The sequence below is a fragment of the Phragmites australis genome, chromosome 2, assembly GCF_958298935.1.
Source record: "Phragmites australis chromosome 2, lpPhrAust1.1, whole genome shotgun sequence".
NCBI lineage: Eukaryota > Viridiplantae > Streptophyta > Magnoliopsida > Poales > Poaceae > Phragmites > Phragmites australis.
Window position 1 is genome coordinate 7,683,163 of NC_084922.1, and position 143,031 is coordinate 7,826,193.

The 143,031-nt window shown below is 43.4% G+C and overlaps 8 protein-coding genes, 1 long non-coding RNA gene and 1 pseudogene across 14 annotated transcripts; 2 read left to right on the forward strand and 8 right to left on the reverse strand.

Moving 5' to 3' along the window:
• Window positions 1-528: 528 nt before the first annotated feature.
• Window positions 529-4,880, reverse strand: LOC133897485 (NADH-cytochrome b5 reductase-like protein). The gene is made up of 13 exons (XM_062338225.1): window positions 4,646-4,880; window positions 4,477-4,519; window positions 3,652-3,727; window positions 3,280-3,339; window positions 2,806-2,856; window positions 2,542-2,596; window positions 2,275-2,345; window positions 2,143-2,194; window positions 1,880-1,957; window positions 1,527-1,616; window positions 1,334-1,447; window positions 1,053-1,121; window positions 529-746 (listed from the first exon to the last, which is right to left on the reverse strand). The coding sequence occupies exons 1-13, from the start codon at window positions 4,757-4,759 to the stop codon at window positions 690-692; spliced, it is 930 nt and encodes a 309-aa protein (XP_062194209.1). The 5' UTR covers window positions 4,760-4,880; the 3' UTR covers window positions 529-689.
• Window positions 4,881-6,437: 1,557 nt separating this feature from the next.
• LOC133897490 (probable prolyl 4-hydroxylase 6) lies at window positions 6,438-9,070 on the reverse strand. The gene is made up of 7 exons (XM_062338238.1): window positions 8,880-9,070; window positions 8,313-8,429; window positions 8,053-8,110; window positions 7,866-7,967; window positions 7,458-7,515; window positions 7,206-7,366; window positions 6,438-7,058 (listed from the first exon to the last, which is right to left on the reverse strand). Exons 1-7 carry the CDS (start codon window positions 8,963-8,965, stop codon window positions 6,699-6,701), a joined length of 942 nt encoding a protein of 313 aa, XP_062194222.1. The 5' UTR covers window positions 8,966-9,070; the 3' UTR covers window positions 6,438-6,698.
• Window positions 9,071-9,466: 396 nt separating this feature from the next.
• LOC133910282 (zinc finger CCCH domain-containing protein 1-like) lies at window positions 9,467-10,331 on the reverse strand. The gene is made up of 2 exons (XM_062352793.1): window positions 9,855-10,331; window positions 9,467-9,721 (listed from the first exon to the last, which is right to left on the reverse strand). The coding sequence occupies exons 1-2, from the start codon at window positions 10,329-10,331 to the stop codon at window positions 9,467-9,469; spliced, it is 732 nt and encodes a 243-aa protein (XP_062208777.1).
• A 16,220-nt stretch (window positions 10,332-26,551) lies between these two features.
• LOC133909817 (protein kinase PINOID 2-like) lies at window positions 26,552-28,432 on the reverse strand (annotated as a pseudogene).
• A 12,114-nt stretch (window positions 28,433-40,546) lies between these two features.
• On the forward strand, window positions 40,547-43,625 carry LOC133897504 (monothiol glutaredoxin-S4, mitochondrial-like). Of its 4 annotated transcripts, none has more exons than XM_062338264.1 (8): window positions 40,547-40,622; window positions 41,097-41,174; window positions 41,960-42,136; window positions 42,271-42,370; window positions 42,448-42,514; window positions 42,919-42,997; window positions 43,089-43,164; window positions 43,248-43,625. In XM_062338264.1, exons 1-7 carry the CDS (start codon window positions 40,584-40,586, stop codon window positions 43,152-43,154), a joined length of 606 nt encoding a protein of 201 aa, XP_062194248.1. In that variant the 5' UTR covers window positions 40,547-40,583; the 3' UTR covers window positions 43,155-43,164; window positions 43,248-43,625. The 4 variants fall into 4 exon arrangements, with proteins under 4 accessions (XP_062194248.1, XP_062194253.1, XP_062194269.1 ...); XM_062338269.1 differs by having other exon boundaries at window positions 40,578-40,708; XM_062338285.1 differs by lacking the exon at window positions 40,547-40,622 and adding an exon at window positions 40,712-40,840.
• A 661-nt stretch (window positions 43,626-44,286) lies between these two features.
• LOC133897499 (uncharacterized) lies at window positions 44,287-47,430 on the reverse strand. Its single transcript, XM_062338250.1, has 10 exons — window positions 47,247-47,430; window positions 46,807-46,902; window positions 46,597-46,702; window positions 46,042-46,078; window positions 45,848-45,917; window positions 45,587-45,691; window positions 45,135-45,285; window positions 44,966-45,048; window positions 44,759-44,852; window positions 44,287-44,653 (listed from the first exon to the last, which is right to left on the reverse strand). The coding sequence occupies exons 1-10, from the start codon at window positions 47,425-47,427 to the stop codon at window positions 44,566-44,568; spliced, it is 1,011 nt and encodes a 336-aa protein (XP_062194234.1). The 5' UTR covers window positions 47,428-47,430; the 3' UTR covers window positions 44,287-44,565.
• A 7,066-nt stretch (window positions 47,431-54,496) lies between these two features.
• On the forward strand, window positions 54,497-69,545 carry LOC133897540 (uncharacterized). 3 transcript variants are annotated; one of them, XR_009905925.1, is made up of 6 exons: window positions 54,497-54,692; window positions 61,992-62,278; window positions 66,520-66,700; window positions 68,023-68,472; window positions 68,537-68,714; window positions 68,808-69,545. It is a non-coding gene; the product is annotated as an uncharacterized LOC133897540 (long non-coding RNA). The 3 variants fall into 3 exon arrangements; XR_009905924.1 differs by having other exon boundaries at window positions 68,023-68,714; XR_009905926.1 differs by having other exon boundaries at window positions 61,992-65,295; window positions 68,023-68,714; window positions 68,808-69,528.
• Window positions 69,546-69,574: 29 nt separating this feature from the next.
• LOC133897530 (cytochrome P450 734A6-like) lies at window positions 69,575-72,861 on the reverse strand. Its single transcript, XM_062338294.1, has 5 exons — window positions 72,461-72,861; window positions 71,274-71,497; window positions 70,942-71,189; window positions 70,441-70,831; window positions 69,575-70,357 (listed from the first exon to the last, which is right to left on the reverse strand). The coding sequence occupies exons 1-5, from the start codon at window positions 72,738-72,740 to the stop codon at window positions 69,890-69,892; spliced, it is 1,611 nt and encodes a 536-aa protein (XP_062194278.1). The 5' UTR covers window positions 72,741-72,861; the 3' UTR covers window positions 69,575-69,889.
• A 12,748-nt stretch (window positions 72,862-85,609) lies between these two features.
• LOC133897547 (uncharacterized) lies at window positions 85,610-86,574 on the reverse strand. The gene has a single exon (XM_062338315.1). It carries the CDS (start codon window positions 86,324-86,326, stop codon window positions 85,958-85,960), a length of 369 nt encoding a protein of 122 aa, XP_062194299.1. The 5' UTR covers window positions 86,327-86,574; the 3' UTR covers window positions 85,610-85,957.
• Window positions 86,575-111,222: 24,648 nt separating this feature from the next.
• Window positions 111,223-116,956, reverse strand: LOC133897557 (boron transporter 4-like). Its single transcript, XM_062338325.1, has 14 exons — window positions 116,774-116,956; window positions 115,617-115,726; window positions 115,421-115,503; window positions 115,145-115,337; window positions 114,926-115,064; window positions 114,686-114,851; window positions 114,007-114,173; window positions 113,714-113,887; window positions 113,384-113,479; window positions 113,191-113,304; window positions 112,617-112,939; window positions 112,186-112,453; window positions 111,940-112,068; window positions 111,223-111,587 (listed from the first exon to the last, which is right to left on the reverse strand). The coding sequence occupies exons 2-14, from the start codon at window positions 115,718-115,720 to the stop codon at window positions 111,555-111,557; spliced, it is 1,989 nt and encodes a 662-aa protein (XP_062194309.1). The 5' UTR covers window positions 115,721-115,726; window positions 116,774-116,956; the 3' UTR covers window positions 111,223-111,554.
• Window positions 116,957-143,031: the final 26,075 nt, after the last annotated feature.

Genomic DNA, 143,031 nt, shown 5'->3' on the forward strand with positions numbered 1-143,031 from the left:
GGCTGCAACCTCTTGGCGAGAATGCGAAGCAAATCAATCTTATTCAGGTTCCGTTCTGCATTGTAGGGATTATGATAATCTGGTTCAACGCAGCTCGTAAATTTTCGCGTTTGGCTAACAGCTTCTGCTTTTTTTTCTAAATAATATCGTAAACAACGTTGACTGTGCCAATTGAAAAGGTAGCTGAATTTGAACGCGAAAGAAACAACTGAACAGTAGAATTTGTTAACTTGATCAGATTTGCCAAACAAACTACTAGATTTTTCATACCTATTCTTTTGTAGTAGTTTCAAACACAAACACCCGGGCAGCACAGCAAACCAATGGCAAAATTGATCTCATCAAACATGTTATAAACGTCCAGAACACCCAGCGTGGGATACCCAAACGTCGCTGGATTCTAGCTCCAAGTCACCAGAGACCTCTCAAGTTATTCAAGCGCACACATCGCGCATACACGCTCGCGAGCGAAAGCTGAGAAAGCAAGGGCGTGCCATCGGCAGATCACTGCTACGAGCACAACATCCATAAAACAACCTCAAGTTCTCAATGAACATTATTTAAGGAAAATAGTCAAAACTGATTCGAGCCTACAACTAAACGCTGTGGCATAACAAAAAGTTCAGGGGTGTTTTATTTCTTGCCATGGCAGTAAGCATGTCAGGCTCTACTGAGTCTTCATGGTTCACTCAGAATTTGTATACCATCTCCGCCGTGTACCCTAAATCTTTCAGAAGGCCAGTGAGCTGCAAAGTACAGGTAAACCAAAAATGGATGAGCACAGAGCATGAAAGAAAAGGGTTATAAAAGGGTAAACAAGAGGTATGTTCCACTTGGCAATGTAAATCTAGTGTACAATCCAGTGTTTTACTTCACTGGAATCCAGTGCTGTAGTGTACAATCCAGTGCTTTAGACTTTTTTTTTAAGTATCAGTACACTTATCCTATTATCCTACTTCTAATGTCTTCCTCCAATAAAGAAACATTGAATTACGAGGTTGGTGACAACTTATAATCAGAAGGAATATAAATAACATAATAAAGAGCAATACCTCGCCCTGTGATCTATCCTTTGCCTTGTCCCCAGATATATGATTCATCATTCCTGGAGGGCCACAAACCTGACCAGACAAATACTATAAGCGAACAAGGTTTCTTAAGTCTAAGTAATCCAATATTAATGACTAAGTCAATAATATTCATAAATGAAGACAGTGCTGATTGAGATCATAAGCAAGCAAACAGGAATAAAACTAATCATGAAAGATTGTTAGAAACAAAAATATTCAGCATAAGTGGATAACTCTACACATATATGGCATAAGCCACTCACAAGAATCAGGGAATCCTCCCCTGGGCCTGGCAAACCCTTCAAAATCATGTCTTTTGATACAAAGCCAACACCACCCCTCCAGTCACCTGATGGTTTATCAACTGTATAAAATACCTGAAATTTCACGAGGACAATGCTATGCTCAGGAATAATTTTATCCAGTTCCTGACGGAATACTCACTGCAATACCAACCTTGAAATTTGGATAGCTACTGGCAAGTCTATCTAATTCCCTTTTAAGCAAGATATCATCTGGTGACACGTTGGCATAAATTAAGGAAACCTAGATAAGAGTAGTAAAAAACATAAAAATATGATTAGAAGACATAAGAGCGAAAATTAATCCAGTGATGAAACTATTGTTGTGAACACAATATAAAAATTGAGACACCAATCTGCTCTGGCAGCGTGCCTTACTGAGGCATACATTTATGAGAATAATGTTGAGAGTAAAACAATACTTTGTCAAAAAGATGCCGAAGTGTCACAGAGATGCATGGAAGAAGCCAAGGGGAAGAAGCTTCAGAATTTGTGATGACCACTTACCTGAGTATTGTCATCAGGGTTTTTGAGGATAGCCCTGACAACCTGCAGCATTGGTGTTATACCAGTACCACCAGCAATCTGGTATCAAAGAAATACACATTATTAAACAGCTACAGTATGGTTACAGGGTTATTTTCTAATAGAAATATTAAACAGAGTTAAACCGAAGGCACGAATACATAATACAAGTCATTAATCCAAATTTGCCCTTGCTGGGATAAATTCAAAAGGTAGCTCCTTGGGTCTAGTTGAGGCTGTCTTACCATGCCAATTTGTCTTTTCATATTCGGACTATATCTGAGCTTTTCAATGGGCCTAGCAAAAGAGCAAAAGGATTCAATGACACAAGGCAGTTATTTGTAAAGAAATGTAGTCAAATTTTCATGTCACCTCACCCTTTGACTTCAACAACATCTCCTGGCTTCAAATTTGCAAAATACTGACTCATTTTCCCGTCAGGATAAACCTGCACAAAATGCAATCAGAAAAGAGAAAACAGTGCAGAATTTATGCAGGCCATTGCCTATGAACAGAAATGAAATATGACAGAGATCTTTTCTAGTATATTCTATTTCGTTTTCAAGACAAATTTACATCAGAACTCTGGTGATTTACAGGAAAATAGAAGAATCTAGAATTTAGACAACAAATTTTGTGGGTACCTTGATTAATAGGTCAAAATATCCTTTGGAATCTGGATCGGAAATAGGTGTGTACCTGCAGAAAACAGGATAAAGTACTAATTCAAATCTTATCGAAGAAAACAGAAGAGCAGCTTGCATGTCTGCTTCTTCCTTGCTTGTGCTAATGTATTTCAAAGAGCCCATGTAATTTTCAGGAGGATATTCTGTTAGATGGCATGTGAGATGGGCTGTATGCACATTGGATTCCATCACACATTTGATTAATTTAGCATAGTTACTTACGGGCGAATAACAAATTTTCTTCTTCCCTCCACTTCCTCACCAATAGGAGCCCTACAATGAGTTCAATTTTGAGGTAGTCAGCACACAGGAAAGAAAAACATATAAGCAACTACTAGCTCATAGCTATCAGGAAAAGCGATGCAAGGTACAAACAAAACAAATCATGCTTTAATGTACACAAATGGTCTACAAGGCAGTCCAGTGCTCTCTAGACTATATATACTAAACTGCTAAAAAAATTGTAGTGAACATGAACAGATAACAAAGAACGTCATCTTTCTATTAGCGTAACACAAACAACATCTTGCTTTGCACAATGACAGTTATTAATTAGAACACTGGCTTCAATCAAGATAATAAATATCATCAGTGTATATATATCAATTAAAAAAATAAGGATGATTTCATTAAAACTCGATAGAAAAGATTCTCCTAGTAAAGATATATATGGCACCTAGCAAGTGGAGGATGCACCTTGTGATAAGACACGAAGCAACATCAAGTCCCAGCTTAGTTGATGGGTCAAATGAAAATCTGCAAAGCAAATTACTAACATAAGTCTCTGGATAAGGCAGACAAACTTAAAAAAATAAAGTGATATGGTTAAGATGATTATGAACTGATCTTCTTTATTAATGAATTTGATTTCAAATTTGAAAAACACACCATAAAAATTAATGGTGAACACAATAACCAATACTAATAAACATCGCATACTACATAAGATTACAAAATAGTCCACTCAGCAACGACATAACTGTTTATCCAATCAAACAAGAAGATAAAGAAGTAACGGAAGAACTTATTTCTGAAACAATGTTATCCAAGAGCTTCTGCAGTCACTACCTGAACAACTGTGAATTGTGGCTAACCGCGGCCTTCTCTTGGAGCTTGAACTCTAACCACTTGTCAGGGTTAAGTGCTGAAAAACAAGAGGAATGTCACATAAGCTTAAGAAAAGCAAAACTGATACTGCGTGTGCTGAATAATCTAGATTTTCGGACCTGAGAACTACTTCAAAAGATAAAAGAAAACACTACAAACCTAACTCACTATATAGAATTAAGGATTCTCACTTTGAACATCAACAGATTCGTGGTAATAAGTAACTGTAGGCAACAAGCCCTCTTAGAACAATATATAGGATGCCAAAAAAAAAAAAACATTTACAGCAACACAGATGGCCCGAGAGGGTGATACATCCAGACAGTCCACGGCAGAATTGTTAAAAAGATGTTGACACTGGAGTGCACCATCTACATAAGCTCACGGTAAAAATCCTAAGTTCACCATCTGACTGCTAGTTGATGTGCAGTTATTCCTTTACCAGTTTTTCAAAGAGGCCAATTATCCCTTTTATTATTCGACTATGGTATGCCTCGAGCAACTCATTAAGTCAGTTAGTCATCGTTCATACAACAGCCACGGTTTGTTTCTCCATTAGCTCTCAAGTCTCAACTGCTGCTCTTCCGTTTCAATCCCAACGAAATTCCTCCAAATTCCTATGTTCCAAACAATGTGGAATGAAGGGGCAAACATCGATGGCAGCCCGCACAAACACACGATAAATGGAACACAATTTCATAACCATATACATAAAAATTTGATCAATCTACACATCCAGGAAACCTAGATCGGCGAAAATTCGGAACGGGGTGGTCTGCAGCTCACCAACTTTATCGGCGGTTTCCTCGCCCTTCTCCTCCAGGTGCGCCTGCAATCATCCGGCACCGTGAGGCAATCAAAAAACGCGTCACCTTCTCTATTAGCAGCGGCTAGGGACGGAGAAAACAAAACCGGAACACGAAATGGAGGCGACGGGTAGCTCTCAGTTTCGTACAACGGTGGGGGACGACGAGGCGCAGAAGAGCGCGGCTCCACCGCAGGCGGCGGCGGCCAGCGGCACGCGGCCGCGGTGGGTTCCGGCGAGCCTACGCAGCAGCAGCGCCGCCATGGCGAGGGAGGCGAGAGGCCTCGTCGAGTGATCCGATCTGGCGTGGCTTCGGCTTCGGTGGTGATTTCACAGATGGCGGAAAAGGAGCGGAGGCCGACAGTGATGATCCGGCTCTAATAAATACATAGTACTCACTAGTCGCAACACAATCACACCGATAAACTGGTCACTGGTGAGTTCTCTCTGTCACAAAGTTCGTTAGAGATTATAGATTTAATTTTGGAACGCGGAAATTCTATGTACGTTATTCCTCGTAAAATTTCTGTGTTCCAAGCAGAAACATAGTTTATTACTAGGATCTTTAACACTTGCATGGACTAACATTTTAGAATTCATCAATTGGCCGTAGTCTAGATTGATCAGGTTATATGAGCATCTGGTCTAATGCACTCTAATTTTAGAAGTATTGTATGGCTCCGAGTGTATATAACAGTATAAGTATGTTATGTATCCGCTTGCAAGTAGATATTAGGTGTCTTGTAAATGACACCGTTAATTTGTTTTAAGATTCGTGCCGATGCAAACCCTATTAAGACCACCTAATCCCCTTTCTCATCTTCTTGCTCAACGCAGTCGCGCCGCCTTTTCTTCCCTTCTGTTTGTCTCTTAGTTTCTCCCACCACAATCATCGCCGCCGCCGTCACTTCCTTCGCCCAGATCTCCCTCATACTATTGACGTTCCTCCCTTCTTATATGGGTCATAGCTTCTTGCCTTGTTGTCTCCACTTGCAAGTACCACTCTCACCTCACTATAGCTGCAAATCTATTCTGCCTCTTTGCTCACAAATCCTTCTTACCATAGCCACTAATTTCCTACGCTATGGAACCGATGCAAAACAACCTCCCATCATCACTATAGCACCTAACTTATTGGTGCCTACACCGACTTTACCCGTGATTGGATTTAGGATTTAGGCTACACCAAATGCAAAGATCTAACTCGGTGAAGTCCAACAACATAGCATACAAGGTATATGATACATTTTTTTTAAGAAGTCATCATGTCTACAAGGTATGTGACACATTTTCCTTTTAGATTGTATTTTCAATTTGTATCTGATTCCCAGTAGACATTAACCTAAATATAGTTCCTCTTTTTTTAAGCGCTAGGTAGTTATGGCATTTTATAACTGAGAACTTGAACCCAGAATTCTAAGCCAAAACTGATCCCAATAGGCAAAATCTAGATGTGGAAGATCAAGATATATTGTGTTGCTGTGCAAGATTAGCAAACATTTGTTCTGACAGACTATCGAGTGGTAAATATATAAAACTATAGGTAAATACAACGAATGGTTAACTATATTCCCCCATGGTTCTCCTAAAAAGCTGTTAGTTCCCTTGCACCTTTTTCCACTTATTTTTCTATTGAATTCAGGTGTACAGTCGAGATAGCTACGAGTTGTGCATGATGCGTTGCTTGCTTACCATTTTTAATTCCATAATCCACCCCATAGTGAAACTGAATACATCATGCTGAAAGATTACAGTTAACTACAGAAACGAACAACATAAGCAAGGATAATCTCTTTCTGTAAGTAAGTCGCATGTTTTGAGCAGCCTAGAGTACCAAAGGGCATAAAGGATGAAGCGTTTGCATCACAAAATGGTGAAGCCATGAGGCCATAACACCAGATGACCAAACTATTTTTGCACCAGAGAAAATGCTGCTCAAATGTAACTCTGAATAAAAACACTCGATTAGCCATGCTGGCATAGCAAAAAATTGTCTATGGAACAAAATGAACTGCACATTATTTTATAATCTGGGGTGAATCTAAGAACTCAACTAGACATCCAGACTGTCACAAACAGAAAAGGGGAAGTCTAAACTATATTCCCTGACACGTGTAAAGAAAAATCTGGCACCATATACACTTAGTTGAGCCATTCTCTGCCAACAACATTCATGTTTGCACTCAAGAAAATCTAAAAACGCTCAGCACGCACGACAGCTCTTCCGACAAGTGCCATAGTAGTCCGGACTGCCAATCATGAAGACTGAATTCCTGTCACATTCCCCACCAGTAGCCCAACTGAAACATCTATCATCTTCATCTGTGCACTCATCCTCATACGCCAGTGAAGATTTTGGAGTATCAATCTTTCTCAAATGGATATGTTTTATGGCCAGCCATTCCTCACCTTCAAGGACAGAACACACTTCATATTGGCCGTCCTGGTCTATTACTCCATCAGGCTTTAAATCGAACAACAAAATTGCATTGCCCTTAACAGGATGCACTGCATAACCGGAACATTCAGATGGTGTCCCCTGGTCAACTTGAGCGCCCTTCAGCTGTAAATACAGTTTGGTATAAGATCATTTCACTTTTACATCAACTGAAATATCTAAAAATAGAAAATATAAAGCACAGAATCTCAAAGTGCATGATTGTTTTGGGACGTTGTTCTCACAAGTAGATTATGTGACAAACAATATTACCTCAGATCTGGGGAAGACAGTTTCACCACCTCGCTTGACATCAGAAAGATACATCAAAATTGTCACTAGTCTATCACCCCTACTGCTTGATTGAGGTTCATCCTTGTTATAGCCACTTTTGTTCACCCTATACTTCAAAATCTGCATACTCCCTCCATATTCTGAAGACCACTACGGATATCAGCAGGCAGTATACGGTAGAAAAGGTTACACAGAATACCAAAAGAGTAAATCATGTGGAACGAGTGATACCTTTTGGAAGAAAGCTCCATGTTGATATCCTATCCTCGATCTTTGAAACAATTGTGTCCTTCATAAGAGGATATGACATAAGTCCAACAGTTTAAAAGTAGAACAGTAGAGTCCTAGCAGTAGTTCAGAAAATATATCGTATTCAAACTTTCAAATATGTCGAAGTTAAACATCTATGATACACAAGAAATACATATTTGCTTTGTGGGTTGCAATACCAAAAAGGGCAGAATTCCAATTTCATTTAACAGCACATTTGTTCATTCTCACAGGTCACAGATAATCATTAATTCACAGATAAAATGATACTAAAATGTTGGAGAAAAAGATATTCAAGGCCTCTATATGTGTACCTTTTCTGCTAAAAACACCCATCTGAGTATCATGAAAAGCAGAATATGTACTCACTTTGCTATCAACCAGGTATGCTTTGATGTTTGCATTAGTGTTGTTCTGCAAATTATCTCTAGCACCTTCATTAACTAAAGAAGAATCCATCTTATCACGTGCCTACAACAATGAAGATCCAAGGTTCAAGAACAATATTAATGAAGACACAAGATTGATCTGTGACAAGCGTAGTGGGATGAATCACCATAGATATTAAGTAGTCGCATTCCATGTCAGAAAGGAAACCTTCATACAAGAAGACCCTAAATTAAGGTAAGAAGCATGATATTTGTCCATGCAAAAAGAAGAAATAAAAGGAAAAAATCTGAGCATTAAGATTTCCAAGTTAGAGACAGTTCAGGATAACAATCAGGATTCAGGATAACAACTGCATCAATACTAGATAAGAAAACTAAATGAGTTGTTGCTTTATCAAACTAGATGTCAGTGGGAAAGACAACAAACCTAGGATGCCATGAGAGTCGCTTCGATTTTGAAGAGTCAAAAGCAAATCGGGGGCTTAAAGAAAATGGACCACCTGTGAAGTTTACCAAGTTTGGTCGTGCGATGCTCAAATCAAACCTGAAAAGAGAAATAAAACGAATTACAACGTACTATCTTCTAAGAAGAAAAGAAACATAGAACTGCGTTTTAGTGTCTCATTATTAGCATTCTCCCCCACATTCCCCCTTTTCTCCACTTTTGTTATAGCTTTAATTGAATTGACTTAGCTTTTTTTGTAGTTGATATCGAATTTGATTTTACCTTCCATGGTCATTTCTTACACCAAATCGGTGATGCGAACTGTGTGATCACCAGAGCATTTCCGCAACAAGGTTGAGGCACCTAATCAGTTTGGTCATGCATCATTCGCAAGGTTGCCCACATCAACAACTGTTATATGAACGACAGGGTAACCCAATGCAGATCCTATCCTAGAAAGCAAATCAAGCTAGTCCAGCACAACTGCTTTCTGAAACAATAGCTCTGGATGTCCAAATCAATCAGAGAGATAGAGCAAGAATCACTTACTTGCGAGAAGAAGCCAGAACGCAGGGCGGCGCAAGCGTGAGACATGCTGCTACAAGCACCAGCAAGGCTCCAATACCAGATCCCATTCTCTCCTATTTTCTTCCCTTCCCCTGCCCTGCAGGCTGCAGCTCTGGAACTCTGCCCCCTTTGGGATCCAGACCCCTGCAAATTGATAGATCCGCAATTCTCTCTCTCTCTCTCTCTCTCTCTCTCCTCTGAGCGGAAGAAGCACTCAGCAAGAAGAAATGGTGCGAGAGCCCAATGGGCCGTGTTGAATTGCAACCATGAATACCAAAAGGCCCATCGCAAGCGAGGAAGACAGACAGGCAGAAGTGACAGCAACAACACTGATAAAATATTCCAGTCCTATAAAATCGAAATGATGGCAGCAATGCAGGTTTGCATAGACGGATTACATGAACAGATGGAATGACAACTGAAACACGTGCCAAACAATGGCAGAATTGTTCAATTCGACAGAGCAGATTGCGCGATCAGTTATTTACTCTTCTTCATCTTGTGACTGTGATCATGGCAGATAGATGATAGACATGGCAGCTATGGGTACATGCACGGCCAGCACGCACTCAGTCCTCCTCCGGCCAGTCGCCGTAGATGCCGCTCAACTTCCTGCGGCTCAGGAGCTCCAGTCGGGTGACCTTGGCATCGTCCTGCCCGGCCGCGGCAGGAACAGGTGAGAACGCCCTAGCGGTACTACCCATCGCATAGCTGCTGCCGCCATGCGAAGTCCCGACCGCCGACCGCGGCGAGAACGCCCTCGCAGGCGGCGTCACGTTCCTCCGCGCCTGCTCCACCATCCTTGGCCCCACAAGGTAGCGCATCTCTGCACCAGAATACAAGGGCCAGCCAGATACTCAGATCAAGGCATGATTTCGCGAGATCACGGCGCGATCGGCCATGCACACGTACGCGGGGGGCCGATCGAGCTAGGGCGCGCGAGCGCTTACCTGCGGCCTCTGCTGCGGAAGCGTGGGCGTAGGTGCACCTGTCCCCCCAGTGGCAGGTCCCCTTGTCCCTGAACTCGAAGCACACCTTGCCCCCGCCGTGGAACCCAGCGAGGCCCCTCCCGTTCTCGTTCTCGGCAGCCAGCCTCCGCCCGTTGGCCCCGGGCGGCAGTGGCAGAGGCGGGCGCAGCTCCGCGTGGCCGTGCGCGAACGTGCACCCCTCCTCGTACACGCACCCGCCCAACTCGAAATTCTCGCACAGCTTCGTCTTGTAGAGCACCTTCTCCAGCGGCCCCGGCAACGCCCCCAGCACCCCCGCCCACGCCGCCGATCCGTACCCCGGATGCTGCTGCTCCCGCTCCCGCTGGTGACGATGGTCGCGGTTGTGCCGCACCGCCGCCGACCCCGCGGGCAGCACGATCACCCCGTCCGGCGACGCCTCCCAGCGTCCAGCACCGGCGGCGGCGGCGTTGCCCTCCCTCTCCATGTCCATGACCACAGCACCAAACCCTAGCCCTAGCGCTGGTGTGAGCAGCAGCAGCCGCCGCCGCCGCCGCACAGACAAGGCTAGAGACTTGTAGCAAGAAAAGAGGAAGAAACGGCTGGGATGGTCCAAGGCAAGCAGTGATGACAATTTGGGGGCGCTCCTCCCTTGGCAATCGGGATCGGCTAAGAAGGGGATCGATGATCCGTCTGGCTCCAGATTGGAATCGACCGGATCAGCATTGGGGCTCGGGGCCGGGTCGATCAAGCGCGGTGCCAGTGCGAGGCACGCCGGAAACGCTTCCTCGTTTTGTTTGCCATCGGATTCCGTGCGCCGGAAGGTGGTGGTGGTGGTAGGCTCGAGTCGGAGCGTCGTGGGAGGACGGAAATTGGGTGCACTTCGGCCTGGCTGAATGAAAAATTGGGCCGATTATATGATGGGCTTGTACAAAACAGAACAGGTCTGGAATTCCATTCTGCTAAAAGGGGCTGAAATGGACCATAGAGAGATTGGGCTTGGCATGTCATAGGCCTCAAAAGTCCAAAACATAGTTGAATCAAGTTCTTTGTTGTTCAAAGCCTCTGGTGATCCAAAATAGATTAGATAGATAGATAGTGTATCAACTTTGAGGTCCTCGTTGCGCAGCTCAGTTGTTTAGGATATTTGTGCTGGAACTTGCTTATTTAGGTTCGAGTTCTAAACTCGACATGGGCGCTCATATTTTCTCCAGATTTAATCTCGAGAGGAGTAGTACATGCACATGTGGGTGTGTTAAGTGATCAAAACGAATATCCACGTTACGTGAGTGTGAGTGTGGTGTGTGTGCGAAAAAAACTTTCATGTCTTCATTTGGTACGCTTGACTGATCGGAAGCTCAATGGTGAAGCTAGAGCTCTAAATATCTGAGTGCACACTTCAATATATCTGAGCCTAGATGATGCACATGTTTAGGATCAAGTGGTGCAAGAGGTAAAATTAAATTGCTAACAACTGAGTATTTTTTTTCCCTAATGCCAGTGCACTTGGGTGGGCTACCGTAGCTCTAAATATCTGAGTGCACACTTCAACCTTTCTCGCCTATGGGAAGCTCAATTCATAAGTTCTGTGTTTTCCTAGCACCACTTGTGTTTTAGAAGAGTTGAAGTTCTGAACGGTTCTTGTGTAACGGTTCTTGTGTATGATCTTACACTGCGGTGCGTTTTAAGCAGAGTAGTTGAAGTTGCTCGAGCATGTGATCTTACAATGCCCGTCCCTGGTCATCCAACGCGCACACAGTTCCATTCCATTCCAAGCATACGTTCCAGGCACGCGTGGCGTTCTTTGCAGTAGCGCTGGCGAGAAAGGATCAGGTTTCATTTCACGTTTGCAATCTGCAACCAGCAGGGCGCTAGCTGCTATCGATCACGGGCTGCCGTGATCGATGTGTTTAGACATGGCGCACGATCGAGAAGGTACGTAAAGCATGTAGGTTGTTGCATGCCTTGTTGCTGGTGCGAGAGAGAGAGAGAGGAAATGGCGGAGTAAAATAACCAAGCAGTGTGTGGTTGTGCGCGTGACTGACACTGGCATGCAGTGGACTGAACAGTATCTTCCACACATCATGCAGGTTGGCGAAGGGCGCCTCATCATGATTCCATGGCTTTCATCATTCCCGCCTCACCGTCCTCAGAGTCCTTCCTCTCGCAAGGGGAGGAATCAGTGAACTCTCGGCGCTCTGCGTGCACATCATCGCGGTACTACCAACGATGCAGCTGGTGTGTGTGAGAAAGAGATTACAAAAACAAGGACTGAAAAAAGAGCTGCACAATGGTCATGCCGCATCATTGGCCCCGATACGCATCCCTTCGTTCTTTGATTCTCGCCGTGTCCAACCGAGTAATCAACATACCTGCGCGTATACAGATCGTTCGTTTCCTGCGTTTTCTAAGGGCAAGTATATTAATACACGTCAATCCTTCTACAGATCTCGTCTCAGACAATGTCACCTAAAATTTTAGTAATATAGAGGAGAGAGAAAAGAAGTTGTTTCACGAAGCAACTGTCTAGTAAAATAAGAATTAGGATTATGAGATTATTCTTGCATCATTATACAAATTGTTATTATCATGTAACTCATAATATTATTTTGTTACCTGCACAAATTAAGGGGTGGTGGAATTACTTTGAGATAACTGAAAAATAATTTATTATAGAAGTTGTCCTTTAAATCGTTTTAAGATTATGTGTCAACGGTGGATAAGATGATACTAATATACTTGGCCTTACAGAGACAGGAAAAAAAAAGAAGAGAGGAAAGGTCACAAATCTGTGGAGATCTATCTATATACGCCGTACCAGCGTATGCTCTATCATAGGCGCAATGTATTGCTCTTGCTTTCGGACGGAATGATTGTATGCGTACGTACGAACTGATTACAAAAAGGTGAATAGCTCTGGCACGATCATATGCGTAGCGCTATATATCTTTCACGATCTTCACTGTTTAGAATAACTTTTGCCGTTTCGATCTCAACCGTCTGATCTGAATCATGATTTTGATCTTTAGATTATCTTGTAAGGTGATAAATCGGATGAGTTATGGGCATAATTACATTCATGGATTTTGATCTGTACTCAGCAGTTTCCAAATGGTCGGACGAGAGATCACATCACGGCAATGGCCGATGCATGTGCGGGAATTGTTGGCCGTCTACGCCGCCGGAAATATTCACACAAGTCAATCCCACGGACGCGACGTGCCGGCGAAAGGCGCCAGCGGCGGGCGCACGTACTGACGGATGTCACGGGCCAGGGGAAAGGCTCCCCGCCGCACCGCGCCCTGTAGGACGAGAACGGCGGCTGCGGCGCGGCGCGCTTCCACCGGAGAGGCCCGGCCGGTCGAGACAGCTCTCCTAACCAAACACCATGGCCTGACCACGATCAGCGTGCGTTTGCGCGCGCGCGTCCATACGACCACAGACATTCGTCAGTGTTACTTGACCAAGAACACGGGTATAGTTAGAACCTGACTTAGATTTGAGTGTTTGTTTAAAAAAATGTTAGATATGTAAAATATATCTTAAAATCTGATATAAATGTTATAATCAGATTTGCATTCGAAATATCCGATTCGATAAAAAATTTAAACATAAACATAGATGTGCAGTTAACATTGCCACTGTTTCCCCGCCGCTGCTACGGCGAGATGCGACTTACGTACGTGCAGGCACACCACTAGAAACGGCAGTGCAGGTAGCTTGCTGTTATCAGCGCACTGTAGTCATCTACTCTTTCCTCCTCCTGAGAGATTGACAGGCGAGCGAATCAGCGATGTGCATACAAACGAGCGTCCAGATCTCGTTACAAGCTGATGCTGGCATGTGGGCGCCACCTCAAGTTTAGTTCGACTGTGCCCGGGCCCACATATCCATGATCCGGCTGGTTGTGCTAGACGTAGAAGAGTCTGTCTGCCGATGTGCTACAGACTGAAGATACATGCAGATCAGGAGGAGGCTTTTTCTGCGAATGGTAGTGCTGGGAATTGCGTGCGGATAGATGGATGACTAGAAACTAGGACGCTGTTGGTGCATTGTGTGGTCCGGGCACACGATATCAAATAACTATATAACAGAAAATAAAATATAACAAACTGCATATGCATATAAATAAGTGTTAGGAGCATGTTTCTTTCTTTTCCAGAAGTTATATTTGAAGACCATACAGTACCACATCCAGCTCATATAATAGATAGATAGTAGGACAAGCAGAATGATAATATGCTCAGAATATATTGTGAAGTGGGGATGCATAATGTATTTTTTTTATACCACGTTATATTAATCATCATAATTATGAGCTACTGATGAAATAGGTAACCAATAAAGATATTTCTAATCGGCAAATTGTACTTACCAGCAAGAGCAATGCTACTTATTTTTCCCATAGAACCACGAGGAAGGGCAACATGGTATGCATGATAGTTGCCAATATAAAGTTGTATACACTAATAATAAACGTTGATGAATGGCAGAATCAAAAAGTTTTAGCAAGATATTAAATTATAAAAAGTAAAACTGATATCTTTCTAACAAACATACATATATCATCAATCATAGTTGTGCTGCTGCTATGTGCATGTAAATATATAAAGACACTTTTACATACATAAAGTAGTCTTCACAGTTCCTTTCAATCTGCTCAAAATATCAAGGCTATATTGTTTAACATATGGCAAAAGAAATGTTTGTGAACTAAAATATCAACAAAACATATGCTACAAAAAGATATAGGAGCATGTCTGATTTGAGCATGATGTCACGAAAGATGTCAGTCATAGAACTATGTGATCAATGTTGGTTAGGTCCTGCATAAAAATATACATTATTAATCAATAGGTTTGTTTAGCATAAAAATATATAACTCAACATTGATGCAAATATGTACATTATCAGACAAAGGCATATACAGACTCTAAACTTTTTATAGCTTGTTTTTGAGATCAGAGTATTTTCTTTTTTTATGTTGCTAGAGTATTTGTTGTTTGTAACACGATCCATCAAACAAAGGAGAAATTAAGCTAGCGGTAGATTCTTTTTTCTAAGGGAACCGTACAGTTGTATTCTTTTCCTTCCAGTATTTGATCTAGTGTAGATAGTTGATAAACAGTTCCATGAACTTATTTTTACTATGTGGTCATTGACAGTAGTATTTTGATACACACCCTAAAATTTATTTTATAGAACAAAATAACTGTTGGTTTTGTAATAGTTTACTATGTGATATGTTGCCTTTCATAGCTAACACATACGAAGATTTTCTAGTAACTCTTGTAGGCCTTTGCCTAGGGCATCACCGGAGGATAGGACCTTTGAAGCACATCTACACTCAAGTAAAAAATTGTCTATTGTGAACTTGAGAAAATCTACGATAATTTTCCATCTTCTATGATTATTTAACTTGTTCAAGCGAAAGTGCAAATGCATGTTTGTGCATAGGCGTAAAACAAAAGGACCGGTATATTTCTGAATTTCCTGGTACAAATAGAAATTGTAACCATATCTGAAACTCTTGGCATGAAAAAATATTTTTGTGATAACTAAAGTTGCTAGTATGTTACGCAGATTGCACCACTTCATTTCAATAACAGAGAAGAGAGACAAATCTAACGGTTCAAGTGCTTGAATCAGAAAATAACTGTCACACCCCAAATTGAAACTCATTGGAGGTGGCAACCGCCATACCATTATGAACTTTGGAGTTCATAAGTGTACAAAACATTGTGTAATAAAATTTTCATTACAAGTGGAATATGAGTACATGCTTTATTCAAGCTTCAAGTTTATAAGAGTTACATTGATACTACAAGTATCTCTAATTTCTTTAGATTAATATGAAAAGCAAACTAACTCCTACTGCTATTCTTGAACGTCACACCTCATCCATTCAAAGCATTCGTCTTGATTAGAGTCTTTGACATTCAGTTCTGCATATATCAATGAAGCAAGCAGTGAGTATGTTATCATACTCAGCAAGTAGGTTCAGTTGTAATTCCAGTTGAGGTTCCTACTTACCACAAGAAATATGAACATTGACAAATTACATAAAGTATTAGTCATTGTAACTTTTAGTTAATCTCTACAGAGAAGGGTTCATTTAATCGTCATAATTTTCACCAATAGATATTACCCCATATTTGAGAAACCATCATCGATTTCCTTACTTGAGTGAGGCATGCCCATCGCACCCTGATACCAGCCTTGCCACATATCGCTATTTCAAGAACCGGCTGTCCCAGGCTAGGTACTACCATTAACTTACCCAAATTATGATGATATTAGCTTGATTAGTTCAATAATTAGTTAGAAGTTTATCAAACAAATAGTGTTGTTCAACAAGTGACTGATATGCATAGCTTGCCTTGTACCCATCCAAAGTGTTCTTCCTTGCACTCCTCAAGTTCAACACCTAACCATATTGAATAATCATTCTTGTGTTTTGATTATTTAGTTCACAACACTACAGCCTAGTAACAACTCAGTACTAAGCACTAATCTAGTTCATACATTTTCCAACATGTAGCTTTCTAACACTCGGTATCCTCTGTCTACCTCAGTTACATGGTTAAGCAAATATTAGTTTTTAGGTCATCCTCTGCTTTATCATGATTGAAGTTAGTTACATTCAAGTGCTATTGTCGGAGAGTGAACTCCTGTCGCAGGGATCCCGAGAGACCCCTTTTTAGAGATTCGGCCGGGGGGATGATCCTGAAAAAACTTGTTTGGGAAATAAGCGGGAACGGAAATAAATGCGATGGCTGGCGGGAGACGATCACCCTAATGCAAGAAAAAGTGGGTACGCCGGGTTTTAGACAGGTTCGGGCCGCACGGAGGCGTAACACCCTACTCCTGTATGAACACTATATTTATCCTTGAAGGGAATTCTTCAAGGAGGTATCTGGTTCTAAGGGGAGAGCTGTTTACAAAGAGCTTGAGGCTCTTATGTTCTAGCTTAACTTGAGCTGGTTCGAGTGTCTGTCGATCTATCTTTGGCCTGGTTCGTCGGAGATTGTTGGTCGTCTGGTGGTCGAAGGCCTTTTCTTCCCCCTTTGCTTTTAGTGTTCTCCATCCTTTCCTTTTATAGGCGCGCCGACCTCAACATATCCTGAATGGGAAAGAGGGGACACGAATGCCAAGGTGCCACGGAGAAAGGCGTAATCATTTCATTTTGGCGAAGTGACAGGGGCGGTGGAGAAATGCGGCGCGCATTCGACCACCAGCCGCTGCGGAAGCCTCGGGGCGCCCTAAAAGGGGCCCACCGGTCAGCCTCAGAGGTGCCCAGTGCGCCCACCCTGTCTTGTTCTTCTGCCAGGGCAGGGTGGCAGGCGGAGTGCTTCGATTCTGGCAACGTTATCCCGAGGCACCTGGATAAAAACGGGACGGGACCCGTGCATTTAATGGACCCACGGCCCCCTGCTAGTGCATGGCAGGGTCTGACACTGGGGCGTGGGCAGCTGAGAATGTCAGGATGTCAGGATGTCAGACCGCGCGTGCCTATTAAATGCGGCATTGGGCCTTTGACTGGATGACACCCTGACGACGGGACCCTTCGGGTCGTTGAATGATCTTGCGCGAACCTTCGGGGCACCGAGTCCTCGGGGGCTGCCACGTGCAGCCCCGAACACTCTCTCCCGAGCACTTTGGCGGGACCTTCGGGGCACCGAGTCCTCGGGGGCTGCCACGTGCAGCCCCGAGCACTCTCTCCCGAGCACTTCGGTGGGACCTTCGGGGCACCGAGTCCTCGGGGGCTGCCACGTGCAGCCCCGAGCACTCTCTCCCGAGCACTTCGGTGGGACCTTCGGGGCACCGAGTCCTCGGGGGCTGCCACGTGCAGCCCCGAGCACTCTCTCCCGAGCACTTCGGTGGGACCTTCGGGGCACCGAGTCCTCGGGGGCTGCCACGTGCAGCCCCGAGCACTCTCTCCCGAGCACTTCGGTGGGACCTTCGGGGCACCGAGTCCTCGGGGGCTGCCACGTGCAGCCCCGAGCACTCTCTCCCGAGCACTTTGGTCTTAGTATTTGGACCCTGCAGATCATCGGGGAACTAGGGTGCTCGGGAACCAGAGGCGGCGGCCCCGAGCACCTTCTCCCGGGACTTAGCTTTTTCTTACCTCGCAGGGTGGTGACATGTGGTGGATAGCCGGCCTGGCCTCGGGACTTAGGGACCCCTGGTTCTGAATACACCGACAGCTATATTAATTATCATAGTCATGAGTTCTAATGCAGTAGATTGTTCAGGTTCAGGTTTGATCATCCCATGTTTCTTCCCAAGTGTAGATAATTAGTTGGTTAATCAATATCTTAAACATTTCTGGTTTGGTCATTATAAATGTGATTTGCAGTTTGAGCTCATCTATATATACATACTCTGAAATGTACATACATGTATATATTACATTCTTGCCGACAACCATAACATCAACAGTTGCAACGATCGTTATCCGTCAAGTAACGTCATGTACATGTGAGCATGTCAGCTTACGGTTTGGTTAATGGTTCAACAATTTATTTTACATTAGAGCTAGCAATAAGATCATATGCAGGTTACACAATTAGTACTTCATGACCTCAGAATGATGCTACTATAAACAAAATCCTAGATTATACATATAATAGCTTAGCCTATTCCTAATTGGAAACGTCTGCTACAAGCTAGTACTATCAACTTGTAGGGCACCGTGTCAAAAGCTAGAAAAATCTGGAAAAATCAATGGAGATTAGAGTTGTGGGAGTGTACCTGAACAATGACTTGATCCTCCAACCCCCTTCAATTTCTCTCAGCTATTCCCCAACTCCACCGTGAAAGTGATTTGTGTGTACTGATGTAAAACTACAAGTAGAGGAGGAGTGGAATATATATTGTAGGGCTTGAACTAGGATTGAGTTAAGTTTACCTCAATTGAGTTTTTAATCCCTATCTGCTAGCAAACATGAGGACTAAGGAAGTCTGGAGATGTCCTAAGTTTTCTTTTCTTTTGTTTTTACTGTTGTAATCTTTATCCATATCCATTTCTCTTGTAGATTTCTTTCCAAATAATCGTTTTGTCTCAGCAGCACAAGAGGACAAGAGAGTATATATTTTGGTGGTGTTTTGACGACACTTAGTGATAGGGTATTTTAGCTAGAAGGATTCCTTATTTCTAAAAATTTCAAAATAGCCATTGTCATTTATTGTTTTAATTAGGACCTTACAGCCTTCCCTCCATAAATAAATCGTGTCCTCGAAATTTACATACCTTAACCTTCAAGAAGATATGGGTACTTTTTAATTATATCCTCTTCTTGCTCCCAAGTGGCCTCATCTTCGGAGTGATTACTCCATCAGAGAACAATACCTCCATTTGCAACCTTAACTTTTAAGGGAAATATCAACTCCTTCTAGCCAAGAATATTTGCTGCCATAATTTCACTAATAAAGCTATTGGAGCCTCCAGAATCAACCAAAAGTATGACTTCAAAATTTGTTGTTGCCCCATTAGCCTCATAGTTCTTCTAGACTCAGTGCCTGAAACTGCTTGAGATAAAACAACAATAAGCTCTTCACCTGAATCTGAATCACCTACAGTATGTGGTTCTACTGTTGTCTGACCAGTGTCTAAAACCAATTGCCACGATTCTTCAACAAGATGCAGAGGAACAATAGAAGAGCAAGTGTGTTAAGGACCCCATTTGGCTCCACATTTAAAACACAACCCCTTTGCTCTCCTAATAGGTCTTCAGTGTTGACAACTTTTCCTCGTCATTCCTAACTCTTGGAGTTTCAAAAGTTCTTTTCTCTTCCACCATGCTCTGTTGAATTGGCCTTGAATTACCACTGACAACAGACTTATGTATACCCTTTAGAAAGGGGTTTCCATCATTTCTCTTGACATCCCTTCTTGCAACTCCCAACATCACTTCTTCCTGCAAAATGGCAAGAGAACTAGCGGTATCCAAATGTTGAGGTATTTGTATCATTACTATAGCTCTAACATCTTCTTTAATCCCATCTATAAATCTATTAGTGATAACTGTTAAACTAAAGCCAGGGTCATGAGCAAGAGTTTGGTGAACTAATTCATCAAATTTTTCTATATACTCCATAACAGAACTAAGTTGTTTAATGTGGAAAAAATAGCGAATTAACTAGTTATGTTGTTCTCGTTCAAAACTAACTCCAATAGCCTGACATACCATTCGCCAATTCATACTAGAGACTTGGGATTCTACAAACTGAAGCTAAAATGCGGCCAATCCATCATAGTGCATGGTGGCAAACTTGACCCGCAAGGACTCAGAAACATCATATAATTCAAAACATGTTTCACATTTCTTAATCCATATCCTGGGGCTATAACCATCAAATCTAGGAAATTCCATCTTAGGCAAGAGAGCTCCTAAAGTGCTCAAATTGGTCAAATCAGTGTGGCGAGCGGAATCTATAGCACCGAAGGGAATAGGATGGGTATTGTGGAATCGTCTCACACTTGTGATCGGGGTTGGTATCAAGGTGGTGACCACCTCGCGACTCACATCCCAGTAATAGTTGTTGGATCAATGGCCATCAGGCCTAAGCGTCGCCTCCTTGGAGGTATCCACCAGATGCGCGGTGGCCGACGACTCAACCTTCGGTGGAGAGGTCTCATGCATCAAATCTTCATATTGATCCACCTTGTTCTTGAGATCTTCCACATACGCTTGCATATCATGCACCTTGGAGTCAATTTGAGGCCTCCAAACCGTGAGGGCCTCAACCACGGAAGTGTTGCGGTTGAGGGTAGACTTGATAGCCATCGGTAGCTTCATAATATCTCATAACTCCTTCTCCATCTCCTACGATTTTCTTTTCTCCTGTGTCTAATACTGAGGCCACCTGAGGTACTCTGAGGATCCAGGATGGTAACCGGTAGCTCTAATACTAGATTTGTCATGAACCCACTCGAATTTATTGTATATATGTATCTAATTACAGGTCCGACGAAGTTCCGACCACTCACGCCACCATCAAGCAGAACTCGCCATCGTCCTACCCTATCGGTCTGCCCCCTCACAAGAAGAAGCCACACCTTTCATATCGTTCACCCTCCTATTTGTAGGATCGAGGAGGCCGACTAGAGAGGGGTGAATAGGCGATTCTAAATTTTCTAGCAAGATATAACCGATAAAGATGTGGAATTAAAATAATCGGTTACAAAACATATAAACCCCCAAACTCTATGTAACAACAAAGTGACCAATTCTATGTCTATGTCAAGGTTTGCAGCCTAGGGTGACACGTCAGCAATTACGATTCTAGAAATATAAATTGCATAAGGTAAATTGCATGAAAGTAAATATCACAACATAGAAGTAAATAGCACAGGAGATGACACCCAAAGTTTATCCCGTGGTATCGGTGATTTGCCGATCACTCCTAATCAACGTTGAGGTGGGTTCAAGCCTTTAACCACTCTTTTATCAAGTATGCAGTTCTCACCACGAGAAGAGGCTTTCCACAAGCAACTTGATCTTGAGCTGATTAATCCAATGAATCACTCACTACCTCAATTTCACTAGAGTTGCACTTTACCTTTCCAGCAAGACGTGCACAAAGCCTCTCACAATCACCATCGTGGCTCCTTCACAAGCTTCTTTGAAGGGCTCAACGGCACAACCACCTCCAAGCCATCTAGGAGGTGGCAACCTCTAAGAGTAATAAACCAAGACGAACTCGACTCTCACCAAGTGCCCAAAGCTCAATCTCTAATGCAAATGCACTCGACTCTTGCCTCACAACCCTCTCTTTGTGCAACACATGCATAAATGTGTGGGGAGGACTTTTGCTTAGCTCAAGTATGCTCAAGGGGGGCAGAAGTTATTCTCCAAGTTGTTGGAAAAGGGGTATATATAGGCCACACCATCCAAACTAACTGTTATGACATCTCTGCGCATCTGACGGTCAGACTGCAGTTCACTTGGTGGTCGGACCGCCACTGGACCAACGACTCTAAAACTAGCCATTACAGCATTTTCACCTTTCCAGCAGTTAGATCGACCCTCTTGGTGGTCAGACTGCCACCTTAGCGGTCGGACCGCCATCCTCTCCCGGAAAACGGAGGTTCTCTACAAGCTCCGGCGGTTAGACCGCCACCCAATCCAGATAGATGAGAGTTCTCGGTTACTTCCAGGAATCAGATCGCCCATCTTAGCGGTCAGACCAAAATTCTTGGCAGTCAGACCGCCACTCCCAGAATAACACTGCCGACACTCAGAGAAACGACGATAACTTTTGAACCCGGTGTCCGATTTATGTGATCTTAGACTCTATAGAAAGCTTATTCAGAAGGCTATACATACCAACTGCTTGATCTCAAACCCATTGGATCAACCCTAAAACATATTCTAAAGATCCACTACAATGAAAACTATATGAACCTTAAACTTTTGCAAAACAAATTTGCAACCTAAAGGTTCAATGCGACCAAGGGTTAAAACATTCACTATGACCACTTGCAAAACACATTTGCAAACTTAGTTACATGCCACACGAAGTAGGAATATGGACTTGAGCTATTTGCAAAACCCATTTGCAAACTATAGCATCCTACTAACGAGAGTATGCACATACAAGATTGAGCTTATCGACACATGATAAAACTCAAGCAATCGTCAAGACCCCTCTTAATAGTACGATATTTATCCTATCAATCCGGTCATTTTTCTTCTCTAATCACCATTGACCGGCAAAAGAAAATGTCCTCCATTTTATACATTTGCTTTGAGCTAGCCACCCCTTTGGACTTGACAAACACATCATCCGAGTCCTGATGTTTCTTATAGGCTTTTCGTCAACTTTTCACTTGAGCTTGATGACGATGTTCATCCTCTCTTGATCCTCTCTTCCCATCTCGATCCTCGCTTCCCATCTCGATCCTCTCTTGATCTCCCGGATGCTTGATGAAATTCACTTAATTGCTTCCCATGCTTCAACCATGAAAGACTTTTCTTTTCATATCATTTTCATCCGGTTCACCATCGAGGTATGAACCGCAAGCACCAAGCACACAAGTTATCCACTAAACTTATCTTGATCTTGTTCTTCCAACTCGGCACATTGAATATCTCAATTCAATATTTGCCTTCATATGGAACCTAACCCCAACTTACTCTCAAACACATAGCACATGCGTTAGTCCATAAAACTTAATTGATAATTTCACACCTTTAGTTACTTGATCTCCACAAGCAACTTTGGTCATCACACTTATTATCAATATTCTTAAGACCATCATCAAATTCTGAGGTCTCTTCCTCTCTAGCTTCTTCTTCTTCACATGAGCATCACTTAGAGCTCAATGACCTCGATGCATATCTTTTGATCTCATGGTATTCCTCAACGAATCTATGATTTATCACTTATGCATCTCCTATGAAATATCCTACAAACAATTCTCAATATAATAGTTAATCCATAGGTATTATCACAACTTATCCGAGCATTATCTAGAGCTCATTCATCTTGATGCATTTCTCTTAATCACATAACATTTCTTAATGAATTCATGCTCAATCCTCCATGCATCACCTATGAAAATAACTTACTAACAATTCTCAATACAATTGTTAGTCCATAGGTATTGTCATTAATTACCAAAATCACACTTAGTAGCTAAATGCACCTTCACTATTACAAACCACTTAGGCCAAATTTTCAACGCCACCACTCTAGGCTTGAAACTCTAGTGCTAGGCCTTCGAACTCTCTTCGGCCTCTTGGTCGTAGCCGGTCCATCTCCTACCTCAGGCTCATCTGTTGTCGATGTTTGGCAATGCTAGCGCCCGTTATCTGACAAAACTAGAGAAACATCAAGTAAACCAGATACCGAGTGCACATATTTGTCCCAAATTCTGGTTCGCTTGACATTTCCTAGCAATGTCAAGGAATTGAGAAGTTTTTTGGGTTTGGCTGGTTACTACATAAAGTTTGTCAAAATTTTTGGCCTTATTAGTACACCCTTGACCAACTTATTAAGAAAGGGAGAGATATTTGTGTGGAACTCGGATGCTCAAGAAGCATTCCAAATATTGAAGTAGGCTTTAATTACTGCTCTAGTTTTAGTATTGCCAGATTTCAATCAACAATTTACTATTCAAACTAATGCTTCATATAAAGGCATAGGTGCAGTCTTACAGCAAAGTGGGCACCCAATGTCCTTTATCAGTAAAGCATTTGTCCCTAAGAACTAAGGACTCTACTTATGAAAAGGAATGTCTTGCCATCTTGTTTGCAGTTGAGCACTTGCGCCCATATTTGTAGCAGTCTGAATTTATCATATTTACTAACCACAAAAGCTTGGTGAGTCTAGATGATCAGAGATTGTCCACTCCATGGCAGCAAAAGGCACTCTCTAAGCTCCTGGGCTTACAATACAAAATCTGCTACAATAAGGGTAAAGACAATAGAGTGGCAGATGAGCTCTCCAGACTAAATACTGATTCTAGCACTGATTGTATGGTTATATCATCAACTTGGCCTTCCTGGCTCTTCAAGTTGTGCATGGGTATCATAAGGACAACAAGGCTACACAACTGCTCCCTAAACTATCTGTCACTCCAATCTAAGGGGATTTTAAACTGCTTAATGGAATTATCAGATATAAAGATATGGTCTGGGTGGGAAACAATGAGTTTTTTCTAACACAAAGTCATTCAGGCTCTTCATGCCAGTGCAATGGGGGACATTTAGGTTTTCTTGTAACATATCAGAGAATTAAAGCCTTGTTTGCTTGGCCTGGGATGAAGAAAATGATTAAGGAGTTTGTTAGCTATTGTGCAGTTTGCCAGTAGGCAAAGAATGAAAGAGTGGATTATCCTAGGTTCTTGTAACTCTTTCGAGTACTAGATTGTTGCTTGCCAAGTAATATCTATGTACTTTATTGAAGGTCTCCCTCCATCTTCTCACTTCGGTTGTTGATACGTTCTCTAAATACCTCCACTTTGTTGCCTTGTTACACCCTTTCACTGCATTTAAGGTTGCTCAGGCCTTTATTAATCATGTGTATAAGTTACATGGTCTTCCTTTAATGATTATTTTTAACAGAGACAAGATTTTTACTAGTTCACTGTGGCGGGTACTGTTTAGATTAACTGACACTAAACTACACATGAGCAATGCATATCACCCTCAAACGAATGATCAAACTAAAAGAATAAATCAGTGTTTAGAAAAAATTTAAAGGTGTTTTGTTCATGCTTATCCTCACAAATGGTCTCAGTGATTACCTTGGGAAGAACTTTGATATAATACTAGTTATCACTCCACACTTGACAAAACTCCATTTCAAGTCTTGCATGGGCAAAAACCTAGGCACATGGGCATTGATCGAGTTGAAGCTTGTTCCATACCTGCAGTTTTGGCTCAAGGAAAGAAATCTAATGACTAGGTTGCTGCAGCAACATCTATCCAGAGCTCACAACAGAATAAAAATGCAAGCTGATAAAAGGAGGACTGAAAGGACATTTTCTATTGGAGATATGGTTTATCTCAAGCTTCAACCTTATGTGCAATCCTCAGTTGCTAACATGGCTCATCACAAATTGTCTTTTCGCTACTTTGGTCCTTATCAGATCTTAGCAAAGATTGGAGCTGTAGCCTATCGCTTGCAACTACTAAGTTACAACAATGTGCATCCTATGTTTCAGTATCTCAAGTTAAAAGAGATGTCGGTCCTTCTATCAAAGCTAGCATGATCTCTCTGCAAACTCTCATCACTATCAAGTACAGAGTATGTACTTGATCCTTGCTCACATAAAGTTGACTCTAGTGTTGTTTCACAGATTCTGGTTCGCTGGACTAGGTGGTCGGATTCTATGGTTATATGGGAGGATGGACAACTACTCTAACAAGAATTTCCTACGGCACCGGCTTGGGGACAAGCCGGTATTCAAGGAAGGGAGATTGTTAGATATCGGGCACTAGCATTGCCAGACATCGGCAGGACATCGACAGCAGATGAGCCCGAGGTAGGAGATGGACTAGCTGTGACCAAGAGGCCACAAAGAGTTTGGAGGCCCGGCACTAGAGTTTCAGGCTCAGAGTGGAGGTGTTGAACATTTGGCCCAAGTGACTTGTAATACAAAGGTGAACGATATGAAAGACAAGGCTTCTTCTTGCGGGAGGGCAGACCGGTAGGACAGGACGACGGCGAGCTCTGCTCGTTGGTGACATGAGTGGTCGGAATTTAGCTGGACCTGTAACTAGATACATATATACACTAAATTCGAGTGGGCTCGTGACAGGTTGGTGGCGGGTGAGTGCGTGCGAGCGCGACCAGGTGGTGGGGGCTTGGGCGCGCACGGGGAAATGGGACAAAACGCGCGTGTGCGAGGGCACCATGAGAGCTGACCGGCACAACATCTAGGGTCCCGCCCCGTGGCTACCGGCCTCGCTGCTCCTCCACTCCCGTCCACCTCCTGCCAATGGCACCGCGCTACCATGTCTGCCTGTTGCGCTCCGTGATTAGCTCTCCTCACAGCAGGAACGTACACTTGTACTGCAAAAGGCACACTTGGTTGCACTACGGACTCTACAACCATCACACGATCAAACAGCAAAATGCTAATGGTTTCTTCATGAAAACTGGCTGGACTGTGGTTCTCCAAGAACGTAGTGTTGTTACTCTATATACACTGAAGCCTAATCTGCTGCCCTTTCCGACAAGATTGAAGCCAACTTAAAAGTACTCAAAATGTTCGTCAGACCAAAAATTGTACGGCTCCTGCCTCTCCTTCTTGCTCATCATAAGCACCTTCTTCTGCGGCGCCGGTGCCAGAGCCGGCTTCGGCGCCTCGGGTGGCCGGACGGACCTGACGAGCGCCCAGTTCATGCCCTTGAAGAACTCGTGCCTCTTGACCTCGGGCGAGCCTGTGCAGCCGCCCAGCCTCTTCTTGGGGTTCTTCACCAGGAGCTGGCTCATGAGGTCCTGGGCCCTCAGCCACTCGTCCCACTCCTTGCCGCTCGACACCGTGATCCGCGGGAAGCTCAGTGGCTGCTTGATGATGTTGACGAGGGTGTTCTCATTGTTCTCCCTTTTGAACGGCGTCCGGTCGTAGATCATCTTGTACATGAACACCCTCAGGATCCACCAGTCCACCGCGCTGCCGTGGCCCTGCCCGGAGATCACCTTCGGCGCCAGGTACTCGTGTGTGCCCACGAAGGACTTGGACCGTGCCGACACGGGCTCTACGACCAGCTCGGGGTCCGACTCGGGGCCGGGCTTAGCCTTGCCGGGCTTTGAAGTTCCTTCCTTTGCATGGCACTTGTGCACGCTGTTGAAAAGGCACGACAGCACCGGCTGGATCGGCGGGACGCAAGACTGCTTGCCAGCATCTGCTCAGCCGGCGACATTGTGGGGCAGGATGTTGTGACGGAGCAGCCTTGGAACGACGTCGCACTTGAGGGAGAGGTCAAAGTCGGAGAGCATGATGTGGCCGTCGCTGCGCACCAGGACATTCTCCGGCTTGAGGTCCCTGTACACCACCCCCATCATATGCAGGTAGTCCAGCGCCAGCATAGTCTCGGCCACATAGAACCTGCCATTATTCGTGTCGAACAATATCAGTTCACTATCAAACAAAGATAATATGTCGTGCTTTCACGCAAAACCAACAGTTTATTTATTAACCAAGTTAATGTACTTCTCTTCTTTTGCTTAAGATCTTTAAGTTGCATTCAGCAATGATTTATAAAGAAGAATATCTCCTGCTTGTGTATGCAGTGGATCGGCATACATGTCGCTATAGTATACATGCAGCTCAAATCATTAGCTTACATGAAGCCCTAGTGGTTCCAACAGATCTGTTTAGATTGACACGGCAAGACAAAAAGCATTTGCTGAAAGCACGAATGCACATGAAAAGATGATCACTAACTTAAAGCGCTATGCTTTTACAAAAGTGACGCTGAAACAAAGCTTGACCCTGAAACAGAACTTTTCTTCCCATGCCCCAAGCTTCAGATGTGGGAAAAAAAAGATGTTCGTGCTAGTTTGGAAAATGGAAAATACCTCGCTGAGGAGATGCTGAACCATCTGCCCACCTGCCACTGCCGGGTCACATGCAAGTCCACGCCGGGGCAAAACTCCATGACGAGGCAGGCGTAGTGAGACGCCTCTAAGTTCGCGTACAATGTTGGCAGGAACGGGTGGTCGAGCGTGCGCAGGATCTCTCGCTCAACCTCCGCTCACCACAGCTTCTTGCGGAAGGCCAGCGCGTCCTTGTCCACCACCTTCATGGCGTACAGGCACCCCGTCAACCACGGCTCGCGCAGGTGGCACAGGTAGATGTTCCCGAGGTCGCCGCACCAGGCGGAAATGCTCCAGCCTGATACGGCCAGCGGCAACGCGGACGCGTCTGATGGCCTCCCACTCGGCCTGGTTCACCTTATGGGGCTTGTGGCGGCATGACGCGGCTGATGTGTCACCGCAGCTGCCAAAGGAGCGCACCGAGACTGAGCTGGAGCTGCCAATGTCACTGATCCAGCTCCGACAAGAACCTGGCGCCATGAGCGACGATAGGCTGCTGTCGTAGTCGGACTCCTCTCTAATGGCAGACATGGAGGCTCTCAAGACAAGATGGCAATGCAACAAGAAACCAAAGAGAAGGCTCCTCTCTCTAGCCTCCCAGCTCCCTGTGTGGCTATATAACCAGCTGTGGACTGTTGTCAATGGTTGAGCTAATAATGCATGGATGGAAAGTTTTTTTTCTCGAATATATATGAGAGCTACGTATCTTTCTATTAAGAAGAAATGACATGAGAGCTGCGTATCTTTGCCTCGATGTTAGACCAGCTTGCGACGTCCTCCCAGATGAAGGTCACCATGGAGTCAGAAGAGATGCGGCGGTTGTTAAAGATGATATCATTGCGCGACAACCAAATCCTCCAGCAGGTGAGAAGGAATAGGGAGTCCAGACCTTTGCGATAATCTTTGGCCACACGTCCCTGAAGACCAAGCCACCAATCTAGGATAGAAAACGCCACCTCAGGAGCATGAACATCCAAGACCCGCCACCAAATATCCCTTGCCAAGGTGCAATGCAAGAGCAGATGGTCGATGGTTTCATGCAGCTGGGAGCAGTGCGTGCATGTGTCATCAGGTTGTAGTCCATGCTGTCTCCTTCGTGCCACTGTCCATAGGTGACCATGGAGCCCTAACCAACCAAAGTATTTTACCTTCAAGGGATCCCATGATCTCCAAATCAGTATGGCTCCCCCAAATCGAACGCAACCTTGAAACATGAAGTGATAAGCCGATATTGCTGAGTATTGACCAGAAGGAGTCCATTTCCAAATCACTCGGTCTTCTACGCTGCTCAGGTTGATGAATTCAAGTTGACACCATAGCTGCAAGAATTGGGATATTGCTGGTATGGTCAGGGGGCCTGTAATGTCTCAGAACCACCTATGATTAAGCAAAGAATCCTTAATTGTTCGACTCTTCCAAAGTGAAAGAGCAACACAGTCAAAAAGGTCCGGTGCCATGGATTTAGTCAAAAAGGTCTAGTGCCATGGATCATATCGAATGGCCTCTAATCCAAGCATTTGTCCATAAGAATGTGGATTCACCATTGCCAACCTCAAATTTGGTAGAAGCATCGAAGAGTGCAACAAATTCACACTTATGTTGTATAGGAAGAGCGGCCCACGGCTTGGAGGGGTCGCACCATTGCCACCATAACCATTTGAGGCGCATAGCCAGCCCAGCCACCCGAAGATCCTGAATTCCGAGGCCAGCGTAATCCATCGGTTAGCACACACTTGGTCAGGCAATGGAGCTACGACCCTCGGACATTTCTTTGTTGCCAGCATAGAGGAAAGCCTTCCTAATCTTATCAATCTCCTTGATCACCCACAATTGGACCACAATGGAGATGAGTGTGTGCAAGGGAGTCAAAGATAACACTGATTTCACGAGGGTGACTCGCCCTGGTTTGGAGATTAATTTGGCCTACCAAGTAGGGAGTTTGGCGGTGACCTTGTCTACCATCGGCTGCAAATGGCTCCTGCGGAGCCGACCGATCATGAGAGGAACTCCCAGATACTGGATAGGGAAAGATGACAATACACATGGGAGATTCTCATTGATAATATTGATGTCATCCTTGGCGCAGATGATGGAAATAGCCCCACACTTGTCTAGGTTTGTTTTGAGCCCAGAGGCCTCCCCAAAGAAGTGGAGGATAGGTAAGTGTGTGTCGGTGTATTGAGTAAAGAGGTACCCTGGTAAATAGGCCCCGCGAGGGATATAACGACTAGAGGCGTATATTTCTTAAAACTGGTCAGTCGCACAATCAGGGTATGGTTCCCGCAACTTGTACAAGGCATACACTACAAATATCCCTGCTCCATTGCATAAACCTGCGATTGGTCTCATTGGTCGTAGGGCTGGATCTGACACAACCTGTCCAATCACATTTATTGACATCCAATCAAGTGTTTTTCTTACCTAGGAGCCAACTCCAGTGGACGAAGTCATGAACGGCGTAGAGGGGCATTGTCCCATCTCGTAGCATTAAATACTATGGTGTGGAACTTTTGCAGGTCAACGCGGTGGCGCAAGACAGATGGGATGTTGTCAGCAGGTCGATCAAGCAAGTGTTCGGGGACGGCACAAAGAGGTGTTGCCCCATCCAATAGAATTAAATACTGCGGAGTGAGACTTTGCAGACTAGCACAACATCACACGGTGATGAGATATACTGAGCCCTCTGGCTAGTGGACATGCCTGGTCCTCCGTAATGATGGCTTGGGTTAGATATTAGGATGAGCAGGGTCTTCTGTTTGGACCCACATGTAAGTTTTGCTCCTCCCTACTATATAAAGGGATGATGACTCCGTTTGTAGACAATGGAAGATCAAGTCTGGCAGCCAGCTAGAACTATCTCTGTAACCAATTGAGATCCTCTATAACACAACACATATGACATAGGGTTATTATCCTCCGAGAGGCCTGAACCTGTATAACTCCATGTGTCCTTGAGTCCATCATATGCGCACATATCAATTCCTAAAATACCATTCACGCACCCGTTATCCAACATATCCTGAAATCATTGTCAGGGACTAACCCTTGACATTTGGCGTGCCAAGTAGGAGGGCGTATTTTTGTCGTTTTGTCAATTTTGAAAAGCATGATCAGGTTACCCATGGCTGGATCCACAGCAACCGCTGAGTACCGTTCCGAGGACCTTAGCCACCACGAGGTATTCATCATGGGGTACCACCCGGATGAACCTTGTGTTCTCCAGGCATGGGACACCAAGAAGGAGTCCGGGAGCTCTGAGACCCAATGCAAGGTCTGCATGGCGGACATGCAGCAGGGGGCACTTGCAGCCCTTACGTCCCAAGCGCCGATGTCGAACCCCAGGCTATTCACCAAGAGGGAAACAAGCCCAACGCCGGACAAACATGTGCTTCAAGACAGCCCCCGCATCCCCAGCGCCGTCCCAAGGAGCCCCTGCACAGGGTGCATTCTACGGTGGCGTCATCGCCTAGGCCATCGTGTTGCCGAAGCGCCGGGGGCTCCCCCCCCCCCCTCGCGACTTATCACCGGTTCGTGCCCAGCGTCTCGACTATGAGACCATGACGTCGGCTTAGAACCTACAGACCCTACGAGTGCTCCTCAGCCACCCACTGGTACTTATACCGGAGGGCTTGCCTGTGGCACCGTGGTTGCATGATCTCGCCCTCCTGCCGAGACCAGATCGTGTCAACATGCACTGTGCCCATCCCTGAAATTACCTAGAGGGGGGGGTGAATAGGCTTTTCTGAAAATTGAAACTAAACAGTGGATTAAAACTGTCGGATACTCCAGTGAAGGTCGGATACTCCGGTCTGGTTGCTCTAAAGGCTTAATTTTGCCAATTGCCATCTTCTTGATTGCTTCGCTTGTTATTTCTTCATCGCCTAGCATATTAGGATCAACTTGCTCCACTTGGGAGCCATTAGATTCATCAAATGTCATGTCTCTCGCAATTTCAACACAATCAGTGGTTTTGTTGAAAATATGATAGGCGTAGGCATTTGAACCATAACCAAGCATAAAACCTTCATATACTTTTGGAGCAAATTTAGAACTTCTTGCCTTCCTGTTTAAAATAAAGTATTTGCTACCAAAAACTTTAAAGTAAGAAACGTTTGGTTTGTTACCAGTTAGAAGCTCATATGTGGTCTTGTTCAATATCTTGTGTAGATACAACCGGTTGATGGCATGACATGCGGTGTTGATTGCTTCCGCCCAAAATTGATCCGATACCTTGTATTCATCAAGCATTGTTCTTGTGGACTCAATTAGAGTCCTATTTTTCCTCTCGACCACTTCATTTTATTGAGAGGAGTAAGGAGCCGAGAATTCATGCTTGATTCCCTCTTCATCAAGAAACTCTTCAACTTGTATATTCTTGAACTTATTTCCGTTGTCGCTTCTCACTCTCTTGATCTTCACTTCAAACTCATTTTGGGCTCTTCTTACAAACTTCTTAAAAATAGCTTGTGTTTCGCTTTTGTCATGTAAGAAGAATAACCAAGTGAAACGTGAAAAGTCATCAACAATAACTAAACCATATTTGTTACCTCCAATACTTATGTAGGCAATCGGCCCAAATAAGTCCATGTGGAGTAGTTCCAATGGTCTTGTAGTTGTCATCACATTTTGAACGGAATGAGATGCTCCAACTTGCTTTCCCGCTTGACAAGCACTACAAATTCTATTTTTCTCAAAAGAAACATTTGTTAGTCCTAGGATGTGTTCGCCCTTTTGAAGTTTAGACAAATTCCTCATGCCAACATGAGCTAGTCGGCGATGCCAAAGCCAACCCATGCTAGACTTAGCCATCAAGCAAGTTTTAGGCTTCACTTCATCCGTTGAAAAATCAACAAGATAAAGTTTACCCTTCAACTTACCGGTGAAAGCTATTGAGGTGTCTTCCCTTCTAGAGACAATCACACCATCATTGGTAAAAAGACAATTATAACATATCTCATATAATTGAGACATGGATAATAAATTGTAATTAAGAGATTTGACTAACAAGACATTTGAAATAGAATGATCATTTGAGATGGCAATTTTACCTAGCCCCACTACCTCTCCTTTTCCATTATCGCCAAAAATGATGTTTTCATGAGGTCCTTCATTTTCTTCAAAAGAGAAAAACATACTCTTTTCTCCGGTCATGTGATTTGTACATCCACTATCAATGACCCAACTTGATCCACCGGAGGAGTATGCCTACAAAATAAAGTTATTCCTTTATTTTAGTACCCAAATTTGTTTGGATACTTTAGCGTTAGTCACAAGCACTTTTGGCACCCACACATTCCTTTTAACAATTCTATCTCTTGTGCGGGGACTAACATAGAGAGCAACCACTTTACCACGGTGGTCTCTCTTGAGCATATATGAGGCATAAAATGAGCATTGAGGAGCATGATCCTTTGGTTGTCTTGTTTGAGCCGTGTGATCAACTTGCTTGCCTCCTTTGACAAACTTGAGGCATTCCACTCCATTCAATAGCACACGACCATTTGGTTTGCTCGTGTATTGGTCAAATCCAAGACCTCTCTTTAGCTTGTTGTCCTTGGCTTGGATGGTCTTGTAAAGTGCATCTTTTGATTTATAAGTTTTGATGCATCCATATTTGATCAAGGTATTTAGCCTCTCATTCTCCTTTTGTAACACTTGCAAGGATTCAACATTAGTCGTACAAACATTTATATCAAAGTTGAAACAACGAGAACATCCATTGCTAGTAGATGCACTAGATAGTAAATTAGCTTTATTAGAGTTGGATGAGCCTTTCTTAAGGATATCAATTTGTGTTTCAAGAGTTTTATAATTTTTAACTAAACAAGATAATTTATCTTGAAGCAAGAAATTGTTACTTTTAAGGTCGGCAATTGAGGAATTGGCCAAATCATAATCATTTGACAATTTCTCAACTTTCTCCTTCTCTTTTAGAAAAAAGCTCCTCAAGTTCAAGGTTTCTCTCATTTTCAAGGATGAGCAAGTCCTCTTGTCTCTCGAGGTCTCCTCATGACTATCTATTGTATTCATTAGCTCTTTTATTTTAGCCATGACATTTTTATTCAATCCTTTAAACAAGCTATCACAATCACTATCATATTCACTATCGCTATCTAAAATCTTGGATTGAGATTTTACCTTGCGGCTTTTAGCCATGAAGCACTTTGGGGAGTCGTCATCATCATCACTCATTAAGAGTGATTTTCTTGGTGTTGGCTCATGGATGACAATGGTGGTGACTCCTTCATCATTGGAGTCGGAGTCGGAGTTTGAATCCCACTCTTCTCCAATGTGTGCTTAGCCCGAATACTTCTTCTTGTATATCTTGTTTTTGTCTTTCTTGTATGGCTTGATCTTATTGTCTTCTTTATCCTTTCCTTTCTTCTTGTTCGGACAATCGGCTATGAAGTGACCAACTTCGCCACATTCATAGCATGCCCTTCTTGATGTTCTTTTCTTGGCATGTCTCTCTTGTATTTTGAATAGCCTCCCTTTCTCATGAACTTCTTGAATCTTTTCACAAAGAAGGCCATTTCTTCATCTTCGGAGCTTTCCTCCTCACTTGTACTTGATTCTTCACTTGAGGTGAGCTTTTGATCTTCCTTCGGCAACTCAAATCCTGTGTAAACAATCTTCCAAATACTAGGATGAAGAGAGATTAAATGCATTTTTATTTTGTGCCTCCAAGCAGCATAATGTGTACGCCCAGAAGGCACGGAGATATAGTCGCTTGAAGAATTTAAACGATCATAATTGAAAGGAATTTCACTTCACTTCCCTTTACCATTACCGTCATCATTCTTCGATGGATCATCTTTAAAATCCCTCGGACTTTCGGATGTCGACATTATAATTTTCTCCAAACGGTGAAGCCTTGTAGGAGGTTAGGCTCTGATACCAATTGAAAGTGCCTAGAGGGGGGTGAATAGGCTTTTCTGAAAATTGAAACTAAGCAACAGATTAAAACTGTCGGATACTCCGGTGAAGGTCGGATACTCCGGTCTGGTCCAGAGTATCCGGTCTAGTCCAGAGTCTCCGGTCTATACAAGAAATAAAGAACAACTATGAATTAAAGCAAGCAACTAGAATCTAAAAGTGTAGCTATGTCTACTAGTTATCACAGAGCTAAAACACCAATTAATACTAGCAAGATGATCACTAAGGCAACTTATATGTAAATTCACAAATTCACACGATTAAGTAAATTGCACAAATAAGAATGCGAGAGATTTATCCCGGAGTTCGGCCACCTCACAAAGAAGTGCCTACGTCTCCGTTGAGGAGCTCACAAAGAGCCGGGTCTTTTCCAACCCTATCCTCTTCTAGCGACCACAAAGATCAAGCTAGAATTTTCTTACACAATTTGAAGTTGATTACAAACTTCTCGTGGCACTCCACAAAGATTGGGTGCTCTACGGGCGACGCCTTGCCGTCTAGAAGCACAAAGCTTCAAGAGTAAAGATCACAGCGAATGCTCGAGGAAGAACTCAATGCTCAAGTGGCTTAATCTCACTCCAAACCCAAACTCACTAAATTTTGCAAACTTCGCACTAGAGGTGGTTGGAGGGACTTTGAATGCTCTTAAAATACTCAAGGAGTCTAGAGTTCACCAGCAACAGCAAGCCTTTAATGACATGGGGTGTGTGAGTATTTATAGCCCTCTCTCAAAAACTAGCCATTACTGTTCTGTCAGACCTGACCGGAGTATCCGGTGAACACCAGAGTATCCGGCCCCAAATCCAAAAATAGCGTCAGAACGGTCACAGAACGTGTCAGAACTAGCCGTTACAGTTAAGTTACCGGAATCTCCGGTGAACACCGAAGTCTCCGGTCCTGACAGGGCTTTCGAAAAGACTAAGTCCGAAGACTTGCCGGACCCTCCGGCCTCTCCAGGTACCAGAGTATCCAGTGAACACCGGAGACTCCGGTCTTTTTATCAAAAAGAATAAATGCTAACTGAGACACCCCTACCGGGGTCTCTCTCGGAAACTCCAGTTAAAACATTTTCTCCTACCGAAGTATCTGGTGAACACCGGAGACTCCGGTCTTTTTCAATAAAAATAAAGACTTAACCGATTGACCTCTGGCGGAGTCTCCCTCGGAGACTCCGGCCTTAAAACTCACCAACTACCGGAGTATCCGGTGAACACCGGAGACTCCGGTCTTTTTCAACAAAAATAAATCGGAACCGTGCACCCTCTGCCAGAGTTTACCTCGGAGACTCCGGACTAAATACCGAGTACCGGAGTATCCGGTGAACACCGGAGTATCCGGACTCAGTGAACTTTGCAAAAATAACCCGGTGTCCGTGGGTGAGTGTGTCTCTCAACTTGTTGGTTCTAAAAGATATCTTGAGCATTGAGACACTAATCAAGCAATCAAATACAACCCTCTTAATAGAGCGGCTATCCTAGACTCAATTTCAAAAATAAAAGAATTTAAATTCTATTGAGTACTCCTAGTTTCTTCTCCTTTCTTTTCGACGGGCGTCAAACGTCATATGTCTTCTCAAATTAGACTTGGACCTGTTCATGACTTGGATAAACATATTAGATCCTTAATCGTTTTGTCATCAATAAGCCAAAACCCACTTAAGGGGCCTAGATGCACTTTCAATCCCAAAGGCTGGTGAGGGTCACGATTGCCAAGGGTCATGGCAAGGCCCACAGTGGAATAGGTTTCATGCTCCCTCAACCATAAGGAGTACTCGTGGATCACAACCATATCGGGATATCCAACCTTCCGACAAATATAACTCTCTGCGCAATGTGACCTCCGTGGCTTGATCCAAAGCCAGTGGCCACTAGAGAGCAAGAGGACTGGGCTAGGAAAGAGCAGGAAGGGGGCAAGCAGACCTACTGCATGCCTTCCCTCTACAGGTAGGCATCAAACGGCTCTACCCTATCACCGGGACCCCAAGACCGCCGTATCCTGCCCCCCATGTGCGTGTCGCCGCCCAACAACGAGTGGCTCCCTGTTACGGGACATGGGTACAAACCATATCCGCCCGGTTACGGGAGGTGCGCTGGCCGAACAAGTTCTGATTGGTCCTAACCGAGAAGTATGACGGCTCAACCAACCTAGAGGAGTCGTGCAAATCTACACCACTATAGTGCAGGCTATGGGAGGCCATGGGAAGGTCATGGCAAACTACTTCCCTACCGTCTTGACCAGTTCTGCCCGATCTTGGCTGATGAACCTCCTCCACGAGTCGGTTCACTCCTGAAAGAACCTGTGCGACCAATTCATCGCCAACTTCCAAGGGATCTGCGCCTGACCAAGGGTTGAGAACAACCTATATCAGGTCCGGCAGCGATAAGGAGAGTCACTATGAGACTTCATATGACATTTCACCAAACGCTGGAACACCATTCCAAGGATCACGAGAGAGTCTATGATCATAGCATTCAAGCGAGGGGTCAAAGACCAAAAAATGGTTGAGAAGCAGGCCACCTGGGTAATCTGAAGCACAACCGAGCTCTTCAATCTTGCGGACAAGTGCGCATAGGTCGCTGAGGCCCGAGAGCGGTAGATCGATGCCAGTCCACGATCTTCTTGCAACCAGCCCGCCTCTTCCAAAGGAGTCGGCCGAAAGAACAAGAAGAGCAAGCGCAAGGCCAGACCTCCCGTGGTCTTGGAGGTCGAGCAAACTGGCCTAACATGTTGGCGCTTCAAGAAGAAAGACGGGAAAATAGGTCGAGACTACTGACGCCCACGACCTGACCGAGTGCAAGGTTGTTTGAGGCATCATCGACCAGGAGCTCAGGGAGCGCAAGCACAAACACGGCAAGGGCGATGAGGACGGGGCCACCCCCGACCAGTCAGCACTGGGATACTGAAAGTGCATCTAGGCTCCTTGTGAGTTTTGGATAATTGATGATAAATGATTAAGGGACTAATGGTTTTATCAAGTGTATGAACAGATTTTAGTCCCGTGGAAAAAGGATAAAAGAAGTCCATGACCCTCAAAAAGAAAGGAGAAGCGGCATGAAGAAACTCTTAGAATCCAACTAGTTTAATTTGAATTTGAGTTTTAGGAATATCGTACTATTAAGAGGGATGCTTTTTGTAGTTTTGGTAGTGTCTCAGTGCTCAAAGTATTTTATGAAGACCAATTTTTGAGAGACACCATCACTCACGAACACCGAGAACAAATGGTACTTTTTGTTTGGTTCCGGAGTCTCCGGGTTGGTCCGGAAACTCCGGACTCTGTAGGTATTCCGGAGTCTCCGAGTGAGACTCCGTGAAGAACTCTCATTTAGGCTTTATTTCTTTGCCCAGAGTCTCCGGGATAGCCTGGATACTCCGGACAGTGCAAATGTTCTGGAGCCTCCGAGTGAGTCTCCGAGAAGAGCTCTCGGTTTTGATTTATTTTTTAAGCCAGGAGTCTCCAAATTAGTTCGGATACTCAGGTGTTAAAATCCCGGAGTCTCCTAGTGAGACTCCGAGAAAGGCTCTCGTTTAGCTAAGGTTTTTAGCCGGAGTCTCCGAGTTGGTCCGGAGTCTCCGAGGTCTGATGCTTCCGAATCTTCCGGACATCCTCCAAACTAGTGTTCTAGCTGGTTTTTCTCAAAGTGTTACCCGGAGACTCCGAGTCAGTGTAACGGCTAGTTCTGACAGGTTAGGTGCGTGGTTTTCTGTGCTACCCGAAGACTCCGAGTCTGTCTGAATAGCACAGTAACGGCTAGTTTTTGGGGGAAGTATATAAATATCTCTTCACCCCCTCTCATTCAATGCTTGCTAAACCACCAATTCATTTACTCTCTCTAGAGCATTCAATAATCCTCCCAAACCCCTCTAGTGTCCAATCTTTGCTAAGATTTGAGAGTTTGGTTTGGGGAGTGAGATTTAGAGCAAGAGAGCAACCCAAGCCCGAGATGGGGTGACAGTCTTCACTCTGCTACTTGAATTACAGTCATGCACATCAAGTAAAACGGTGATCTACAATAAAAATAAATGGAAGTTAGTTAGTTATCAAGCACATACATATACATTATGCTACAAGTTAGTTAGTTATCAGCACATGAACATAGAAAAATTACAATAATATTTCACCTTTATAGTTCTCTTATCAGTCTGCATGTGCCCAACAAAACTCCAAGGGCATCCCTCACCTTTACAGAACCCTCTAAATCTCGTCTTATCAGATTTCTCAATGCTAAGTTCAAATTCCTCCTTGATAGCAAATTGCCTCACATCCAACCTGAATTCCTTCATGGATGGGTACTCTATTTCAGGATCCATAAAGGAGTGATCCTTGTCATATGCTAAGCACACCTCATCTGATATGTCATCATTAACAGGAATGGCAGCACCTTTCAATATCATGCTCCATACCAGCACTAGGTTGAGCTTTCTTGGCTTGCTTGGCAGCTTCTTGTTCAGCCTTCTTTTCTCTCTCATCCTCATCCCTTAAGCCCAAAATTGCATATAATTGATTATCACTAATCACTTCTACCCTCCGTTCCTCATCTTGGGTCTCTCATATCTGGATGTTATCCCAATCAACATAATGAATAGCTGTTGCAGGTTGCACACTAGAACCAGCCTCAAGCATCAATGGTGATGCCTCAGTAGTACTGCCCAACATCATGACACTGGACTGACTACAAAAAGATCCACTACGTGCGAGCTCCGAATCAAGCCTACTCGAGGTGTTAGAAACAGATTAACAAAAAATCAAATTAGAGTTCCTCTCACATTCGGTTCATGCTACCGGTGCAGTTCAGCTCCTCCCCCCAAGCATCTCAAAGCTAGGGTTTCAGGCTAATCCAATAAGGGGAAACGCTTTAGGACCAAAGCAAACGGGAAAAGAAAATGGATACAGGAGAGAGGAAGGATTCCTAACCTGTAGTTGGCCAGATATGCAGTCGTGGTGGTCGTTGGCCTGGGAAGGGGAGCACTTGGTCGTTGTTCTATTTGTGAGAAGGAGGTGAGAAAGCAAATGACAAAGGAGGAGTTTGTGTGTGAGAGAGAGATAGTGAGAGAGGGGGAAACGATTGGGGATCGATCCAAGGGAGGGCAAATGGGTCATTTCCAGTGCCTGTAGATGGGAAAAGAAAAAGGAAAGGGTTAAAAGAGGAGATAATGACAAAGAAACAATGTGGCAATGAAGAATATAGCAAAAGAGAGTGGATCAGGTTCATAGTGGCAATTTGGCGAAGCCCGTTGTTGAGAAGGGCAAAAACTCAATTTTCTCCACTCCACTCCAACCCATTCGAAGCTATGAGAGGGAGGGGTTGAACAAGCTGAGCAACAAGCACACACCTCCTGGGGTCGCAAGAAGCAGGACGCCCACGCAATACGCCACGTGTGTGAGGTTTGACCACCTATTAGCACCGCCACCACCGTCAAACCACCGCAGGAACCTTGTTGCCGCTTCCCTTCCCAAAAGGAAAAAAGAAAAAAGAATCATCGCCACTCAGTAAGTCAATTTATTTACGATTTTTTATATTTTTAAATCAAAATATTATAAATATATATGTCTGTTTTAAAAAATTACAAATCTAAACTCTTGTCTTCATTGAAAAATTGTACATTTTCGACTCAAACAATTACGTGTGCAATGAGAAATAAAAAACAAATTTCAGATCACTTCCAACGAGCTATAAGAGTTAGCGGGGCCGTCTGCTGATTCGAGTTGGGCTTTGACTAGGCCAGACTCGGCCCGCAACAGAGGAGGATGAGAAGTTCGATTTGGGCTCGAGGCCGCAACATCAGGGTACGGCCGACTTCCCTTCTCCGCCGCCGTCTCCGGACCCCGGCGACGCCTTCTCGCGCTCCTCTCCTCGTCGTCGGTTTCGTCGCGTTAGTCTCCTTCCCCTCTCCTCCTCCTCCTTCGTCCATTCCGCCCGTGCCTCCTCCGTCCACCCCGGCGCCGCCTCCTCCTCAATTTGCGTCGTTGATCCCGCGCGGGCTTGCACCGCCGCGCCATCACCGGTGTGGTGGGAGTAGGGTTCCTAATCAGGTCGAATGAAAGTTTTCTTTGAATAGTTCTCTCTGTTTGCCAGACAAGCTCTGGGGTTTAGCTGCGCCCCTTCCCCTGTTACGCTTTCCTGCGCTAGTTATTCTCGTACATACCTAGCGTGTGGCACGAGTTTGTTGCGCTGGCATGGAATTCAGCTGTTGATGTCTCGGTTCGTTTGGTAGATACCTTGCTTTATCTTATGGTTTGTTGTTGTATCCGCTGCTGCAGGAAGGTGCCATGGCGAGGTTAGTGTCCACCGCCCTCATGAAGGGACTTGTGAGATCGTCCCGAGCGTCCAATGCAGCTGTAAGGCTCTGACATCCGTGTATTCATCCTCTTTAAGTGTTACCGTAACGAGATTGTTTGAAAGTGATTGTGATCTTAGTTTGCCTCTTATTTCCTTCAAGAATACTACTGGTACATCTGGGCTTTTGGAATTTAGAAATTGGAATGAGTAACTGTGTATTCGAAGTCCTGAAGCTCAGCGCACCTACTTCATAGATTAGTTAACTGTAGCAATCGTATATTTGGACACTGTGATGTACTGTTTGCCATTTGTGCTGCCTCTGTGGATACGAATTTGTTATATCTTAACAAATGGTATGGATGCTACAAGGAACTCCTTCAGGGTCTTCATGACACGAACATGCGAGTGTTCGATGTGCCATCTAATGTAAAATGCTGTTTGCAAACATACTAGCGGGGTGTGGTGGCAATCTGTTTAGTTCCAGCATATACACATGTGTTATTAGTGTTTTAAGTTGGTTATGGTGTAATAAATATCATTCTTTGGATGCAGCCTTATAGTTTTCAACACCTGTATTTCTTAACATATTTTTTTTCTGCAGCTAAGTTGAACTTTTATCCCTGTGCTATCTAAGTGTCAAGGTTTCTTTTATAATCCATGTTACAGGCCAAGTTGTACAGTTTTACCTCTGTGTGAATATGTGATATGAGATTGTTCACCTTTCCCATTTAGAAAGAGCATACTGATGTATATCAGTGTATGCTGCATTTGGCTTTCTATTAGTGATTAACTTTTTTATTTTTCATTGCTGCATCCTTGTTTCGCATGATAACTGGAAGAGCAGGCTGTATCACGACCAGCTATCCATCAGTTTATGAACTATTCATCAAGTCTTGGCGGTGCTCCTAATGCCAATGGAGACTCGAGTACAACACAAGTAGCTGCTGATCCTGATACACATCAAGATTTCCAGCCAAGAAGCAAAAGTTCGGACATGCCTTTGCACGACATTGTTGCTCATGTATTTACGACCTACAAATGAGTTTTCACAATATTCAAATTAAAGACTTTTGACGGAACTAGGCATAAATGAAAGCTTATGGTTCCATTTTCTTTCTGACATTTGTCCATTTCAACAATTAATTCTTTGGGCAGGATATCAAGGAGAATCCAGTCTTGATCTATATGAAGGGTAATACTGATTCTCCAAGGTGTGGGTTCAGTGCATTGGCAGTTAAGGTCCTCCAGCAATATGGTAAGTTGGCTCTGAGTACTGTTTTCCTGAAATGCTGGCGCTCCTTAAATTCTTAAGCCATATCTTGTCTGTTACAGGTGTCCATATCATTGCTAGAGATATTCTGGCGGATATCAAACTCAAAGAGAGTGTTAAAGCCCACACGTAAGTGACTTCTTCTACCTTCCATATCATGTGTTTTTGGATGGCAAGTGGTAACAGTAACACACTTATGTTCCAAAAGGGATAAGAACTAGACTGGATTAGATTATCTAACTTTTGCATGGCAAGAGAATTGTATGGATTTTATGGTAAAGGAAATAGTTTTTTAGTTTAACTTCATGACAGAAGAACCAGCTTTCACAAATGATTACTCTAAAATAAAACTTCAAAAGAACAAAATGAGTTTATTATTTTAGAATTATTTCAATTTTCATGTTGACATTTCATTTTTATGAAATTCAGAAATGGATTTTTCCGCACCTTTCAGGTGGTCTCATTTCTCATGCCAGAACCAAGGAATATTTACACTTTCCAATTTCACGATTTATTTTATTTTGTTCATGCAGTAATTGGCCTACATTTCCACAAGTATTTATCAAAGGAGAGTTTGTTGGGGGATCCGATATCATACTAACCATGCACCAGGCAAGTGAGATCATCATGGCTGGTTTTAATAACCAGATAACCTGGCCAGCAATTCAACTGATATTGATTTCTTCTTCACAATTTTATTCAGAAGGGTGAACTTAAGGATCTGCTTGCCGATATCCCACAAAAAGGCAAACAAAATGGTGGCTCATGAACAAGCCACAGTATGCTATTTCTACGACACACACTTCTCAGCCAGTGTTCTTTTTCAGATGATATTTGGCTGACCTCGCATTTTTTTTTTCAGCTTTGGATACGAATTTGTGTTCGTTGTGATCTGGTCGTGCCAATCATATGATGGAAGATCCCTCAGTGGCTCAATTCCAGGAGTATCCCATATTCTCTTCCGTGATAAATAAACGTCACTTCACGACACTCTTCTTTGGTGTGCGCTGTGCAGTCCGCCTTTAGGTTCCTTTTCTTTTGGGCTGAACGAGAGCCGCAGTAGAAAACGAGGCTATGACACCCTTATATGTGCTACTATTCTATTTTTACCAGTTAAATTTGTTTTTGTTCTTAACTGCCTTCCACCAGAAAAACACGTCAGGCTGTGTTGTTGGCTTGTTGCGATACTGAAATAGATCTGCCTGCGTAATAGCTACGTCATCAGAGATGTTCTTAGAAACTGATATTGCATTCATCTAGTACTAGCGTGTGCTCCCACCAGCGTATGACTGATTTTTGTATCTCGATCAAATTTTTGGACCATTGGATGTGGATCCAACCGTTCAGTTTGAGCGTCTCCTTTATAACCTTATGCATCATGATCGTGTGTCCCCTCCCCTCCCCCTTCTCTTTCATTACGCATCATGACCGTGTCCACCATCCCTGACGCACGGAGGCTCGCCGTGCGCCTCCTTTGAATCCGGCGAGGCTACCCCTCCCCTACCTACCTCTTTCGTCTACCGTCATCAGATCTGCTGTCACCGGCCACCATCTCATTAACCACAATATGTACCTGGAGTAATCCCCAAACCCTAACCTCAAATCCCCAACCCTGACCCCTACATCAAGTAAAATGTAGTTCGAATTTATTTGACAGAGGTTTGCAATGTCCCGGTTGACTGAGATGTAGCAAAACTGATGTACCTGTCAGACCTTAGCACATAATCAACCGGTATACATCAATATCAATATATGTACATACGAAAACAGTTCTCAAGTACGTGATCTGATTGTAGACACCACCCCGGTGCTTATCTTTTGCTCCTAGATATCGTGCAGCCATCGTTCACGGAGAGGTCGAAACATTTCAGGTAAGGAAAACGAATGGAAAGAGAAATGCAGAACAATGAAAAGCATCACTGCTATGCTACCACGATAAAATAGACGAAGCTGTCACTTCAGAGGAATCTTTGTCGTAGCATTGTCGTAACACAGACCAAATTATGGAAATTTTAAGCATACAAGATTTGCCGAGACACGTCCGCGTAATGAAAAGCTAAAACATGGCCGTATACCCAAGCCCAAGTTCGCTATTAAACCATTTATCCCTCGAATTTTGGAACACCAACAGGTATTATTTGGACAGCACCACGCTGAATCTTTGTCGTAGCATTGTTCGATTAAGAGGACGAATTGCCGATTCCCAAGTTTTCTGTAAGCCATTTGCAGACTTCGTCCATCTCCTCTGGAACGGTGTAGTGTCCAAGACTTCACGGAGAGTATTACCATGAGAAAACAAGATAGAAAATTGCTATGTAAGTGGGGAATATCTGGTTTTTTTTTGTTGGGGGGGGGGGGTGGGGGGCATCAAACCTGTTGTACGACTTGAAGGCCACCTTGGAAAATCCAGTTGCCTTTAAGGCACCAGCAGATCTCTCCCCATGCTTGTAGAGGACTACATCATCAGCTGCACAGAATGAAAGTTAGAACCTTGCCCACCAAGATGCTTATATCATGCTAAGCATAAAACTATGACAGAAATCCTAGCACGCTGAGTTAATATATAGAGCAGATATGCACCTTTTCCATGACAGAGCAAAAGAGGTATAAATGAAGCCTTCTGTGCAGCCTCTTGTGAGGCTTCAATTTTGTTCTTCAAGATCCTGAGGTGACCACAAAGCATGAAGTGCGTCAGCAAAAAGGCAGCAGTTTCGCTAAAACATATACACATCAAGATCCCAGGACAAACCTGGCACATGGAAGCCAGCCACTAAGGCCAACGGCCAAACTTAGGTTCACGGGATATGGATTGCCATTTCCATATTTTCCATGAGCAAAGCAAGTTGCAGAGTAAAGAGCAGTAGCAGCACCCATACTAAACCCACCAACACCAAGTTTGACTGCAATCATTATTGTAGCAGGACCAAAGGTTATGGAGATAAATACAATATTCACAATAAATAGAAACTTAGCTTCTTTCTGCAAGAAAATGCAAGATATATTATAGAAGTCCATTGGTTTAACAAAGTGTATAGGACAAATTCAAAAGTGCCCATAACACAATAGAGGGGATGTATGATAACAAATGAAATGCAGGCAATCTCATATCTGGTATTTGCTTGACAGATGAGCTCAACGAAATGAATAAACAGCTAAGTTATGCTATCAACAACATATAAAGGAGAAACTCAGGAATCATACTGTCAGCAGGTTCGGTTGACAACAAGTTTGCAACATGTGCTGCTGAGGCATCCAGACCCTCAATGTCATCAGGAGCATCCTCTGAAAGATCAGCAACATCAAACCCTGCATATCCAGAAAGAAGAAAATAAAACAAAATTATTTCTGGGACAACATTCTACACATATGCACAATAACTGTGGAGTGCACAGAAGTACACATGTAAAAGGATTTGATAACGTCCTGGAGCAGGGAGAGATATGTAGATAACACAAAACTTACATGCTGTAGAAGGGAATCCGCCAAACACTGACACAGGTCTTGTAGGCGCGGTTGGGCATATCCATTTTATCTGCAGCAAAGCAAAGATACAGAACGGAAACATTGTACTGCTTTAGCAATAGATGTACCAGGTCAAACCACCACAAGAAGAACTTTAAACATTGTGAGTATTTAACATCTAGATTCTAACTTACATTTGGAAGGGGAAGAGTTTCCAATAGTTGAGACCAGCTGCAATAATAACATAGAATCCATCATTTATGACAATAACTTCCAATTCTTTCGTACTAGTTATAACGCCTTATATAGTTTCTTAGCATACAAAATTATCCTTTTCAGAGGTAATAATCCAGCATCTTTATGTGCAAAGAAATGCATGTGGCGAGATGCCCATTAACGGTCAACAAATAACAATGGCAGCTATGTCATTTTATAAACCATAATTCAGCTCAGATGTCACTCCAATGAACAATAAAAATGGTGCAATGAATCATTATCAGTATTTAGTATGTACACAATCAGATGACTCCTGCATTCAGTGTAGCAACAGGAAATCGATGTCAATAAAGTGCTATTGTAATCAATATACTGAGACCTGAGACAGTACCACAATCTACAGTTAGTTGATAGCATACAAAGTTGGCTATAGCTCATTACTTCGTCTACTCTAGGCATACTGCAAGCACATCAATCACAACGAAACGCAAGGAAGTGGTACGGGAACTCGGAAGGCAAGCAGGATTCTATACCTGGCTCCGTTGTCCCCGAGGCCGTGGAGCCAGACGATGGTGGCCTTGTGCGTGCCCTTGGGCCTCACCACATGCGTCCTCCCGTACTCGAACGGTCTCTTCGCACCTGCATCCAATTCCCTTCCACTCAACCTCATCCCAAGTTCCCAACACCATCAAACTAAAACCGTGCACAAATCATCGGCGACCACCAATCAAAATATAATGTACCGGACGCGACAGAGCTGCTGCCGCCGAAGCTCATCCCGCGAACAATTGCCGCCGCGGCGGCGCCTCGCCCCCTCCTCGCGACGACGCCCGCCAACGCTGCAACCCAACAACGATGATGACAGCAACCAACCAACACCAGCAGAGCAAATAAAGGCGACGCGGTGCGCGCGTGCGTACGAGGGAGCTTGGGGATTGGGAAAAGGCGGATTTGGGCGGCGGAAGGGGGCCTCCTTTTGTGGGAGGGGGCAGCCTGGTGGGTGCGGGAATCTAGCAGAGATCGTAGCGCGGGAGGGCGCCACCACTGCGCCACGCCACATGAGCTGGCGGTGGCAGGCACGCCCCGCAGATGGAACAGTGCCTAGCTGCACGCCTGCACGGATTCGGAAAAAGCGGACGCCGATTGTGTGTGTTGGGGGGGGGGGGGGGGGGGATTCGCGCACCTGCCGGCGGTTCTCGGGGGCGGAGCCGAGGAGGAGGAAGAGCTCGTCGTCGCGGGGCGCCGGCCGAAGCGAGATCGTCTCGTGCAGTCGTGCTCTCGTTCGTTGTCCGGATCCTTCTGCGCTTGGGGATTGGTCGGTTTTGTTGTGCGGCGGGCGGTTCGGTACCCGCCGCGCCGGCCATAGGCTATTGGGGGCCCGAAATCGGGGCCCATTGGACAAACCGAGGGTACATTTGGCTTTTAAATAAGGGTGGCAACAGTCAGGTTAGGTTGAGTATTGTCGGTTTTAGATCTAACGGAAACGGTTTTAGCATAGAAACCGTTTCTAAAGGGCTATTAGACAATTTCTAAAGGATTTCTATTAGGGATTAAATAATTTTTGTAAAGAGATTTTTTTTCTTTCAACATTTTAATGGTTTTTCTTTACATTTTTCGTCACGACAGAATTCTCAAAATCATTCCCTTTAGAACAGGATTCACTCTTTTTTCCTTCACAAATCCCTTCGAAATGAAGCTGTCTAAGACTATCTCCAAGGGTTTCACTTCGGGATCCAGATTCCCTTCACGACGGAATTTTCGTTCCTTTCAGCGCTCCAACGGTTTTCCTTCACGGTTTCCGTCACGAAGAGATTGCCAAGCTCATTCCCTTTAGGAAAGGATTCTCTCTCCTTTTCCTTCACGGATTCTTTCAAAGGGAAACTGTTGGAGACGAGAGAAAATAAAGAGAATGTGAACAGGGAGGGGAATCAGGAAAGGAACGAAATGAAGAAAATATGGTTGAAGATCTCTTCATGACGAAAACCGTGAAGGAAAACTGTTAGAACGCTGAAAGGAACGAAAATCCCTTCATAAAGAGATTCTGAGTCTTGATGGGAAACCGTTGGAGATGATCTTAGATTGAGATATTGAACCAAGTCAGATTTAGATTTGGGTTGTACTTTACATCAGTTGGTGTCCAAATATCCCAAGGTCCATTAACCTTTTCAAACACGACCCAACCCTAATGATCTTACTCCGTCAATCCACCACACGCCAAGTTTTAAGTGAGCATCTTCAGCAGACCATGTAATACATCATCCATCCCATTCGGTAGCCAAATGGAGCAAATTTGGCCTCTAGCCGTGCCTCTATCGCTCACGCCATTTTAACGGGTGTGCTATCTCGCTCCCCCCGCATGCTAGATCTGATGCCTCTCTCCCTCACATCATCCTCCAACTGTCTGTTCGCCTCCTGTGCACTCTTGTCATGATTCGGCCTCTGCGGACGACAACGACGACGAATCCAACAACATTTCAGGACAGAGTTATGACAACTCATTATGATGTGGTGGAGGAGACCCATATATGTTGATGAGGAGATACAGCTGGGAATATTGGATGAACTTGCATATATAGACTCTTGAAATATGGTCATAAAAAATATAACTATTAAAAATATAGCTGTTACAAATATAGCCGTATAATCATTACAAATGTAGCCGTTATAAATATATGTTTCGTTATAAAATATTACTAAAATATAGGAGAGTGAAATATGAATAGTATGTTAAAGTGTGATGGATATGGAGAGGATTATTTTGGAGGGCGTTTTATGGAGATATGGAGGATATAATTTGGTTACTCTTGAAGATGCTCTTACTCTATTTTTTAAATGATTGTTGTTTCAAAACGCGTGAAGTCCAATTTTAAGAACTTTGATAATAAAATGTTTAGATTTGTTATACAAATGGCATTAGTATGTATTATTTTTTAATAAATTTTATTAACATAAGTTTAGTAAATAAATAGTGTCCTGGAGACTCTTGATGTCCAAAGGACAATTGAAAAAGAAAAGAAACGAAGCGAGTGTAGTTCTGATAACAAAAGTAAGCTTATTTTTGGCTCCAGCAAGGACGGATGTCTTGCTTGTAATAGAGATTATTCAAGAATGTTTCTTTTTTTTCATAAGCAGTCCTATATTTTTCCCGTGAAAAGTGCATAAGATTACATAAAGTTTCACCATTTCATTTTAACTGTGTGTCCGATCAAATTACTCATCTCTCATGTGAGTCCACTCCGGAAGCAATAATAAATCTTAAGACTCACGTGTCATGATAACGAGGATTAGTGACGCATTAGACGTTGATATATACTTCAAAGAAATGAATAATGGTTCACATAGCACGTCGCGTATGTAGTTCTTGCGCAAACTTGATCACATGCATGCGTTTGTAGTTCATTATGTACAAGCACGATGGATTTGTTTGGCGTGTAACCTCCGCGCGAAGATCGTTCGCCACCGCAAGTTCCCAGCTCTGCCATCTACTGACGTTCTTTGCTGGCATCGCTAGCCCATCGAGATCCTCTGTAGCTATAGCCACAGTAAAATGTATTATGTATGAGCCATTGATTTCACGGTGGATGCATCGAATCCGTATGCTACAGTGTCAATATAGTAAATATGACTAGTCAATGAATATGACTAGTTAATAAACACACTGTAGCACCAAACTCATTTTATTGTACAAATAGGGATCCTCTGTATTAATCTACGAACCAGATCCATCGCTAGCAGCTTGGCAGTAGCTGCAACGACATGGCATTTGTAAGAGCTCAAGCCCTCCTACCTCAGGTGCACTCGCGAGTCTCCCGAGTCTCCTTTTAATTTTTAAACATGAAAAAGAGAAAAGAAGAGGAGTAAGAAGAAGAAGAGAGAGCTCTCAACTTAGTGACCTGAATCCGCCACCGACGAGAGCTCTGTGGAGTCCTCTACGAGTTCCATTTCCGGTCCTTTTTCTTACGGCCGCAGGTCGCCAACTCATCGCTGTCGATAAAAGAAGGATAGGAACAAAGCTACGCAGTGTCATTCAAGCTGGCCAGGGACAAAGGTCAGTGATGCATGCAAAGCAGCAGAGGGCAGGTGGCGCGGCATGCCAAGCCGAGGGCAGCAGCAGGACAATGCGCCGCTCAGAGAAATGGCCCGGGTACTACTGCCACAGTCGCAACTCCCATGAATGGCCACTGCGCATCCATGTGAGGTCGCTGCAGAATCGCGTGGAACACAGTCATCCTTGCCGGAGTCATTCGAAAAGAAAATTGCGAGTTATCGTTGCATCAACTGCGTTCTTTTTCTTGCAAAATTTACGTGAAACACGTCATTCCCGAGCTCGCGCAGAACCAAAAAGGATAAAGGATGAACAGATGGGCCGGTTGGCTCAAGTCGATGACGGCTCGGATGAGCCCATTTATGGCCAGTGTTGAGAGGGGAGCATAATGGGCTGGGGGAGGTTTTTGGACATGGATTTCTGGGGTGTGGGCCAACTTACACCGGCTGATTATATGGGCCGGTAATTGGCAATATAGACTCTGTTTGGGTCAGCTCCAAATCTATACAGAATTTGAAATTTATACGATAAAATAAAATAATTTAAATATCTGTTTTTAACTTAAAATAAAAATAAAATATCTAAACCAAATAAACTTAATCTGTCCATAGCTAAAACTTCAAAAAAAAATTAAACTAGCGATGACTAGTTTTAAGAATTATTAGAGTTGTAGCTCTTCCAAACAAATCCAGGCAATGGCGAAAATCTCGCTAAAATTAGTAAATATTCTCCAATCAACTAGATTCCACTAGGCATGGAAAGGAAAATATTGAAGACACTTTTGGGAGATGTAGGAATCCAAATCTTTATGATTTAGTATAAATCTGTTTGGCAGAACTTTAGGTCTTATATTTATAGATTAAGATAAAGTAATTTAAGTTCCTATTTTAAACTAAAATGAAAATAAAATAACTCACCTAAACTCTCTCAATGTATCCATAGTTCTAGCTCATAAATTTAAGATAGAAATATTTAGCTTAAAAATTCTTAAAATTAAAGCTCTATCAAGTAAGATCTAAGTTTGAAGAAGTAAACCCCGAAACTGCTAGAGAAAAATCGAGCAGTTCTAAAGAGGAGGAGGTTGTTTTCTAAATGAACTCTGCTAACTACCTGCTAGATTGTTGTGGTTCCTTGTTTATCAGTGGTACCTCTATGTCGCTGAAGAGAACACTCATTTTGGCAAACTACTCAATACCTTATCTTTTAACGCTGGCTCAGATAAATAGATAACACAACACGCCATTTTCTAATTCATTCATTAACATGTTCACGTCTCAGCAGATTGGTGTTTCGCCATCCCTTCCCGGCCTCACCTTTTTCATCTTACTCTTCCTCAACGAACACAACATTGCACACTCGAGTCCTTTTCGTTCGTCAGCTGCCTTAGGCCACCTTGAACTTATGGACATGCACTTGTGATGCCACCTTCCTTCCCAACAACGTATGCAGTCGTCTCGCCCTCCTCGTCTCTTGCGAGCCAGCCTCTCCTTCGATCAATACCAATATCAGCACCACCTTGTCCAGATCTATCTGAATCTGGCTAACTCCAACGATTGAGCCCAATGGTTTCTATATTTGACTATAATTGTTAGCTTTTAGTTTGCGAGAAGTTGGGGATGCTCATCCTTAGCGACGTTCGTTATAATTTAGAATGTATTTAGTTAGAGAGATATTTTTATATAGAAGATAACCATCCAATTGTTTGAGATATTTTTATATGAAAGATAACCATCGGTGCATGTTGTCTTGAGCTTGATCGAGACACTGAAATCTTCTCTGTAAGAATTGTTCCGACATGTTAAACTTCTGAGCGCCGAATCATCTGGTGCATTGACCTTCAATCTTCAACATTTGGAACCTTCTCTGCAACAAATACTCCGATGCATACCATCCGGTGAGTACAACTCAGTGCGTTGGATCTTTTGGTGAGTTCAACTCCTTCTGTCCTGATGCAAAATGCTCTGGTGTTGATCAGTGTTGCGTGCTGGACCATTCAGTGAGGTATTTCTCACCATTTGTCAGAAATACTCTGATGTGTATATCTTGGGCATCATCGGACCTTTCAACGAGTGTTATCTTCTCTGATCCCTCCTGACAGAAATACTCCAACGTGTATAAATGACCTAACGTCGGACCTTTCGGTCTAATCAATTTTCCTAGAAATTCTCTAATTCACCTGATCTTTATCTATATTATGATGGCTTCTTCGTATACTTATATATATATGAGATCTACTAAAATATATATTTAACATTTATATTAATCTGTGACTTGTGTGGTAGCCATGAAGAGGACTGCTTCCATGCAGTAATTCGCTGCCCTCACGCCCTGGCCTTGAGGCAGGCGATGAGATCCTACTGGTATCTACCGGTGGAGGGTGATTTTCAGATGTCTGGTCCTGATTGGTTACTATTGTTCATTGATAAATACCCCCTTGAAGCCATAGCCAATTTTCTTATGCTCATTTGGAGGGTTTGGACTGTTCGCAATGATGTACTGAAAGCCAAGGGGAAAATTTTAATTGAAGGATCAGTGAGGTTCTTGAGGCGCTATATGGAATCACTGCTTCAAAGCAGACAACAGGACCATTCTCCAGATGTTAAGCGCAAAGCAGGCATGCTTGTGGAGAGTAGGAACACAGCTGCAAATGGGGTGCTACATCAAGACAAGAGATGGGTTCCTCCTAGCGACGGATATCTAAAAATTAATATTGATGGTGCGTTTGCTGATCAGACGGAGACAGCAGTGGTTGGGGTTGCTATTCGCGACCATAGGGGCCATCTGTTGCTTGCAGCAGGGAGGGTTCTCTTCCATTGCAGGGATGCGAAGGAGGCAGAAGCAGTTTCATGCCTAGAAGGGATTCGGCTGGCGGCCAGATGGCCGGACAAGACGATGATCCTCGAATCTGATTGCTTGTCAGTGGTGCGGAAACTCCAAGTAGACACTGCTGATTTGTCTGTGATGGCGTCTATTATCAATGATGTCCGGCGTGAAGCCCAACAGCTTCATGGAGTTGATTTTGTTAAAATAGGAAGGGAGCAAAATAGGGTAGCACATGAGCTTGCGCAAATAGCAATTAGGACAAGCAGTAGTCGAGTGTCTTTTTCGAATTTTCCTGAGAGCATTAGAGTCTTGGTTTGTAATGACATTACTTAAACTTTAAATAAAGCTCCCTTTTCGCAAAAAAAATTATTTATATTAATCACATTAACTATATTATTATTAATTATCAAAATCTCGTAAGATCGTTACACCTTGTGCACTGGCTGGCCCCGCAGCACCCAGCCACGCAGGTGTCCAGCAGCGCTCCTCCCATCCGGTCTCTATTCAAGACTGTGGAGATTGATTTTTTCCACATCTAAAAAATGACTTCGCATATTTATCATCTTAACATTAACTTTAATTATTTGCCTCAGAACAATGCTTTCTTAATTAGCTTGTCATTATTCCATTTTAATCTAATTTTCTTTTCTTTTCCTCTCCCATACCAACTAAAAAAACAAGATTGCCCCTGGCCTCATCTCAGGCCGAACCAAACCACTCCGTTCGATGAGATGTTAAGTGGGCTTTTCTTCAACAAGCCTCGCCTTTCTTCCATTCCATCGGTTGCCTGCTTCTTCCTCCCTTCTCTTGTGAACTTAGCTTCCCTCCACTCCCAGCTCAAAACAACAACTGCAAGCACAGACGGCAACCAAGCATTCCTCCCACTCCACTCCCCGTGCTCACCGAGAGCAGCACGAATGGCGAAGCTGGCGTCGCCCTCCAGATTTGCGCTCGACTTCCTGCGCCGCCTCCTCTGCGCGCACAATGCCGGCAATGACAGCGCCGGTGAGGGCGGCATCGCGCGGCGCGACAGGACGCCCGGCGCCGGAACCGGAACCGGAATCGGAGGCGAAGAGCCCCTGCATTGTGGCCAGGATGATGGGTCTAGACCGTGATGCCGGCGGAGGCGCCGCACGACCAGCCGCAGCCGCTGCGGCGGAGCCAATCCGCGAGCTCCTCGGAGGGGCGGCCACCGTTGTGCTCCGGGCCGACGCGCCACGGCGGCGGGCCATCCGGACGTCAGCGTCGCTGAAGGATCGGCCAGGGGCAATCTTGTCCTTTTAGTTGGTATGAGAGAGGAAAAGAAAAGAAAAGATTAAAATGGGATGATGGCAAGCTAATCAAGAAGATATTGTTCTCAGTGGTAAATAAACCAAGTCGATATTGAATGGCAAATTACCGCGGATCCAAATATAGTATTGAATGAGAAGCCATAAAAAAACCTTGCATTTAGACGGAATCCACGCCTTCCAAATCATCTTCTTGTAACCTGTTTTCGGTATGTCTGCAAATTGCGTTCGGTATCTACGCTTTGCAGTGTATTGTGTCCGTTTGTGGTTAAAGAAAAAAAACCCCCACGCCGAGGGCTAAAACACGCGAGGCGATTGGGACTCCGCGAGACGCGACGACGACGCGAATGATTGGGAGCGCGGGAGCGGCGGGTACTGGGGAGGCGAGCGCGAGGGCACGAGGCGATCTCTCCGGAGGTAGATGGCGACTAGCGGAAGCGGGCCGCGACATGATCCACGATCCTAGGAGACGGTACATCGCCCCCTCTACCTTCCTGGATTTTTGTTCACTTCCTGCGCCCGCGCTTGTCTCCGCTCGCTTGGATCTTGCCGGATTCCTCCACAATCATCCCCCGCCATAGGGCGGCTGTAGCTTCCTCATTCCATCGGTCCTTTTTTTCTGGTGCCTGCTGCAGGCTGCAGCGGTGCGCGGAGCGGCCGAGAAAGCGGGGTTGGGGTTACCATTTTCTGCGAAAGTTGGGGCAAAATTTGCGTCGAGTTGAACCGGTTGTGCCCCGGTCGAAGAATGCACAGTAGGATTGCGGCCTTGCGGGTTTCATGCGGCGTGTGTCATGCATAACCACCGTTGTCCAGCCAATTAATGTGCATTGCTCGCTGAGCTTTACTGGTCAGTAGGAAGCACCACATGTGGTTCACCTATAACATATCCTGCCCATTGTGGCGTTTATTATTATTGCGCATTTTATAAATTTGGTTATGCTGCAGATCATTGGGAGGACTACATTTTGTGTGATTTTGTCGCTAAGGTGTTTATTAGTTGGATCGAATAGTTATGACCTGATTCGTTGTGACCAGCACTGTAGTAAGCAGTCCTAAAAGGGTATGGTAAGTGCAATCCATTTCCAAAACTCCCTTAGTACTACATTGCTTTATTGCAGTGAAATTGTTATTGATCGGATGGCTCCCTCTCCTTCCCCTCCCTGCTCCCCCCTCCACGGCGCTCACCGCTACCCCATGCCGGAGCTGCCCCAAAGCCTGGTGGCCACCTCCACAACCGCGATCACTTCGGGGCTGTTGGGCACCACTCCCTCCCCAGCGCATGTGGCACGGGGAACCCCCTATCGATGGGTCGCCCTAAGGAGTTACGTTGGCGGGATGCTACTCCGACCTCGCCGGCATCTACACTTTCACGGTTGAGTACACAACTGTGTACTGACCGGGCGCGGCAACGGAGAACAACGTGCACACACCAGTAGGAGCATCACCATCCACGCCCATCAACCCTTTCCCAGGGAACCAGAGGGTGACGGCTAGTGGCATGCCATCACATGCGAGTTCACCGGGGGTGGAATTCGCCTCTCCACCAAGCATTCATGAGGAGCATCTTGATGCTGACTACAACACTACGCTCTGTTACCGCACCGTCGACAACATCCTCGGTCCGGTCACACCATGAGGGTAAGCACCGCAACAACTCGACCTCGACGAGCTTCACATATTGAGCGCCGAGGAACCAAGCACCCTCGCTGAAGCAGAGTTGCAACTGACGGAAGGCGATCAGGAGATTGACTCCATTGCTAACAACAAGAGTTGGAGCCTTATTGATCTCCTTGCAAATCACCGCGCGATCGGCCTGAGTGGGTGTAAAAACACGACTATAGTGGTGACAGTGCATTCGAGGAAAAAAAAGTACCACATTGCTTTCATACTTTGTTCAATATTGCATAATCTCCTTTTCTTGGACCTGGTGGTCAGCGGTACGAGTATTAACCTGCAGTGCATTCAATCCAAACTGGTATCCAAGTGTTGCCCTTATCTACAAAACTGCAGTCTCCTAGTGCTAACTGTTAGTAATCGCATGCCCTGACAAGAGGAATCAACTTGCAAACTTGAGGCCTTGAGGGGCCTGCTTTTGTTCCCTAAACTTTTGTAATAAGATTATAAAACTGAAACGATGTGAGAATATATGTAAATATGCAATGCAACAGAAAATCGATTTAGTTGATTTGGTTTAAATATCAAGTCCATGAAATCTGTTAGATTAAAATTCATTGGTTGAATATGAATGGAGCTGATACACACATTTGTAAAATTCATATGTACTGAATCTAGCTTCATGTTTAGCTCCCAGAAATATTGCAGACTAATTCTACACTGATAAGCTGCTGTCCCTGTGCTTATCGCTTGTTATGCTCGAGCTCATGCAAATTGAGTTCAGTTATGCTGTTCTTAAATTAGTGACACATGGCTGCAACGTTCGAGTTTGCTGTATTTGATTAACTTATGTTGCATGCCGTGATCTCGTATTAAGCTCAGTTCAAGTAGTTTGTAATAACTTCGTAACAGTCTCTTGAAAAACAAGGTCATGACAGGAAATAACTGTGATAGATGATATCGAAGTAGTATATTAGAGGATGGCGAAGGAGGCCTAGGTTTGGGGGGGGGGGGGGGGGGCAAATATGGCAGTATGGCATCCTTCTTATCAGTTGCCTGAAGATTAAACCACTCTCAAATAGCCTATAGATACTTCATGGTTTCTCTATGTTTCCAGTGAGATGCATTTGTCTAGTTCTGTTATTATATATGTAGGCCCTGCCATATTTTGTCTCCATGAAGTTATGGTTTATGGAACATTCCAGATCAGATATCTTAGCAACTGATCCGTTACTGTATTCTGATATTGGTGACGTGAAGAGTCAGTACATTTAAGGTATCTAACAAATACAAACACTGAAGTGGGTAACTGTAATTTCCAAACTGAAAAGTTTAAACCTGACATTTTCTGAGACTGCTGCGTTATTGGACTGTATTCGATCACACTTGTGCTCTTTGATGTTACTAGGATAACACTTCTCCAGTTTCTTGACTCACTGAATCTGGTCCTTTGTTACTGTAAGAATAATTCAATTAGTTTCTAATTGGAGGAAGCTAGTTTAACAGCGATATACCGTGATAGTGCTGTTCAAAATCGAGTATCTGCTATGCTGCAGTCAAAGCTATACATTATGATACAAGACATCTAAGCAAAGATAAAAGCAGAGCAGTAAAACTTAGAAGAAAAGGCTCTTAGATAGGGATCATCTAAGCTCGACTCCTAGCCTCGTCAGTCATGATACAATAATAATACGGTCCTTTCGACATCCCCACCTCTCACACAGTTATTGTGCAATAAGCATTCATTGCCAGTCTTGTTTACCTCTTCTTATATAGGTTCCATTTGAGACCGCTTATGGACGATTCTTGGCCAAAAAAAGCGGCGAGCGGTCCCAACGGGCCTTCTCTGTGGTTTTTGGGGCAAGCACTTCTCCCATGCGCACATGACTGACCTGGAATGCAAAAGCGAAGCCACAACCGCTTGCTATGTAAGCCAGACGCTGGAAATGAAAATACCCTTATAGTTACCCGAATTTACCTGCAAATGCCACCACTATACCTCTCATCCCCCTCCACCCGAAAGTTCAGTCGTCAAACCACTCCTCGCTCTCGAATCGAGCCGTTCGCCTCACTGTACGCCTCTCCCCCAATCGACGTTGTTCCCTTCCTGGTTGCCTCGCTGCCATAGCACCGGCACCCTTTGCCCTCGGTGCCGCGAGACGTCCCCTCCCGTCCTATTGACGAGGCTCCGGATCTGGTGCGGCCAAATGGACTCGCCCCCATCATTTCGTTCGTGCTACCACGAGAAGGCCCCTCTCGTCGCTGGCGATCCGGTCGCCCCCCCCCCCCAATCCATCGTGCAACCTAAGGATCCGGTGCGGCAAATCGTCTCGGGTTGGTCGCGATCTGTTTTCCCGCGTCACCGCAACAATGGGGTTTTGTGCTATTTTGATCTCCCTCCATCTTTTCAGCTATTCTCTTAGGCCAACTCCAACAGAATCCCCAAATCTGCAAAGGTCTATTGTAGCACGGAAAAATTCACTATCCAGTGCTACAGTGCACTACAGTGTTACGGAGAGAGTATAGTTCTGTAAATTTGCTGGGTTACTGTAAATTTGCGGAGAGAGCAGTGCTGTAGACAGAGACTGACAGTGGGTCCAGAGGGAGGAAAAAAGTAGTAGGAGGTAAGAAATAGGGTAGCTGTTGGAGATGAAAAAATAAGGGATACTGTAATAGTGATAGGGGATGCTGTAATAGTGTTTTTGAGGATGAAAATTTGAGGTAGCTGCTGGAGATGGCCTTATGCCCCGGGAGTTTAGCTCCGCTCAGCTTCATTGTCATGGCCATTGAGGTAGCTCCGGCTGGGTTGAGCTCTCCGGCCGTGCGTGCCTCTGCGACACGTGAGTACGTTGAGCTTTGTTTGGTTGTCTCTGGTTGTGCGTGCCTCCGCGCCACGCGAGCATGTCGAGCTGTGTTTAGTTGTCTCCGGCTGTCGTGACGTTGAGTCATCAATCATCGGCATGCGGTCTCTGTGTGTGTGTCGCCGTCATTCGCCGGCGTGCGGCTCCTCTGCGTGTGTCGCCGTCTTGTCGATTTTGTGCTCGCCGGCGTGCGGTTTCTTCTGCGCTTGCCGCTGTCGTTCGCCAGTGTGCGGTTCTTCGGCAGGAGCTGCCGTTGTTTTCCGGTGTGTGGTATCTCTACGTGTGCCACCATTTGTTGATTTGTGTTCATCGGCTTGTCCGCTGCTAGCCGTGCGTGATCTTGTTGTGGTGCACTGGGCTTGCGTTCTTTTGCCTCGCCATCATGCAAGCACGCGTGTACGCCGCTGGTGAGTCACTCTGTTCAGTCGCCATCATGATGGCGTGCCTTTGGCTCATGTGCTGCCACCGGTGCAAACGTTCACCAGCCGATATGTCTGTCATCGTGTCTCTGATTTCTGGTCAGCCAGTTGTTCATTGCGGCTGATCCATCTCTCATCTACCACCATTAGCATGTTGAGATCCATATGCTCGGCTGGTTTGCGCGCTTGCTGCCGGGTTGGTGGCTGATAGCAGGATGGAGAATGTTTGGCCACTTCTTTGTTGGCTATCTGTCGATGGTCACTTTGTGTGATTGTCTTAATGCCTATTTTTGTGGTTCAATCCGTGATATTGGTAATTGCCTCCTTGCACGGCTGCTAGTTGTGGATGGCCATGTATCCTGGTTGGCTATTGCATATACCCCGTTGTTGATGCTTGCTGAGGTTGTCAGTGTAATGGCTTGAACTCTAATGAGCAGGTGGACTTGTTGTCTGATCAATGGTGATGACCAGGGCTAGACGAAAAGCTCGAAGCTCGCGAGCTAGCTCAGCTCGTGTCTGGCTCGGCTCGGTTCGGTTCGGCTCGGCTCGTTCCAAAATCTAACGAGCTGAGCCAGAGTTTTAACTCGTTTAGATAACGAGCCAGCTTGCGAGCCAAATGAGCCAGGGCCATCGTCTGCACTATATCACTCTCTTTCACTGTGATCATCAGTTTGCTCATTGGTCATCTTCATCTTTGATAAAGAGGCTCCTCGTCAGCCTACTTGGCTTTCTATTGGTCAACTCCTCGTTATGATGCAACTCTTAACTTTTTTCTTCTCCCATCGATCATTCCTTCAGGCTTTGCATGCATAGACAAATGTGTAGGGAACATTGTTTCATATATTTTTTTAGGAATGTTTTGTTCCAGTAGCAGAACATATATAGGTAGATATGTCTGCTGCTGTGTAGCATGTGGATTTGAAAAATATTCAGAAAAGATTTAGCTTACAACAATCATACCCCTAGTTAAACCATAAAAAGAAATACTATACTTATAGATGTTATTGTTATTGTTATTGTTGTATGATTTTATCAATACATTTTTCAGTGGATGTTTATATTTTTTTCATTCTAGTAACGAGCTGCTCCCTTCAAAAAAAAAAGTAACATATGATTTTATCGATGCATTTTTCAGTGGATGTTTATATTCTTTTCATTCTAGTAATGGGCTACTCTCTAAAAAAAAGTAACGAGCTGCTCACGAGCCAAAAGAGCCGAGCTGAGCTAGCTTTTCTGCTATTATATTAAACGAGCTAAACGAGTTGAGCCCAAACGAGTCGAGTTGGCTCGTTATCCAGCCCTAGTGATGGCTGCTGTTTTGATTGTGGCTTGTGGCCTATTATCTGAATTGACCGCATCTTTCTATGATCTCTTGGACATGTGGCCACCTGGTCTCATAAGCTCTGTTGCGCCTATTGTCGGTGGGATATTGTTGTGCCAAATTTGTATCATGTTGTCCTGTTATGTAATAATATGACTTTGTTTCATCAATGTGTAATGAATTTATTCGTATTGGATGGTCTTATTTTCATATGTGTGAATTGGATGGTTATTTTCACATGTGTTGGACTTGGTGGTAATCCTGTTATTGTTGGACTTAGTGGTAATTAACTTTGCTATTGTCGTACTTTAATTTTATATGAAATTATTCATATTATAATGTTCTCATGTTTAAATGCAAAAATTAAATGAAAATAATGTCATACGAGTATTCACATGCCAGACGAGTTCATACGAGATGTATAACAGTCATTAAACACCGAGGACAAATAATCTCCCTAAAAAAATCAGGGTTGCCAAACAGCTAGCTTTTCTAGCCAGCTGATTCTCCATGCAACAACTTCTCAGAAAAGCCAGCTTATCATAATAGCTCCTTAGAAAAAAGTTGTCCTACACTGAGCCATAATTGCAGTACAACAACAACATAGCCTTTGTCCCAAGAAAGTTGAGATAGAATAGAGATGAAACCCAAAAGATCCAACTAAAAAGATGGTGATAAAACAATAATGATAATAAATGTACTAGTAACAGTAAAAAAAATAAAAGTAATAACGGTACAAAGAGACTGACGTATAAGTTATGGTTCTGTCACGTGTATTGCTAATTTCCACACGTTTCTATCTATGGATAGTTCTTTGGGGATATTCTATTCCTCCAAGTCTCTCTTTACAGACTCCTCTCATGTTAGATTTGATCGACCATTGCATCTCTTCACATTATCAGCATGTCTCAGTATCCCGCTATGCACATGTGACTCTGGAGGCCTCTGTTGGATATGTTCAAACCATCTCAATCAATATTGGATAGGTTTTTCTTCAATTGGCGCTACCTCTACCCTATCACGCATATCATTATTTCAGATCCGATCCTTTCTTGTATGGCCACGAATCCATTGCAGCATACACATCTCTGCTACACCTAACTGCTGGATATGTCGCCTTTTAGTTGGCCAACATTCGGCACCATACAACATCATGAATCGAGTCGTCGTCCTACAAAACTTACCTTTCAGATTTTGTGGCATCCTATTGCCACAGAGGATGCCAGAAGCTTGACGACATTTCATTCACCCAGCTTTGATTCTATGACTAACATCTTCATTGATATCACCATCCTTCTGTAGCATCGATCCCAAATATCGGAAGTCTTACATAATTGCAGTAATTTACCAATTATTTTCCTTAGGCAAACTATGGCATATTGATGAGTTGGTATCAGACTTCAAAGATATATCTGCTTCATTTACCTTTTGTACTCTATATATCTGGACTGTTCTTACTCTTTAAATGGCTTCTTGTTCCATTAGCCTATTCATAAAATGCTTACAGGGGTAGAGTTTAGTTTTGACCTATTCTTTCCTCATCCTGTTCATGTCAGATAATTTCAAGGCGAAAATGCCCTTGTGCTGATGGAACCTACCATGAGAAGAAGGATCAGAGAAAACGAGCTACGCAATAATTAACCTGCTCATCATTTTTAATAGGCCTACCGTACCAGCCCACCAATCTCTGTTATACTTGTGGTATTACACTTTAAGATCAGAGGAGCAGAGTCACGTGAAGGGCATGTGATGGCTTGGATTCTTGGGTGAATGGCATGATGCCATGATCATAGTGCCCGCTCTTGCATCTGAAACGACAGATATGGATCACATTCCCATGTTGGTATGTTTCTTTTTGGCCTGTGACAAGTTATACACCTATTAATTTTGCAAGCTGTTGGTCAATCAACCTTTTTGTTCCAGAAAAAATGATTTATGCGGCCTACGACAAAAATGCAACCTATGACTGATAAACATTATTCTTTTCATTGTGCAAGAGGCATTCATTGCCAGTCTTTTGTTTGCCTGTTCTTACATATTCTTGTGCATTTGTTCTTTTCATGTCATTGACTGAATATGTCGGGCAAGGCAGGATCTATGCTTAGGAACTTGGAAGCATGTATTAAAAAACTCTCTGATCTGTATATCCATGCGTTAGAATTTCATAATGATCATTAGATCAATATCCTGCTTCTGGTGTAGAAACCTTCATAGACGAAGTTCACAAATGAGTTTATTATGTTAATTAATAGAACTACTAAGATGTACATCAATGTTGTGATTTCGTTAGCTGAATGAGAAATTTATCGCTGTAGTTTCATGTAGAGACTCTGATGTGCATGCATGCAGCTCGTGTATCGTGGCCAGATAGGATATCATATCACAACTTTTTAATCAAACGGAGAAAGCGACACTGATGCTTAAAGAACGTTTGAATGTATTAAGAAATAAAATGGCCAATTCATTAAATTAGTAGCTTTACGAAAAATATGTCAGCCTTAAACTTCAGTGGCTGTTGCTTAGGATCTGTGATATGCTTATGTTGCACGTAAATATATCAGAGATCCGGAGAAAATATGAACAGGAATCTCAACTGGATAAATACGGGTATTGGTAATTGTGTTCGTTTTAAGGGGACTACAAAAGGAACCAACAGGATTAGGTGTGATGTTACTGAGTTTTATGTTCTAAGATTCATAAAACTGGTTACCTAATGCTTTGCCGAACACTTCTTTTTCTCCCTGACCTTGTTCGGTTCCAGTGCCATACTATGCATGCATAAGGCTGATGTCTTGATTGTTAAACAAGAATTTTATTTGGATTACCATTTTCCTTTGTTAGTCATTAGTCTCATGGCATTCACACCATTTTCTGCTTCACTTTGCATATGAAGATTGATATAATTTTAATCTGACTTATGTGATTGCTTAATGCAACATGTATGTATTTGCTAATTAGTTCCATCTACATCTGAATCCAACAAAAATAGAAAATCAATGTTTGATTGAATTGGCACTGAGACATATATTTTTGAGGTAGGTAGAAGTGATGGATTTATATGTTACACTAGTAAATATAATGTTTTGTGCAAATTCATCATATTGTGCCACTGCCACACTGAGACATAATCCCTCCGATTGCAATTGTATGTCGTTTTAGACTTGTGCATAAGGATTAAGAAAATAGATCAAATGGCTTTGTTGCTCTTTATTTATTCTGCATTGGAAAAGTTAACTCATTCATTTGTGAGAGTGATGGCATTTATTAAACAAGGGCAAGAAGGGAACAAAAGAGAAAAAAATGCTAGAAGTTCAAGAAATGATTTATATTTAGAGAATAGTTGAGGAGGCTAAAACAACCTACATTTGCAATCAGAGGGAGTATTTTTTTTTTGAGGTAAGTAGAAGTGATGGATTTATATGTAACACCAGTAAATATAATGTTCTGTGCGAATTCATCAAATTGTGCCACTGCCACATACCGATATATTGATTAAAGATGAAAATCTTTTAGCAAGTAGAATTAGCCATAGTATCAAATAAGCTTGGTTTTGATCATATTGCTATTTGAGTGATCATTAGACTAATTATTCTATTAGCCTAGCGGTGCATCACCTTGAGCGTTAAAATAGGACACAAGACAATAAGTTATTGGATAACTATTGGGAGTTCTGCGAACTGAGCAGTAACTCAGTTGGTTAGTGCCTCTAGTAGAGAGGATGGCCACCCAAGGCGCACCGGTTTATGGGTACCTCTCTGAGAAACTGATTTCAGTGAGTTTCCTAGCATACAGGGTTCGGTACTCCCCTACTTTAAATTTAAAAAAAATGCCCGGAGGAGTCTCTCCTCATGGTCGAGAAAAAACTTCTGGGAGTTCTAATGACTACCAGCCATTTAAGCGGACACAACTGTTGGCTTGCATTTGCTACCTTATCGGACCATGAAGATTGGTAGAATTGGATGGACAGAAAACTATAATGTGCAAGATATGTAACTTCAGCATTTAGTTATTTACGTTTCTTCAAATCTTGAATATCTAAATTTATGTGTTGTGATATGTGCTCAATCCAGATTGGACCATGTTGTTGGGTCATGCCCTACTGGAAGTTTTGGTAATAAAAAACTTGTACCGATCTTGCTTTGCTCCCTGCACAATGCATGCCAGTGGATGCAGCTAACTTTTTTATAAGAGCATTGAATTCATTTGTCAATTGACATAAACGTGGAGAAGCAACTGGCTTGCTATGAGGGCAGTGAAAGCTGTAAGGACTCCAATCATCAGGAAGCAGCTTAGCGCGCTGCTGCTGTCTACTACTCCCCGACAGATTGGCATAATTCAAGGGTGCCAAGGGCCACAAGAGTATGGTACTTAGTGCCCCAAGTTAATCAAATAAAACAGAAAACAAACATGCTACTTGATGAGGGATTAGAGTAGCACAATGGTCATGGATCTGAGAGAATTTACTTGGGACCTGTAATGCTAGTTAACTAAGTAAATTTGGGGTCTTCGAGGTCTCCCTTGGTATGTCTATGAGCTGGAATGCATGGGGGAGCGTAAACTCCAAGCATATCAAATATCATGCTTATCGTATCTTTAGAGGGTTGGGAGAAGGTTTTGTTTGTGTGTCCCTGTGATCTGTTTTATGTGGCGATATTGGAATTAGGGGGAAGCTTGGGGGTTGTTTGTTTTCGTTAAAAATACGGCGTTCCACACCCCGATCACAGCTGTACACTTGTACAGACGTTCGTGGGACGGCTGTCGTAGGTACAGTTTGTTAACAGATGGGAAGCTTTATGGAGGATCTGCTGTGCCATGTGACGGTAGACCCTCTGGATCCTGTCATTTGGTCTGTGCCGGAAGGTACGTTGAGGTTTTATATGTATTCTCTGTCACTTGTTCAATGTTTTTTGCTTCCAAATTGGGTCTGTGTTGGTGGTAGAACAAGTGCTGCAGTATACAATGGTGGACCGTTACATTAATTTGTTCCGTTGCCCTGCATGTGCTGTGTTATGTTTCCGTACCAGTGCCTCATTTTTATTCGAATCCTTGCTGCTTCTTGTTGGTTAGTGTTTTTATTTTCTGGATGATCCTAGCTGTTTTTTTTTTTCCTTTTTGCCAATCAGTTTCTCCAGGATAGCTACACCCTGTAGGTGCTGCAGGGAAATGACAATAGAACATAAGTTAGCCCTGCTACTAGCTGAGAAGAAATTTGTGAGCTCTACTCAAATCTCCTAAAGCAAACGTGGCGTATCGCCTTGGCATCTTAAAACAACAGTGGTATTTATTTATTTTTTTTAAAAAATAAGTAGCCATGCAGCAAGATTAAATACAAGCAAGTTATTGAACTCTCAAAGCTAATGTCACTTTTTTAGTGTTACTCATGTTAATTTATCATTCTGAGAGTTTGACTTGAATATTTTTGAGTGGTTTGCTGCTGTTTCTGGGACTTCCAGTATTGCTGAATCAGCGAATTGACAAGCATATCTGGTCTATTGTTGCTCATTTGTTTTTGAGTAATATTATACGTTACACAAGTACATAATGGTCTTTATAGTAGATGAGTGGCTGCACTGGATGGATTAATAACAGACCCTCCATTATACAAAACCTTTCCACATGAATATCTGTACTGTGTCCATTTGTTTTTTAGTTGGCCTGACTTAAAAAGGCAACACGGTACCATTTTAGTACTAGTAGACACTTTTTGTAAGGACAAAGTTTTGTTTCATCACTTGGAGGTTTTGTGTAAATACAATTGCATGACCTTCTTTGTGCACCCTTTAGTTTTTTTTAAATGCAATATCATTAATACACATGTTTCCTGATTAAGTTGTTACTTTATATAGTACTGTATAAATGCCAGTATATGAGTACCATCTGTTTTTATCACATGGAGGGTGATCTGAATCTGTTACTTTGCATTAGCTGGGAATTCCAATACTATAATATAATCTAATGTTGATTTACTCGAGATTAAAGATCCTGCAATCTTTGTTTTGCGGTATAAAAATGTGACACGAAGATTAAATATCTTTTTCCGGTGAGCTACCCAAGAATGCAGAATTTTTTTTTGTTTTCTTTCAGATTGATTGGTGCAAGGACAGAAGGTTCCTGGAGATACACCTAGTTGACTAGCAGAGAAGAGGTGGAGATTATTGGTGAGATAAACAGGCAGCTGTGGATTGCCCCTAGGAGGGGAACCGGATTGCACAAATTAACAAACAAAAAGGACTGCAGTATAGAAAGGACAAGAGATGATTCCCTGGTATTAAGATTTCCACTTGTCCCATCCCCCCTTACTTTCCCTCCCTTTTCTGCTCGCAATATCCATTTTGAATTCATATCATCCTGCAACATGCACCCAACATTCCAACCATCCTAAAGCTCAAATCCATTGTTCTTATCATTTGCTACTTCAAAGTAGTCCTCTCTGCATGCTTCAATCACATGAATGATGAGTCCGAGAAAAGAAAGCTAGCCTGGTATGATCATTGCATGAAGAAATCTAATCTTGTACACTAGTGTATACTTTTGCAGCATGCCGTGAATATGCATCACGCAGAAGGATCGTTAACACATGTTAGTGCGGTCCCATGCAGTCCCATGTTTTGCACCATGCTGTGCAACGGTCCTAACCCTCATAGAGAAGCTAAAAATACCTCCCCCCTGAAAACTCGCCTATAAGTTGCTAAATTGTTTACATTTCACGCCTTTTCATGCTGCCATCGTGATGGTAAAGGTGTTTCTAGGCCCTCAGATTTTGATAAGCATGTCGCCTCTGAGTAGTGGAGGACCCTATGCTCAGTTGTGTGGTATGCAATTGGGCTTAGCCCTAACCCTATTCGTGAAAACAATCAGCATGGTCTAACCCATTGCTTGTTTATTTTAATCGCAAAGGTAATTATGCAGTGTGTTGGGGTCACATGCTCTTTAGCATGCCAATTTCCTCACTTCTTTATGTCACATTGCTAGGATAGGGAAGAAGAATGCACTCACTGGTATGGACGGCAAGGAAGGATGCCCTCTGGCACATGCCTTCCGTTATGGGGACCAGAAACACATGGGAGCTACAAATCTAGAGCTCCCCTCCGAGAGGAACAAGGGTGTGGGCCCCCTTGGAGATCTCTAAGATGAGAGCTTTCTTGCCCATAACATCACCATTCCCCTCCCCTGGCCCAAATTCCGTAATAAATTACATGTTTACAACATAAAAGTTATAGTTACCTAGTCGAAGGATGCAGCGCATCAGTATCTCCTGTTTTCACCTATGTTAATTTATACTAGTGTTTTATTTTTTCTCTTTGGTTGTGTGTATTTTGGTTATGCAGAAGCGAGTAGTGTTCTCAGTGCGATTGTATCACCGTGATGTAATGTAATTGACTGAGTTTAATAAAATCTTCTTTTATCGAAAAATAAAAGTTATAGTTCAAACTTGTAGCACGTTAACTTTCAGTTTTGTTTTTTGGAGTTGGGTGGCTGCGGTTTCCGCTTGCTACAACATTAAAGTGATAGTAAATTTTTTCATGGAAAATTAGAAAAAAAGATGATCATTTCTGGATTCTCAGATATCATTGTCTGATTTTTTAGCGTTTCTGAAAAGGAAAAGGACGGCCAGAATGGTTCGACAGCCCAAAAGGAGTTTTGCAATATCTTGTGGGGAAGAATGAGCAATGGGGGGTTGGATGCTGTGCATCCATGAATTTTCCTTTTACCCAATTGAACATGGCTTTGGGAAGAAGAGAAAGGTATTTGATGGAGGCAACTCCCTCAGGTGGGGAGAAGAGCCTGCGCTCCACCTGACCAGTGCAGAGGCTGCTCTGTCTATGCCTTTGCCTTTTTTCACGAATGAGGTAAAAAGGAGCTGTGCACTCGAAACTTTGATGCTGGCAACCTATATGTACCGGCATCATGCTACCACTTGCCTGTGAAAACTGAGATGCAGGAATAGTCCACTGGGGTATAAGAAAATCCTGCTGTACAAATACACTGAGCAGTGCTCTTTTTCTGCTGATCAATGATTGGAGTTCTAGACATATGGTATGTACTTTAGATTTCCATTACCCCTAGACGGCGGATGTATGTACTAACTTGATTTCTGCAGCTTGTGACCCTGATTCTTCAACACAAGTAGCATGCTCCAGCAAACCACAGCCGTATCAGTTTACCGAGCAGCATACCCGTATATCTAATTCTGTAGATGCAAGACATTCCCCTGTGCAAGACAACTGTACCTGTATGGAAGCCGGCAGTTGTTTAATCCCGTTAAAACCGGTAAGCAGGTGAGCAGAGCGAAGTTCTTGTGCCCCATGAAGTGAATCTAGCTGTACTTTGCATGATCCAGATCCAAAACTAAATATGAATCATTTTTGCAGATCCCAAGAGCAGCCTGCCTTGCCTGTCCGAAGTACTCACTGGTCACTGCTCCCCCCACAACCACTGGAGTGAGTGGAGTCGCGCTCTCGATGCGCTGTGGCAGTGCTGTGCCGACCAGCGCAGTCTGACAGGGGAGATGAACAGTCGCAGGGCCGAACGCCGCCACCACCACCACAGGGCCCCAACTCCTCGCCGCGGTCCGATGCGGCAGCGCCTTACGGGGAGGAGGAGAGCCTCATCGGCCGCTACAGTTCTGGTCCTCGGTCGGCCCGCGGCCGCCCTTGGCAGTGACAGCTTGGCCGGCCGGGCACCGTACATGCCCTGGGCGCCAACACATTCATGCCTTGCAGAGAGGTGCAACGAATTGAAGATGATGATGGAGTGGTGCTGGCTGAGCAGAGCAGGTGCGATTCGTACGCTGTCGCTGTGATCAGTTTGGTTATCCACTCCATCTGATCTCCTGCTTTCTTGGCTGCCGCATTTACTCCCGGCTGTGGCACACCGTTTGTTCCCTTTTGCAAGGCACTCTTCAATAGGGAATAGCCAACACCCAGCAGTGCAGTGCCCATCTCTTCCTTTAATGGCTTCTGGTCTGCATTGCAAGAGGACCACACAGAGAGAACAATGACAGAGAAGTAAACGGACGCACCGATCTTAACATCATGCATGCATCTCCCATACACTTCGATTCTCTTTTTCCTTTTCCCTTGTGACCTTTTCCTTCATGTATCAGAAACAAACAGAACACGACATGTGTACAATTTGCAATCTTTCATACACCAAAACCGAGCAAAACGCCACCCAACAAGGAAAGAAATCATCAACCCAAAGGACAGATAAATTGGGGAGACACAGTTCACGCCTTCTACACTGCTACTTACTTCTCTACTGATAAGTAGCTGCTGGGCTCTTCAGCAGGATATATGTTAGTACACTTCAGGGGGTGCTTCTCCTAGTCAATCTCTGGTGGTAGCTTGCTTCTATGATCTCTGCTGTCGAGGACAAAGCAGCACATCCTGAGCCAGAGAGGGTCATCTGGTCATTCTGCCAGGCGCAATTGACCCTGACAATGTTAGTGAGTTCATCTTCTGTCAGATGCCGCCGCCTGATCGGACGGATTAGATGAGCGGGATCGGAAGATCACGGGCGCCCCGTATTGCGGGTGGAGCAGCATCAGGACCGTCGGTGCGTGGAGGTAGTTGGGCGACAGCCGGAACTCGAACCGCTGGAGGATGATGGCCACTGTGAGCTTGGCCTCTAGGAGCGCCAGGTTCTGGCCAATGCACATCCTCGCGCCCAGCCCGAACGGAATGAACGCCGTTGGGTGCTTGGCCGCCCGCGCCACGCCGTCCGCGAACCGCGCCGGGTTGAACTGCGTGGCGTCCGGCCCCCACAGCCGCGTGTCGTGGTGCACGGCCATGATCGGGATCAGCAGTTCCGTGTCGCGAGGGATCAGGCACCCGCCGAGCTCCACGTCGGTTTTGGCTCTCCGCACTGTTGCCACCGCCGGCGGGTACAGCCGCAGCGTCTCATTCAGGATCATCCCGACCTGCCAGTGGAACCAGCACGCGTCAGCTCACCGGACGTTAGTTTGGAATGATCGGAGAGTTCAGCCAGGGGCCATGAGCTTACGGTCTTGAGCTTGGCAAGCTGCTCGCGGGAGGGGATGTCGTGCGCGCCGCAGACGTCGAGGACCTCCTGCCGGGCGCGCTCCTGCCACTCGGGGTGCATGGCGAGCACGACAGTGGTCCATGTCAGGAGGTTCGACGTCGTCTGCTTCCCGGCGAAGAAGAACGTCTTGCACTCCTCCACTATGTCATTCACGGTTATGGAGCTCACCGGCTGCAACCTCTTGCCGCCGTTGGTGCTCGCGTTGATCATGAGGCCTAGGAGGTCCTTGGCGCACCCGTCGAGCTTCTCGTCGTCCGCTGCTTCCTGTCGCCGGCCAATGAGCGTCGCCAGGTTCTTTCTAATCTCCTTGTCCAGCTTCCACGAGCTCGTGTTCTTCTTGGTCGGTAAGAACCTGTGCAAACACACACACAACCATGTCATTTCGTTGCATAATTAGATTAGAGACCAAACAAAAAACAAACTGTAGGTACAATTTTGGCGTCATATTAGTTGACTAATCACCTGTATCCAGGGATGAAGACCTTGCGGAATGCCTCGGAGGCGAAGGCCATGAGCTGAGTCTGGAGCTTGAAGACGGCCTTACCGTCCTCGTAGCTCCGGCCGAATGCCGTGCGGGTGATGGCGTCCTCCGTGACCACCTGGAACCACTCGGACACGTCGATCTCGACCTCACCGGACGCCGCCGCGGCCATGTCGTGCCACTTCTCCACCATGTCCACCACCGTTTTCCCGACGAATGGCAGCAGCAACTGCATTGCATCATCACCACAATTCACCACGTGGTCCGACGACGCCAAGAACAGAGTTTACCAACAAGACACTGACTGACGAACCTTGAGGTTCTCCATGTGGAAGGCGGGCGTGAGCACCTTGCGGTGGTGCGCCCACTTCTCGCCGCGCAGGCTGACGAGCCCCTCGCCCTCGAGCTGCCGCACCATGGGGTGCGACTCGTAGCGGTCAAAGTGCTCGGCGCGAGACAGCAGGATCTCCCGGATGAGGTCGGGGTCGGCGACGGCGAGCCGCGGCGTCGGGCCGAACCATATCAGGAACGTGGAACCTGTGGCGAGAGGCAAACAGGGACCGTGAGCGGGGCAAGCAGACGAGGCGCCCAATGATTAGCCAGGGATGCCATGTTACATCACATCAGCATCAACCACCAGCCAAGGAGGCCGGGCCGGCAGGACAGGGCAAGGCAAGATGCTTGCGATGCAGACGCACAACATACGATACGCAGAGCAGGTACAATACCCTGTACTGCACTCACCGCATTTCACACTACCCTGCCGCATTACAGCGACACAGTCGCGAGGATCACAACACGACACGAGCAGAGCAGGTGGTGGCAGTGGCACCGGCGTGGCGACGGATGGGCCGGAGGAGGCGGCTGGAGACAAGTCGCGGCCGCGGGCGCTGGTGCGGCGCGGCGGCCGCAGGCCATACGGGAGTAAATGAGACGGAGACGGGGCAATGCGATGGTGGCGGACGGGACGGGGCGGGCTTGGCGGGGAGCAGAAAGGGACTCAAGTAGAGGGCCGCGGAGGACGGGGCGGCAAGTAGGAAATAGACCCTGGCTACCTAACCGGGTTGCAGCCGGGGGACAGCGAAAACGAGAGACAACTACGGCAAACCACTCCGACAGACCCAGGCAGCTCGACATGCCACTAAATGCATGTCACCCAAAGGCGGCAGCATCCTGGGAACAAGAAGCATAGTGCAACCGCAACTTGCTGCCGATGCTGCTGCTCATGTTCTTGGTCTTGTTCTTAACCATGCTGTTAATCGACTCTCCTTCCTCTCTGTTTTCTTTCTTTTCTTCTCGGAGATAGTAATTAAAAGAGATGGAAAGAAGGTTGCCGGAGGCAGGAAGGAGCAGAGCGAGGATGTGCTGCGAGTAACTGGAGAAACAGAGCCTGGACTCTGTCACGACTCACGAATGTAGACACAGAGGAGGGGCAAGAACGCACTCGACGCGATGGACACAAACACGGGGCAACGAACCATGGAAAGGTGGCGCTCGTACCGTAGATTTTCTTCCAGTGGTGGTAGAAGGCGAGGACGCGCGGGAGCACGTTGTGGGAGCGGTAGGGGCGCGGCATTGGCTTGGCGGAGGCGGCCACCATGAGCGCCACCATCTCGCGGACGCAGCCGACGAAGAAGCGGTAGCGGGGGCCCCTGATCCCCTGGCGCGCGAAGTGCTCCTCCACCCGCCGCGGCCGCCACCACAGCACCTCCATCAGCTTCACCGCCACGTAGGCCGCGCACGCCCACGCCGCCGCCGCGGCCGTCCATCCCCAGCCCATCGCCCGCGCCTCGCGTCAGGGGGGAGGAGAAGATGACTACAGAGGCGCAGGCGCGCGTTTCTTGCGTGTTTGCTGTACTGTACTCGGCCAAGCCAAGAGCGTGCGTGAGGTGGCAGAGGGAGAGGAGACGGGAGACGTGGTTAGGAGAGAGCGAGGATGATTTATATAGGGGGCGTCGGCTTGGCCACCGGATCAGCGGTGTGTCATGTGTAGGATTAGTTGTAGCGTGGCAAGATTTCGTTAGGGACATCAATAATGTTAGGTACTTATAAAAGAAAGTGTTTTATATAAAAAAAATATAATTTAACACTAATATAAATAATGGTGCTTAAATAAGCATATTATCTTTCTTCTAAGTATAGTTAAAAAAACCAATTTTTTATATATAAGCACCTACTCTAAATAATACTCCCTCTAGTTGCAAATGTAGGTCATTTTAGCCTCCTCAACTATTCTCTAAATATAAGTTATTCTCGAACTTTTATGCTTTTTTTCTTTTTCTATCTCGCTCTTGTTTAATAAATATTACTACTCTCACAAATAAATAAGTTATCTTTTCTAATATAGAATAAATAAAGAGTAACAAGATCATTTAATATATTTTCTTAATTGTTATGCACAAATCTAAACGATCTACGTTTACACTCGGATGGAATAATTATTTTATATGCTCTAAGATGGTAACGTAAAAGTGAGGGGAGGGATAGGAGGGGTACCATAGTAAATAATAATGAAATGGAGGTGAGGGGACAGAGCCAAGAGAGAGGTGCGGAGCGAGAGCATGCCGGCGCCATTGGGGCTGCCGTCGCCGGGATTAATGGGGTCAACCCAAATTGGCAACTTTGTTTTGTTTTGGCCTTCCTCACTCTCTCTCTCTTCCTCTGTCTCGTGGGCCCCGCTGCGCCTTGTAACGTGCCAGTGCTGTTCCACTCTTGTCGCTGCACACCAGGCCCCATAGCACTCTGCTCTGAAGCCGCCGCATGGCTTCCGCCCTGGTACGCACTGCACATACTCTGCTCTTTTGTACCATCATCTCTGTTTCAAAATACTTAGCAATGTTAACTTTACTATTTAACTATGACTGATAATAAATTTTAATATACTTTGTCAAGTAAAATGAAACGATATTGTTAAATTTAACATCCAATGAACTTTATAAATAGTATATACTTAGCGCTATTTGTATACGTATTTGATTAAAATTTATGATCAAAGTTTAAATAGTAAATTTAATAGTGTTAATTATAAATATTACATGCTTATGACTATTTGTATACTAGTACTATCAGGCAGTGTATCTGTGTATGTATGTACAGCTTTATCCTCTGCTCTGTTGTGACAGTTATGGGCTTGTGTCTGTCAGCTGATATTCAGGAGTAACCGCTCTTCTCTCTCCTCTTTGGTTGCCTGGTGAAGGGTGATGGGCAGTTTGTTACGTGAGTGACCCTTTTTACAGTGGTTTTGGCTTGGCATGCTTTGATGATTGATGAGATCTCTTGGGTTGCAGGGAAACGTAAAAACATATGATTTATTTTGATTGTTTATTTCTTCTATCTAATATATATTTATCTTTTAATTCTACTTATATATCCTATGATTTTTTATCTATCTTTTTGGCATAAATCTGAACGTAAATAGATGATCTTGAGTAGTCTCTACGAATACACGTGAAAAATTCCCTTGGGATGTTATATGTGGATCCATCTTCCTGTTGTATCAGCTATGGTTCCGGTTCTACCTTTTGGGGTGGAGGAGGAGGGGAAAAGGTTGTGTGGCATGTGGACCCCGTGAGCCTGAGCTCAGAAGAGACAAGGGCACCTAAAATCTTTTCCTTTAGGTGTAGGATCATTTGATTTTGTAGGGGACAAGAAAAGGTGATTGCAGGGAAATTGGGGCTACGTTGCAGCAGGCCAATGTTAGCCTGGTGGTAGGTTCATTTGATGGAGGAATTGGTGTCAGCCTAATCAACATGTTTTTGTTCCCTGTGTTTTATATTGCCCAAGCTGAATAGATCACATTAATGAGTTAGTGATAAATCAGCCAAAGGCCAGATTCATCTCCTGTGCATCTTCAAATTGCTTTAACATTGCAACAAGCTCCACTTGTCAGTTCCTTCTTTTGTTTCCCATGTGAACTGTTGCAACAAACCCCATTCCTGAACTCCGCTTTCCCTGTGGATTGTTGCAGTCCGTTCTGGTCGGTTTTGTTTGTTACACATTAAGCCCCCGGAATTGTAGGGGGGGCTTATATGCTAGTACCTTCCTTTTTAAAGAAAAGAAAGAAAGGTGACTCTCACATTGATTGTATCTTGTTCTATTCTAACGTGCCAACAGAAGAAACGGTTCGATGGTTCTTGACTCCTTCCTCCTAAAACATCCTACTATTCTCCTTAATTTTGTCAAACTTGGGAACAAAATTGAGCCTCTTGGCTGATTTGGAACTCGCCTATGAATAATGTCCAGAAAATCAATATGCAGAAGTTACTACTGCAACCTTTTACTATACTACTACTCTGACATGAATGTAACGCATGCCAAAATTGACTTGCATGCATGGAATCAACCAGGTATTCACAAAAGTTGCAGCTGGGTCCTGGAGAGATCTGAGCTCAGCTGCTCTGCGACATTTTTGTGTCCCTAGCGATGGTACAAGCTGTTCCCATTGTTCATTGATTACTTAGCATAATTGAAGAGAAAAGACTGTACCTGTGTATGTGTATCACACATGAACATGTTGCCCAAAACTTTGTAGAGTCGTCTCCAATCCTACAGGTGCGGTGGTAACTCTCCTGCAATGATATGACATTGCACGATATCGTACAACTGGCGTTGCTGGCTGTACATCACCGGCCGGATAGATCGATCGATCATGACCCTCCCCACTGCTCACCTGGTGTGTTGCTCGCCTGCTTGGTCCATTTCTGTTTACCTGCTATAGCTGGGCCTGCAAATTTAGCCAAATCATAGGCACCCATGTATATATCTGTGTGTGTGGGCATCACTCTATCTTTTGCTGCTCAAAACTCAAAAGGTAACATATGTACCTATCATAGTTAGTACTATTTCTGTTTAAAAATAGTAGGTGTATTTTTTTTGAAATCGATCTTTAAAATTATATTTTAATTAAGATTTTTACAAAATATATTATTTATAGCTACAAAACCTATATAGTGTAAAATTATTTTGAATTGTGAATCTAGTTGTATAATTTTTATACACTAGACATTCTTATAATTTAATTAAATATTAGTTAAAATACATACATTTGATTTTTCTAAAAATATATTTACTATTTCTGAATAAAAAGAGTATTATAGTAGGGGAAGTTTTAATTTATTTCTGATGCATATCATCAAATGTTGGTGGTAGCACTGATCGATGAACAAGATCCAGGCTTGATGGATCGGTCACTGTTGCATGGAACGATGTGCATGCCGGCGAGGAGGAAAGTGCCAAAGTTTCCTTCTGGGTGCTGTGTGATCGATGTGATCGAGAAGCTAGTTATGGCTAGGGCACTGCATGCATGCTGTTGCTGTATGGGGATGGCCATGGCCATGGCCATGGGCAGCATGCTAGCATGGGGCCCGGAAAAGACTTGACATACAATTGGAGGAGCACGGTCAGGTCCAGGTTATATCTATCCGTGTCTGTTTACCTGACACTTCTGCTGCGTTATAGCAGCCGGATCAGGTAAAACGTGAGAGCATGCATATATACACATCGGCACAGTGCGACGTGACATCATGCATCGTTTGGTACGTACCTGTATGTGTGTCATCTCATCTCTCATTGTGTGGATGATTGTACATGTACTGTGCATGAGCCTGTTTGGCGCTTGCATGCATATGCATGCATGCTTGAAAAACGAATGAATAATCGATCACAGTCCATGACATGTTTGGGTGTGCAGGACTGAAGCCAACTTCAACTATAATATGGATCCATCAAGTTTGATCGGTCATGGTCACATCCGATCCTATCAGTACTCGCAATCATTTAATTATCAATGTTTTTCGTGATGAATAACCAGAGGGTTATCAGTAGTGATCAGTGGATGTGGATCAACATGTCCATGCATCCTGCTACAGAGATCGAATGGTGCATATAATTGGCATCCATCAGAGGAACAATGTTTTTTTTACTACAGTTCATGACACTAATACTGATCTGATCTCGATGCAGATCAACGGCCCAAGGGGTAGTGAGAGGCACCACCACCGGAAGAAAGGCATTTTCCTGATGCTACATTTTGTGGGATGCATGCTGGACATTAGGCCAAGTACAACGTGAACGCTTGGCCGAGAGTTCATAGGTGATTATTATTTTTTTCTACCACGGTGGAGGTTCACGGGAGCGTTTAATGTGGCGTTGCTGCTTGTTGAAGCGGTCGACGCCTTTTTCTCTTTTTAAGTGTCATAGATACATCAACCTAGCGTGAGCGATCTTTCAGAAGTGGAAAATGTAGAACGAATAATGTTTCATATCGAATACAACCAGTCACGCGTATGTTTTCCCACAATATGTCAAAGAAATTAGGTGGCAATAATTGTTGATTGAAAGAAGAAGCAAGGAAGAAGAACCAAGTTTTAGACAAAATGTGTGAGAGAAAAAGACCACCACCAATTCCAAATATCTAGGCAAGTGGTCGTCGATGAGCTTGATGGCGGAATGCGGTGCAGCGCACAAGGAAAAGGGGCTCTAAAGGCAAGCTGGAAAAAAGAAGCGTCCCTCAGAGGATCTGATCTGACGGATGGGATGGGACGGGCGGATCGGACTGGACGGCTGCGGATCGACCATGCGTATGCATATTCCTGCCACCCCCGCGTCCTTTGGGTCACCTCACTTCACGCTTCCCCACAAATGAAAACGAGAGCATCTCTGCACCTGCTGCTGTGCTGCATGCCCTGGTTCTTTTTGGACTTACCCGATCCGTGCTACGCAGATGCATTGCAGCCACGAGCTCAGATCAGCTCGCCTTCTTTTCGCCATGTGCCTTCTCTTCTTTCTTTTCTCTGTGATCAGCTCACTCTCATTCCCTAGATCTTCAGTAGATTTTTCTACAGATCGGCCGGGGCAAGGCCTTTTGTCTGAACGCTCCAACAGGCAAATTAAGCAAATATTTTTCAGGTAAGCTTATATAGATGGATAGATAGATAGATAGATAGATAGATAGATAGATAGAGTTGATGGTGTTAGATACGTAGCTGAAAGTTAGAAGTGGGTCTGAACTAGGAGTTCGAGGTGCATGCGTGCTCGAGCTGGCTAGAGGAGTCTCATCAGACGGGCTGATGGCTCGATCGATCCAAGGATAGTCACATGAGAAGGAGTGAAGGAGAGAGTTGATTAGGACGCGCGCGCACGCATGCATTGCCCCGACGAATCATTGTGAACGATGATCGGAAGCGCGGACTAATCATCTCAACCATCCGCGGCGACATGTCTCCACGAAGCAACAGTGCGCGGGATGCATGGCGCGCCACGTAGGACATGCGACGGGTTCACTCGACGGGACGTACGTGTCGATATGGATCGGACGGCACGGCGGCACGCGATCATCAACACCCCCCCCCCTCGTGTCGTAAACGCGCGTGATGTGACGGCGGCATGACGTGCTTCAGTTCGCTCCAGCATCGTGATCGAGCTTTATCTGCGGCCGAATTCAACGCTTCCCCTGCGTGACACGCCGCTTCCCCTGCCGGCGCGCGGGCAAGCGTGGGCGAGGGCCGCGCGCGCGCCGAGCTGCCGGGCGCCCCCGGGCCGGGCATGCAGCACGAGGACACGAGCGCGGAGCTTCGGTTGTCTCGTTGCCCCGCGGGCCGTCGCGGTGGTGTGCGTACGTGGGGCCAGGCGAAGCGAGACAGGTTGAGGCGTTGAGCTCGCTAGCTAGCTGCATGGCCAACACCGTCGCCAGCCAGCTTCTCCGATTTGTCCCGAGGAGTTTGGTGTGCTGGAGTTTTTTTTCTCTTTTGGCTTGGTTAATCGGAGGCTCATTTGACGATCTTATCGTAGAAGGGTTACGGTGTGCTTTTTGATCCGTCGTTTCCTTTTCTGCTGTCACACAGCAAGCTGATAGACATGTAGATTGACACGTCTGGGACCTAGCGATCCTGTTCGGACCCATGCACGCAGATCATCGTGTTGTGTTTTGGTCCGTTGCGCAAGCAAGACCTGACGAGGACGGGCCGGCGTTCCAGGCGTACGTCCACACACGGCAGCTAGTGCACTGCATCTACCTAACCAGGCCAGTTAATCGAGGGACAGCAACTGATCATCGATCGACTGATCACTGATTAGGTGCACTGACGACAGATGCCGAGCTCGTTTAATTTGCGCCTAATGATAGCACACCTATCCGACGGCCCGACCATTAGCTTGGCCATCTCCGTTCTCTGTACCAGGCGCTGTTGCCAAAGCATTAATAATGGCGCAGGCCAGAAGCAAATTAAAGAGATGGCGGATGGAAGCCGAGCTTAAATAGCTTCCCTTAATATCCTGTCCTGATGCAACCAAGACATGCAGGGGCCTCCTGTGCCTGACTCCTTCGTTCCGGGCCCACGTCTCAGTCTCCGGCCTTACGTGGACAGACGACAAACCTGAGGTGAGCTCACATTAATACATATAGTTAGCCATGTCCGTTTCAAGGGGGGGAAAAAAGATATAAGAGGGTGGAAATCGTTTGTCGTCTTCTCGCTGGCATTTATATTTTTTGGTTCTCAAAGAATGAATAAAATGGGAGTGACTGAGCATTATTGGTATATAACTTATATCCTCTGCGGCTCGGACCTTGGCAGCCTCTTGGGCCTCTCCTTCACTGTAGTTTCCTGTTCCTGACAGGTGGGCCCCTGCTGATTTGCACGGGCTCCGTGCATGGCGAGCTCTCAGCGCATGGATGCATTGTAGCTCCCATGGCAGTGCCACTGTGATGGGCATATAAAACAAAACGGCCTCATTCAGTGTTCCCATGCTGCCAGGGTGCACAATGAGTGCGGCGTAGCACGTCTTTCATCCTAGTATCTACAATGCTAGCCAATGGGCGGATACAGAGGAGATAGTTAGGAGGTTCATCCACATCTCTCTCTTTTCTTTCTCATTTTTTTCTACCTCTCTTTTCTTCTTCCTTCATCTCATTCATGGCAAAAAATTGTTCGGGATTTAGGGGGCTTTCGTTAGCTGCAAAGCAGTATGGGAGCTAGAACCTCTGGACCCGCCTCTCATGCTAGCCGCTTACCTAGTGATGCAAGTTTCAAATTTTGTGAATTAAAAATTAGTTAATTTCATGTGGCCTTATATAAAGTTCATCTGCTTTCATTGTCCATTCCATGCTTTCGGTGCTTGGCTGGACGCATATATAGATCTTATAAGCTTATTCATGCATGCATGCATCTCTATTGGTGCTACTGGTTAGTAATTTAGTGTCCTTATGGTCAAGATGTCAGAATCCGGCTATCGCTGATGATGGATGCAGAAGCGGTAGTTAACTGATGCCTTTATCATGAGACGGCGATCGAATTTTTTCCGTTTGAATAATATGCGCTTGCCCTTTGAACGACTGTTTTGAATACACACATAAAGCAGGGACCCGGTGTTTCTGTAATGCCATGGCAGGTTCTGCTCGACATCCTTGTCAGCATATCATTGCAAACTACTATATATATACACGCTACTGATGTGCGTACTTGCATTCCATACCGTGCATATATGTCGTCTTCGAAACAAAAGGACCGGAGAACAAAAAGGCCTAATGGGCTTTTAATTCTCCAGATCGATCAGGACTAAGTTCATTATCTGATCGATCTGACCGGTCAAGAAAAGCTTATATATGGTACACCAATGGACACAGAAAAAAATTAATCAACTCCGTTAAAACAGCACACGTTGCTACCGGTACCTAGCTATGCGGCTACTTATACCCCTCCTGGAAAAAATACATGCCTTTGTTGATTTTTCAGGATCTTTGATATAGAACTTTGACTACTATTTTTTATTAAAATATCGTTAAATATCTAATAAAAGTATGATATATGAAAGTACTTTTTAAGAAAAACCTATATATATATATATATATGATTTTATGTTTTAAATTAAATATTTTAAAAACTATAGATGATTAAATTTTAAAAATTTAACTAGATCTTAATTAAAACGTTAAGTATTTGTCACCGAACAGATTAGTTCTAAAGCGAGTAGCTAGCTAGCCAGCTTTATAGCAAGCTACGAGCCCTTCTCTGACACAATTATATGGCACTAACTGCAAGTGTTGTTTATCTATCTAATCTGAATAGCGAATGCATGCAGGGATCGATCGATGTTCAAAGATGCATGTACATGTAGTGCACGCGCATCTGTTTTCAGATATATCGATCTGGTCTTTGCAACCAAGCCGTCCCCACAGCTAATGATTGCCTAGGATCAATTGATCAAGTAATCTTATTTAGGGTGCGGATCGATTAACCATATGCGCGCGCTACTCAACTGCCCGGGTAAAAGTTCAATTCGTACGTCTAGCTTACGCATGCATGCATGGTGAAAATTATTCATGACACGATTGAGTTGTCGTCACTCGGCATGTGCAGTGCTCCAGACAGCCGTTGTTGCCTATAAAATTCATCCATGGCATTATTAGATAGGAAAAAAATAACTCATATAATGTACTATTTATAAATATTATCTGTAGAATTCATATAAAATGCTATGAACAACATGTCTAATAAACCATCCATCAAATACTAGACGACATTTCTCTTTTTTCTCCTCCTTCACACGTAACTTTTCTTATGACAACTGATATCACCCTCACCGTACACACACTAATGCAGGCCTTCCCGGTATTTCCGGTGCTTACATACGTAGCTTAATTTAGTTCGAGTGCGTCTCCTTTTCTGTTTAGTTTTCAAATATCTCTGCTGAGCTGCAGTGGTGTGTGACAGTACGTATGAGACATGATCGATGACCAGATGCTCGACGTGGCGCGCAGCTGAGGAGACTGTTTATTAGTGACATTAATTAGTTATGGACAAATACATAAATATAGTTATATGGTTTGTCGATGGTTTGTTTGGTTGTTGACTTGTTTCCATCAGGGTGTGTGTCTGACAAGCCTGACTGTGAGTCTCCAGTCATGCATGCATATTTGTGCAGCTAGCTACGCTTAGCTTTCATTAGCTAGGTTCGTGAACAATACTCAGGCAGGACTGTCGTGCGACTCCTTTACAGAGCCACAGACATTTCCCTCCGAACAGTGCCCCAGAGGGCCCAAGATCACTGCTCACGGACAAGCCGGTCGTAACGGCCGCCGGTCCATGTACGCGACGTGCATGCATGCATGTAGCTGCTAGTCGTCTTGTTCGTTAATACGCGATAGATGGACTCTTGTTAGCGTTGCCCTAGCTTCCCTCAATAATCCTGACGTGTACCAAAAGTCTCCATACATTTCCGTCCCACCGTGTTTATTATGTCTGTTCCACTTTGACTCTATCATTTCATGAAGGCACAAACGTAACCATCGATCAAGAGCTCATGCATGCCAAAGAGGGCGTATAAATCATGTACATATAGCCAATACAGTGTCGTCTGGTACTGGTAGCATCATATAATTACCGTACCAGATTGGTGTTTTTTCTTTAATCATATATATTCAGCGTTGGGTATGAGGGTGTTATCGTAATTAGTGATCTAATTATTCATCGCCCAAACTCGAACATACTATAGGACTAAACTGTTTATTTGTCAGGCTAAGTACGAGCATATGTCGTGATCAAATGCGTAGGCACTGTCCCTCTTTCGCTCTCCCGGTCATCCAAAGTGCAGCGCATGATGTAACCACGACCGGACTAGGCTAACACCAGTAGAAAAATGATTCGTATAAATATTTTAAAAATCCTGTGTGGAATATTTTTTTAACCATCTATAAAAAATAATATGTATAAATCAGATCTGTATAGATGATTTTTGAACCGTTTGTACAAAATTTTTGTACAGACGGCTTGTTATTGGAACTGTCAGTACAAATAATTTGTATAGACGACTCATTATTGGAACCGTCTGTACTAAGTTTTCTGAGTAAAAAAATATTTTTCCTACCCACACCAGCCCCCTATATTATTAGGTAAGTGCGATCGCAAGTCACACAATTTTTCATACGAAATACCATGAGTGCATTTTCTAGAAGTCGAACTCCCAACCTCTGACCTCGCGTGAACCTTTCTTAATGTCTTACCTATCGTTCATTGCTGACCATTATATAAAAATTATCTATATAAGATATACGCTCAAAAGGAGTGAGATACTATTAGTATAGACGGTTATAAACTTAGAACCATCTGTACTATTTTTTTTTACAGATGGTTCTAATTTGAAACTTTTTGTACTATTATTATCAATAGTACAGACGATTCTAATTTAGAATCATCTGTAAAAAAAGAACAATACAGACAATTCTAAATTAGAACTGTTTGCACTATTATATAGTACAAACGATCGTAGTTTGTAACTATATGTACTGTAGCTTTCTACTTTGTTGTAATTGCTCGTTACTATTTTCTCAGATATTTCTAATTTGGAACCATCTGTGATACTCATTATACATGCGGCTCTATAGATCCGTATATACAGAGACGTCCTACTAAATAAATTTAGTGTAAGGTAGTCGACCGACATCACCTAACTAATCATACTAAAATAGCCAGGGACTAATGACATCGCCAAGACCATCATAAGCATGCAATCATGCATGTATGTAATGCAAGCCACACACGATCGGTCGGTGTCGATTACACTCCAGCTTAATTCCGCGTCCTTGCTTTTAATTTGGTGATATATATTGTCATGTCACGCCGTATTAGATGTGTGAAATGCAGCGACTTGTTGCGGGAAACTGCCAAGCCGGAGCCGAGTCGGAAGCCCCGAAAACCCGGTGGGGCGCTCGGTGTTTCGTGCTTGTTTCCGGCATATGATTCGGTTCCTGATGACGTGCGATCGACAGAGATAGAGAAAAGGGCGCGGCCGGCCGGCATGGCAGAGGAGGTTCGGCGGCGACAGCGGCCGCTTGCGCTGCGTGCCCTGACAACGATCGCCGCGCGCGCGGGGCTAGGGGAAAAGGTTGCTTCTGTTTTGACCGTTTGCGTGACCGGAGGGGTTCAGGTTCCGAACGCTGGAGTGAAGTGGAGGGGCGGAGAAAGGCAAGACCGCATGCATTTATACCTCATCTATTTATCTCTCTTACCTGATATTTATGTACTGTCTTAATCCTCTCACCTGCTACGTAATTATTTGCACTCACCTTTTCAGCTTAAATCTTAATGAAAATGAATATCGTGTGCAAGTCATATGAAAATTGCCGTGGTGTGAAGGCCAGGAGAGGCGCTCGTGCGCGGAAGATTAGATGAGCCTGGGAGCCTGGGAGCGAGAGCCGTTCGGTCCGTGCGCGCACGCTGGCGCCGGGAGACGTGGGCACGTGAGGTTCCGCAGGCCTTCTAGCCGAGCCCGCAGCCGAAAACAAGTCTATTCCGAAACTCCTCGGTGCATCCCGCAGCCTGGACCATCAAAGCGTCATCCAGCTTGACCAGGCCTCTTGCGTTGTGTGCAAACTAGGCCTATGTGGCCTCGTTTAGGCTCTGAATCTGGGCCTTTGTGGCCCATCATGAAATTGGTCCGGGCCAGTATTTCTAACCCTTTCTCCTCCCAATTTCGAAGCACTATTCTTCTACCAGCGTTGTCGTCTCGTCTTGTTGCTTGCGAGCCTGCGAAGCTCTCGCTTTCGGCCTGTAACCACAGGTCGTTGCTGCCATTTACTTTCTGGGCGCTTTCGGTTTCCGCGAATTGGCTTGCGAGCCAGAGACGCAAAACGGCGGCTGGTTGGAGTGAGCTCAGCACAATACCGCCTTCGAGGAGGAGGAGATCGAGAGGTCTTCTGGAGACAAGGGACCTGACACGGACGAGCAACCCAAGCAAGTAACCGACCCGCGGCTGACGTTCTAGATAAGCAAACTGACGGGGCGACGTCTGATGGTCCAACTGAAGCTTTCCCATGTGTGTTCTTGCGAGAAATGGTACTAGTAAAAGTCTAAAGCTGCCGATGCAAGCCTAATATATACTGATTGTTTTACTCTCCAGTCACTATGCCTTCTATATACTACTGTACCTTACGGTGCAATCCATCCGTAAATTAGTCAGGGTTGGATTAGTTTAAAGTTAAAAGGAGAGATCAGTTTCAGGGATGTAATAAGTGAGCCAAGGGAGGTTTGTACCTTATCGGTGATGACGTGCGATGTGTACATCCATTGAGGATGACACACTGACAATGAGACAATTATCTTGTCCTCCTTGACGGGGACTGAAAGGGACATCCATTGAGGATGATTTTGATTGATGCTAATGATAATACAGATCATGGGAAAAATCTCACTCCCCAGTGCCAAGTCAATAGTTCAATACTTGAGATGAGAGTTGTGCAAGAAATGCACAGGCACTCCGGTGAGCTTCTGATCAAGATTTCAGATCAGACGGTGGCTCCCTGCTTTAACTGAAAGCGAAGTCTTGCAATCGCTAGTTCAGACAAGAAAAGTAAAGGCAGACTCTGGGGACATCAGGTTAACAAAGTGTGCAATCAGAGCTAATATACAATCAGACCTTCTGGTCAAGATCTGATACCCAATACAGTATAAAGAGCACGCAGCATAACAACACACAAGACAGAACAAGATTTATCATTTCATCTAAGCTTTTCTCTTCTTCTTTTTTTGGCGTGGAATCATACATTATATTTAGGCTACAAATACAGAAATGTTAAAGAGCCAGCAAGAATTGCCACATAGTCTGAATCCCGATAATGCGATTTCATCAGAAGTTGTGCTCTTGAAAGAAGTTTCCGGATACTCTGAAGTCTTGCAACAACATTGAACAAAGAACAAACCGAAACATCATACATGCAGGTTTCTCTCCACAACATTTCGGCGCAAGAATCACTGGTACACCACTACCCCTAATCAGCTCAGCTGCACCAGGTTTGGGAGGCTCGTCGCAGTGGGTCGAGGCGGAAGGTGCCCATAGTAATACTTCGTCCCCTCCTCTAATCTCTACATCTCCTCCCAACAACAACATCACCACGTAATTTATTCTACAGAAATTAAACACGGGGGAGAAAAGAAGAAGGAAAAAACATGGAAGCATATATACACAGCGATTGCTTCTTGTCGGCGCGGCGCGGCGGCGGGCTTGAGGCTAGTGTTTGTCGGGCGCGGCGGAGGCGAGGCGGGAGGCGATGGCGGAGTGGTACATGGCGTCGTGGAAGCTCTCCGTCTCTATCATCCGCATCCGCAGCTGCCGCGCCTTGTCCTCCGTCAGGACGCCGAACCTCCGCGGCGCCCCCCGCCGCTGCTGCTCCTCCGCCGCGGCGGTGGGCTGCGCGTCGATGTAGTCCGGCTGCTCGGACCACCCCAGCAGCGGCGCCCACCACTTGCCGTTGCCGCCGCCGCCGCCCGGCCCGTCGGCGCGCATCCTCGCCCCACCAGCGGCCGCGGAGGCGGCGCAGGGCCGGGCGGCTGGCGCCGGCGGGCGGACGGAGAAGGCCATCCCGGATGCCACTGCCATTTGCACTCGAGCGAGAGAGGGGTCGTTTCCTTCGGGTTCGATGTGATTTGCGACTGGATTGGATGGCTCGTGCTCGGTAAAGGTGGTGGGATTATAAAGCGGGGGAGAGGGAAGGGAAACGAGTGGATAAGGTTTCGAGGCGAGGGGGTGCGCTTTTTCTTTTACCGCGGTGCGGGTGAGATGGACGCTGGGATTGCCTTTTGCTTTTTCTGCTCGGCGGCACCTATGCCGTCGGGTTCGGGGGGTCTCCTACCGTTTGATCGGAGGAATGGTGGTTTATCCCGTGGGCGGGGCTGTGGCATGGCGATGGGGGGATTCGGGACAGGGCTTCCATGGGCTGAATTTCTAGGCTAGGTTTGATTGGCTGAACCAATCTGTACCTGTACGGTTCGTGCGGGATGGGATTCATGGGAATCGGTATGAGTGATCTGATGAACGAATGGAATAACTCGTTCACGATGGCTTCGTTCAGATTCTTGGAATATCCTCTCCGGATGCTGCACACGCCAAAATCCCTAGAACTAGATGATGCAGGATGGAACAGTACCCGAAATAAACAGTACCTAAAATATTCCAAAATCAAAATAGTAGTCTTTTGTTGCTCTATAAAAATCCTAGAATATTTTGTATGTAAAATTATTTTTAGACCTAAGTTATATGCTAAAAAAGTGAGTTTCTCTATAATAATTTATTTATATGTTCTTTATTATTTCATGTGAAAATAGAAAATAACAAAATATTATTTTTATAAAATAATTAAGTTATACATGGCTTTTAGCAACTAAATACATTCTCGTACCATCATATACATCAAATAAACACATTCTCGTATCATCTCATACATCCAACCAAACACATTCTCATAGCATCTCGTATATTTAATCAAACGACATACTTGTACCACCTCATACAGTATCATCCCATCCCATCTCATTTAACCTCGTTCAACTAACCAAATGCTATCTTATTTTCGTTGGAATTTGTATGCAAAGGAAAATTTAGCAATGTTTATCTATATAAGGGAAGAAGAGTAGGTTAATTTGCTAAGGGCATATACGTTGGTGCTATCTTACATCTACCTTATGTATTCAAAGTAGGTTAACTTGCTAACATATATGTTTCCCATAATACTCTTAGTCTCGATTTGATTTCACTACTTTAATCTTTAGGTTGTGCTGATTTTCTATCTCAACTTTGAATATTTTCAATTTATCGAGAGACTCAAATCGATCATTAATGAGGTAGATGTAGCTGTAACGGGTGAAATCATCAGTGAAGGTAATAAATAAATCAAAACCATCCATCGATGCCGCATGAAAAAGACCATATATGTCCGTATAAATTACTTCTAAGAGTCATATGCTCCGAGTGACCCTATTTTTTATTTGTTTAATGTATTTTACTTTAATACAATCTATGTAGTGGTCAGAGTTAGAAAAATATAAAGGTTAGAGAATCTCTTCCTTAATGAGACATTCTATTCCCTCCTCAAAATGTGATATAAACGATAATACTACAATTTCGAATAAGTCTCATCATTTGCACTTATCCTTCTCTTATGACTTGCATCACATGCATTCAAAGATAACAACGATTCATTCAGAAAAAAGCATATAATATTCGTCTTGTCGAATAACAAGACCAATAATGCATGAATTAAACTTAAGAATGCATTTATTATCTTCAAAATTACAATAAAAACTATCATCATCTGACATCAAAACTGAAATGAGATTCTTTCTTATGAAAGGAACATTAATTACATTACTAAGCTTAAGAGTGAAGTCACTATCAAGAATTAAGGGAAGTGATTCGATAGTTTTAACTTCAGCTTCTTTCCCATTGGCCACTTTAAGACTTTGCTCTCTCATTCTTAGTGTTCTCATGGTAAGGAATCTCTGTAAAGAGTTGGTAACGTGCATAATGACATCTGAGTTAATCCGCCAGGAATTAGGGTAAAAGATCAACATAAAGAGATTCATCAATGAATATTATTAAATTATTACCCTTTTTTACGATCCACTTTAGGAAACTAACGTAGTCTTTCTGGTAGTGTTTCTTCTTGTGGTAGAAATGGCATAAATCATCCTCAATTTCTTGAGTGGTAGAAGCAAAAGAAGCAGGTGCATTGGGCGCCCTCTACACTGCCCTATCAGGATTAGAGATGATTTGTAACTTATTTTTGGACTTAAAATCCTCTTGGAATTTCTTCTCGTTGGGGCTACTAATATGATGCACAAAATATTTCTTTTCAGTCCTCACCCTCTCCTCCTTATGGACGCACACCACGATCAAGTCGCTCATACTCTACTTCTCCTTCTGAGTGTTCTATTTGATCTTAAAAAGAGTAAACTCATGATAGAGAGAAGTCATAATGAATTGAACAAGAAAACCCTCGAAGATCTCCATGTCCATGCCCTTGAGTTTGTCAACCATATTTGTCATCATCATAATATGCTCTCTAATTTTGTCAAACCTATTAGACTTAGTGCTTAAAAGTTTCTGAATGAGCAAACTGAACATTGGAGGTACTTTTGAATTGCTCCTCCACGGACGCCAATATATCTTAGCTATATTGGAGTTAGTGATTGCTCCCCTTATTCCAACCGAGATAGACTTCTTCATTATCATCAACGACATGCAGTTGGACTACTCCCACTTTTCGACATTCGCCTCATAAATTTTCTTAAGTTCATCGTAGTTCTCCACACCAATAGTGGGACCAGTGGGAGCGTCAACCCTAAATACATAATGAAGGTTCACAAAGCCAAGGACAACCATTACTTTTATTTTTCAAGTGAAAAAATCATTCCCCATGAGCTGCTCTATGCCATCAATAGTGACGGCAACAGTGGAAGCGTTAAGAGCGGAGGAAAAAAAATTAGACAAGATTAGAAATTTATCACGAATAAATAATTTACAAAAAATAACCCTACAATGGTCTGATTAAAATTACGCAAAATTAAACTCTAATCCATATCATTGTTGGGTAGAAAAACAGAAAAGAATATAAACACATAAATGACACATAATTACAATCAACGCTGGTCAAAAAGTAATTATAGACCTATATAAAATTGACAATAAAATTCTCTAAAAAAATCTTTCCGTTGGTTCCAATTCATCCAGAGAATTAACCATAAATTTCAGTACATTAATATTTACTTATTTGGGCTATAAACATTAACAAATCCAGTGCATAAAATAATAAAGCACTAATGAATTACTGGAATATAAAAAAAAGGAAAAGACCCAAAACATTAAAGGGCCAGCCTAGACAAAAACAACCTAACCGACCTCAAACATCCCGCACGCACAGGAGCCCAATGCGCATGCACACGACATACTTCGACTAACATGACCTAAAAGCCCTGGAAGTGGCCCGTCTACTATTTTTGAGCGTTGGCCCATGCATCGCGCCGGCCTGACCGATGATACCGATGTGCATCAGCCACCCGATCTCCATCTGATGGCTCTCTATCCGTTTCGCTCAAAACAAAACCGCGTCGATGCCGACCGAACCTAACCCTAGACCATTTCACCCCTGTCCTCCTGATTTCACTATGTGAGTGAGAAAAGTGAGCATTGGTGATCATGGGAGCTCTGGCATCACACATCCACTGGTGAGAAGATTTCGACAGCGCATCACCGCCGGCATTATTTTGTGGGGGAGAGGGAGATAGAGATGACAAGGCAGAGGGAGGAGAGAAGGTGATGCTGTCAAGGCTCTACCCGTCGGCGCACGTGCATGACTTAGGTTGTGCATGCCGCCGTCGGTGGAGCTACGGTGGCGCCTGAAAGAGGACGAGCATGTGACAAGAAGATATGGCGGTGACAACCAGAAGGCGTCAACGACTGAGGAATCACGTGCACGACGAAGGCTGAGGGGAGGACCACTAGACAAGCTGGTCGCATGAGCTTCGGTGTCTACGACGGAGAACAAATGTAAGTGTGCCTCCTGCTCTTAGGTGTAGGGTTCATGATTTTGGGGAATTTTGCTTGGGTGTCTCGGATTTGGGGCATGATTTGGGGATTTGGGTTTCAGGGTAGGTGATATGCTTCAGGGTTTCACGAAATTGTTATCTCCTCTCCTTCTACATGCTACCTGAGACCAAAATTGTCCAAATCGATCCCAAAACGGTATGAACACAGAAACATGTACATAAATATGATTAAATCAAAACTAATTGACCTTAAAACATGAAATTGTGTCTAAATCAAGAGCAATTTGGGTCTAATCTGAAACAAAAGAGCTTAATCGATCAACTCTAAGTATAAACCAAAGCAAAATTAAGCTTAATTGCATCTAATCCGAAACTAATTAGGCTTAAACTTAAATAATTACACCTAAACCATGACCAATTAGTGATAATTTGTAAACACTTAGGCCCTAATGTGGATCAATTGCGCTATTCATATGATCCCAAGGCTAATCAACTCAATTTTGATTCAATCTGGGCTAAATCAGCTCTGATACCATTGTTATGATCTAAAGCTTATGCGTGATCAACATGCCTAGCCCTAGAGTTGAATACCCATCTAAAACATCATAGCAGAAGCGTTAGACTCACTGGAGCCCTATGAAGCCATTAGTAATTTGGAGGTATCTTGGGGTAGATCGACATGTAGATGCACGTGTTAATGAAGAGTTGGTGCAATGCATGGTTGATGTTGAAGACGGTGTTGACGCAGGCACAATGCAAAGTGGTGAAGATGTGTCGATGCAGGGGCTCAATCGTTGGGGAAGGAGATATCGGCGAGGCTGAAGAAGCGGCGACAACCTTTGCTTCACTGTTGCGTCCTTATGATCGCTAGGGTTTAGGGTTTTTTTTGGGGAAAAGCTAAACCTCACAAGATCAATCACTGTGAGGTGCCGGCACCCCCTACTTATATGGTGCAATATAAAATAGGACCGCAACCAATAGTTGGTAACACTTCCAATCAAAGTGCATACGTGGGATGGAGCCCCCTATTTTCTTGTGGTTAAGATATACGTTAGGTAGCCGAGATCAAATCCAACAAAGGCTTCTATGGGCCGAATTTTTTCTGTTGAAATTTGTATGCAAATGAAGATTTAGTACTATTTATCTATATAAGGGAAGAAGAGTAGGTTAACTTGCTAAGCACATATACGTTTGTGCCTTTTTACAGGCTACCTCATGTACTGACATGTAATCTTGAGACAATTTAACATACAACCCCTATAATTAATTATCTTTTTAGTTGTCTCGTAGTAATTTCACAACCCTTTAATTTTGCATTGGAAAAGATGAATGTTGTGAGTTGCATTGTAATAACACCTCAATGACTTATACAATGATAATAGAGTAGTCTTATAGTTCTTAATTTTAGCTTAAGAGACCGTTGCTTCACGATAAGCGATCTCTTTCTCTCACCCCTTTCTCTAGTCTATATCATCTAAAATACTTATGGCATTACATGAGATGACAAATGTATACCAATGTACCTATACTAATCATGATTATGAACAAAGATGAGTTGAAAATTATATAATCTAGGCGTGAAGGCATTCGAATTCAGTGGTTAACAACCAAGTTGGAGAGGATTTTAGTTTTTTCATGACTTTTTACTATCGAGATATATTTTTTTAATCAGGGAGCATATACATTTTAGCTCATGCCACAGCAACCAAACTATAATTTTGACCCAGCACTGTTCGAAAAGCAAAATAAACTTTAGCGCGACGTGGATATGCGGGGGAATTTCTAACAGATCATAATAAAAGGGAAAATGATTCTAGAAACGCCGAGCTTCTAGAATTTTGAAAAGGAGGCGGGTAAACACATGGATGGTAAACGGTGCTTTCCCTCTCGTGGAAACACGTCTCTTTTCCGGTTTTGTTACTACCCTCGACGGGGACCGGGGTTGGACGCGGACGGATACTTTGGTCGCCGGCGCCCGGCGAGCTGGTTGTCTGCGAGCGGGGACTGGTCCAACCGCGTGGGCTGGCACGTCTGGCACTCGCTTCCGCTGTGAGAGCAACCCCTCGCGTTCGCTAGCCACGTACGGCGTGTGCGCGCTCCACCGTTGCCTTGGGTGCCCGACGAGTCGCGGAAGTGTCGGGGAAAGAAACACCGTGATGCACATGCACGCACTTACGCGCGGTAGAGAATGCTAGAATGTACTAGTTGCTCCCGTGCGATGCGCGACACCGGTACGCTCACGGTGACCCCCGCCCTCCCCCCATCCAAATCCTCTGACCGAAGTAAGAGGCGAATAGTAAACCTATGAAACTCATTAGTATTCTAACATAAATACAATAGCAGAGCATATCGTATTATTATTTACATACTATAGCATCATATCTGATCATTCAATATGATTCAATGTCTTAGTAGGGTAAAGTCATCCGACTTCACTTCACCATAAAGTTAAGATGATCATGTTCTCCCGTGGGTCAGCCTAGCTCATCTTGTGTCTTGTAGGAGCTGGCTGGAGACGATGGGGACAGGGCTGTGTCCGATCGTTTTGCGTGGCCGGTGTCCACTTTGGTGCTTATTCATATTGTACCTCTTGTGTCGTGCCATTGTGCATTTGCTCAGAATTCGAACTTTACTTGATGCAGTACTCAGTCTCAGATAAGTGTTGTTTTAAGTTACTTAAGTCAACCATTCTAAACTTTTAATTATAAATTACTTTTTATATATTGAGTTTAGATATTTAAAAAATAATATGAGTAGATTTATTATGAAAACTATTTTTATAATAATATATTGCATCTGTTTAAAAATAGATGATTTTTTAGAGTCGCATAAGTATTAAGATGAAAGATAAAATAACCATCTTACCCTCGTTAATATTATTTATCATGTGGAAAATAAAACTTGTATTAGGAAGAAAATTATTTAATGGAGAGGATAAGATTGAAAAACTTGAACTAAAGCTATCTTAAAATCATAGAACATCATGTATTTTAAATAATATGGAAAAAATCTAAAACGTCATCTAATTGTGAGAAAGAGAGTACTATTACTAATTTTACAAATATATAACAAGAAATTAGTAGTTCAAGTTGTACCTTGAAGTCAGCATCAATATCTAAAACTGCACTTCACTGACGGAGAGTTATCGTTCTGTCTTCTCGGTGGACATGAGTACTCCCACCATATCTCTTCGCTGTTTTAGCTCCAACCATCACGACGGGGTACTCCCATCTCTTCGATGGTTCAGCTCCGAAGCATGTAGGAAGAACTAAGAACGGTGTCTCCCCGCGTTAAAATTCATCGAATCGATGCGCCTCATGTGTCTCGTCGACATCTCATTTGGCGCCAAAACGTTCTTGCGCAGGAGATTGTTTGACCGTACGTTTGTGACCTAGAGTGCAGTATATACAATGCCTGAACAATTGAAGTCCAGTATATACCGAGGAAGAAGGCTAGCTAGTATATACCGCAAGGACATCCGATGGAAAACTGGACATTATAAAACAACAGCCGTCACGTCTCTTCCCAGAATAACCAACGACGCTTTCAAACACAGTGATGATCTGGAATGCTGATCCAGGCGAAAGCAACATCCGGCCCGGGTCAGCAATTATTTGGCAGGCTCCACGCCTGCCTAGTCAATCTGAACCTGATTAAGGAGAGCTTTTTATTGCATCATGTGAGGGCATGATATGGAGATGGAGCCAAGAACTCCACACCAGGATGATATGAAAATTAAGGTCTTCTTTGGAACGTAGGAATTTTATATAAATGGTACATGAATTTTACAAGAATTAGTTCAATTTCACGAGAAAAACATAGAATTTAGAAAAAAAACTCGCAATCCAAAAGAGGCCTGGTTATGCAATCTAAATCACGGGCGTTGCAATGGGACTAAGGGCATGTTTGGTGTATGCCCAGCCTAGCCCTGCCAGCGATTGAGCGGAGGATTTCGCTGCCTGGTCTCACCGGCGGTGGGCGTGGAAATGAACTAGCACATGCGCGTTAATTTGCAGGCGTCGAGGACATTACTTTTAAGTATTATATTTAAACTTAGGTGAAAATAACCTTAAGACATGTTTACCAATGCTAGTGCAATGGAAGATACAGTATGATAACTGGTAGGTGATCTACTGTTGCACAAGAGCGTTAGCATGGAACCAAACTATCGTCATCAGTCAAAAAAGAGAGGAGAAAAACAAAGGGAGAAAGCAGGAGATGGGCTGCCGTTTCTGGCCCACCCAGCCAACCCACACGGTAAGTTGCCCTAACAGAATCAAGAGCCTGTACACGGTTCACAAATACGTCGGTAACCGTGATTTTTGAGTGGTTACCGACCTTCTCGGTCCGGTCCGGTTTCAGAAATCGAACGGTAACCAAAATTTGAATTCAAAAAATTCGAAAAAAATAAAAAATTCAAAAAAAATTCTAAAAAAACTAGACACAATTCTAAGACTTTTTGTGAAATATTTTTTCAAAAATAATATCATTTGCATCATATTTTATAGGGAGAAAGTTTGAAAAAAATGAAAAAAATTGAAGCGTGCGGCTCAGTTATTAACTCACGTTAAGGAAAAATGTAACATGCAAACACATATTTTTCTTGTGTAAAACGTATTTTAAGAGAATCTTTAAAATTTATTTCACTTTATTTAGAGTTTTATTAAATTCTCTATGATTTTTATAAAGTTCACAACCGTAAAGTGAATATGTTAAGAAACAATACTGTAATTAAATTTTTCATATCTACTATTATTTTTCCTACGTAAATCATAGTATAAATAAGCTAATGAAAGTGGTTTCACTAATTTTTGAGGTGTGATGGATCAGTTATGAATTAATCTAGTCGCAACACATTTACACAATCATGTATGTTACAATAACTGATTCATGAGTTCATGTATTTTTAAAAGGCATAGGATCATATAAGAAGACTAAAAAAATTAGTTTCATGATTTTTGGATTAAAAAAGAGTAAACTATGCATTTAACTTGGTTTAACAAATACAATTTCTCACAGAAAATTTTGAACCTTTTTATGAGTATAAATACTTTTATCATGTAAGATAATGTTACAAGAAAACCAACAAAATTTGTTTCACTTTATTTGAAGCGCAGATGAATTAGTTATTGATTTTACAAGGTTGAGCTATTTTTTGGGTTTTTGTTGAACTGCGCTGAAATTCGATAAAACCGCTCGATAAATCAAGAAAACCGAGCGGTTACCGACTCAAACCGCTCGGTAACCGACCAAATCAAAAATGCGAGAAAATCACTCAGTAACCGACCCAAACCGCTCGGTAACCGACCAAAACCGAGCGGTTACCGAACGGCTAAAATCGCGATTTTTTTTTCCAAATTTCAAATTTTGCCAAATGAATTTTCTCTGATTTTTTTTAAATTTTTGACCGATAACTACGGTTATCACGTATTTTCGGTTACTACTTAGAGTTTGGTAACCGAGCTCCGATCGATAACTTAAACCCTGCTCGTCAGCAGTCTGGCTCACGCAATCCTTTTCTGAACCAAGACGTTAATCCACTGCTGCTCACGCGATATTAAAATCAAGCATAGCAGGCAAAGTAACCAGGCAGCAATCAATCACTCACTGCATCGATAATATACCAGCCATATTTTCTTATTTTGTCTAATGTACCTCATGAGAGAATCATAATAAGACCTAACAAAAACACAGTGAAAACTTGATGAAAAGGTGCATTCAAATGACACCGAAAGATCCAATAAGAAGAGAAAATTCAGTGTTGAAAACACTGTTTATAAAAACTTCAGAGTTAGGATTCTCTATCACGAAGTGACATTCCAATCCGGAAGTTTCGAGTTGGACAGAACAACATCTCAAAGTTCGAAACCAATATATGCAAATCCAACAAAATGTGAGTGTCATAATTGGAATCGAACACTAGGTATGATAGTACATTAATCTATGACCTATCTCCATGCAAATCTTGGAACTTGAGAAGAATCACTCAAAGATCAAAATATAACACCTGATGAAGATAATCTCCAAGTTGATACATAGGAGGCAAGAAAATTCAATACCTAATTATATATGTTTGTACGTGGATTTTATACCTCTAGCAACGAGAAGAATCACTCCAGCAAGGTGAGAAATTTCAATTTAAGCACGAAAACGAATATCGCAACCGAAAGACAAAAAACTTGCAAACTCACAAGAGAATCAATATAGAGAAACTAGAAGGAGGTGAATCCAAGCATGCAAAGTATAATAAACTTCATTACTCCAAAGTCAGCCCTATTTTCAGCAGATTATAAAGATTTTCCTCTCAAAAGCTCTCACATAATACAGAGGCTAAGCACTCATCTCTCTCTCATCTAAAACCCTAAAAAAGGCTAGAATATGTGTGGCATATGGGGCTCAAGTGACTGGTTCACTTCTCCCACATAGTCCTACCCCTCTATTTATAGTCGAGTTTTTTTGACACCTAAGTTTCCTAGCTTTTCTCAAAATATCCCTCTATTCTAGCATACTCTTACCTACCACAAAGGATATTTTGGTCTATTTTTTCTTCATCTATTGAACGACCGTGACGCCTTCATGACTTAACTTTGTCTCGACACAAGCTTCGCAATAATACCACATGCACTTTCATCCTTTTAACGGTTTTGATACTAAGCCGTGAAACCCTAGCACACTTTTCAAAGCATGACTCGTCACTTGCTTACACTTTAAGCAAGTGCTTCAATATTGACACGCATACTCCGTCTTACGATCCTGACCGTCAGCAAGTTTCTCCCGTTCCAGATCCCTCGAGCCGCCTTGTCAATTGCACTGGCATCGCTTTTGTTTGACTTTGCTAATGCGTAATCTCCATCCATCTTCCATGATTTGCTTGACTTTCATGTGTACAGCTAGGATCACCCTTGACTCCTCATGGCCTCCTTAATTGTCCAGCAGCAAGCACTCCACTTGACCCCGATCACACACCGTCAACCATCAAGTTGCATCTGTCACCTGCTGTAATACTAAATTTTTCGAGGAAAAAAAAAAGAGAGAGATTTGACAAAAAGTTGACCTTTTGATCCGTTGCTCGTATGGACGATCGGAGACCGCGGTTGCGTTCATCTCGTCGAGACGAACCCATTTTGCTATTCATATGTCCGTTCCGGACACTTTGAGACCCGTAGCGAGCGCAATAAATTTAGACCGTTTGTTGTTTTAAAAAAAAATAAAATGAAAAAAAGAGGATAAGTACTGGAGACCGATCCATCCAGAGCATTCGAGCACCGTGACTCTCTCTCTCTCTCTCTCTCTCTCTCTCGCGCGCGCGCGAACTCTCTCTCTCTCTCCCGCGCCGCCGAGCTCGCCGGCCTGCCGGTCGCCGCTGAGCCCCTGCTCGCGCCGCTGCAGCGCTCGCCGCCGTGCTCCGCTGCTGCGTGCGCCGGGCCGCCGCTGCCGTGCCTGCATGCCGCTGCCGCGCGCCGTCGTGCTGCCGTGCAAGCAAGTGAGCCGGCCGCTGTTGCCTCTGTGCTAGCATCTGAGAGAAGCAAGCAGGCAAGCCAACAGCCGGCCGAGCAAGGAAGCCAGGAAGAAAAGGAAAGAGAAAAGAAAGGAAAAGAGAAGAAAAAAAAAGAAGGAAAAAAGGAAAAAAAAAGGGGAAAAAAGAGAGAGAAAAAAAAAGACGGAAAAGTTGGAAATTTCGGATTTTCGTCGGATTCGTCGTCAATTTTTTTTCGAAGGCGATTTCTCGGTAATTTCTGAACATTTGTAGTTGGATTAAATCAAATCAAACAATTCCTGTCGTATTATTTCATGTGATCAATAGTCTGTTTCGTTTCGATAATCATTATTGATTTGAAGATACGACATCCGAGTCGAAGTATTCTTTTCGTTCATCGAAGCGAAGTCTAATTAGTGCGAAGTTTTGGTTCGACTCTGAATTGGAAATAGTGTATCATTTCATGTGATACGGTTTTCTGTTCGGTTTTTCGAAATATAGGCGTATACGCGATGTTTTCAGGCGTAGGACTGACGCTTCATATTTTATGTGTTTTCAATGTGTTTTAGTTCTAATAGTATGCCTGTACAGGTGGTACTATTTCCGGACGTTCTTGATCGAATTTTCTTCATCGTCGGTAAAGCAAGTGAATGTATTGTATGACTATGTTTTAATCTAATATTGGGTTGCCTACATTCTTTAATTGCAGTGCATTCATCTAATCTGAATGACTGATTCTGAGCTGAGTACTATGTTGTTTACGTTTCCAGAAGTTTACTCGATGATTGATTTATGAAGTGCAGTAGGCACGATATGCCATTCTGCAGTTGTGCATTAGTGTTGTATGCAATGTTTTTTTTGAAGTCTCAAGCATATTCCGGAAGTTATGTTGGTTATGCTTGAAGCACGTTATACATATACATCTCATGCATTGGAAGTTTATCGTCGTCTTCTGGCCGCGACCGTACCGGTACAGTACCGTATGTCACCCGAGGAGGGGTACGGTACACACCCTTACGTTACCCGAGGAGGGGTAAGGGTGAGAAGAGCTTGTCATGTGCATGGTTATGTCTTCTTGTGAAATTCAATGAATTATTCATATCAAATCTTATTTCCTTTAGTTAGCGTGTATATAGATATATATGCGGCTCTGAAGGCTTATACCAACCGAATGTTAAAATGTTTAATGTTATCGTTGGACTTGCTTAGTCATAACTGTTTCTCCTAGTGTTGGCAGTCTGTTTCATTACTAGTTTCTATTTAGAATTGTTAGCACATTCAACTGTGGCTAAATAACTTTTTGTTAAAGTAACTTTAACTTGCTGAGATTTTTGAATCTCACCCGTGTTTTTTTCACAGGTATGTTTAGATGTTGACGTGCATTTTAGTGATGGATCTCGGTAGCTGCACACACTAACTTATCACGATGTCGATAGCTCAACTGGTGTATACAAATGGTGTGTCTGATGGTCTGTCGTTTGCTTTTGTTTATGTTGTGGTACGACGCTGGTAGCGTCGTGGCGAACTCTATATATGCTGGTTATATCTGATTATGTCTGCCTGAGATTTCTCTTTTGGTCAGTTATACCTCTCTATAGAGGAAATACTGCCAAAATTTTCTTTTTTTTAAATAAATAGGCTTGGTTGTAAAGTAGGGTGTTACAACTTGGTATCAGAGCCTAGGCTTTAGGTCCTAGGTAATTGAATGATGAACCTGACACACTTGCACAAATAGAATGGGTATGGGATGCATTGCATTGCATTGCATATGTCTTGTTTATCTTTGTTCGCTTATGTTCACTATCTCAGATAAGTACTATTGAAGTTGTTTGTTTGATTGTCCACATATTCTTTAGTGTTTTATCATTGATATATATTGTTAAGTTGTTGGAGTCAGTTCCGTTGGAATGGTGTTTTTGTCAGGGCGTTAAAATAGTTACCTTGGTCATTAGAACCTGAGAAGCTTCAGAGGATCAATAGCATAACTGTTGTATGGCACTGCAGATGGGTTAAGTGGAGGGCCCCCATGATGCCTTTTCTGCATTGCCAGGTGAGGTTGACCAAGAGTTAGGTTTGCGATCCAATTATCCACATACAGAGCGAATATTTTAGGTACGAGATGGACTGGCCCCCATGTCGTTGACCCTAACTATTCGTTCTCAGAATATCGGGGAAATGGATCGATGTGTGCCTTACCATAGAAGATAATGTGTTAATGTTTCCAACCTAACCATTAGAATGGTGTAGGATTTCTTTTTCCCATGGAGTCGGGGCGATCTTTTTGCCGATTGTGTGAAGATGTGTTGATAGTGAGATCCTAATAGTGTTCTGGGAGTTTTTCTAATCTTTTGCTAGACTTGTACCCTAGTTGTTGATGTTTTGAGGATTAGTTAACACCTCGTGTTTAAGTTGAGATGTTTACATATCTTATGTGTCAGTTTCTTAAATATCTGAGAATAATCTTTTGTAATTGGAATATCCATGCATGTTGTGAAATGATTATTTGAGGTAGTTATTTTGTTAAGTTAGCCTTTGTGGAATAGTCCACTGGCTATGGGAGTTGGAGTTATCGATTGCGTTGAAACAACTGATTTGTATCGAAGTGATGCTAATGGAGCGACACCTTCCTTAAGGAGGCATCAGTTGTTTCAAACCTGTTTTGTGAGGTTTCACAATTGGAATACCGAAGGTTGGCTCTTGCAGGGCTGAGGTAGAGATTTTAGTTGAATCGTGTTATGTTTCTGATATCGCTTAGCTAAACCTGTCATTTGCTTTGAAGCTTGAAGCCAAGAATATACTTGGGTTGTAGGAGCATTGGTGTTGCCAAGGGTTTGCTGAATCGTCTATGACCTATAACATTATGATAGGATGCTAAGTTGGCTTGTCACCATTGGAGCATTATCAATTGAACCTAGTGAATTTTGCTCGTTGAAGTGAATGTTGAAATTTAAGGTCGCCTGAACTTTTCCTGACCTAATTACCGAAGGTGTTGTTAGGGCTTGTCGTGGTGTTTTTTGACAGATTTTTAACATGATCCATTCTAGAACTTTGTTTCTTGTTGGCTCTTGTGGAGTGAATGAAGTCAAAGAAGTAATTGACTAGTTTCTGACTTGAAAGTTTTGGATTTCTGTTGGTGACCCAGTTTTCTCTAAGGATGGATATTTGACTGAGAGCTGCCTGAGTGGGTTTACATACTGAAAGTTTGCCTCTATTGGGAGTAAGTCTATCTAAACCCTGGTTCAAGGGAAGAGTGTTGTAAAAGTGAAGTTCATTCCGGCATTTAAATGCTGAGATTAGAGTTATGTTTGGGAGCTAAGGGTTGCTCCCCTGTTTAAAGGAGTGTTGTGAAAGAGGATGAACATTTGGGGTGTATCTCCGTAGTTTTGTTGCTGATCAAGAGAGGGTATGCCTTCTAAGGACCCGGAGAGAAGCATTGTATGCTAACGCTCAACCTGTTGACGGTAAATTGGTGTTGCAAATGGTGCTTGCTAAACTAAATTCACAAAATAATTAAATTGGAGTTGGATTAGCAGGGTTGAATTTGCAGAAGTCATATTTTCAACCCTCTCCATGAGCATTCCGCAGTGATCATCTTGTCGGTTAGATTAACCGAGGTCTTTCCAACTTTTGAGGAGAATGTGTTTTTGCATGCAATTTTACTTTGAAGAAGTTGTGGTGTGGTTACCGATAATATAACTGTCCTGGGAATGTGAGCAAGATGTGAAGTTCTTTAGTATGCCAGTTGGGCATGTTTCTGAACGTACCGGTCAACACAATTTATCTTTTGGTCCAACTGTCCTTGGATGGAAGTGTTCTGGTATTCAAGTTGGAAAGTGCAAGTTTAAACTTGTACCATGAAGGATGAGTCATCAGATGTTTGGAAGGATTGAATTAGGCAAGTGGTTGTAATCTCCTGATCACCCCTTCTAGACTTGGTAATACATCGGGATGAGAGTGACCAACTGGAGGTTTATATCTTAACGTTGTGACTGTCTCTTGCGTAGATCTACCCGCACTTGTAATTTTTTTTGGGAGTTAGTGATGTTGGTAGAAGAGGTGAAGTGTTGATGTTTCTTTAATCTGGAACCATAAAGGTTTTAAATTGATCCTTCCTGTGACGGAGTTGAATTTGAAGCGAAGAAGGTTTATATTCTTACTGGGGGGTTTCGACCCGAGTTTATGGAGTTAGCCAAATAATATTTTTTTTGGTGTGATTGCATCCACCAAAAATGATGTTTCTGGGCAATTAATGCCTTGGTTTTAGAACTAGTTGAAGAGAGTGTCTCATAATTGGCTGGTATAGTATTAGCAGAAATGTTGTGTGTTCTTGGATTCATTTTCCCTTCTAAGAATGAGAAGGCAACGAAATGGTAAAGTCCATCCAATGTAACAGAGATTCAGAGTTTCTTGGATTCGCTGGCCGTTACCGACATTTTATACAAGGTTTTTATTTTTTTGCAAAGCCTATGATTAGACTTACCGAGAAGTGTGTTCCATTTGTATGGACTGATGAATGTCAGGTCAGTTTACAAACATTAAAGAATAAGTTGGTGAACGCTCCTATTTTAGCTTTGCCCGAGAGTGGTAAGCGTTTCACAGTTTACACTGATGTTTCTCGGATTGGACTTGGCTGGGTGCTTATGCAAGAAGGTCGGGTAATTGCATATGCTTCTAGACAATTGAAAACTCATGAACAGAATTATCCCACTTATGACTTAGAATTGGCTGCAGTGGTTTTTGCCTTGAAGAGTTGGAGGCATTACCTGTATGGTGAGTCATGTGATATTTTCACTGATCATAAGAGTCTCGAGTATATTTTCACTCAAAGAGATCTGAATTTGAGACAACGAAGATGGTTAGAATTAATCAAAGACTATGATCTGACAATTCAGTATCATCCCGGAAAGACAAATATGGTAGCTAACGCCTTAGCAGAACAGGTGTACCTAAAGCAATAATGTCTTTACATTCGGACTTGGATCGGATGGGGATATCTTTTTGCTTTGCTGGCACTGTGCGGAAAGAAACTCAAATGATCATCCAATCTGCTATACTTGAGTGTGTACGTGAAGCTCAATAATATGATCGTCTTCTTTTAGAAGTTCAAAAGAGGACTTCGATGAAAAAATTCAAAGGAATTTACCATTGATGAGAATGGCGCAATACGCTTCAGAGGACGTCTTTGTGTACCACAAAAAGCAGATGTGAAAATGAATATCTTGAGAGAGGCCCACTGGACTCCTTATACAATTCATCCGGGTGGAACCAAAATGTATCGATACCTAAAACAAAATTTTTGGTGGAAAAGGATGAAAGTGGATATTGCTAAGTATGTTGCAGCTTGTGGTGTCTGCCAACAAGTAAAGGCTGAACATAAAAGACCTGCAGGATTAATGCAATCCTTAGAAATTTCAGAATGGAAATGGGAACATATCACTATGGACTTCGTGGTTGGGTTGCCTCGTTCACCTCGAGGCAGAGATGCTATTTGGGTTGTCGTGGATAGGCTTACAAAATCTGCACATTTCATTCCAATGAAGACAACCAGTTCGGCACATTATTTGGCTCCCTTGTATATCCGGGAAATAGTGAGGTTGCATGGTGTGCCAAAATCGATCATTTCAGATCGGGATTCCAAATTTGTATCTCAGTTTTGGCAGAGTTTGCAAAGTGCATTGGGCACAAAACTTTCTCTTAGCACAGTCTTCCACCCTCAGACGGATGGTCAGTCCGAGCGGACCATTCAGACTTTGGAAGACATGGTCCAGATTTGGCTCAGCAAACATCAGAAAAGGTATACCAAATACATCAGAACTTGTTGACTGCTCAGAGTCGACAAAAGAGCTATGTAGTTGTCCGGAGACGAGACTTAGTATTTGCAATCGGCGACCATGTTCTTCTCGGGGTGTCGCCAACCAAAAGTATTGGACGTTTTGGTACCTCTGGAAAATTTGGCCTGAGGTACATTGGACCAATTCTAATCACAATCTGAGTAAGCGGTTGGTTTTACTATCTTGAATAACCAGGCTCGATGAGTGGAGTATCTATGTCTCCAATGTTTCTATGCTAAGAAAATAGCTGAGAGACCCTGAGCATAAAATTGATGTGGAATCAATCATGATAGAGAAAGACCTGACTGTAAAGTGCCACCCAGTACGTATTCTGGATTTTTCAGAGCGAGTCATGAGAAGAAGAACTATCAAGTTTGCGAGAGTCCTTTGGACAAATCAAACAGAACTAGAAAAACTTGGGAACTTGAAGAACGAATGCACAAGGAGTGTCCGGAGCTCTTTGAGGCTGATGAGTCATAAGTTTTGAAATATTTTACCTCTGTTCCATAGTTGCCATGGAAGCGGCAGAATTCGGGGACGAATTCCTTTAAGGGGGGAAGAATGTAATACTAAATTTTTCGAGGAAAAAAAAAAGAGAGAGATTTGACAAAAAGTTGACTTTTTGATCCGTTGCTCGTATGGACGATCGGAGATCGCGGTTGCGTTCATCTCGTCGAGACGAACCCATTTTGCTATTCATATGTCCGTTCCGGACACTTTGAGACCCGTAGCGAGCCCAATAAATTTAGACCGTTTGTTGTTTAAAAAAAAATAAAATGAAAAAAGAGGATAAGTACTGGAGACCGATCCATCCAGAGCATTCGAGCACTGTGACTCTCTCTCTCGCGCGAACTCTCTCTCTCTCTCCCGCGCCGCCGAGCTCGCCGGCCTGCCGGTCGCCGCTGAGCCCCTGCTCGCGCCGCTGCCGCGCTCGCCGCCGTGCTCCGCTGCTGCGTGCGCCAGGCCGCCGCTGCAGTGCCTGCATGCCGCTGCCGCGCGCCGTCGTGCTGCCGTGCAAGCAAGTGAGCCGGCCGCTGTTGCCTCTGTGCTAGCATCTGAGAGAAGCATGTAGGCAAGCCAACAGCCGGCCGAGCAAGGAAGCCAGGAAGAAAAGGAAAGAGAAAAGAAAGGAAAAGAGAAGAAAAAAAAAGAAGGAAAAAAGGAAAAAAAAAGGGGAAAAAGAGAGAGAGAAAAAAAGACGGAAAAGTTGGAAATTTCGGATTTTCGTCGGATTCGTCGTCAATTTTTTTTCGAAGGCAATTTCTCGGTAATTTCTGAACATTTGTAGTTGGATTAAATCAAATCAAACAATTCCTGTCGTATTATTTCATGTGATCAATAGTCTGTTTCGTTTCGATAATCATTATTGATTTGAAGATACGACATCCGAGTCGAAGTATTCTTTTCGTTCATCGAAGCGAAGTCTAATTAGTGCGAAGTTTTGGTTCGACTCTGAATTGGAAATAGTGTATCATTTCATGTGATACGGTTTTCTGTTCGGTTTTTCGAAATATAGGCGTATACGCGATGTTTTCAGGCGTAGGACTGACGCTTCATATTTTATGTGTTTTCAATGTGTTTTAGTTCTAATAGTATGCCTGTACAGGTGGTACTATTTCCGGACGTTCTTGATCGAATTTTCTTCATCGTCGGTAAAGCAAGTGAATGTATTGTATGACTATGTTTTAATCTAATATTGGGTTGCCTACATTCTTTAATTGCAGTGCATTCATCTAATCTGAATGACTGATTCTGAGCTGAGTACTATGTTGTTTACGTTTCCAGAAGTTTACTCGATGATTGATTTATGAAGTGCAGTAGGCACGATATGCCATTCTGCAGTTGTGCATTAGTGTTGTATGCAATGTTTTTTTTGAAGTCTCAAGCATATTCCGGAAGTTATGTTGGTTATGCTTGAAGCACGTTATACATATACATCTCATGCATTGGAAGTTTGTCGTCGTCTTCTGGCCGCGACCGACCGGTACAGTACCGTATGTCACCCGAGGAGGGGTACGGTGCACACCCTTACGTTACCCGAAGAGGGGTAAGGGTGAGAAGAGCTTGTCATGTGCATGGTTATGTCTTCTTGTGAAATTCAATGAATTATTCATATCAAATCTTATGTCCTTTAGTTAGCGTGTATATAGATATATATGCGGCTCTGAAGGCTTATACCAACCGAATGTTAAAATGTTTAATGTTATCGTTGGACTTGCTTAGTCATAACTGTTTCTCCTAGTGTTGGCAGTCTGTTTCATTACTAGTTTCTATTTAGAATTGTTAGCATATTCAACTGTGGCTAAATAACTTTTTGTTAAAGTAACTTTCACTTGCTGAGATTTTCGAATCTCACCCGTGTTTTTTTCACAGGTATGTTTAGATGTTGACGTGCATTTTGGGGATGGATCTCGGTAGCTGCACACACTAACTTATCACGATGTCGATAGCTCAACTGGTGTATACAAATGGTGTGTCTGATGGTCTGTCGTTTGCTTTTGTTTATGTTGTGGTACGACGCTGGTAGCGTCGTGGCGAACTCTATATATGCTGGTTATATCTGATTCTGTCTGCCTGAGATTTCTCTTTTGGTCAGTTATACCTCTCTATAGAGAAAATACTGCCAAAATTTTCTTTTTTTTAAATAAATAGGCTTGGTTGTAAAGTAGGGTGTTACACCTGCACACCATGAGACAAGTAAACACATATCTCCAATTCCAACTCCAGTTAGACCATAATCAAAATGGTCAACTGAAACCTCAAATTAATTCAAAGTACTTCCCAAAAAGTTCCAATGCATGAAAGAAATTTGAACCTGAAAATACTATTCATCAGATCCAAAAACACTGTTCATACGAAAATTCCAGATTCTGAAAATTCCGGATTGACCTCCGAGTGACCCTTCTCTGTCACAGCTTTCGTATCAATCCGGAAGTTCTAGATTAAACTCAGAAGTTTAGGATTCTGGTTCACCCACAAGTTCCGAATTTGGGATGAAAGTTCTGGATTCTGGACTAAACTTCCAAATTCTGGACAGACCTGAACTTCAAGAGAACCAAGCTCAAGCAATCCAAAACACGACAAATCGACAACCTTGTTAATCACTTATCACACATAAATCAATACATATTTCAATTTGGTTTCTTAATCTTTCCCTTGATAGGTGAATTGACAACCCTTAAAATACAAAGATTTTAGTTTAAATAAATAAAAACAAGATAAGCTCATCCAAATAACAAAAAACTCAAAAAAGAGCAAAAACATATCATTTGGTATAAGAAATGTTGCATAAGGCAGAAGAGAGGCAAAGCCAAGCCAAAACCTCAAAAGAGCCAGAAAAGCTCAAGAACTCAAAATCAAATGCTCCCCTTGATGAATGCACATATTTCATTATGTAAGATTTTTCTTTGTGATTTGGTGTATATTTTTTTTTTATTTTCCCCTTTCTTATCATTTCTCCCCTTTTGGCAATGCAAATATCAAGAATAAAACATTATGCAATGTATGAATATGCAAATCTAATGATTTTTTACAAATATACCACAAAATATTTGTAAATGCTAGAAACATCAAAGGACTATGAAAAGTAGAAAATAGAGCTCACAATCACACAAAGGCTTAAAAAGAGACAATGACACAAGAATATGAATCCATACAAGCTCAACCCGAAGATTTGGTTGGCGCATTTAATTTTACATAGCTGAATGCTGATGCAATACATGCATTAAAGACTAGCAAACTTTAATTTTAAACTAGGAAAACAAGTATTTATGGGAGTAGACTTTGCAAACACTCATATATGAAACAAGACTTAGTTAGATAAGTGTTTTAAGAAAAATAAACATTTAGCCACATTTACTTTAATTCATTTTATCCTCAAATTATCTTTAGCGACCATGAGTTCATTCCTTGGCAAACCACAAGAAGCATTAAAACCATTGTATTGAATTATATTTAAACATAAGAAATTTGGTTTTTCAAGATTATTCAAATTGCGCAGATAATCAATTAGTATCTTTGCAACACAAGAAACATATGCTTTCTCAAGTTTCTATCATGGGCTAAACATTTGATAAAGATAAAAAAAATATAGTGCAATATTCCCTAATCTATAATCTTGAATCAAGAAGCCTAGAATAAGACATTCAACAAATTAACCTTAACACAAGCATTGACTAAGCTAAAGTAATGACGAACATGGTGATACAAATGTAGCATTTTATAGTCCACATGATTCATAAAGTTGCCAAAGCTTCATCTTAAGGAATCTAGCTTGCTTGAAAAGTTTCATGTCAGAGCAGCAAGATGAGCCTAAATTAAAAGATTGCTCCACATGACTACTCAACTTAATCCAAATTCAAATCTAGCAATAAAAAATGCTAAAGAAATAGAAGTCAAAGCTCAACTATTATAATTATCTTATAAAATAGGATGCAATGCAAATACAACAAAAGTAAGATAGAGAATGTATAAAAGACAAACCCCTCACATAATGCCATAGGGATGACATACACCAAGCTCTCTCATCAAATATTAAAAATCTAGTAGCATCTAGAAGCTTAATGAAGATATCGGCTAGCTGATGTTGGGTATCAATATATTTCATATTTATGTCTCCCTTCTTATTGTGGTCTTGCAAGAAGTGGAATCTCACATCTATGTGTTTAGATCTGGAGTGCTGAACTGAGTTGTTAGCTAAGCTGATAGTATTAGTGTTGTCACACAAAAGTATCACACTCCTGAAATCTAACTCATAGTCTCTCAAGGTAGCAATAATCCACAAAATCTAAGAACAACAACTAGCGACAACAATATATTTAGCTTCAGCAGTTGATTGGACAACACTAGACTTTCTAGGAGTCTTATGCTTATTGAGCATCGTCCTATCCATCTCTACCAAAGTGTGATTTTTCGTCTCAACCACGACATTCTATTGAGCAACACATGGGGTAAAAATTTGATGCACAATGCCATGTTCATGACAGAAAGCATCAAAGAGACAGTTCTCTCGGTCATCACCAGATTAATCGGTGGATGAGATGCAACAACCATCTTGCCATACTGACAAGGAGCAAAAACAAGATTCTTCTCAAACTTGGCCTGGACAATCCTCGGATCAAACCTAGGGCACTCAAATAAAAATGCAAATCAAAACACATGTACCCTAGTCTCTTATGCCACATCTAAAACTCAAAAGAGGGTTGAGCAATTAAGCATCGAGAATAACCAACAGAGTCAGAAAAATTAGCTTCAAACTCTCCTAACTCTAGAAATCCGACAAATCAAGTCCTCATCAAGAACACTTGAAGAATCAAGAACTCGAGAAGAACCACTCCAACAAGGTGAGAAATTTCAGTTTAAGCACAAAAACGAAACTCACAAGGGAACCGATATATGGAAACTAGAAGGATGTGAATCCAAGTATGAGAAGGAAAATAAACTTCATTACTCCCAAAGTCAGCCCTATTTTCGGCAGATTACAAAGATTCTCCTCTCAAAAACTCTCACCCAGTATATAGGATAAGCACTCATTCCCCTCTTCTCTAAAACCCTAACACAAGGCTCTCATATATGTGGCACAAGGGGATCAACTAGCTGGTTCACTTCTCCCACATAAACCTACCCCTCTATTTACAGTCTAGCTTCTTTGACCACTAAGTTTCTTAGTTTGTTCCCAAAATACCCCTCTCTTGTAATATACTTCTACCTACCATCCAAGATATTTTGGTCCATTTTTGCTCCATCCATCGAACGATCGTGGCACTTTCATGACTTAGTTTTTTCTCGACACAAGCTTCGCGATGATGCCACATGCACTTCCATCCTTTCCACGGTTTTGAGGACAAACCGCGAAACCCTAGCACACTTTTCAACGTGTGACTTGCCACTTGCTTACACTTAATCCACTAGGGTAAATCTAGTATGTCTACTCTACTGCTCAAAAGGATTGCACCATATTCTAGCAAGGTAAATTGCAAGTATATAAATGCAGAAACATAACTAAGATAGATACAAAAACTCGGCATAAGAGATTTTTATCCTGTGATATTAATGACATGAATGTCACCCCTAATCTACGTTGGAGCTCCACAAAAGATATGCTCCCGATAGTCTGATCTTTTCCGGTCACGGCTTTTGAGCTACCAAGTCACCAAAATAAGGTCTCAAGTACGATGAGCCAACAAGCCACAAAGACAATGTCTCACCACTAGTCTCTCTTCCAGTCACTTGCCGCCGTGATCACTTCGGAGTTTGAGCCACCGAGGTAAGGTTCTCCACGTCTCCATACATGTGTCTTGCCACCGCTCCACACTAAATCAGAGGGTCAACAAGATTGAGCCACCAAGGCCCAAGATGCCGGCGAGTCACGAAGATTTCAAGGCGTCGACGTACCACTCGGTACAAGCCAGGATCACTCCTTAATCCCTCCTTCAAGCTGCAGCACCCACCTACAACTCACTCTAGGCCTATAAACACCAAACACTCTCTAATCTTATGTTTAATTACCTTGGATGATTACTTTAAGCACTTTGGTGGCTTGAGTGTCTTCTCTAGTGTATATGAGCTTCCTCTAGACTCCAGCAGCTGTCATACCTTCAAATAACTAAGTGGAGGGGTATTTATAGTCTCAAATCCGTCAACTAGCCGTTTTTCCAATGGCTCAGAAAAACTGTTAACACCGGATCATCCGGTGAGTACAAACTCATAAACTAGTCGTTGGAATTCCACTCACAACTTCTGTGAACACCGTACAATCCGTTGTGCCTTCAAATCTATCACTGGACCTTTCGGTAAGTTATCTTGAGTCATCCGAGCCTTTACAGTCTCTCTATGCAAAATGCTCTGGTGCATTTATTCGGTGTTCATACCATTTGGTGAGTTGAATCTTCTCTTCTTTTCTCTGAAAATGTTCCGGTGCAGCTATCTCTGTGATCATTGGACTATCCGATGAGTTAATCTTCATTCTTCAGCAATTGCAGTCGCCTCTACAAGAAATGTTCATTTTCATACTCCGGTGTGAACAAAATAAGCATTGGACCTTTCGGTGGGTTGATCTTCAGTTTTCTGTATTCGCATTCTTCTCTATAAGAAATTCTCCGGTGTTACATAGTGCAGATCACCGGACAATCTGATGAGGTCATCAGCATTATCCCCCTTTGTCAGAAATACTCCGGTGAGTTCAATACACAGAGCACCAGACTATCCGATGAGTGCAAACTCCTCTGCACCGGACCTTCCGATGAGATCAATTTTTCTAGAACTTCTTCAATTCAATCAAACTTTATTCTGGCTACGGTGACTTCTTAATCTATTGCATCAATATGACCTACTAACATATATTCTTGATAAATATGTTAGTCCTAATGACTATGTTATCATTAATCACTAAAATCATAATTATAATTTGATAGGATCATTTTCGCTACAATGACCCTTCTCTGTCCCAGCTTTCGCATCAATCAAAAGTTCCAGATTAAACCCAAAATTTCCGAATTCTGTTTCACCCGTAAGTTCCGGATTAGGACTAGAATTTCCAGATTCTGATTAGGCCAGATATTCTAGATTCTAGACTGAACTTTTAGACTTTGGACAGAACTGAACTTCAAGCAAACCAATCTCGAGCAATCTAAAACATCGACAACCTAATCAATCACTCATCACATGTAAATCAAGACATATTTCAACTTAGCTTCTCACAATATTAAAAATTTACAGTACACTCCAGTGAGCTAATCATTCTACTTCACTCCCACTTCGTATCCAATTCAATCTTGCATCTGCCCTCTCTTCTTAGTCCTCCCAATCACTCCTAGTTTTACGCTAATTACCTGTTCTTACGTATTACACCATCCATACAGATGCGTTTGGGTCAAAACCCAAGCACAACACTGCTCATACATTAAGTAACAAAAGGACTGTTGTTTTAGGATCTGCTCTACAGAAAAGCCTCAGTTCTCGGGCCACTTTTTCTATCTTCACAAGCTTGGCTGAACAGCATTTGAATGAACCTGCAGGGTGAAGTCAAAATTGTTAAACTCGAATTCATGGCATAGACCCACCCTCTCTCTCTCTCCCAAAAAAAAGAAAGAGAAGGCGTGAAATGTGCTTAACTCAAAGTACAGGAGCATTTTGAATTTGCGCCTGTGAAAATCTGCCTTTGTTCGGCACAAAACAACCACTGAAATGCGTGGAACTTGACTACTTGTTCTTCCAAAGAAAGAAAAATGCTAAAAAATTCAACCGCTTGGCTCCTATTTGAAGCCAGCACAAGAGGTCAGAGAGTAAGTCGTTGACCAATCACACTACGTCATCTATAATCCCATGTACACTTACTGCAAAACCATGCACACCCGCTATTACCTGAAGGTGCCTTTCGTCACGTAGGCTTGCAGCTCTGCGCTTTAGCTCTCCACGATTGGTTGAGAGTTCATCCAAAATTTCAGCATCAGGACGGCCATGACAGCTTCCTGCATCAGATGCATCCTCCTCCTGTCCAAGGAGCCAAATTTCAGATTTACCAAAGGAGAGGCATCTCGGATCATTTCAAAGTCAAACATACTCTGCACTGACGAATGAATTTTCAGGAAATGTTAGATGAATTTATACCACTGTGTGTTCGTGGGGGACCCCTTCAAGTTCTTCGTACTCGGCTGCATCCAATTCTCGCAAGTCATTTGGATCGAAAAACTTTGGGAGGACGTACTGCCTGATGAGAATCATAAGGAAGAAAGGCACTGGGAACAGAATCCCTGCTATCGGTATCCATGTTATGCCGAAGCATATCAGGAGGTAAACCAACTGAAAGATCGTGAAGACATTTATTGTTGTTAGCCGCAACGACTCCATAAAAGATGCATGAGGACCTTCGAGAACCCTGCAAAGATAACAGCCACGGGTTAGTGCACTGCTAGCAGTCTTGCAATTGACACCTGCATAAAGTGGTGTGATTAATCCCGAAGGAAACACACGGGCTGCATTATACCCATGTAAGTGCACTTGTTCAAATGAGGTGAACAGATACAGAATAAAGGTATTACTTGTTGCGTCGGCCTTCTGTAATGAACAGAAGCCGTATCCTCTCCCAGAACTGATTCCCTGGTAGACTATCAAGGGCCATGTAGGCAAAGTAACCCCAGAGAACCGATGTCGGTATCATCCTGATGACTGGCATAGCCCCAACACAACCACCAACCAGTAAGGATTGCAGCAGGTTACTCAGCCTCTGTTCATTCACTCGAACAGGTAAGTGGGCTTCTATATGTTTTCGAGCGTCAAATTTTTCTTCCAATTTCCCTTGTTCGTCAACTTCTTTCAGAACAGAATCTTTCAAGCTTTTCAACTCCTTGTCAACAGAATCAGTCTGAAGGACAAAAATTTGATCACTACGTTACTTTACGTGAAAATTTTCCATATAGAATAACATGGATAGCATTTAGATGGGCGCTGGAGGAAAGCGCTTAAGAAATTAAAGATGCAGCAGAAATAACATGAGCTTTGGGCATGCAACAGTATTCACATCAAAAGTGAAGTTGATAAAAGTATAAAACTAAGGAAAATTATATGGTAATTGGTAAAAAAATGTTGTGAGATAACAAGGAGTTAAAGACTCACATTCTGTTCGCTATCCATTTCGATGAAAACTTCTTGCATTTTTCCATATATCTCCAATCTACTAGCCCGGTTCTCCATAGCCTTGGTGGTATTAACCATCTTTTTGCGTAGCAACTAAATTTAAGGAGAGGGAAATGCATAAGCAAAGCTGACTACATAGCAAATGACACAAGTCAGTCTGAAGTTCACCAACCTGCCTCTTGAGGACAGCAAGACTTCTTGTGTGCATGGGAGACTGAGGAAGTACTCCATTAGATGGAGGGATGCCAATCAAACCACAGAGCAGTACCTATTCCATTTATATACTATAAGAAAAAGAAATACAGTGCCATAATATTTGAACTAAAAATGCAGTCAAGATAGATGGAGGAGCGTCTATTGCTCCATAAAGCAGGACCTGTATCATTTCTATAATACCGGAAAGGAAATGGATTGTCATACTTTGCCTGACAAATGTGATCGAGTTCGTAAGAAACCAACGAGAAACTTACAACAGAATGAACACACTGAATAAACCATGTACCATGAATCCGAGGACCAAAATATCATAATGGTAGGCAGAAGGTTTCTTCAAATTGAACTCCTTTTGCTGAGCCAACTGTGAAGCTACGCTATGGTCAAAGAAATAAAGTCCAGCAACCATCAAAGCAGGCACAATGGCTGCAAATATATATGCTGGAGGGACAGAAAACAAATCCTGACAGTAAACAGCGGAGAAACCATTCAGAATTATGGTATGCAGAACAAACTGTGGAACTTTACACTTTGAAGACCATAAATATTTACATTTCGGAATCACAATTATTGACTTATTACCTTCGCTACGGTCCAATGCTGCAGAGAATTTGACTCCCAGGGAAGTGGAGAGAAAAGCCTCCTGGGGACTCCTGAAGGGACCTTGCTTGGCAGTGTATATGACAATGCTGTCCACACAATCACCATAAGTGGGACACCATAATCAGCAATGAAGCTTCTAAGCCACCCTATAAGGGGCAAATCAAGGCACATGGTCAGTGCATGGATAGCATTATACTGGGACTAAACTAGAATTTCGGAACCATTTAAAAGCTGATTTAGCATAAAAACTGGTTTTATTTCAATTTAAAAGGAGTAAAGGACTCAAAGTCCAAAACATACAACACTACAATTGTCCTTATAAATAAAAAGGAAAAAAATCATGAGTTGAGCACTGATAGGAAAACATCTCAAGGTCTCGACTCAAGCCCAACCTGACATGGCCAGTTCAAACCCAACTCAAGCGTGGCCAAACCCAGCCAAGCACAACCAAACTCAAGCGTGGCCTAGCCCAAACCCAAGCCTGAAATTCAGGCCCGATCCCGAGTCCAGTCCAACCGAGAAATGCTCTTGTTTTCATATAACTTTACGGCTGGACTAGCGCTGGATCAATTGATTGGCTGCCGCTTGACCCTTTATTTTATGATGCGGCGTAACTAAGTTACAGATAAATGTAACGAGTGGAAAACGAGCGACCAACCTAGGCCATACAGCCATGACCTTGCCCGCCTGGTTTTTAATGCAGTGAACAACAAGCCAATTGAAAATATGACACCAAGTAGGCCATTGACATACAGCCACTGGAATTGGTATATTGGTGAACTGCTGTCTGCATCTTCAGGCACACTGAATTCACTTATGACCCCCTGCAGTAGTCAGGCCCGTTTTTAAATGCTTATGTCAATGAAGAAATAACTAGGATTTACTGGATTCATAGTACCTTGATAGCTTCTTGCAAGAACAGAACAGTGATCAACATCCCAAAAAGTTCTCCTGCAACCCTTGTAAATCTGCTAATAACATTGGAGGCGTTGAACATTGCCAAAAGAAACAACATGATAGCGGTCCAGATGCAGACCCTGTCGGCATGGAGGAAATATGGAGTTTAATTCATCTGAAAGCTAATATAGGGTAGGATGTATTCTACTTCATTCATTACCATCCTGCCCACGCCAAATATAGCTTTTCTCCCAGACCTTGCTGCTTATTGGCAAAGTTGTAGAGATACGTGTACATGATAATAGTTGGTTCCGCTACTCCAACAATGAGCAATGGCTGCCCTCCAAGAATTGAATGAATGATGCCACATATCGCAGTAGATGCCACTGTTTCAACTGTTGTGAGTGTACCATCTGCAGCAAACCAGTTTTGTCTTGTTACTGTTTGTGCGAAATCCAAGCCTAAGTAGCATAGTAGCACGAGGGTAAGCTCTCACTTGTTGCCGTGCTCAGTTGTTCTCCGAAAGCGATGACAGGAAGCGCAGAGGCAAAAAAGATATACATGGTAGGTGCCAATATCCTGATAATCCATTTTCCAGCAAAACAAATTAGCTATGTAAGTAACAAGCAAAATGAAGAGGAGACACACCTAATGGCCCAGTATGAGCAGTTCAAACTTTAAACAAAACTAACCTAAAGCCAGAATGGAGTCCTGCAGCCCAATCATGCTTGTACCAAGATGCTCTTCCTTTGACATCGGCGATGACTCCCTTAAAGGGATTCCTTAGTACATCCATATTAAGCTGTCAGAGAACCACAGGAAAATCAGCAATTATATCATACATGGCTCCTATATCATCCACAAACAATTCAAGCTGAGATGAAGTAAATTTGGACAAACTTTGGTATCAGAACTTCTAGCCACCAGACGCTTGTTGTGTCAATACACTCAGAAAGACAGAAACTATGTAAAGTACTCTATGTTTTTTTTTTTTTGCGATCAACTTTTTAAATAACCATTCTAACAATTAAATTCAGCTGGCACTGTGTATGATAAGAACACATTCATCCAATTCATCCACTGGACTTTAGCATTCCCAGAGAAATTTTGCTCTACGAGTCGAACTAAACCAGAACTTGTGCAACAGAAAACTATGATCAATAGAATAGAGCACTTAAAATTGTTTCAGCCTTTCAGGTAATTGCAGCTCGGGGATCCATCGGTCCAACACGCCCCTATCAAGCGTGGGGTCCAGTCCTAAGGCAAAGTTACGAACGAACAAACACGCGCATCAATTTTCCAAGACTTTTGAGGAGAAAAACGCACCAACTAGAGTTACTCCATCACGAATTGATAAAAAAAACAGTAATAAGAAACACACACAAAAAAGCGCAAGAAAATACAGTTAATAGTAGTGAAACGAAAAACAGAAACAAAACACAAGCAGGAAAATCAACATGCAAATCCAATTGGAGCCACTCCACATCCCACATGCACGTAAACCGGAGTTACGAGCGAACAAAACGCAGTGTTTGCGCTGAAGCATCATCGTTACGAACAACTGACGCACTCTACCACTAAACCAGCAATGAAAAAACTCGAATAATTCCTCCATAAAAACGCCTGCTGGGAGAGAAACCAAACGTACAGCGCACACGCACAACTCATGCATGCACGCATGCACACAAAATTTCCGCCATGGTACAATCGCACAAAAACGAATGGAACGGGAACCCCGCACCAAATCCGCAGTAACTACCTAAACAAATCGAGCACCCGACGACGACCAACGCGCGCGTCGACCGAGCAATCGAACCGAAGCGACAAGATCGGGGATTGGGGTCCGTACCGATTACCGCTCGGCGGCGGTCGAGTTGATGGTGGGCGGAGGCGGGGGGTTGAGATCGGCAATGCCGGCTCCTGCTGGGCGCGGAGCGGAACCCTAAGCGGACGGAAGCGGAGGCGGGGGTCCGGACCGCGGCGTGGTTGGCTTCTCGAGGCCCCCGAATGCGGGTATTTATAAATGAACGCATCAAATGGAGAGGATGGGCCGAGCGAGGCGAAGACGAGACATGGACGGGAGAAGAAGCCAAGCGGAGGGAGAGACGATGGGAGGAGGACGCGCTCAATCAATTGGTAATTCTCTTGTCTACTCTGTTGTCCCGCGCTCGCTCACTGACGAGTGGGGCAGGGGTGACACTTGTCTACTGTGCTTCCCCTTATCTCTCTCTGCCGAGTGGGGCCAGAAGGTGACACTCCATGGGCCAACTCGTGATCTGTGCGGCGCCCACGCGGCACGTGGCCAGAGATAGGGGGGCGCTCCTGGCTCCGCGCCACGGGCGAATCGTGGCCGCCTGTGGGATGGGTGGCTATGCGAAGTAAATTTTATAGTATTTTTTTAAAGTTTTTTGAGATTTTATTTGTATTATTTTTTTATTTAATGGTTAGGTTGAAGAGAAGAAAAAGAAAATGGATATATGTTATAAATTTTTTTTATAGAATAAAGTTGTATAGTATTTGCTTTTAGTAATCGGATCCTCTACATTTGAGTAGGAAATGCAGAGAGGCTACGGTGAATTACATTAAGGAAAATATACATCATCCGATTAAAAACGAAGAGACCAGAGCGGCTGGTACACTAACCATAAACAGTGAAAGTACAGTTTTTGCTGCTGTAGGCATATACAGTGTTTTGCTATATTGAATTAATATATTCTACTGTCCCTCACTGTAGCGCAAGGCTCCCATCACTGTTCACACAATGCTCCCTTTGCAGTTGTGTGCCTGCAAGTGGGTCCTGGCAACGAGGTTGATGGGTGCGTCCGTTAGTCTCGACAAGCTCTTGGTCCTTGCCGTGCCAATCGCGCTCTCACCGTGCGGGCGAGGCATGGCCACGCCGCGCGCCCCGGCGGCCGGTGAGCGGACGCACACTCACCTACGGTGCACGCAGACCGCATTGCTGCCGGAATCGAACTTGAACGAACTCCGATCCATGCCTTGGGTTGCTCGAATTTCGCTCTTCTTACACGCCAAGAACGTAGCCGGCAACAAAATGAATGAAGCGTTTGTTGAGGCCAAGAACGCTATACCTTTTCCTCCCCGTGCATGTGATTGTTTTGTCACCTCAACGAAAGAAAAAGATAGAGCATGATCCAATTTTTTGCGATATTGGAATTTGGAAGGGACAGCGGCCACCAAACCAAGAGTCCCAAGAGCAAGTGTACCTCCAAGACCTAAAAAAGGTGACCTTTTACACACACTGCGATCCGGCGGCACTATTCCTTTTCTGCCCTTTCTTTTCATGTGGCCGATGAGCTGCAAGCCCGTGAGCGCAACACCATCCGCATGTCATCGCAACGGCTGCCTGCCTTCTCGAAGTTCAGTTCGGATCCTGCAGATTGCATGGCGTCGGAGCTCTCCATCGCCACTGACGTCGGTCTCACCCGCAACCTAAAAACGCATCTGCAAAGCGAAAATGGAAAAGGATACATAACTGATGACTCCATCGAAAGAATACTACCACAGCACATACCCGACCACAAGGTAAAGCCTTCGTAAATTTTTACGGCTGAGCAGAAATTTTTTCTTCAGTACTTGGAGGCTGTCACGTGGTAGGTCTGTCGTTGTAAGCCGAGGTACATGTTAGACCTTTACTACTTTAAAAAAAATATTACTAGTACTACTAGTACGTTGCATAAAATTCGGATAAATCGGTGCTGTCAGCAGTGATCTCGGAGTAAGAGAGTACAGGAGTCCAACAAGAATACGTAAGGTGTAGAAATACAGAGACATAAGCGCACACACTTATACTACCACATACATATTCACACAACATATACTGCATATAGAAGATGTAGAAATTGAAGATCAATGACATAAAAAAAAAACCTGGTTGTCAAATGTCAACATTCAACAAATACTTTGACTACTACTTAATTTTTTTTTATCTTAATTAAACTCATATGAGTCACCACCACTAACCAGTCAAGCCAACTGACCATTGACCTGTGCATACTGTTGGAATATACGAGTCTAATTATATTTATATAATTTTAAATAAATCTTAAAGGTTTAACCATACGAGGGAGGTATGTTTGTTTGTTTAGTCCCCACCTTGTTAATAGATGTAGATAGGGATCAACTTAAAATGATTTCTCTCCTCCAACTATTTAGCATATGTGGATGAGATGACTAGACGAACACATACGCTCGCTCGCCTTACCGGGCTAGGTCGTGGCCGGGGTGGGGGCGGAGGTGCATGACACCTGTGTGAATGGTCCACTGAAATCGAGTCCAGTTGCTTACGCAGGTCCGACTTCATTTTACGGTTTTATTCCCTTTTGCAATTAGGATTTTGTCAATTTCTCTCTGTTACACCATCACACGTAGGGTTTTACCATTTCTCTCTATTGCGCCATCGCACGTAGACTACTCTATCTCGTTGGATGGGCGTGCACCGACGAACGGGAGATCAGGTCTCTGGAATCCGTCACTCTTGAGATCTTGCACCGGGAGAGAGCAAATAAGATTTTTGGAAAGCGCTTGTCACGATTGCTCACGATCTACTTCTTCTACATCATCGTGTGTTACTTCGTCTACATTGACAATATCATCACCGACTGCTATATCGAGATCAACTTGGACTATTTCATCTTCATCATCGCCTACTACATCGATATCACGGTAGCTTCTGCATCTCACGTCGTCATCGAGTACGTATACTACAATCCTAATCGAGTGTATTAATCGAGTTTACTAGTCGATATACTTCTCGAGTATTTTAGTTGATACATTTCTCGAGTGAGCTAGTCAAGATCATTATCGAGTATCTAGTCGAGACTGATTAGGGTTGATCAAATTCTAGGCGATTCTACTCTAATCTTGTCAGGACTCGTCTGAGCTAGTTGATAATTAATTATTTGTATTTATTCGTGTTCATGTTATATGTAGAATTAAATTAAATTAAATTGCTATTATTTTCATCGCATATAACGTACAAGTGAGTATTGTCCACTGTGCAGGGGTCCGCGATTCCTGTTCTGAATAAACAAAGGATGCGTGATCTAAGTGATGACGACACTTGAAGATTCGCTCGATAGGCAAAGCTAGCAATCTGTTCAGATGGGTGGTGCTTGGCTTGTGATCTCATAGCCTCTGCTTCATTAGCCCTCTGCTGGTAATTTACTTTAGTGACACTCCAATACCCCATGCTCTTCGCCTCGGCAAGCAATCATTGATCATTCGCGCTTGAAAGTTCAACATATGCATGCGCGCAGCTGCGGTAAGAAAAATGATTGAATTGAAAATAAACAAGGAATTGTGAACAGTAAAACAAAGGATAAAATTGTATCTGTGGCATGTAAGGGACCATGAAAATTTACAGTAATACAGGAGAAATACTCTTCAAAAGCAACGCATTCCAAGTTGCCATAGTCAGCCTATGTAATCAAGGTAAGTTGAGTACTACATTGCAACAGTAACTACAACAGTCCACAGATAAATTCTGTGCGTGGCCTGAGAGCTAAGAAAAATGCAACTCGGTAAGGTATTGTGTATGCATCGTTAATATTGGTTATTCACTCCTTTCATCTATCTGTTAATTTTTTAATTAATTCTTCAATATAAATCTCAACATAAATAGACCATGATAGACAATGTATATACACCATTTTTCCCTTACTGAGAGCTAGATGCCATTTTCTAGTGTGCCAAGAATCTTGAAAAAGACATAGATAATGTTCTCGTGAGTGGAGTATTCAGCAGGATCACAATTGTTTATCTCCAAGCTAGCATAGCGTTTACAAAATGTCCAACGGACTACTCCCAGTTGGAAGAACGGACTCATTATAATACTCCCTGGCGCAAATCCGTCGCCTTCACCTAAAATTCCATTCCGTTCGCCGAGCTAGCAAGCTATTTTGTGCATGCATGGGCATGGGCAAATCTCTGAATAATTCAAACACGCTAGCTGATGCAAAAGTCGACAGGGGATTTGGTGCAAGTCCCCTCAGGTGACTTCCTGGCCATTCGTATGTAGCAGACGGAAGCAATTGCAGGGTCAGGACAGCAGATGAACCAAACGGATCAAATACGAATCATATCAGATGTTGCCGGCAACTATTATATTCGGGTGTCGTTTTAGCTAGCTCAAATGCAGCATAGAGCAAGTAATTAAACAGTGCATTTCTATTCAACATGTATTTTTCTGTATCAGTATCACCAAGAAGCAACTGATAGGTGCAGTCAGTACGAGCTAGCTTCCGAGTAACCAAATTCGCAAACTATTGGCCACATGCAAGAACAGCAATCTACTTTTGAGGAGGATCATACGCATAAATGGCTGGCAAGTCGATAACTCGACACTGTTACTGATACAGCAGCAGCTTTCAGAGGTAGGCAGTTCTTGTCTTGTGTAAGCTGCTTGCAAAACTGCTACCGTATCAGCTAGAGAATCCAAATATACCGACTCCTAGTCCTAGCTAGCCAGCCAGCTAGGTGCATCAACTAAGTATCGAACTGCAACTGTTTTCTTCCTCATTTGGTTTCGCTTGCATGGTGGAAAAGGAGGTAACACCTTTCAGTGCAGAGCAGGATGGAGAACGACGTGGTGTTCTGTTCTCAGAGGAAAAGGATGGACAACTACATGGGCCGGAAAGTAAACCCGATTCGGCCGTTCGGTAGACCAAGGGGAGCGAGCACGGATTGGGATCCTCTCTCTATTTTGAGCTATCCGATCTGATTTGTATGGCTCAGATTCTCTGCTACAGTTTGGAATGTCAATAGCTCCGGCCATCAGGGTCGATAAGATAAAACTAGCAGAGCTGAACCACAGAAACCTGATGTACAGTGAAAATGGAGAGTTTTCCTGACATTGGTTGATAGGAAATATTTTTCGTAACGATGCACCGTCACGTATCTACAGTTTCTCTGTCACTCAAAGCCCAACAGTATTTGCCTAACAACAGAATTATTTAGAGACACATGGACAAATTGCCAAACATGTCAACTGACTGTAAGTGAGGTGTAAACAAAAATTCAGGTGTTGGATCATCTGAAAACACATGAATTTTTCTACCTCATGTAGCCACCATCACTAGCGCAAAAAAAAAAAAAAAAAAAAATCAAGCGTCGAGAGACCAGAAAACACTCGAGTATGTTTTTAGTTTGCCATTCAGAATTTACCACCCAACATGGGTGCCTCGCAGCATTGACACCCAATCTGCAAGCCTTTCTGAATTTACCACCCCGACTCAGAATTTTTCTATTGTGTTCCATTCTTCTGGTTTCCACCCCGCTCTGTTTCATTCAGGAAGCAAATTCTATGAGGCCTTCGGGAGAAAGATCTCCACGAGACCTTCATCTGTGTCACACACTTTGGATCAACGGCTCGCGCGCTTGCGTACAGATATGGAGAAAGACACGTGTCACACAGAGACAGAGATCTACATGTGTGACCCGGTCTCATATAATTTCTAGTCTAACATAATTTGCTTTCGTTTCCTTCTCACCCGAAGGGAAACTAGGGTCCACCACGAGCAGCAAGGGCGGCTCGAGGGCGACGCCACAATGGGAGATGGAGCCGATCGGGAGGGGTTCGTTGGGAACTCGACCAGTGCCTCAACACCTGAGCCCTCGCTGTGCCCCTCACGCAGCAGCGCCACATGTGGCCGCTCGTCCCTCGCCTTGCCTCTCTCCCTGCGGCCATCCGTCTCCTCCCTCGGGTGTCACTACCTCTAGCTCGATCGATCGATTGGATCTGGACTGGTGGTGCTCGGGAGGGCAACAATCCATCTCCTATGCATGCTTTTCGCACCCGGTGCTTAATCGAAGGGGAAATCGGGATAGATAGCATCGGAGAAGAACAAGTATTCTGTTTTGCATGGTCGGCACCGAACCCTACCTTTTGCGGTGGTGGGTCAAGCGGCAGCGACGGCGACGATGTATGGATGAGAGAGAGAGATGAACCACTTGCTTGGGAAGATGACCAGAATGGGAGTGAAGACGAGCGCATTATTGCCCCATCGGGTGTAAAAAAGAACACATAATAGAAAAATTCGCATACCATGGAATAGAAAAAACAAATCATAGACGAGATGCCATATTATAAAAAGCATACGGGTTGGATGTTAAAATTTCTAAAAGCATGCGGATTGAACGTTAAGGCCTCTTTAGATTGTAGGATTTTTATAGAGATTTTGAGGATTTTAATCCTTAGGAATTTTTTCAATAAGAATCATTTGGAACAAATGAATAGACTTGTCAAATTCCTATAAAATTCTTATGGAATGACTTCTTGTATAGAAATTTTTGGAGGAATTGTAACATAAGGTTCAACCTTATGGAATTTTTTAATCTCTCTCATCTGATTCTTGTGTTTTCCTGTGCTCCATCTAAACGCTAATTCTTATAATTTTCTTGTGTTTTTGCATTCTATAGGATTCAATTCGCTAAGACATTCTAATCCTAAGTTTTTCTTATTACTATATTTTCAAAATCATGCGTTCCGATCCTAAATTCTGAAATTTCCCTGCGTACAACAGCAATCGAGTACTGTCTTTTTATGCAGTTGTTCACGATTCTGTTCTGAACAAGCAAACGCAGCATGATCCAAGTGATGACGGCACCACGAGATTCCACCGGCGAGGCTGGCATTTACGTTTGGTTCAAGGATAAGATAGAATTGGATATAATTATTTATGTTTTTTATTGATAGAGCGATTCAATTTCTTATTTGGTATTACGGATAGAAAGATCTAATTTTTTGTTTGGTTGAATGGTGGAGTTAGTTAAAATTTTGTGGATATCATTTATTATATATTTAATTTTTAATCAAAATATAAATTATATAAGATCTTATTTTGTCGATTTAATGCAATGAGTACAATGATACAATCGGTTACAAATTAGATAAACGATCTAGGAGATAATATAATTTAAAACGTGTAAACCAAAAAATATTATTATAACCAATAAGAATATGACATATCAGCAGACATAGAACTCATCTATAATATGGATAGCTGTGACCAACAGTTTTTAGCGGATCCTATCTAACTTGCCCTATGATGGTCATCCCATCAAACTTATAGTCTAACCAAACAACTAAAAAAAACTAGATAATCAACTCTTATCTAAAAATATTCCTCCAATCGAATCCGTCGCCTTCACCTTTTTATGGACCATGCCGTTGCCTTCCCCTAAAGCTTAAAAACGCTGATGCACATCGACAGATCGATGATTTGGTGCAAGTCTTCCCAGGTGACTTCCAGGCCATGCGTATCTAGCAAACGGAAGCAGGGCAAGGTGTGGCACCTTTTTAGCAACCAGAACCTTCTCAGGATTAACATATGTGAACTGCCACGTACGCATATCACGGTCTGTGTGATGCAAGCAGTTAATTCCACTTGATTAATCGTGTGGCTGTCTGTCCATTGGTCGAACTAATTGGACCTGCCGTTGTTGTAGTGCTATACTAAATGATTAGCCAGTGCACCAGTTCGATCATCGTCTACAATATCCTGGAGTCATGCCAGTACTGACAATACACGTTCTAGTCGCTCAGAACAACCCAACAAAGTATCAGGTGACATGCAACGAACATTTCCAATAGGCTGAGATTCGTATACGAAGATAAGTAAAAATATAAAATATGTGAAATAATCAACAAATAGTCGAGTATTATGTGAGAGTTAGATAACCGAGAATGACCATCTATGCATAAGAGGACGTGAAGTTGCAATTCTAGGCAGGCAATGGTGTTGACAATATGGATTATTTTAAGGTACTCTCTCTTAGAGTAACTCTAATCGAATCCTTATCTAATTTGCTATTTATTTAAAAAATAGTCTCCAATCGGTTTGTTACTGATGTCACTATTTTAGACGTCTCCTCATCCCCGTAGTTTCGATCGTCACATCTGACGATCGACGTATCCTCGCTATCTAACAACCGCCGCTATATAATCCAGCTTCGTGCCACTGTCCGGCAGGTTCGTTTCTATCTCATCCACTTTCTTGTTCCTGATTTGTAGTAGTTGATTTAAGGTAGGCTCGTCAGATTCGTCCAAACTTGTTGGATCTGAGGGGAAGAGTCATACCAGTCGCTGTGCTCGCGCCGCACTTGGCCCTGCATTCGCTCGCCGTCGCCCCTGTGCTCGTGCCGTAGTCCTCCCCACGCTTGTCCGCCCGCGCTGGCCCGTCCGCTAGCTTCCTCCGTCTAGCTCAGTCCGAACGCACGTACTAGCTAGCTTCCTCCGTCCAGCTCGGTCCAAAAGCACGCACACGAACCTAATGATTAGAAGTTATAAAAGTAGGATTTGTTGAGAATTTTAATTAAATATTAGCTTAGGATTTTTGGATTAAACCAATTAAAATGGGTTACTAGTAAGCTCTAGTTTACTCATAAAATGTTTATAATTTTTTGACCACTCTTATATAAAAACAAAAGTTAAATAAAAAACATAAACTTACGTACGCAACAAATAGCTAGCTAACTTTCCGTTCCAATCGGTGTGATTTTACGGACCGGTCTGAACGTTTACATAAAGGATCGCGAGTTGAACAAACCAGCTATTTTGCCGAGCGAGTGAGTCAAATAAACTAGAATTATGCATATCTAGAACTAAACATTGTTGTCTGTACTGTGAAATTTTAGTCACCTAGGATGAAACTTATTTTTGCTTTGTTCTTCGGTTTAGAACAATGAGAATGAACTTAGCTTTAAATAGATCATGATGTTCTCTGATTTTGTACTTAGAATTTGTGCTTGTGCTATTGCTATTACATCTGCTGAGTGTTGATAAGTGCTACTTTGGTTAATAACGTAGGTAGCTTGTTGAATGGATGGATAGATATATGTAATTGTTGGGTGGTCAAAATGTTGGTGGCAGTCAATTTTAGGATAACAACCAATTTGCAAGTCTACATGAGGAACAAGCGATTGAGGAAGTAGAAGTTGTGGAAGGTACACCTATCGTGAAACAAGGCAATAAGAGAACACCGACGACTCATTTCAGACAGAGAATGAACAACAAGACTAATGATTTGGTGTAAGAACAGGTAAATGGGCATGCATATGTAGAGGTGAAAAATATAGCCGTTGGAATGTAGCTGTTGAAAATATAGTTATTAGGAATATATCTGTTGAAAATATATCCGTTGATAATATAGTCGTTAGAAATATAGTCGTCGAAAATAACATCGTTTAATTATGAAACGATTATTTGTTAGTTATAAGATATTAATAAAATAGAGGTTAAGTGGATTATAGGGAGCCGATTTAAAGAATCAATTGAAGTGCTTAGAAAGTAAGAAAGGAACTGGATAGAGAATTCTATATTAAGCGAAATAGAGAACAAATACAGAATGAGTTGAAATTGATCTTACTCCTAGAGAGGTAAGAGTTCGGATAGATCCTAGCCATTAATAATAATAATGCTTTTTTCACACATTATTAATTATGCTTTCTCATCCCAATTAGTACATAGTAGCTAAAAAGGAATTTGCTAAGTCACAGGCTAATCCTTCCTAAGGCTAAGCATGCATGCGGATATCAGAAATCAAGGGGAGCACCTAAAAAAAGGCAACGCCAACCCATTAATCTAAGCGTAAAAGCCAACTAAATCAAAAAATTTAAAATCCAAGATAAGATAAAATGTATCAAAAACACATTATGTTCTTGAATCACAAAAATTGTAGTCCAAATTCTCTGTACGAGGATTAGACTCAACACACGCCAATTCCATTGATGTATATCGGTATTTATACACATATAAGAGCAGTAAGCTGCTAAACAAGCAGAGCTATTTCTAAGAGTATCTCCAATCGTCTTTAAATCTTGCTCTATATAAGTTCATATAGCGAGTCTCTCTAAAAAAATTCTCTCTCTATTTTTCTACATGCTCGAACCGATTTCTTAAATCTCGCTTCTAAATTTTACTCACATATATTTTATCAGTATTCTATAAATAAAAAATACTTCTAATGGCAATATTTCAAATGGCTAAAGTTTGTATTTGTTTGAATTTTATTTGAATTCAATTTGAATTAGAAGAATAATATCAGATGAAATGATAAAAATACATATAAATAGAGCATTACAAAGGAACTCGATAACTTTTTCACCATATAACTTAGGGTTAAAAATAATTTTAGAAACTAGTCCATCACATAAGAAGAATATTAGTGACTTTTTCTAGATTTTTAGGAATTTATTTGAGGTCCTAACAATTATTAAAAATTATAGAATTAGTCTTATTTGGAGAAATTTAGTTTAATTTCTACATAGTTTTTTTCTTTGAATCTAATTAAAATAGTTTACACATGAATTATAGAACACATAAAAAAATTCTAGGATTTTTTACAATAGAAACTACTGTTTTACACTGACAGGTACTGTTCACACTGGGGTCCACATGTCATGCCGAGCCTCTCCCGCTAGCTGGACATGGTGAGCGAGATGGACGGGATAGTGAGTGCATAAATTTGGTGAGTGCTTTTGGGAACGGTTGGAGCCATCGTTTTTGTTAGAATCGTCATATGTGGCGATGACGAGCGGAAAACGTAGCCGGTTAGAGATGCTCTAATCCCGTCAGTTGAGGGTGAGTGGCCGTGGCGCGTGCGACGTGAGCAGCTGCAGCCGTGGTGAGCGGAGAGCAGTCCGTTGTTGACCGAGCAGGCGAGATTCTCGCTAACATTCTCAATAATCTTTTATGTGAAACTATTAGGATTGAAATATGCAAATTGGTTAAAGTCTTCATTACGAATTAAAATGCGAAAACATGCATGTACCTATTTTATGATTTTGAACATCGAAAATTCAGACCAAATTCGAAATCTTACAACCAAAATTTGATTTTTTTTTATATTTAGGATTCAAAATAATTAGCAGGACATAGATTATAGCAAGTGAATGCTTTCACTAATTACATACCATATTAATAACTGTACTTTTAATTGCAGGTAGCGAAAAATGTTTATTCCCTTGTATGCTTTGTGACAATTGATTGAACCAGCTCTGATAAACTCACAGTAAACAGTCCACGTTAAGTTGGAGTACATTTAAAAAATCCTAACAACATATATGGCTTTAGAAATTTAAACGCCTCTAGTGATATGGCCGACATGGCCATTTTTTTGGCGATCTTCGGAAAAAGTTAGATTGATATCGTTTATATCAAATCCATATTAAGACGTAACTGACACTTGCTAACAAGTCGATTTAGCTCAATGCAGCGTAGAGGAAGTGATTAAACAGTGCATTATTCAACATATTTCCTCTCATTAATTGCGCAACCATTTCTCCATCGCTATCATCACCAACAAGCAACTAAAATGTGCATTTGGTCACAGTGAGGCAGAGGCAGTGAGCATTAACTTCAAGATAACAAAATTTGCCGACTGTAGGCAGGGGTGAACTCAGAAATTAGATACGAAAGGGACCAATTAGATATAAAAGAGATCAATTAGACTGAACTATGGTTAACACATGTTGATTAGCACTTCATTACCTAGATGACATCGTCGTTGGGGGTGCCAGGCCCATTCACCCATACCGTGGCTTTGCCACTGACTGTTGGCCACACGCAAGAACGACGACATCCATGTGTATATTTGGAGGGGGGAGGGGAGAGGGATAACATGCGTAAAATAGCTAGCAGTCAATACCGATATAGTCGAACCTTTAAGAGGTTAGGCATAATATATATATATAGGGCTGATTTGGTAGAGCTTAAAAATCTGATTTTTGTGCTCCACTTCTTGATTTTCTAGTGGAGAATTGAATCAATCTGTGAAATTGTTTGACAAGCGACTTGACTCTTGGTTCCTAAGAGAAAAGATTATTCGGGAATTGTCTTTTTTACCCCTGATAGGCATAATTTATGTTAATGTATTTTTATTACACTTAATAAATTGTGACTATATATACTGTAAGAACCATTGTTCGCAGAGGAGCATAGAGACGTCAGCGGTCTAGAGGAGTCATTCGAGGATGGCCTCCTCTGCGATGATTGGAGACAGCACCCTCCTCTATTGAGTGATTGGTGCAGAGGGGAAATGGAGAGGACATCACATGAAAAAAGGCTAAGGATGACGGATCCCGCACCTGTTACCCCCAACATATCGCTGATGACTAATTATTGATTTGTCACCAATAAGGTCATAGGTGATAGGTGGTAATCGTCACCCGTCACCTATAAGTGACAGGTAACTTTTTCACCCATCACTTATGTTAGGACACAAGTGATGGGCAACTGATGTCACGTCCTAAATTTCATAATTGTGTGATTAAACTTAATCATGCGTCATTAGCATCATAATTAAATTTGAGGCAAATTATTTTGTCACATTGGAGCAATTTGTTTTGAGTCAATCGGATGAGAGAAGGAAATTCGGGAGAGAAAATAATTGAGTTCACAGTTAAAACAGACTTTTTCCTTAAAAGGTGGGCTCCACATGTAGCCCCACCACCCCATCTCCACTTAGGCAGCAGCCCCACCTACTCCCTCACTCCCACTCCTGTGCCTCTCTCCTCTCCCAACCGGCCAAAGCAAGGAGAGCAAGAGCTTTCACTCCCTCTCTCACTCTCTCTCCCTTTCTCCCTCAAATCCGAGCTCTAGAGAAGGATTAGAGGTAAGCATATAGTACCATTGCGATCATGAGCTCGTAAGCTATCCATCCATCCAATTCATTTTCGAATTCCTAGAGGATTTAAGTCATTCTTGGCTTATTTTGATGTTTAGGGTTAAAACGAGAAGAACACCAGAATTCTTCGTTTCCCGAGCATTTCCTCCACTCCTCGACGATCACCGGCCTCTACAAGCATTTTGGGTAAGTCTCTTAGGCTCCCCATAGCAAGAATTCGTGATTTGGTTGATCGATTTTGAGTTTTAGCAAAGTTCATGAGTTTTTGAGATTTCTGACCAAAATGAGGATTTATATGAGATTTAGGTTAGGAATCGAGTTCCTAGGTTGATGAGTGAATTCTAGACTCCATAAACCATCCTAAACATGTTCTCCTTTGGATTGAAGAGGATTGCAAATCGATTTGGCAAAGTTTTTCCCCAAAATGGAGCTTTTCTGGAAAGTTCGAAAGTTCGCGGAACTTCCAGAAAATTGTGCGGAATTTCCGTAGTTACTATTTATCAGGCAATATGAGGCTTGTAAAATTCATAATAAATTCTCCGTACCTCCAAAAATTATGAAACTAATTTTTTTTTTCATAATAACCTAATATATCTATTAAAAATATCCCCAACCATGAAAAATTTAATTAACTTTCAGAAGCAAATTAATTAGGTTAAGGCTTCGTTAATTCACCGTTGGTTCTTTGCGAGTCCAAAATTAATGAATCCAATTTTGCTAGTTTTCTTATGACTTGTTCTATCTAGGAAAAATATTTTTCATCCATTATATGCATATTGTGTCATATGTTTGCACTTCATTCATACTCATTGCATTGCACGCGTTAATCTTTTTTAGAGAATGCCGAACCGACGATCCCGGCGAGCGAGGACGATCCCGACGCGCCCCACCTTTGTGAGCTAGTGCATCAAGGTAAGCATCTAACATATTACACCCTGTCAGTTGAATTGAATGTAGTCTAAATATTGATAAATTATGCTTATGTATAGGTTTGCATGTATAGGAAGTCGATGTCGGGTTTTTATTGGTAGAACCTATGTTGATTGCATTGTCTCTACCTTGAATTATTGTTGATCCATATCCTTGTAGCCTGGATTTATTCATGATAAGGTCTAACTTAAAAGTGATGCGAGATGCTTAGCAATGCATAGGTCCTCGGTAGAAGTCGAGCGGTGGAACATCCCATCGTTCACAAGCTATAGGTTAAATTACTTTTACAATGGTTACCGTGTTGGGTTGTTGGTGTTGGTTGTATGAGTGGTGAGTATGAGACAAGGTGTGGGCGGTGCTAGGAGGTGTTTTGTCCTGTCCGGATGTGGAGTTCCGCTGGGTAGGTCGGTAGAAGAAATCGGACATCATAGACCGCTTTGCACCGGTTAAGCACCGATCGTCAGTGTAGTCGGCTTTAGCACTTTTCTTACTCACCGCATGTCGATCTAATAGTAAGGCGAGCCGAATACCTTCACAGCTGTGGCTTTTTGGGGCCTGAACATCGACGGTGTGAGCAGGTGGGCTTGTAGTGGTACTAGTTTGCTCCGGGAGTAGTTCTAGTACCGCCGCATCAAGCGATGCATGCCGCAACGGTTGGGGCTGGTTGGGAAAGGTTGACATGAGTACCCCCTCGTATGATCCGACGTGGTCATGCGAGCCGTATGGTCCTCAAGTCATGTGGGTCCAGGAGTATCCCCTGCAGGGTGTATAAATAGTTCGAACTGCCGCGCTCTTGGTCATGAGCATGATATTGCTTATCTGCATCGGTCGTAGAGTTTCCGAGTTGTGGATTGTAATCAATATTGTGGTATGTGGTACGAGATGGTTGGTATGTCGGTTCGAGGTGGTTATGGTTCTTACAGCTATGTTTACATTTATTTCAGATACATTATGTTCAGTTGTTATTGCAGGGTAAAATGGTATGTTTGGTTAAATATAGGTGCTCATACGTATATGTTTAGGTTGCTTACCGTATGTTTTACTTAACCTTGTGGCCTACTCTTTCTAACAGCTCAATGCATAATCCTTGGAGTCGGGATATTATATATCCATATCGTGTAAGTCTTACGAGTACCTTCGTACTCAGGGTGCTGCCTTTAAGTTGATGTAGGTGTTGCGAGTGAGGAAGAGGCGACTTTTGGCTACTTCGTGTCTGCCGATCAGGGTGGTGGGTAAGAGTAGTGCATCCTACTCTGAAGGTTGTGCTTTTGGGACAGTGCCCAAGGGCATGTGGCACCGTTCTCTTTTGTTGTTCATAAGTTTAACTTTTCGCTGCGTAGTTCTTTTGTGGTTAGGAGTTGAGGGGTTTTGTCTCCTCCTAGCTCGCTTTTGTTATAAATTGCTGAAATTAGTTGCATGCTTAATACTTGTAATATAAATGTTTATTACTCGCTCTTTATTAAGCTATGTTGTGATGTACATGTTGGAAGGCATGTGTTACGATCCTTGGGCGCAAAACACATGCCGGGACTATCGGGATGATATTTTGGTTAATCATTGAGGTTATGATTATGAATAATGATCCTCCTAGTGATTAATTAGAATATTATTTGGATAGTTCCTTATAACGTGGTATCAGATCTTGGTTTAATTAAGTAGCCTAAACATAATTTAGAACGTTGTTTAGTAAGTGGTCAACTTTACCTAAACAACTCACTAAGTTTTGTTTATGCCACTTCATGATCAATATGTATAAAAATGCAATATTATGCCCCTAAGTATAACTGTTTGCGAGTTTCGATGTTTGTTGCGGAGAGAAGTGCACGAGAAAGAAACGGTAGATAGGATTCGAGCATATCATCATTTGCAGCAGTTCGCATGCATGCATTTTTTTCCTTGTTAATGAATAGTCAGAGTTTCTATCAAAACTGCGGACCTTCCGCACATTTTTGCGGATGTTCTAGAGAGTTTTGCGGAAGTTTCGCATAAGTGCGGATCCTCCAACCATTTTTGTGGAACCTCCGCACGTCTGATCTTGTGTTTTTCAAAAAGGTGTGATGCCTTAGTGTGCATCACTTGTGATTGGTATACGACTAATGTTACCGTCGATATGTCAGAGTTTGACCTTTCCTTTTCATCTTGTCGCCAAAACAGGATGAGAACCCGCGGCAGTTTGAACCCTCCGCCGCCTCCACCACCGAGTATGGCGGAGGTGCTCATGCAAATTGTGCAAAAATGTCAAGCGCAGACGGCGCTCCTTGAGGCCCTCATGCGCAACACGACTCCTCATGGAGGAGGTGGGACCGGGCGCCGAGATGACTTCTCGAATTTCCTTAGAACTCAACTGCCTACCTTCACGCGAGCTGAGGATCCTCTAGATGCCGACCACTGGCTCCAGACTATCGAGTAAAAGCTCGCCCTCCTTAGATGTGAAGACCACGAGAGGGCGCTCTTCGCCGCTCATCAGCTTCAAGGCCTGGCGGACGCGTGGTGGTCCAACTACTTGGCCATGCACCCCGCCAATCATCGGGTGTCTTGGGCGGAGTTCCGCTAGGCATTCCGGGATTTTCACATTCCCAAGGGTCTTATGGAGATCAAGCGACGGGAGTTCATGGACCTCAAGCAAGGAGGCAGAACCGTCATGGAGTACGTGCAGGTGTTCAACCACCTTGCACAGTATGCTCAAGACGAGGTCAACACCGATGAGTGAAAGTAATACCGCTTTGTCAATGGCCTCAATTCCAAGATGCAAGAATGGCTGTTGTCGCATGAGTTTGCCGACTTTAACAAGTTGGTGAGCACGTCCCTCACGGTGGAGTTCAAGCTCAAGAACCACCAAGAGAAAAAGAAGCGCGAGAGGGGTCCGTCGCCTTCCATGGGCGGGAGCTCTCAACACACCCGCACTGAGAGTCAGCCTCCACCATCTCACATGTCGGCCTCGAGTGCTCCGCGTCCGATGTGGTTAGTCATCGAGGTTGTGATTATGAATAATGATCCTCCTGGTGATTAATTAGAATATTATTTGGACGGATCCTTACAACTGAGTTACCTGTCACTTATGTCTTTCACCCATATGCTGGGGAGAAGACATAAGTGATGAGTAACCTCTTCACCCATCACTGATGTCTTAATATAAGTGATGGATAACTAAATTACCCACCACTTATGTCTTTCACCCCTGTGCTGGGGAGAAAGTTACCCGCCATTTATGTTATAAGTAAGTGACGGGTTAATAAGTTACCCTTCACCTATATGAACATATAAGTTACTGGTAATAAAGTTATCCATCACTTATGTGTATTTTACCCTATATGATTGTATTATTTTCTGGCTGCATCCTGGAGCATAACCAGGATTTGGCAGTCGTCTTCTCCATGCAAACAATAACAACACATCCAAATCCATATCGACAAACACACTTATATAAAAACTCACTTCATTGCAGAATCGCAAAGATTACAAGGTTTTCGTCAATTCATTACTAAATCACAATTGTTACAAAGTTCTAATCAACTCATATTACATAAGACCTCTAGGATTTCCATAGTGCAACTCACCATGTGGGTTGATGACTTCAGACATCATGAACTTGGTGATCTGTTGTCGAATCTTCGGGAGCGCACCGTCGTTGAGAAAACAAGCTGAAAAATCCTGTATAATTTGACATGTAACAAATGTCACATTATCAGGGAATTAAACTAATTACTAAAATTAGTATTGAATAATCTATATTGAAGTTACATCGGGGAATTTGATATCCTTTGATTGGAGCGTGAGGAGCATATTTCACGCAACATAGAATCCGCAAGCGTTGCCCGATGGTTGTTGGTGGCATTGTGGAAAAGAAAATTTACGTTTAGATCAAAAGAAAAAAAGCTCGAAGGTACATCTGTTTGGTAGCACTTACCGAGAACCTGATCTTGTGTGTCAGTCTGTGGTCGTATGCTGCATTGTAGTTAGGATCAGCTCGAAGGTATTTGTCAAAAACCGTGCATAAAGAGGGATCAATTAGTGAACATTTGAATGTTAGAGAAGTTAAATATGTAAATTAAGCCAGGAAGAACTTACGTATCGAGGAGTCCTTTTACATCACTGTAATCACGCTCTCTGGGTTTGCATTTTGGTCCTACTGGTCTTGATGAGTCGAGGTACCACACCAAGTTTCACTTGAGACAAATGACCAGTAAGATCCAATAACCACCAGTGTTGTGGGTGCCCAACAGGTAGTCCATTTTGGAATAATGTTGCATTACCTTGGTCACATAGTCCACATCGTAGTGGGGGTGAAGTTGGATAACCGAGATTGTAATGGCCTCAGGGTCAAGAAATCCGAGGGGCTCCTTGTTCTTCCTTGTTTCTTTGATCAAGTGCCTACATATAAGAATATAGTTAGATTCGAGAATTGGTGGTACTAATTAATAAATGTCCAGTTTCAAGGGAATTACAATGTGAAGATTCGTAATAATGATACATTCATGGCATCAAGGTTGAAGAGGTTGTATAAGTCATTGAAACCCACAAGGAAGTAGCTATCATCTTTTAAGAAGTATCTTCGTTTGTATTGTACGACTATGGTTTGAGCATTAGTGTCTCTAGAAGTCTGCATGTAGTAATTATACATGTCGACACATGCTTGTCGTGATCTTGTTTAGTCATCTACCGTCAGCAAGGGATTCCCATATTTGAATTTCATGTGGGCACTAGCCCACACCGCTCCAATGTTCGTGAACTTCTTCGCCAGTATAATGGCCTTTGACCTCTTCGACAAGTGCTTCTTAAAGCCTTTCTTCTTGGCCTCCTTTTCTTTCTTCTTTAGGCTCTTTGGGGAAGACAACATTAGAGCTGGAAGCAAGGTTGCTGGATATGGAGGAGGAGGCAGTGAAGCCGACTTCTTTGAAGGAGGAGAAGAACTGCTTTCTCTAGAAGTGAGGGGCTCAGCGGCGATGCACTTGAAACTTATCTAGTTTGGGATGCACTAAAGACTATGATGTCGCCTTTCTTCCACTTGATCCTTTGTCGAAGAGCTTCACCCAAAGTTGTGAATTCATCATGGCGGGGGGGGGGGAGGGAGGGGGAGCTCCAACAGGTGATCTATGGTATTACTATATACGATGTCCACTGTAACCATGACATAACCAGCACGTATCAGGGCCGTATGTAAGATACAGACATCTGAAATCACCTGGCCCCTTGTAACCTCGATGAGATACCCGCCAGGCCTGATTACAAGGCTATAGGGTGTGGGCCCTTCTAGCAGATCAATAGTATGCGGTTCAATCACGGCAACAACTAGTTGATGATCGACCTCCTTGGAGGCGCATCTACTCTTCCCTATAGTTGCGGAGCTTTCTTCCACTGGGATGGTAATCTCTATTCCTGAGCTGCAAGTGTTTGCATGATGTTTGCGTAAACTTTTCGAGTGATGTCCTATGTCAATGCATCCACGTCTACTGCTCCTGACCTTTTTCTCTTCTTGTACATTCTGAGGTCTTTAGGAAAGCCGTATTTCCAGCCTGGGAACTTGATACACCTCGCACTCAACCTAGGTGCTCCGGGTTTCCTAGCGCCGCTAAGATAATATCATGTCCCCTGACCCCGGTGAAAAAACCTTGGCTAGTTTGGCTGCTGTTTCTTTTACTTTTTCTGCGACTGACTGGGTTTCGCTGTTTCTAAATGTGATTTCTTTGCTTTCAGACAGATCACCCCTTGCACACAAATATGACTACGATCGTCCTAGGAATTGCACCCAAGGATTCTTGTGGCTTTCTTTGGCTAATTTTTCATCCTATGACCAGTTTGCGCTCATGCAATTAGTCTGTGCCTTCACGACCAGGATCCTTACCACATAAGGAAATCCCGTGACCAGTCTTCTCTGGTCGCATGGCAGGTACTCACCAAACTAGTCTATTCTTATTAAATACTTTCCACTTAAGTGTATTTCCTTCCCTAGGCACTCCACCCCGGCGGACATGTCATGGTCAGTACAGAGGTGCCATGCCCTGTCACATAGCGTTAAATGCTACGGGATGGGCTCGCAGGCATGGTAGGTTGCTCGCAGGAGCGTGTGCGAGACTGGTGAGGGGACATGGCATGCCGACTGACCGGGGTAAGGTGAGCATGGATATGTCTGACGGATGGGACAGACTCATCAGTATCATCATAGGAAAAGGGGTACACTTGTAAGTTCACCCTCCCTTTCTGGTATATAAAGAGAGGGAGGAGTCTAGAAAACTTATCTGTAACCAGTTCTGAAACACTAATAACCAAATACAGAGGACATAGGGCTATTATCCTTCTAGAGGTCTGAAACTGGATAACCCCTATGTTCTTGAGTTCATAGCATGCACACCCTGCAAGCATTTTTCACACGCCCCTCGACCGTTACACCCTAAAATCATTGTCAGTGATTAACCCTCGACAGTTGGCACGATAGGTAGGGGCGCATTTTTGTGTTTTGGCGAGTGTTGGAGATTAGATTATGCTACTCATGGCCGGATCCACGGTAACCACTGAGTCCCGTTCCGAGGACCTCGATCACCGTAGGGAATTCGTCATGGGATACGACCCAGGTGAGCCTGGTGCACTCCAGAGTTTAGACATCAGATCATAATCCGAAGGATTCAAAATTCAACAAGTATCATGCAACAGAGAGTGGCATAGGCTCCGATGTCCCAAGTACTTGCAGCGAGCTCCAGGCCATATGCCCCGGGGGAGCTAGCCTCGGTAACTATGGCACTGCCTAGAGATGCGCCCACCACAGCGGGATGAACCACTGACCAACCTATGCTATCCTCTTCACCAAAGTGTCATCCGCAATGTGAACCAGAGCTATCGGCAACACGAGATTCCCGACTAGGTTAAAGGATGTTCAGAAACTGACTGAATGCATTTTTCCTTGTTCAAAGTCATCTTGTGGACAGGAAATAAGGCCTTCCGCTCTTCAAGTTCTGATAGAAAGAATGATCACTTCCGATGGATACCAGGAACGGGGGAAGCTTCCTAGGATCTCAAAAGGTGACCCTTTTTCTCCTCCCGTACTGGCCACTCCTTGACCAGACAAGGAGTCATTGCTCTATGTTGCAGCTACCCCCACAGATCGTAGAAGCGTTACTGGTCATCGAACGGCGGGTGCTTTCTATGACCAGAGATGAACAGGCACAAGACCACACTTGTTGGTAGGCCATTTACGACGATTAGACTGGGGGCTGGAGCGATCTCGATCCCACCTGTCAGTGACACATTCTGGTACACATTTCAATTAAAATTTTAGGCCACAAAATTTTTTTGCGGAGTATGAGGGCCTCTTATCTAGAATACGAGCAACATCTGCACGAGGGGTAAAATGCCCACTAGCGATGAGGGACTCGATATTGGCTATGAGCCGAGTGTGAAAGGTTTTCTATGCTTAGACCAGATGATGGCAATATACCTCTTCAAAGTGAAAAAGCTAGAGTGATGCTTCATCGGTTTCTAAGTCAAGCACGTCCCTCACTAGGACGACTTCCTAGCTAATGGGTTGGCTCGTCTAACCTCTTCTCGTGCACCTGTCGCGGTCAGAGTCTTTGAAAAAAGATTCACATGACTATCCATTGTGGTATTGGGCCAACGTGGAAGGGATGTTGTGCTTAGAAACAGAGCACCAGAGGCAACACCTCCTTCGATGTCATCGACCTCGGGTGGCCATTATGTGGTCACCCCGCTTGATTTGGGTACGATCTGGATTGATCAGATCTTGGACTACCTTGAAAATCGAGCAGCCCCTGACGATGATGTGTCAGCAGAAATGGTCACGTGGCAGGACTACAAGTACTCCTAGTTAGAGGGATGTCTTAACCGCCAAAGGAGCAACGCCCTTTTTCTAAAATACATCACTCAAAATGGGGGAGCACAGCGTTCCCCGACATCCTTAAAAGCATATGTGGTGACCACGCTTCATATTGCACTCAGGTTAAGAAAGCATTCCGGTAAGAATTCTATTGCCTCATGGCCCTCCAGGATACTTGTGAGCCCGTGAAACGGTGCAGGTCATGTCAGAACCATGGCCGATATACCAAACTACCAGCCCAAGCATAACAAACCATACTAATCTCTTGTTCCTCCCTGTCGGGGAGAGGTTCTACAAAGTGGTCTGCATTTCTTGACCTGATGCGGTCAACTTAACTACAGAGGCCGACCACCAATTACACAAGCTTGCGGAGCAAGAGTTCTATGTGTAAGGCTGCTCGAAGACGAGCCTATTTTTCTATTTTACAGATCTTCCGGACGAGCGTGGAACATGGCTTGTAAGTTTTTTCAAATTCAAAAACCAGACTCTATTTTGTAGTTTCCTGGCTGACCAGGTGGTCAGGGGTTAGGTATTTTAGGATATGTAGTTACTTTTTGTGCATCGTACACTTTTTTGTTCTACCCGATCGATCATATTGTTGGGGGTGGGAGTCAAAATTGATGCTTGCACAATATCAAAGGTATGGGCGCTCGCGGGATAACGACCACGAGGTCGTAGGCCCTAGATCGGGTCGAGCGCTAGTCACCCCCAAAGGGCTTGTCATGCTTAGGGCCATCCTAAGCGGTAGGAACCTTGCCGACGAGCACTCAAAACCCACTCGCCAATTGAACACAAGGAATGTTTATATAAAAGCAAGTCCTCGTGTTACAATTAACCGCTTGGTATTGCCTGGGGCTGTTTCTAACAAATTTATTAAGTATCCCTAGGAACTAAAGATGCCCCTCGATGGGTCAAACCGAACGGTCCAAAGGAGGGAGCAAGCCGCGTACAAAAATGAGTATGCGAGAGCGCCGAGCTCCTCCATGGTCCTTTGAACCCCGCCAAAGCTGACAGCGATTGCCGAGGCAAGGTCCAAGTCGAGGATATAGTTACAGATGTAGACAAGGGCAAGGCAAATGCTGGTGACTCCGACCTCGAAAAGGTGGTCACCGATGGTCTCACAAAGCCTCCGCTCAAGATCGCCCGCCTCATCGAGGGCTGCATAAAATCAGTCGATGTGACCGGTCATGGTGTCTCCGAGAGTGGGGCAAACCTGAACGCTGGTGGACTGCAACAACGAGTCAAACGGTGTAAAGGCCCGACTGAGGCAGTCATAGAAGTATTCGCATCACTGGTCTCTCTCTCTCTCTGGTCATCCGCACCAGGTCTGTGTGCTGCGAGCAGCTCCTCCTGACATGCTGACCAACAAAATAGGTCGCGAACCTCGCAAGGGTCAGCTGGTTGAGTCTTGCTTGGCTAGCCTAGGACTACATGTGATCGATGGATGGTAGGACCGACACTCCTCGGAGGTCACCCTGCAAGTTCTCTTGCTCGACCATAAATACTAGCTCACACACAGCCACCGCTTCTCAAATACGCTAGCCAATGGAATCTTCAATGGGCATTGTTGAAGGTTCGATGCGAACAAGGGGGCCAGCCAGTTCTGATCGTGGCACTTCCAGCCTACACTATTCGTGGGCATTGTCGATAGGTTTGGTCGGGGGCTCAGAACGGAGGGGGGAGGAGGTTCGGTCACTTCGGGACTCCTACGACCATGGCAGCAACAATTAAATTCATAAGAGAAATAAAAAAAGTTTCATCCAACATAATACAAAACCTAAATTACAATTTGATATTAACTCCTCTTGCAGTTTCTCCTCGGCTACGGGCCCGGCTACCATAACCCCTTCCCAAATGAGGTTGAGGTTGAAGTTAGGATCATGGATGTGATAGCACTGGAGGACATACCCTGCCGCATCCATCAATGTCTGTGCCACATCCTCGGCACCCCTCGCCTCCAGGGTACCCAGGAGATCGGAAAACTTTTCTGAGAGAACCTTGGTAGCATAGGCCCAGGCTTGGGCTGTGTGCGGATTCTTCGGCTCAATGATCTCCAGCTCGAGTCTCCCCAGGGGCTCCTTCAGTGCCTTAAAAGCTTCTTGGAGAATGCTATGTGTGTTGCTCTCGTCCTCCATAAGCTGGGTGAGGTCGGCTGTGAGTGCAATTTTTTCTCATTAGAGCTCACCAAACTCCTGCTGTAGCACGAGCCGCACCTCCATTTCTTTGGCCAACTGCCTCTCTAGCACAGCGCACCTACTAGTAGCCACTTCCTTTTTGTCAATCAGCTTACGGATGGAGGCTAGGAGGCGCGTGGCTTGAGAGAGTAGGTCGGAGGCTAGGACAGGCTCCACGACCAGCTCAGCAGGCACATGAGCCACGATCATTGCCCCTGGGGCCAAAGCTGCTACAGGATGGGGGACCGAAACTTTTGACTAAGGTACTGGTGGAGGAGTTACAACCAAGGTTGTGGGCGGCGTTGAGGACCAGTGGGACAACATGTGTACAAAATTAGGAAAAGAAGGAAATCTCGAAGTATCTGCGCCTAGCCGGGGAACTCATCGCGAGTGCTGAGGACAAGCCTAGACCTCGTAAAGACGTTGGGTCAGCTGGGCGGGGAGAACAGTCTGGCGGTTGAGCCACCACTACTCGATGTCCCGCGAGCACGTTTGGATGTCTCTGCGGTAGACGGATCCTCCGCCAGTCTCTTCCCCCCGAGCGTGGGCGCTTCGCCAGTGGCAGCCTGATCGTTCCCAGACTAGTCGGAGTGAGACTGGTCGGGGCGTGCCTGGTCGAAGCTATACTGGTTAGAGCGCAATTGGTCAGACCAGTTCCAGGATGGGTGGTTTTGGTTAGAGTGATGCTGGTCGAACCTCTACTGATCGGCGCCGCTCGCAGGACCGCCGCCCATGGTCGCTACCTGACTCTAGGCATTCTGGTCACCTCCTCGACCAGCTAGGCTGACATCGCGACTGGGTGGCCGGCTGACCGGGGCGGCGCTGGGCACTAGAGAGGGCATGCTATAGCAAGATCAATTTCTCGGGCGGTCTCCATTATCTCGTCGATTATCGGAAGCAAGACATCGACATCGGGGAAACCCTACAGCGATGCAAACCGTGAAACCCAGACCCAGGAGAAGGCTTGAATATGGAAGTTGCAAGGTGTGGTAGGCCGCTTTGCAGGCGTGTGTGTGAGACCGGTGAGGGGCAGGGGTCCACTTGTAAGTTCACCCTCTCTCTCTGGTATATAAAGAGAGGGAGAAGTCGAGAAAACTTATCTGTAACTAGTTCTGAATCACTGATAACCAAATACATAGGATATAGTGCTATTATCCTTCTGGAGACCTGAACCTGGATAACACCTATGTTTTTTGAGTTCATAGCATACGCACCCCGCAAGCGTTGTTCACGCAACCCTCGACCGATACACCCTGAAATCAATGTCAGGGATTAACCCTCGACAGCCAGGGTGGAAGGTCGGAGATCGACAAATAATAGGCCAGGTGCTATGTGGGGTACTCATGTTACTAAATGGATTCATACCATCTGTGCTCATAGCAAACCTAATATTTCTCTATTCTTAAGCGAACCAATAAAATGTGGAATCAACGATTCACCACTAAGCGGAATCCGCCGGGTGCCGTATCATTGCTTCATTTTTATGACCCTCCTTATGCTAACGCACCAATTAGGTCTCCTTTTTGTTGTCAAACAAACGCTTTAGACAGGGAATTACAGAAAAATACTACACCACTTTTCTAGGAGGCCCTTTATTTTTCTTGCCTCCATCCCCATCATGACCGTCGTTTCTACGCTTATATCGATAGGTTCCACACATGAGGTTTTGATCCAACTCTGCATACTCTCCATAAAACAAGACACAATCCTGCTTACATGTATGCATTCTTTTCCATTTCTAGTTCTAAAGGATAAATTATCTTCTTCGCATTATAGATACCCTCGGGCACCAAGTTTCATTCCGGTAGCATGTCTCTTAGCAGTTCTAGCAATACTTCAAAACTCTTGTCAGTCCAACTATGAGTTACCTTCAGTTGTAGAAGCTTTAGGTTCTAAATATCCGCGTGTACTTCTCCTTACAGTTGGGATAAAGTGGCATCTTGGACTCCCGCATAAATTCCTAGAATTTAACAAACTCACCATTATTATACTCGTCGTGCCACTCAACATACCGCACCATATGGTTTATATTCTCCACAAAATCCTCAAGATTATTATCATTGGAATGTCCTCATCCCTGAGATCATGATCCATATCACAGGGTGTAAGTCCTTGAGCCACACTATCAGCATTGAGAGCCTGATCCATCTCTCCCTCGTTAAGGCCTTTCTCGCTATGTTTTTCTAACATGTATAATTCTCTTGAAATCCACACATAACCAAGTGTGCATGGATATTGTGTGGTTTCAGGAACTTCTTATCATTTCTGCAATCGCGACATGATAATATATTGCCGTTTTACTATGATCTTTCATATCCGCCAGAGCAGTACTCATGAAATACTTTACCCCGCTCAGGTACTCCGGACAAGTCTGGGTCTCATGGTACATACAACTTCTGTCAGCCATCTACAATGTAAAAACATTCATTCTTCATTAACAATTACCTTAATTAAGTTATTAAGCATGCAATTAAAAATTCTATACAATTACATTAGATCCGTAGCATGAAGCGGTAGATCAGGCAAATTTAGTATC

Excerpts from the sequence above, each read along its gene's own strand:
- LOC133897485 (XM_062338225.1), bottom strand. The coding sequence starts at position 4,759 with ATGGCGGCGCTGCTGCTGCGTAGGCTCGCCGGAACCCACCGCGGCCGC. Across the intron at positions 2,857-3,279 it reads GCTTCGTGTCTTATCACAAG|GGCTCCTATTGGTGAGGAAG; the intron begins GTGCATCCTCCA and ends AACTCATTGTAG. Across the intron at positions 2,195-2,274 it reads GATGTTGTTGAAGTCAAAGG|GCCCATTGAAAAGCTCAGAT; the intron begins GTGAGGTGACAT and ends CTCTTTTGCTAG.
- LOC133897490 (XM_062338238.1), bottom strand. The coding sequence starts at position 8,965 with ATGGGATCTGGTATTGGAGCCTTGCTGGTGCTTGTAGCAGCATGTCTC. Across the intron at positions 8,111-8,312 it reads CGACTCTCATGGCATCCTAG|GGTCTTCTTGTATGAAGGTT; the intron begins GTTTGTTGTCTT and ends ACCTTAATTTAG. Across the intron at positions 7,968-8,052 it reads GCGACTACTTAATATCTATG|GCACGTGATAAGATGGATTC; the intron begins GTGATTCATCCC and ends TCATTGTTGTAG.
- LOC133910282 (XM_062352793.1), bottom strand. The coding sequence starts at position 10,331 with ATGGAGAGGGAGGGCAACGCCGCCGCCGCCGGTGCTGGACGCTGGGAG. Across the intron at positions 9,722-9,854 it reads CCCACGCTTCCGCAGCAGAG|ATGCGCTACCTTGTGGGGCC; the intron begins GCCGCAGGTAAG and ends TCTGGTGCAGAG.
- LOC133897504 (XM_062338264.1), top strand. The coding sequence starts at position 40,584 with ATGAGAAGTTCGATTTGGGCTCGAGGCCGCAACATCAGG. Across the intron at positions 41,175-41,959 it reads CCCGAGCGTCCAATGCAGCT|GCTGTATCACGACCAGCTAT; the intron begins GTAAGGCTCTGA and ends CTGGAAGAGCAG. Across the intron at positions 42,371-42,447 it reads TAAGGTCCTCCAGCAATATG|GTGTCCATATCATTGCTAGA; the intron begins GTAAGTTGGCTC and ends TGTCTGTTACAG.
- LOC133897499 (XM_062338250.1), bottom strand. The coding sequence starts at position 47,427 with ATGGCCGGCGCGGCGGGTACCGAACCGCCCGCCGCACAACAAAACCGA. Across the intron at positions 45,286-45,586 it reads GTCAACCGAACCTGCTGACA|TCAAACTTGGTGTTGGTGGG; the intron begins GTATGATTCCTG and ends TAATGATTGCAG. Across the intron at positions 45,049-45,134 it reads GGCTGGCTTCCATGTGCCAG|GATCTTGAAGAACAAAATTG; the intron begins GTTTGTCCTGGG and ends TGGTCACCTCAG.
- LOC133897530 (XM_062338294.1), bottom strand. The coding sequence starts at position 72,740 with ATGGGCTGGGGATGGACGGCCGCGGCGGCGGCGTGGGCGTGCGCGGCC. Across the intron at positions 71,498-72,460 it reads CCACTGGAAGAAAATCTACG|GTTCCACGTTCCTGATATGG; the intron begins GTACGAGCGCCA and ends CTCTCGCCACAG. Across the intron at positions 71,190-71,273 it reads TCCACATGGAGAACCTCAAG|TTGCTGCTGCCATTCGTCGG; the intron begins GTTCGTCAGTCA and ends GATGCAATGCAG.
- LOC133897547 (XM_062338315.1), bottom strand. The coding sequence starts at position 86,326 with ATGGCAGTGGCATCCGGGATGGCCTTCTCCGTCCGCCCGCCGGCGCCA.
- LOC133897557 (XM_062338325.1), bottom strand. The coding sequence starts at position 115,720 with ATGGATGTACTAAGGAATCCCTTTAAGGGAGTCATCGCCGATGTCAAA. Across the intron at positions 115,338-115,420 it reads ACAACTGAGCACGGCAACAA|ATGGTACACTCACAACAGTT; the intron begins GTGAGAGCTTAC and ends GGTTTGCTGCAG. Across the intron at positions 111,588-111,939 it reads GTGACGAAAGGCACCTTCAG|GTTCATTCAAATGCTGTTCA; the intron begins GTAATAGCGGGT and ends TTCACCCTGCAG.